This window comes from Medicago sativa, chromosome 4, assembly GCF_051527215.1.
Source record: "Medicago sativa cultivar Bolivia chromosome 4, Bolivia_mono, whole genome shotgun sequence".
Lineage (NCBI taxonomy): Eukaryota > Viridiplantae > Streptophyta > Magnoliopsida > Fabales > Fabaceae > Medicago > Medicago sativa.
This window is the reverse complement of record NC_140752.1, coordinates 37,009,894-37,132,185: the sequence shown is the minus strand read 5'-3', so window position 1 is coordinate 37,132,185 and position 122,292 is coordinate 37,009,894. Positions and strand designations below refer to the sequence as shown.

At 35.9% G+C, this 122,292-nt stretch overlaps 2 protein-coding genes, 3 non-coding genes and 1 pseudogene across 6 annotated transcripts; 4 read left to right on the top strand and 2 right to left on the bottom strand.

Annotated features, from left to right (window-relative positions):
- The first annotated feature begins 8,639 nt into the window (after positions 1-8,639).
- On the top strand, positions 8,640-8,746 carry LOC146929139 (small nucleolar RNA R71). Its single transcript, XR_015009172.1, has one exon. It is a non-coding gene; the product is annotated as a small nucleolar RNA R71 (small nucleolar RNA).
- A 3,178-nt stretch (positions 8,747-11,924) lies between these two features.
- Positions 11,925-15,515, bottom strand: LOC146929138 (uncharacterized). Its single transcript, XM_085707227.1, has 5 exons — positions 14,874-15,515; positions 13,818-14,412; positions 13,581-13,699; positions 12,685-13,053; positions 11,925-12,131 (listed from the first exon to the last, which is right to left on the bottom strand). Exons 1-5 carry the CDS (start codon positions 15,513-15,515, stop codon positions 11,925-11,927), a joined length of 1,932 nt encoding a protein of 643 aa, XP_085563353.1.
- A 21,440-nt stretch (positions 15,516-36,955) lies between these two features.
- LOC146929135 (uncharacterized) lies at positions 36,956-54,279 on the bottom strand (annotated as a pseudogene). Its single transcript, XR_015007964.1, has 5 exons — positions 50,827-54,279; positions 39,040-39,289; positions 38,593-38,856; positions 38,071-38,208; positions 36,956-37,566 (listed from the first exon to the last, which is right to left on the bottom strand). The product of XR_015007964.1 is annotated as an uncharacterized LOC146929135 (transcript).
- Positions 41,493-41,599, top strand: LOC146929137 (small nucleolar RNA R71). The gene has a single exon (XR_015009184.1). It is a non-coding gene; the product is annotated as a small nucleolar RNA R71 (small nucleolar RNA).
- On the top strand, positions 52,130-52,235 carry LOC146929136 (small nucleolar RNA R71). The gene has a single exon (XR_015009205.1). It is a non-coding gene; the product is annotated as a small nucleolar RNA R71 (small nucleolar RNA).
- Positions 54,280-67,469: 13,190 nt separating the features above from the next.
- On the top strand, positions 67,470-105,093 carry LOC146929134 (FBD-associated F-box protein At3g52670-like). The gene is made up of 4 exons (XM_085707226.1): positions 67,470-67,745; positions 67,893-67,946; positions 68,142-68,279; positions 104,800-105,093. The coding sequence occupies exons 1-4, from the start codon at positions 67,470-67,472 to the stop codon at positions 105,091-105,093; spliced, it is 762 nt and encodes a 253-aa protein (XP_085563352.1).
- The last annotated feature ends 17,199 nt before the right edge of the window (positions 105,094-122,292 follow it).

Here is a 122,292-nt window from a genome sequence, read left to right as displayed (position 1 = left end):
ATTGTCACCGATAGGGATGGTGCTTTGATGAAGGCCGTTGGCACAGTTTTCCCTGAGACATACACCATGCTTTGTTATTTTCATATTGGGAAGAATGTAAGGTCTAAGTGCATCACAGATTGTAAAGTGGTGGCAAAGCCTCCTAAGGGTGCAAAACTTGACAAGAAAGAATTGAAGAAGAACAAGATGAAGAATAGCGTTGTTGTTGAGAAAGTGGTGAATGCTTGGAGAGAGTTGGTTGAATCTCCTACGGAGGAATCATATGCAAGTAATTTATTGAAATTCAAAGAGGTATGCATGCCATTTCCGGAATTCATTAAATATGTCGAAGAAACGGTTTTGAACCTTAAGGAGAAATTTGTGAGGGCATGGACGGATAAAGTCTTGCATCTACGGTGTAGAACCACCAACATTGTTGAATCCGCTCATGGAGTTTTGAAAAAATATTTGAGGAGTAGCGTGGGTGATTTGGCATCATGTTGGGATGAAATTCACAAGATGTTGGCGGTGCATTTTGGTGAGATACAAGTAATTTCGGGAGGAACAAAACGGTCTTTGAGCACCAATACAAAAAGATCAAGATGATGAAAGAGTTGGAGGGTTATGTTTCTAGAAAAGCATTGAGATTTATTTATGATGAATTGAAACGCTCCAAGACATTCAGATTTGGTGAGGAAGATTGTGGTTGTGTTCAAAAGACATCCTACGGGTTACCTTGTGCGTGTATTATTGACATGAAGAGCAAGCAAAAATTGCCTCTTGTCTTGGATGATATATACCCTCATTGGAAAAGGTTGTGTGTACAAGGAGAGAAGATCGATGATGATTTTTCCGTGATGGAGGAGTGGACTGGCATTCAAGAACTTCTCAAGAAAAGCCCTTACAATATGAAGCTCCACATCAAAGAGATGATGCGTCAAATTGCATTTCCGGAAACCACATTTTTGTCTCCGCCTTCGAAAAAGGTGGTAACCAAGGGAGCACCTAAAAGGAAGAGGACTACACTCAAAGTGTCATCAACGGGTCGAATCCCCTCTAGGTGGGAGACCATTGATTCTCAAAATCCGGATAGTCAACCTTCACAACCAAAGAGGTCACTTCCAAAGAGGAAAGATGCACGCTTTGGCACTTACTCCCGCTCATAAGCTTCATCCTCTACTTCAAAAAACCGTTTTGGAATATCCCATACATTTCACAAATTCCAAATATCATGAGGCCTTTTGTTGAAGAAATTGTGAATGTTAAAGGGGATGGTCATTGTGGATTCCGGGTGATAGCTATGCACTTGGGGATGGATGAGGAAGATCATGTATTGATTCGTCAAGCACTTATTCAAGAGTTGAGAAATCATAAGAGTGACTACATGCCGATATATGACACGGATGAGCGTTATAACATAATCTTGAATGGTTTATACCCTCCTAAACGTACAATTGGTGTTGCGCCTCCAGATAAGTGGATGACCACTCCGGATATGGGTCACATTATTGCTTCTTGCTACAAAAGACCCGTTGTATTATTGACTTTGCCCGAAACGGGTGGTGTATGTGAGACATATTTCCCAATCCGAAGTGCTCCTCCACTTAATCCACATTCCAACATCATGTGTCTTTGCTTAATTCTCGACCACTATCTTCATGAGATTTTGAAGGAAGGTTGTCCGTTACCACCGAGTTGTAAGGAGTGGATGAACAACAAGATTGGTGAGGCGGAGAATTGGCATTTTGCGCTTTTGGATACGCTTTCAATGAACTCATGTCTAAGTAGCCTAAGCCGCCAAAGAAACTAACAAATGAGCACAATCCAATTGTTTGTGATGATACTCCCACCCCGCAAAAAAAGGAACAAGAATTTGAATGGACGGAAGACATGGAAGAGGACGACAATTTAGGAATGTCACTAGACCTCTTAGATAGGTTATTATAGGTTATAAAAGTTATAGGTCGGTCGATGTTCGTCCTATTTTTTGGTGGTATCACACCCCGACGTATTTTTTGGTGGCCGGTTATGTAATTTGTATATTTGTGGCCAACATGTAACTAATATTATATATATTAAATGAAATGAATTATTTTTTTGGTGGCCGGTTATGTCACACCAATTATTGCTTGCATTACTTACTTTGTCTCTAATTATTCAACTATTTATTTTATCTCATTTATCTCATATTTGTTTTTCATTATATTTTTGTGAAGTTTGTGAGGTGAAACATGTCTGAAGATGCACAAGATCCGGTTAAACTTGAAGTCCGTTATGTAGATGTGAAAAAGAGGGTTTGGTTCATTGTAAACCCCACCGACAAGTTGGACGAGTTGAAGGCAAAGCTTGACGACTTCTTTATCCATATTGGTTCAAATCATAGAACACATCTTGTCATAGTAAATGTGCCAGGCCTGGACTTGGGGGAGGATAAGGAAGAGGACTTCTGGAAGATCGTGTATTATCAACAGCTTCTCAAAGATGATAGCGACGTTGATTTCATGTTTAGGGTAATGGTTGAGAATAATATTTTGTATCTTTTTGTCCGATCCGTTGAAGTGTAATCATTATTTAAGATTAATAGTGTAATGTTTGACCGTTTATGTGAGATTATGTAATTTTATAAATTTATGGTCAAATTTGTGTAATTTGGATCGTTTACATGTCATTAAGTGTGTTTAAATGATTACGGGTCATTACCGGCGAATTTGTGTAATTAGGACTGTTTGGATCGTTATGTGTGATTATGTGATTGTGAAAAAAACGATGTTTTAGTGTAATTTTGATCAATTGTGTCCTATTATCCCATAATATTGTTAAACTGGCGTAACTAGGTTCAATTACGAGCATATTAAGGTTTGGACCCAAACTGCATTCAATGCACATCAGTACAGTATTTAATGTTGTACTGATATATCAGTAGTGCGTGAGTTAACTCGCGCAAGTGTAATACATTGCGTGAGTTAACTCACGTAGTGCTTTATACTATACGTGACTATGCGTTACTTAACTAACGCATAGTATTACACTTGCGTTAGTTAACTTGCGCAAGGGTAAATTTGGAAGGGCTGCAGGGTGCGAGCAAAATGTGCTGGGTGGAGAGCAAAATTCAAATAGCTTTTGGAGCAAGAAAAGAGAAAATAGGTTACAAAGGCTATATAAGAAGCAGCCGCACAACATGATAGAGCCAAACCGCAAGTGCACGGCCTATCGAAGTAATAGTAGTAAGAAGAGTATCGTTCCGCTAGGGAGTTGTGAATTCAATTAACTTTTAGAGAATGATTAGAAGAGAGAAAAGTTTATAAAAGGGGGTTTAGATTGCTGAAGGTAAATAACAATAATAATAAAGAGCCTTGGGATTATTGGTTCGTCATAATAACAAAACCTTCACTAGACAAGACTTAAACATCTAATTTCATGGTTTACACCTTAATTTCTAAAGACCGGTTTCCCTTAGCCCCTCACCTTTCCGATGAAAGTCCGATGAGAGTTTACTTCTAGTGACCAAGCCTATTTCGCTGACTTGATTACTAGAAGATGCGTATAAGGATTGAAACTACTTGTGTCTCAATAATTGCAAAGACTATTTCGCTGCCTTTGCAATTATTGTCTAGATTCACTTGTTCCAGCATCAAAGCTCCGCTCTCGCTTTATGAATTGATGTTTGGGATGATGGATTAACAATTATCAAACCATCCACTTTCGCTTCTACAGTTTGATAATGGTTAATCCATGTTAAAACGGTGAATCTAAATTTGAAATTAGGGTTACATAAAATTAGGGTTTAAGCTTGGTTTGTTTAGGATTATGTCATTAGACTTATCCAACAATCCCAAGACAAGAGAAGTCTACTCACTAACGTTCATTCTAGACATGGGGGGAAGAGGAGAGAAAACAATAAAAGAACAATAATATAAAAGTGAACTTTTATTCCAAGAACAAAAGATGAATGTTTATGATGGAATGCTACTCTATTTATAGCTTTACAATAGACTTAAAATCTAAGCAACTATAGGGGCAAAGCAGTAAAACTACAACAGAGTAACTTGGGCTTGAAGAAAAGCAGCAAAAGAGTATCCTGGAGGGTGGCACGGGCCGTGCCACATGTTGGCACGGGCCGTGCCAAGCTTCTGACTTGGCAGAGACATATTTTTGTCTCGTATCTTCGTATTCTTGTACTGTATTTGCTCCAGTCCTCTTTCTTTTGCTCCAAGACACCTTCCACCATATATTCGTTCCTAAAATAAAATAAAAAGCAATTTAAAGTAAAATATTCAAAAAGGAAATAAATATGCAATAAAATAAAATCAAATCTAAATAAAACTAAACTAAATAAAGCATTAAAATAGACTAATTTATGACTCATCAAACTCCCCCACACTTGAATCTTTGCTTGTCCTCAAGCAAAAGGCAATAGACATAGCAACAACAAAAGATTAATCATGGCAATATTAAGAACACATGTCTCAAAAGAAAGGTTTTGTTTCAAGTACACTAATTACAATTTCAAACATTCCTCATGAACCTATTCTACCCAACATCAAGTCTCAAGTGAGTGTGTGTGTGCAGTCCAATCCTTTTCTTGCTCCTGTATAAGACAGATATTATGAGGAATAGGTTCTATCTTTAATGCTAAAGTAACTGAGAAAAGTCTTTTCTTCATTTCATATAAGAGTGATGGGAATTTAAGTTAAAATTAGATTAGATTAACAATTAAGCACAAGGGGCTGCAGATGCTTAGGGGCTATCTATCCTCGTAGGAAGTCTTCTCGGATGTAATTGTCCTTTCCCCCTAGATTCAAAATCACCCTAAGCAGTGCTGCAAAATTTTATTTCATCTCCGCGTAGGAAGTCTTTTTGGATGTAATTGTCCTTTCCCCCTAGCATTGATGAGTTTGTTTCACTTTAAGTTCAAATTAGGGAGTCACCACCACAATTAGGAAGTTAGGGATTGTCCTTTCCCCCACATGTTGGTGCCATTTTCCCGCCCTATTATAACTTTAACAATTTAAGAATATAACAATTAAGAACATTGATTTTTCCCACACAAACTTATATTACTTTTACTCTGAAGACTTTAAAGGGTCTAAGTTAACACTAAAGATAGAACGTGCTCCTTAAAATACCTATTCATACATTTGCTCAAAGATTGCAACTGGTTGCTTTTCTCATTGGAGATTTTTCACAATAAAACAAGATGTGGGTATAGCAAGAACACAAGAAACACTAGAAACTACTTTCATGTACAAGAAACAACCTTTAAAGAAGAGACAAAACAAAAAAAATTTATGCCATATTTTACATTAAAAACAAGCTACTAGTCATGCCTCTTGCTATAAAATCAAAACAAAAGAATAAAGTTCAAGGGAGTTTGGAAACACTACGACTGTAGACACTTTATTAGGCCCCCCCCCCCACACTTAGGGGAAGCATTGTCCTCAATGATTCAAAGAAAAAGAAATTAAAAGAGAATAAGAAGAAGTAGAAGAAGAAGGAGTAGAAGAAGGAGAAGAAGAAAGAGTAAGAGAAGGAGAGAAGAGAGAAGGGAAGAGAGGAAGAGGAAAGCTCACAATTGTTCATTGAGGTCCATAAGGAGGACCGTGGAGATGAAGGTGTTGCATCATCCGTCGGAGCATTTCATTATTTTCTTTATTGATGCGGTTGCCCTTTTGAACTTCATTGCGAAGGCTGGAGATTTCAACACCTTGCCTTTGTTGCTCGGTGCTCATCCTCTCGATCTCATTATGAATCCATGTCCATCTTTGATCTTCATTAAGTTCACCGGCTTCGTGGCCATGGTATTCTTCCTCTTGGTGCAAGTTAACACCTTCTCCTACATCATGGTGCAAGTTAGCACCTTCTCCCTCATCATCATCTTGCTCACCAAGAACCTGCACATCATCAACATACAACCAATTTTCTTCCACCTCGGTGGTAGTCCGAGATGGGTTAGGCAATAAAAACATGATTGACACATTTAGCTTAAGTTGGTAATGGATTGGTGGACGATGTTTAATGAAATTCATAGCAATGAGGGCTTCCCGGTTAAGCTTATTGTTTCCCTCAATTGGTTTGGTCCCCTCATCCTCACTCACTCCAAAACACCTACCTATGTATGTAATGATGCCACCCACCACTATGTCTCCTTTACCGGCTGGCCTAGTACCTACGAAGTCTAGGTAATCAATCAAATAGAAACAAGTGTTGACGGGGTGATTGTAGAGCATTGCCCACAACATGAAGAGCTCATCGGTTCTAGTGTTTCCTAGCTCGGTTCTACCCCAAATAGTGCAAGTCATTACCCTTTGAAGGTACCTAAGTACGGGGTTGTGAATGTTGCTAGCTTTATTGGCTCTAGTGACAAAGGAGCTAAGGCCGGTGATACGTTCCCAAAAGACAGCGGGTTGATAGTCAACCGGCTTAAGGCTAGGATCCCAAGAATCATGGATATACCCCTCGTTTGCAAAACCTAAGGCATCACAAAAGTGCTGAAGAGACATATCATAATCAATATTCATTAGCCTAAAGGAAACTCTATGGTTAGGGTTATCATAATTCAACCTATCTTTAGTAAAAACAATGGAACTCAAAAATTCATAGGTGAAATTATCATAATCCCTCATAGGTTCTAACATATCAGTCCAACCTAGCCTTCCTATCAACCTATAGACATCATTTCTAAGCTCTAGCATATTCAAAGTGTAAGAATCAAGATATCGAGAAGGATGCAAGGGTTTAAAGATTAGAATTTTATACCTATCCCTTTGTGAGTTGTCCTTAAACTTGATCCCATGATTCTTTACTTGTGCTTGCTTCTTTGAGGGAGGTCCTCCTTGAGACCTTGCTGGTTCCTTACCACTTCTTCTTGAAGCCATTAGACCTTGACCTTGGGTTGACTTTGTGTGGTTTGGTTGAAGGTTAGGGTTTTGGAAGATTTGTGGTGGAAAGGGTTGGTTTAGGGTTGGGGTTGATGTTTGAGTAAGGTTTATGAGTTTGATGATGAAGATTGGTGAAGAAATTGGGTTAGGGTTTAATGGTGTATGAATTTGGTGTTTGGTTGGATGAAGGTTGGTTTTGATTGGTGGTTAAGTTTGGAATGATGAATTGGGATAATTTGGTTAAGAATTTCTTGGATTTGGTGGAGTTATGGAGGTTTGGAGGTTAGGGGTTAATGGAGTTTTTAGAGAGAAGTGATTGAATGGGGAAGGAGAAGAAATTTTTTGAAGGTATGTGGTGCAGAAGCTTGGCACGGGCAGTGCCAACATTCTGCCAGTTTTTTGGTTTTGGGTGGTTTTAGGTTGGCACGGCCGTGCCAACCTTAGCACGGGCCGTGCCAACATTATGGTCACGGGGGCTTCAAAATTTTCAGTTTTTCTTGAATCATACTTGGACAATTACCTACAAAACAACTTAAAACAAAGAAAAACAAACAAAATAAAGCAATTAAATGCGTGGGTTGCCTCCCACGAAGCGCTTGTTTAGAGTCACTAGCTTGACGGTTAGAAGGTGGTTTTAACTATCCTATACCCAATCTCTCACTAAGGGATAATGGCAACAAACTAACATGCTCTCCTAAATCACACATGGCTTTCTCAAATGTTTTATATCCTATGACACAAGGTATGGAAAATCTCTCTGGATCCTTAAGTTTAGGTGGCAATTTGTTTGGAAGTATTTCAATAAAATTTCTAAACTGCTCATCTAACTTGGATTTAGGAAACTCTTGTGTTAAAGGAATTTTAGGCTCATGAGACGGTGAAACAAATGGCTTGTCATTCTCTCCTATAGCTTTCTCACTTTGAGGCTTATCACTTCCTATCTCTCCTTCATTGTTCTTAATTTTCACAACGGGGTCCTCTAGTTTGTTACCATCCCTAAAAATAATAGCACTTATATGGTCTTTGGGGTTGGTTTCGGTTTGGCCTAGAAGGACTTCAGAGGTTTGAGGGGGAGTAGCCAGCTGTTGGGGTACTTGAGAAGTCTGAGTCTCTATCATCTTACTGTGAGTAACTATGGAGTCTACGTTCAATGTATGTTTGGCAAGAGAGTCCTTCAAAAATTCAGTTTGGTTTTTAAACTCTTGGAGCTGCTCAGATTGATTTATAAGAAACTTTTCTAAAAAAAGTTCCAAGCTGGATTTTTGAGGGACTATTTGGCTGTTTGCATAACTGAGTGGTGTTGTTTCTTGTCCAAAAAGATTTTGAGGGGTTTGAAAAATTTTTTGGTTATTTTTAAACCCTTGATTATATTCAGCATAGTTTACTTGCTCAGGACTTCTAACAACACTACCTAGTTGGCAATCAATGCCAATATGGCCAAATACACCACAAACTTCACAAAGAGGTGATACAGGGGCAGGTGTGACAACACTAGTATTTATTTTATCAAATTTTTGTGAGAGTGCGTCAACTTTAGCAGCCAGATGATCAAGGGAAAAATTTTCATACATACCTACCTCTTTCTGAGAGGTTGAAGGAGCAACATTAGTGGTGTCCCTTCCGTAGGTCCACTGATAGTGGTTTTGTGCCATGTCCTCGATCAAAGCATATGCTTCTGTGCATGTTTTGTTCATCAAAGCTCCACCTGCAGCTGCATCAACATAAATCTTTGTGGGATACAAAAGACCATTATAAAAAATGTGAATAATAAGCCAGTTCTTTAAACCATGATGGGGACAAAGTCTAAGCATTTCTTTGAAATGCTCCCACACATCGTAAAGAGATTCTCCATCTTTTTGAGTGAATTGTGTGATTCGATTCCTTAATTGAACTGTTTTAGAATAGGGGAAGAATCGGGCAAGAAAAGTTTGCTTCATTTGATGCCATGAAGTGATAGAACCAAGTTTCAATGAATTAAACCAAGCACTAGCTCTCCCCCCTAAGGAAAAAGGAAAGTAGTGCAGCCTTACGACCTCTTGGTTTGCATTCACGGTTCCACTGAGTCTTAAAAAAGTTGAAATATGAAAATTCGGATCCTTAGTGGGTGATCCGAAAAATTGATTTTGCTGCACTAACTCAATAAGTGCAGGTTCTATTTCAAAATTGTCATCAACCGTTGGGTACACAATATCATCGTATGACTCAATTGAAGATGGGATTGCATACTCTATGAGAGTGCATTCCTTAGCCATATCGTTATTATCTTCCCAAGAAGTTAAATGCAAAAGAAGAAATAGAAAAAGAAAGAATAAACAAAACGATTTTTTTTTTATATATATAAAATAAAATAAAATAAAGAGAAAGATTTTTTTTTTATATGAAGTAAAATAAAATAAGGAAAAAGATATATATATATATATATATATATATAGTCTAATCACTATTAAAAAGTTAATCAAATTACAACAACTCCCAGGCAACGGCGCCAAAAACTTGATAGAGCCAAACCGCAAGTGCACGGCCTATCGAAGTAATAGTAGTAAGAAGAGTATCGTTCCGCTAGGGAGTTGTGAATTCAATTAACTTTTAGAGAATGATTAGAAGAGAGAAAAGTTTATAAAAGGGGGTTTAGATTGCTGAAGGTAAATAACAATAATAATAAAGAGCCTTGAGATTATTGGTTCGTCATAATAACAAACCCTTCACTAGACAAGACTTAAACATCTAATTTCATGGTTTACACCTTAAATTCTAAAGACCGGTTTCCCTTAGCCCCTCACCTTTCCGATGAAAGTCCGATGAGAGTTTACTTCTAGTGACCAAGCCTATTTCGCTAACTTGATTACTAGAAGATGCGTATAAGGATTGAAACTACTTGTGTCTCAAACATTGCAAAGACTATTTCGCTGCCTTTGCAATTATTGTCTAGATTCACTTGTTCCAACATCAAAGCTCCGCTCTCGCTTTATGAATTGATGTTTGGGATGATGGATTAACAATTATCAAACCCTCCACTTTCGCTTCTACAGTTTGATAATGGTTAATCCATGTTAAAACGGTGAATCTAAATTAGAAATTAGGGTTACATAAAATTAGGGTTTAAGCTTGGTTTGTTTAGGATTATGTCATTAGACTTATCCAACAATCCCAAGACAAGAGAAGTCTACTCACTAACGTTCATTCTAGACATGGGGGGAAGAGGAGAGAAAACAATAAAAGAACAATAATATAAAAGTGAACTTTTATTCCAAGAACAAAAGATGAATGTTTATGATGGAGTGCTACTCTATTTATAGCTTTACAATTGACTTAAAATCTAAGCAACTATAGGGGCAAAGCAGTAAAACTACAACAGAGTAACTTGGGCTTGAAGAAAAGCAGCAAAAGAGTATCCTGGAGGGTGGCACGGCCGTGCCACATGTTGGCACGGGCCGTGCCAAGCTTCTGACTTGGTAGAGACATATTTTTGTCTCGTATCTTCGTATTCTTGTACTGTATTTGCTCCAGTCCTCTTTCTTTTGCTCCAAGACACCTTCCACCATATATTCGTTCCTAAAATAAAATAAAAAGCAATTTAAAGTAAAATATTCAAAAAGGAAATAAATATGCAATAAAATAAAATCAAATCTAAATAAAACTAAACTAAATAAAGCATTAAAATAGACTAATTTATGACTCATCACAACACAGTAAGGTGTTTTCGGCGAATCACGGTTTTGAAGATTAGGATTATTTCGGGAACCAGCTACAACAGCAACACGAGAGATATAGAATAAGGACTTCTATGATTAAAGAAAACTTCACGAGCGTAACATCTCTGTTTGTAATTTCTTTTATTCATGTTGTTTAATTCTCTAATTATGAGTAGCTAATTTCCTTGTGGTTGAGACGTAGATGAATCTGATGTAGCTCAATGGAAACCTAATTTGTATTTGTATGAACTCCCTTGAATTTTAATGGAAGTCTAGTTTTAATTCATATTACCTTGTGTTTAATGCTGTTTGTATGTTTATTATATTGACTACTAGCACTAGTATTTTTTGAATATGCAAACTGATCTTAGAGCTTGAATGACCAATAGCCCTGGCTTTTGACTCTGATCTAGGTAATAGGTTTAACTCAACATAGGAACCTAGAGATAGGAAATTGATGGTTATGACATATAAATTAACGTTCCGACATCGCTTCCGCGGTTATTCAATCGGTTTAAGAGAAAAGATTATAACTTAGGAAAGGGTTTTGAGTTAAGAAATTGATCAAAACTACTTTGTTAATTTGTCGTTAAGCTAGATGAACATTGATTGAATATGGGTACAAATTACCTTGGAAAAACATTGGAGGATTCGAAGGTCTTGACCATATTTCTCTTTAATTTCCAGAACCAAGCTTTTATCGTTTTTAAATAGTTTATTTATAAAAACCAATCCGACTGCCTAGGGCAACCCTATAAATTTAATACATCCTTGATTTTAACGTTTTTGCCGAGTAGAAATTGAAACAGTCCCTGTGGATACGAACTTATAAACTTTATTATTTCGATGCATTTTTAGTACACTTGCTAAAAGTCTATCAAGGGGACAAGGCCAAATCCCTCGGAAAAACAAAAACCAACAAAAAACTGACAAAAAAAAGAAGAAACAGAAAATAACAGCCGCCTAGGGATATCTAAACGGAGGTAAACCACACCGGTCGACATAAAAATCCTTCTGAAATTGAGATGGCAAAACAGACAACCACATTTCCCCAACCACTGAGTGACCCGTGTTTGCTAAGCCGTCATCACACCCGTTGCCTTCGCGGAAGACGTGAGAAGAAATAACCTGAATATGAAGAGAGCGAGCATTGTGCCACCGGTTACGAAGAAGAATAGGAACAAACGTCACATTTTTGAAAACCCGAAGCGCACTAAAAAGTCACTTTCCAACCAAATGTTTGACCAACCATGCTGGACCGCAAATTCCAAAGCTAGAATGTAACCAAACATTTCTGCATCAAAAACAGAACAACTACCCAGGTTACAGGTAAAGGCTCCCAAAATGTACCTAAGTGATCTTGAAACAAACCTCCTCAAGCACCATGATTGTCATAAACAGATCCATCCGTGTTTACCTTCACCCAAGGTGTCGTAGGCGCCTTCCAACACACCAACACAACCTCTTTAATCAACCTACGGTGATGGGGAACCCTAAACAAATCAAGAAGAGGAGCATCTGCAGCAATACACTTACCGATAGATAAGTCGCCACTCAAGCCAATCAAAGAATGCACACGCACCTGAACCACAAGCAAATTAGAGCTACTTGATGAAATCGAAGATTGTTTTTAGCCCACCAAATGGAGTGAATCGAATGAACAATAACAGCCACAAACATATCATTCATTTGTGAGGAACCTAGTCGAGGGATGCTATGAAGCAGTGCTTGGATGGAAGAACAGTCAATAACAAAATGCAACTGTAATCCGAGCCAATTCCAAAACATGACCGTCAAATCACAATTAAGAAACAAATGATCCGATGTTTCAACATTTTTCAAACATAAGTTACACATCGAAACAATTGCACACTCACGGGAACAAAGGTTTTCCTCCGTGGGCATACGACCATGAGCAAGCCGCCATAAAATGAAAGAATGAGATAGTGGAATACAAAATTTCCAAATAATAGATGCCCAAGGCAAGGTAGGTGCCTGCGGCCTAAGAAAAGAGAAAGCCAGCTTTGTAGTCATCTTACCATTCGGTGCATAGGGCCAAGAGAGCAAGTCCGGAAGAGCAGAAGATGGTAACAAAATAGAAGCCAAACAGGAAGCAACAACAGGAACCAACTCACCTCAATAGGGATGTTCCATACACCATTAGTAATAACATCAGATAACAAACCATTAAAATTAATATGAACCGTGGGATCAATCTGCAAAATATCCACCAAAGGTTCACCAAGCCAGTTGTCTATCCAGAACTGAATCTTCTCACCAGTACCCACCACCCAAAGAGAATTAGCAATAACAGTAGCAATTTGAGGTTTGATACCACACCAAATAGAGGATTTAAAATAATGTTGAATTGGTTGTCCTTTAGAAAAATAACGGGACCTCAATAAAAGTGACCATTGCGAGTCCTCTGAAATCAATTTCCAAGCTAACTGTAACATGAGAGCTTCATTAACAAGTCGCATAGGCTTGAGATCAAGACCACCCGCCTTCCAAGGGAGACACATAACCTTCCAAGATACCGTACATAACTTCCTTGTGTTAACATCCCACTCCAAATAAATTTTTTAATCCACTTATCTAAGTCATGCAAAAGGCGCCTAGGCCACATATAAACATGAAAGGAGTAAACCAACATACCATGGATGATAGATTTAACCAACTGAACACGACCCATGATAGAAAGCAAAGTACCTTTCCAAGTTGACATTTTCATTATAATTTTGTTAGTAATCGCAAGAATATAGGCACACTTTGGTTTCCCTTTGAACACCGGGAATCCAAGATAAGTAAAAGGAATGGTACCAGACCCGAATCCTAACATTTCCCTAAGCATCTGTTCACGCGCCAAAGACATTGCTCTAGTGTAGAAGTGGCTCTTGTTGTTGTTAATAAGTTGTCCAGACACGTCTGAATAATTCTTAAAAATTGCTAGAAGACAACAAATATTATTTTTGAGACCAGAGCAAAAAATCATCACATCATTTGCATAAATGATATGTGTAGGAAAACTAACCCCACGACAATAAGACATGGGCACAATATTTCCTGAGTTCTGTGCCAAAGATAAAGCTCTGCTAAGGGCCTCTTCCGCAAGACAGAAAAGGAGAGGCGATAAAGGGTCACCTTGACAAACTTCATGAGAGCAGGAAAAAAAATCCCACCGCTTTCCCATTCACCAAAATAGAGAGATGGGCAGAATGCAGGATAGCTGAAATCCAATCAGTAAATATAAAAGAGAAACCAAACTGACGTAAAACAGATATCAAGAAATTCCAGTCAAGAGTATCAAAAGCCTTCCGAATATCAACTTTCAACGCCACATTACCACCATATTGTTTTTTATCTAACATATTAATGGTCTCAGATGCCAAAATAATGCAGTCAGAAATACTACAGTCACGGATAAAACCACGTTGCTCAATGGAAACAATTCTCATGGTAACTGAAGCAAGCCTGTCCGCCAAAAAATTTGTAACAATTTTAAATTGAAAATTTGCTAAAGCAGTAGGACGGAAATACCCCATACCTTGCGCGCATGGTGTTTTAGGAATAAGCACAAGCAAATTCGAATTAATATTTTCAGCCAAGTTACATGTAGGAAAAAAATCTTGCACCGAATGCACCACATTTGCGCCAACAATATCCCAAAAAGTCTGATAAAAATGTCCACCAAAACCATCTGGCCCCGGAGCACCATCCCCATTCAGATCAAACACCGCATACTTAATTTCCTCACTTAAAGGGAGGCGAATAAGCATATTATTCTCATCTTCTGTGACCATCGAAGGAATAGTGCGAACCACAAGATCATTAGCAATGCAAACTTTGTCCACACTAAAAATTCCCTGAAAATAATTAAGAATATGAGTCTCAATATCGTTAGCATTAGATATATCAGTATCACCATCATAAAGCAGAGTATTTTTTTTTTGAAGCTGCTTTAATTTTGTCCAGTCTATGGAAATAAGAAGTATTTCTGTCGCCATGAATAAAACTTTGAGTACGATCCTTCTCCTTCCAAAGTTAATCTTGACAGTTCAAAGCCTTTGTCAAAATCAACTGCGCCTCAAGATCCTGCAAATAAAGATCATCTGTGAAACCATCTGAGTCAATAATCTGTTGAATACGAGCCACTTAATCTAAAGCCAAAAGGACCTGCCTATCAACATCCCCAATAATTGCGCGGTTCCATTGTTTGAAAACATTTTTTAAATTATGCAATTTAACTTGTAAACGGACCATACCAGCACCTCGTAGACACATCTGCAGAAAGTAAAAGCGGATGATGACCTAACTGATGACGAACAAGAGCACAACAACAAGTGATGCGCCATAACGCAAGCCACTCCTCATTGCAAATCAACCTGTCAAGTCTAAGAGCCACATTAACTGTTCTAAAGCGACCATTAGACCAAGTTAACAAGGGTTCAGAAGTAGGAAGATGAGTTAATAAATTAACATTCGACCAATTACCAAAATCTAAACAAGAAACAGAAGATGGAGGCCAACGTCCCCTCTTTTCATGAGGACCCATAACATCGTTAAAATCCCCAATGAACAACCAAGGACCTTGGAAACACCCTTGTAAATTTGTAAGATCAGCCCACAATTGCCGACGATTTAAATAAGAAGTATTAGCATAAACCGCCACAATATAAACTGATGACTGCTGCCAAGTAACTTCAATAGCAATGCATTGATTAGGGACAAAAATAACAATAACATTCACCTCATCTCCCCAAAAATCCCATAAGTTTGGTAACAAATGTCCTCTATCATTCACACAACTCTTAGCAACTCCAATACCATGCCAATACCAAGAAGGAACATGAGAAAAACTAATCATAGGTTCAACCAAGAAAAGAAAGATAGGTTTATGAGATACATATAGATTTTTCAAGGCAACTTTGGTGTCCGAATTGCCAAAACCACAGACATTCCAATACATAACTATCATTTATCAGAAGTAGAGTTATCACCCGTAGAACAAGTTTTGTAAGGCTTACCAATAGTGGTCTTTTATAGGTGCTGCTTCTGCTTCCTTGTTAACACAGGTGTTATACCCTAATTTTGGACCTAAAAATACCAACTCAATTCTTTTTTTTTCTTGCATTTCAAGCCATTTGAACTGTCTCTGATCAATTACATCTTTCTCTGCATTTTATTTCAATGTTATTTGCAAAATTCACATAGAAGGGTATTTTAGTCATTTCTTGCATTCAACTCATTTTAATCCTTGAAAATTGTTTGAGTCTTTTAAATTGGTTTGTGTAAGTCCTTGTTTCAATCTCATGTCAAAATTCATTTCAAAAAATATCAGTTGAGTCATTTTTAGTCAGTTTAGCCCCTAGGGGCATTTTAGTCATTTCCCATGATAAAATCTCTTTCAATCTTTAAAAATTTGTTTGAGTCTTTTCAAATAGTGTGAATAAGTCTTCATTTCAATTCTATGTCAGAATCCATTTCAAAAATTGCATTTGAAGTCATTTTGAGTCAGTTTTGCCCCTAGGGGCATTTTAGTCTTTTCATGTGTTAAAACCCTGTTTAAATTCTAAAAATTGTCTCTGAGTCTTTTAATTCGCTTGTATGGACTCTTGCTTTAATCCCTTGTTAAAAAATCATTTTAAAGTTGCATTCGAGTCGTTTCGAGTCATTTTAGTCCCTAGGGGCGTTTTGGTCATTTCACATAATATTTCTGATTCGTTTTAATCTGCTTTGTTGTTTTTAATCGTCTCGCTTTACATTAATTTTCAATTCACTTTTTCAATTCAATTTTAGTTTTAATTTTCATTTTGGTCCTCGCACTTTTGTTATTTGCATTTTAATCCCTTTTTAAGTGTGTTAGAATCCAAGTGCCACGTGTCCAAATGTTATTGGTCCTTAAGAGTTTGTTACAAGTCCAAGTACACATGGCATTGTCTCATTGGTCCAAGGCTCACCACATCACCTATATAAGTCAAAGGTCATGGTCAAAGTCCACATTCAATCATTTTACACAAAAAAAAATCATAAAAAATCCCATTTTTCCCTCTTTTATTTCCATCACGTGGCTTTTTTTCTCCCACCATAACCAACTTTTAACCACTTCCCTCCACCACTTCCACCACCATAACTACCTCCTCTAACCTCCTTTAACCACCCTAACCAACCTAAACAACCACTTTCCCCACCCTAACTAACCTAAACCACCACTCAAACTACCTCCAACCACCACAACCTTCTCCAAACCGCCATCAACACTCCTTCACCGCCATCATCAACACTCCTTCACCGCCACCATCAACTCACTCCCTCTCTTCACATTCTCGTCCGTCTCCCGTCGTTCCTTCGCCGTCACCGCCGCTGACTGCGCCGTATGTTCATCAAAGTTCCATAAAATCCGAACTCCGAAGCTCGCAAACACAACAACGTAGTTTCTACTTCGGCGATTTCGTCAACAACTCGAATCAGCAAGAACAACAATGGTAACAGAAACAAGAAAAGGTTCACCACAGCAACGCAATCACACAGAGAGGAATCAATTCAAACGGTGAAGGAAAGAGAAGCAGAATCGAAGCCATAACAGATACGAAGAGCTCAGGAACAATTCGAACCAGAGGAAGGAGACTGCAACAAGCTTAATTCGGATTGGAACGCAGAAAAGGTGAACGGACTCCGATTGGAATAGATCGTGAACAAGCAGTATCAAGGGACGAAGAAGAAACAGAATCGGACCAAGCATTCGAAGTTCAGAATCGATTTGAAGGTAATCCATGCTAAATCCTTTAAACCAAATATGTGTTGTGTCTCTAACGTTTTGAATCGTCGTTTGCAAGAGTAGATCTAGAGATTTTGCTTGACTGATTTGAAAATCTATTATCGGAATGAATTGGAAATGAGAAAAGGATTTTAAAACTGTAAGAAGATTTAAGTTTGGCGGAGTTGTGGGACTCTGGCACGGTGGTGCCACCACCGGCCACCGTGCCGGAAGGTTTTATTCGCCGGGGAAGAAGGCTGAGACCAGTGTTGTTGTTGTAGTGAGGGAAAGTCTGAAGCAATGTTTGTTAAGAGAGGGATTCTTGAATTAAAATGTGTTTCAAAAAACAAGCCAAACTCCTTCTTCTGTACTACATGAACCGAACCGGGTTTTAACCCATGTCCATGTCCATTTCCCTTGGGGCCAACCCGCTCCAGTGGCCTCTTAAGGCCCAGTAACCAACTGCCATGCCTAATTGCTATGCGCCCCCCCCTTTCCCTGCGTGTTTTACTGATCTTTTTGCTATTTTCACCCCTGTCTGTCCAGAATCTTTGATAAAATCCCTAAAAAATTTCATGTATCCTTGATCATTTTCTTGACTTTTTTTTGGTGTTTTTATGTGTTAAATCTTGATTAAAAAATATGTAGTATTTTCTTGTTAAAAGTTTACCATTTTTTGCTAAAAATTGTGAAATTTTATATGTGTTTGTGTCTAAAAAGTCTCTAAAAATTCCAAAAATTTTCATACACTTTTCTTGATAATTTTGTGGTGTTCTTGTGATAATTTTACATAATAAAAATTGGTAAAAGATAATGTGGTTAATTTTCTTACCATTTTGTGATATTTTGTGCTAAAAATTGATGAAAATTTGCTTGATTCCAATTCCAATCCTTGATAAATGTTTGTGGTTCGTGATGGATGATTTTATGGGGTTTTTTACTACTGTTTGAATGTGTTTTTTACTGGACATGTGCATGTGGTGATTGTTTGCTTGCTTGGCAAGTTTCGTTTTGTGAATAAATGGTGCAAATAGGTCTAAATTCACATAAAAATGCAAAGTTTACAATGACACTTGGATCCTTATTTTAAGACCTGGATTTTTATGCCTTGAAAGTATGTTGAATTGTGAGGATTATAGGTCCTACTCAAGTCTTGCATTGGTGATGGGATTTTAGGCCTATTTCACATTGTTTTTGCTTGTTTTTTTTCTTTTGATAATCTTCATTACTTTTGTTATGATAGCTTTGACTTGCTTCATATCTTGTGCTACTAACCATTTGTTCATTGTTTCATACATCATGAGCATTCCATACTTCATCACCTCATTCACTTTAATTTCTTGCACTTTAAGTCTCAATTTCATGCAAAGATTAGAATGTAAATACTTAGGAGTTTTTGTATTTTACTTTTATACAATTTTAATTTCTTGGCAAAGAGGCCATAGAATGTATCTAGGGTGTGATGTAATAAGGACAATGGACTCTAATAATGTACACCGACACAAGCACCGACACATGCACACACACCACTTTAGGTATATAGCTAGAATATGCATGTTTAGATGTATGTTTAGGATTGTATGTTTAGATGAATGTTTAGGCTTTATACTTAGAAAAATCATTTTCCAAAAAAATATAAACAATATCACTCAAACTATTTTCTTAATAAACCTTGGGGTCCAAAACCCCATTGAATTTTCCTTTTCTATTTTCTTAATCAAACCTCAATGAATCTTAATCATACTTAGACCATACTTTGCAAATGACTAATTCCACCTCACCTTTTCTAAATCTCATGCCCTTGAGGCCTCTTTCTATTTTTCAAATCCCATTTTCCAACTTAAAATCAACCAACAAAAACAAAAACATTTTTTGGAAGAGAACTACGGTGGATTTGATCCCTTAATCGGGTACGTAGGCAAGGAACAAAATTCCTTCAATTCAACTAAAATAAAAATCCAAAAACATTCTTCTCCCTCCAATTCTTCACTTAGAAACTCTTAAGGTTTAAATAAATACTTTCAAATAGCATTTAAAAATAAAGCGCGCGCGTAGAAATTAAAGACGGTTCCTATAGGTTACTATAGTCATTATGGGTGCCTAACACCTTCCCGTAGCGAAAACAACTCCCGGACCTCGATTCTCAAGGGTTTTGCTTACTTTTTCCCTTCCCAAGAAAAAATAAGATATCACCGGTTAAAAAGGTTCAAACGTAATCAATGTTTGGCACCCGAAAAACCAAGATAAAACAGCTGGCGACTTCACTGGGGAGATTCGAGAGTTACGCCTAGTCTTTATTTCCACGCTTGCGCTTGTATTTTTACTTGCTTCTTTTACTTGCTTTCCTATGTGAATAAATGTTTAAATTCTTGCAAACGTGTGGGGTGAGAATATCAAAAGTCCTGCACCCGGGCTGAGTGAACTTAGGATTTAGGAGGGATATAATCGACAATTCATTCCGGGGGTTGCCTCGTGTTTTGGATTATGCGATCAATCCCACATAGCTGAGGCATTTTGGGGGTGATGTTGTCGGCGCGTGTTGTCGCGTTTAGGCACTTACTTCTAATTGTTCTATGACGCTATGAACCGTAGATAACCAAACCCATCCATGGCCATTTTCTAGGACGTAGTGCGGAGGCTAAACCGAGTGTTGTCTCGATTTTTAGTCGTCACGCGATACTACACTCAAGTTAGACCTTCCACGGATAATCATGGAGCGAGTGTTTGTCTCGTGACACCGTGATATACGTCGGAAAGGTTGCAACTTGGGAACCTTTTTAGAACCCGGTTATTATTATCCTAAAGCCCTAGTTTCACCGGACACCGTGTCCACCCATGACTCCTCGACTTTGAACTTCAACCCACCATGTTTTCTCCGAACTTGAACATAATCATGCATTCATGCATAAACTTTTTTCCATGCATTTATCGGAGGATTTAGACAAGTCATCTTTTGAACATCATGGATGTGAACACCAAGTGATACCATCTCAACTAAACTTCTAGTTTTTAAGATCTTCAAATAAAACCGTGTTTCTCCGTGATGTTCACAACCACTTTGACAAGTCTTCTGACAAAACAAAAAAGAGTCTTTTCGCATATGCATCAACACATTTCATGCATCATATGCATTCATTGGTCACAAAAAACTTCTCTCGTGCTCATTGCCTCCTGGTTTTGTCCGCCGCAGTCTAAAAAGTGGCTCGTGTTCGCAAAGTTTATAAACCAGACAGAGTTCATCAAACAAGATTTCACAAGAGAAGAATTATGGCTAACTTTGAAGAAGAAAATGCTCAGCTCCGTGCCGAATTAGCTGCTATGAAAGAAGACTTGGCTAAGGCTCATGACGCTATGTCCGCTATGATGGCTGCACAAGAACAACCAGCCACATCTGTCCCAGTTTCTACTGAAGCAATTCCGTCTATCCCACTATCTACTGTGGCTACTGATGCTCGTTTTGTTATGCCCAACGGCCGTCCTTATGGCCTCTCAGCTTACTACCCTCCTAATACTGCTGCTGGTTTTGCTGGTCAAGGACAGATTCCTGTGTCCACTGCTATGCCTCAGGTAACTACTGTCGTCACCGACCCTATTGTACACACTGTGCAACAGGTGATTGATGTCGATATTCCGCGTCGACAAGATCCCGCAATGGAAGCTATGAAAAGACAGTTAAGGGAGTTGGCTGGAGAACTCCGTGACGTCAAGGCTAGCCGGGGAAACAACGGTGCTCCTGCTAAGGCTCGTGATCTATGCTTGGTATCCCGATTTGAGATTCCTAAGAAATTCAAAGAGCCAGAATTTGACAAATACAATGGAACTTCTTGTCCCCACAACCATGTTATCCGGTATGTCCGAAAGATGGCTAACTACGCAGATAATGATGCACTGATGATCCACTGCTTTCAGAGTAGCTTGACAGATGATGCAGCAGATTGGTACACTAGTTTGAGCAAAGACAACATCCATACTTTTGAGGAACTCGCTACTGCTTTTGAAAGTCATTATGAATTTTATACCCGTCTGAAGCCGAATAGGGACTCCCTTAAGGCTCTGTCTCAGAGATCAGATGAAACCTTCCGTGAGTATGCTCAGAGATGGAGAGGGGCAGCTGCCCGTGTTTCTCCTCGACTTGATGAGGAAGAATTAACACAGACATTCCTGAAGACCCTGAAGAAGGAATATAAGGAGAGAATGATAGTCTCTGCTCCAAACAACTTCTCTGATATGGTCACTATGGGAACTCGTCTAGAGGAGGCTGTCAGAGAGGGTATCATTGTTCTTGAAAAGGGCGAATCTTCAACCAGTGCACCAAAGAAGTACGGTAATGGTCACCATAAGAGGAAAGAATCTGACGTAGGGATGGTATCTGGTAACCCATCTGCAGCCGCTACACAACTACCTCCGCCTTATCACTACATGCAATACTCTCAACACCCTTTCTTCCCACCATTTTATCAGCAATATCCTCTACCACCGGGTCAACCACCAATGCCCGTCAATGCCATTCCTCAGCAAGTACAACAACAACCTCCTGCTCAACAGCAACGGCAGCAACAACAGGGTCCCCGACCCAAACCTTCCTTTCCACAAATACCAATGCGGTATGGTGAGCTGCTCCCAACTCTACTTGCTAAGGGACACTGCGTCACCAGACCAGGCAAGCCTCCGCCTAATCCATTACCTCCCAGGTTCCGACAGGATCTAACATGTGAATTCCATCAGGGTGCTCAAGGCCATGATGTTGAAGGCTGCTTTGCTCTGAAATATATTGTGAAGGATCTGATAGAAAAGGGACGGTTGACTTTTGAGAACAGTGTTCCCCATGTCCTTGACAATCCGCTTCCAAACCATGCTGCTGTTAACATGATTGAGGCCTTTGAAAGGGTTCCCGTTCCTCAAGAGGACCCCATGCTGGATGTCCGCAATGTTGTTACTCCCTTGGTGCCATTACATGTCAAACTTTGCCAGGCTTCTCTGTTCAAACATGACCATGCTTCCTGTTCAGAATGTCTTCGGAATCCTATGGGCTGTTGTGTTGTGCAAAATGATGTCCAGAGTCTGATGGATGACAAATACTTGATCGTCAGTGATGTATGTGTGATTGTGCCAGTATTCCATGACTCTCCTGTTGAAAGCACAAAGAATGTTGAGCCTTTGGTGATCAGGTTACCTGGTCCGGTATCTTATACCTCTACCAAAGCAATTCCTTACAAGTACAGTGCAACCATGATTGAGAATGGAGTAGAAGTGCCTCTGGTATCCCCAGCTACAGTTGACAATGTTGCCGGTGAAGTTACAACTCTGAGAAGCGGAAAGGTCCGTCCACCCTTGTTTCAAAAGAAGGTAGTTACACCCATTGCCACGGTAACTCCACCAGTTGTTCCTCCTGTTGACAGGAACCCCGGCCCAGCAGGCCAATCTATTGAAGAGTCCAATCTGGACGAAATCCTGAGGCTTATCAAGAAAAGTGACTATAAGATTGTTGACCAACTGTTACAAACCCCATCAAAGATATCCATCTTGCCTCTGCTCATGAGCTCAGAAGCTCACAGGAAGGTGTTGATGAAGATACTTGAGCAAGCTTACGTTGATCACGAAGTCTCTGTGGATCAGTTTGACGGTATAGTGGGTAACATCACTGCCTGCAACAACTTGGGGTTTGGTGATGATGAGCTCCCCGAAGCAGGAAAACACCACAACCTGGCTCTACATATCTCGGTACACTGTGGGTCTGATATGATATCTAACGTTTTGGTGGACACCGGATCGTCGTTGAATGTAATGCCTGAGTCCACATTAAGACAATTGAGCCATCATGGAATCTCCTTGAGGGGGAGTAGCTATCTGGTTAAGGCTTTCGACGGATCACGCAAGGATGTTCTCGGGGAGGTAGACTTGCCAATTACCATTGGTCCCGAGACATTTCAAATAACTTTCCAAGTCATGGATATCAATGCCTCTTAGACCTGTCTCCTCGGAAGACCGTGGATCCATGACGCTGGAGCGGTAACTTCCACTTTGCATCAGAAGCTCAAATTCATGAGGAATGGTAAGATTGTCACTGTGCATGGTGAAGAGGCATATCTAGTTAGCCAGGTATCATCGTTCTCTTGTGTTGAAGCAGGGTCCGCTGAAGGGACGTCGTTTCAAGGCTTGACTGTTGAGGGTGCAGAACCCCGGAGGGCCGGTGCTAGCATGGCTTCACTGAAAGATGCCCAGAAGGCTGTCCAAGCAGGGCAAGCTGCTGGCTGGGGTAAGGTGATTCAGATCTTGGAAAACAAGCGTAAAGAGGGCCTTGGATTCTCCCCAACCTCTGGTGTTTCAAAGGGAACTTTCTACAGTGCTGGGTTCATCAATGCTATTACTGAAGATGCTGCTGAAGGTGGTTACGTGCCTGCATTTGTTATACCAGGAGGCATTGTGAGGAATTGGGAAGCCATTGATGTTCCTTTAGTCATGCATGCTTCCATGTAATGTGTTTTGTTGCTCATGTTTTTGTTTTCAAAATAACAATCCTTTCGCTCTGCCCAAGGCGAAAGTGATATCATTGTAAGGGCGTGTTTGTTTCGGCATTGCCGTTTTCAATAAAAGTTGTCGTTTTTCTCACGACTCTTTGTTTTTTTACTTTTTAGTGCCTTTTTCTTGGAAATAATGGTAATGCCAGAAAAAACCAAAACATCTGTATTTTCTTATTAATTTCAAAAATCTGCATAAAAACATTTTTCTAAAATCATCCCAATCATATTATGCAGATTGAACCATAATAAACCCGTTGAACACAGTGACCCTATGGTTCATCCAAATTTTGAATTCCCTGTATATGAAGCTGAAGATGAGGATGATGATGAAGAGATACCGTATGAGATCACTCGACTGCTTGAGCAAGAAAGGAGAGCCATTCAGCCTCATCAGGAAGAGATTGAGCTTATCAACCTGGGTACTGAAGAGAACAAGCGAGAGATCAAGATCGGTGCTGCACTTGAGCCAGAGGTGAAAAGGAAGATCATTCAGCTTCTCCATGATTATCCAGATGTCTTTGCATGGTCTTATGAAGATATGCCGGGACTAGATCCCAAGATTGTGGAACATCGGATACCGACAAGACCTGAATGTCCTCCTGTCAAACAGAAATTGAGAAGGTCTCGTCCAGACATGGCTCTTAAGATCAAGGCTGAAGTACAGAAGCAAATTGATGCAGGTTTCCTCATGACAGCTGAATACCCTGAGTGGATTGCCAACATCGTACCAGTACCAAAGAAAGATGGGAAAGTTCGAATGTGTGTTGATTACAGAGACCTGAACAAAGCCAGTCCAAAAGATAACTTCCCATTGCCTCATATTGATGTGCTTGTTGACAGTACTGCTCAATCCAAAGTGTTCTCCTTCATGGATGGTTTCTCTGGTTATAATCAGATACGAATGTCTCATGAAGATAGAGAAAAGACGTCCTTCATCACTCCGTGGGGAACGTTCTGTTACAAAGTGATGCCGTTCGGCTTGATAAACGCTGGTGCTACCTATCAAAGGGGTATGACCACTCTGTTTCATGACATGATTCACAAAGAGGTTGAAGTATATGTTGATGATATGATTGTGAAGTCAAGTGATGAAGAGCAGCATGTTGTGTATTTGAAAAAGATGTTTGAAAGATTGAGAAAGTACAAGATGCGGTTGAATCCTAACAAGTGTACATTTGGTGTAAGATCTGGAAAGTTGCTAGGCTTCATTGTCAGTCAAAGAGGCATTGAAGTTGATCCCGACAAAGTCCGAGCCATCAGAGAGATGCCGGCCCCTCAAACTGAGAAGCAAGTCAGAGGTTTCCTCGGACGTCTGAATTACATTTCAAGATTCATATCTCACATGACTACTACCTGTGGACCAATTTTCAAATTGCTCAGAAAGAATCAGCCTGTTGTATGGAATGATGAATGTCAGGAAGCTTTCTATAGCATCAAAGAATACCTGTTGGAGCCACCTATCCTTGTCCCGCCGGTGGAAGGAAGGCCTTTGATTATGTATCTGTCAGTGTTAGATGATTCAGTGGGCTGTGTTCTCGGTCAGCAAGACGAGACTGGTAAGAAAGAACATGCTATCTACTATCTGAGCAAGAAATTCACCGACTGTGAGACTCGGTATACAATGCTTGAAAAGACTTGTTGTGCTTTAGCTTGGGCTGCCAAACGCCTGCGTCATTATATGGTGAATCATACAACTTGGTTGATCTCCCGAATGGATCCAATCAAGTACATCTTTGAGAAGCCTGCTGTTACTGGAAAGATTGCACGTTGGCAAATGTTGTTGTCTGAATATGATATTGTGTACAAAGCTCAGAAAGCAATCAAAGGAAGTGTCCTTGCTGAGCGTCTTGCTTGTCAACCTCTTGATGATTACCAGCCAATTAAGTTTGATTTCCCTGATGAAGAGATTATGTATCTGAAAGCAAAAGACTGTGAAGAACCACTGATCAATGAAGGGCCAGATCCCAATAGCAAATGGGGATTGGTGTTTGATGGTGCTGTTAATGCTTATGGTAAAGGAATTGGAGCCATCATTGTAACACCACAGGGGCACCACATTCCTTTCACCGCTCGAATAACTTTTGAATGCACAAACAACATAGCTGAATATGAAGCATGCATCCTGGGCATTGAAGAAGCCCTTGACCTGAGAATCAAACACCTTGACATCTATGGAGATTCTGCACTTGTTATTAATCAGATAAAAGGTGAATGGGAGACTCATCATGAGAAGTTGATCCCATACCGTGACTATGCAAGACGTCTGTTGACATACTTTACCAAGGTTGAGCTGCACCACATCCCTCGGGATGAAAATCAGATGGCTGATGCTCTTGCTACTTTGTCTTCCATGTTTCGTGTCAACCACTGGAATGACGTGCCCGTAATCAAAGTACAACGTCTTGATAGACCCGCTCATGTGTTTACTATTGAAAATATGCCAGATCAAGCTGATAAGGTTGTGAATGATAAAAGGCCTTGGTATTACAACATCAAACAATTCTTGCAGAATCGTGAATATCCACCTGGTGCTTCCAACAGAGATAAAAAGACCTTGAGACGATGGGCTAGCAAATTCCTTCTGGACGGAGAAATCCTATACAAGAGGAACTATGATATGGTCTTATTGAGATGTGTTGATAAACAAGAAGCTGAGAAGTTGATGCATGATGTACATGACGGTACTTTTGGGACCCACGCTTCAGGTCACACCATGTCTAGAAAGCTGTTAAGAGCCGGCTATTACTGGATAACTATGGAACGTGATTGCCACAAACATGCCAAGAGATGCCACAAATGTCAAATTTATGCTGACAAGATTCATGTGCCTCCACATGCTCTCAATGTTATCTCTTCCCCATGGCCTTTCTCTATGTGGGGCATTGACATGATCGGAAGAATTGAACCAAAGGCTTCCAACGGACATCGTTTCATCTTAGTGGCAATTGACTATTTCACCAAGTGGGTTGAAGCTGCCTCCTATGCTAATGTGACCAAGCAAGTGGTTGTCAAATTTATCAAGAATAACATCATCTGTCGATATGGCGTTCCCAACAAGATCATCACTGACAATGGTTCCAATCTGAACAATAGCATGATGCAAGCTTTATGTGAAGAATTCAAAATTGAACATCACAACTCTTCTCCTTATAGACCTCAGATGAATGGCGCAGTTGAGGCCGCTAACAAAAACATCAAGAAGATTGTTCAGAAGATGGTCACTACCTACAAAGACTGGCATGAAATGCTACCTTTTGCCTTGCATGGTTACCGTACTACAGTGCGCAGTTCAACCGGGGCAACTCCTTTCTCTCTGGTATATGGCATGGAAGCAGTTCTCCCTCTGGAAGTGGAGATTCCATCTCTTCGAGTGATCATGGAAGCAAAATTAACTGAGGCTGAATGGTGTCAAAGTCGGTATGATCAATTGAATCTGATTGAAGAGAAACGTATGAATGCTATGACTCATGGACAGTTGTATCAAGTGCGAATGAAGAATGCTTTTGACAATAAAGTCCGACCGCGAGAATTCAAGGAAGGCGAACTTGTATTGAAAAGAAGGATAAGCCAGCAACCCGACCCAAGGGGCAAATGGACACCTAACTATGAAGGTCCTTATGTTGTCAAGAAGGCTTTCTCTGATGGTGCTTTGATTCTTACACATATGGATGGTGTTGAACTACCAAATCCTGTTAATGCCGATATAGTCAAGAAATACTTTGTCTAGAAAGAAAAGAACAGCGTGGTAGGTCGAAAACCCGAAAGGGCGGCCTAGGAAAAAATGCGCTTCCCGGTGGATCGAAAACCCGAAAGGGCGATCCAGGCAAAAGTTAGGGACAAAAAAAATGAATATGAAAAAGCTCGCTGAGATTGTACGCAACTCAGGCAAGAATGAGCGCCTCGATGAGCCGAAAACCCGAAAGGGCGGTTCATGCAAAAATGAGGTTGACAATAAAAGACAAGTAACTATATCTGGCAAATCACCATCACCCCTTGGGGCATCTACAACTGTCAATGATCGTCTTCATCAGAAGCTTCTGTACTTGTGAATTCAAAATTTCTATGAAATGTAGCGGTCATCGTGTTCAATGTATCACCAACCAATAAAATTACCATTTTCCAAGCTTTGTAAATCCGTGGAGTCATGCCTTTGGCTGACTCTCACTCTTCTACATCAATTTGAGCCTGTGCTATTTGTTTGAAACTCTATTTTTCTTTCTACTTTCAATGCTATGTACAAAATATTTTTCTTTCTATATTGATAATATCAATGTCTGAAACAAACATTTTTGAAAATTGAAAACTCTTTTCCTGTCTATTTTGAAAACAAACCTGAGCAATAAGGTACATTTCAATGAAACATGCATGAACAAATGAATGCCAATGTCTATTTCAATACATGTTACAAGCAGGTTACTCCCCGGGATGATCTGTGGTCAATGGCAAGAATGAAAAAACAGAATGAAAATGAAAAAATGAAAAAAATACAAATAAAAAGCTCGCTAAGTTGAAAACCCGAAAGGGCGGCTTAGGCAAAAATGAGCACCCCGCTGATTGACAACCTATGAAGGCAATTCAGGCAAAAATGGGGCAATGAAAAGAATTTATTCCCCGGTGAATCGAAAACCCGAAAGGGCGGTTCAGGCAAAAGTGGGGTTTGAAAATGAAAGATGGAAAGAATTTAAAAGCATTGACCACAAATGCGAACATCCAATGATTACCCAGCACTGACACGCCTAGCAACGGCGACCTGTATCCAAGAATTTTCCAAGGATCCCTCCTTTACAAGTTTTATTGCCCTCAGCCATGGTTTCGATACGTCTCTCAACGACGGTCTCTCCAAAGAGGTTTTCCCCTGTGAATATGTTGCAGCACGAGCCACTACGTGCCCAATCTTCCAATGTCTTGTCTGCCTTTGTGAAACTTCTCTGCCAAATTGCCAACCAATCATGCATTTCAAGCATTCATATATGCAGAATCATGCATTTTATGTGCTCATACATCCAATAATGTTGCTATACCATACATACATGTTGCATATCCAACTGTCAATGTCAATATCCAATGTCAATGTCAATGTCAATTCCAATGTCAATGTCGATGTCAATTTCAATGTCAATGTCAAAACTCCAATGTCAATGTCAATATCCAATGTCAATGTCAATGTCAATTTCAATGTCAATGTCAATGTCAATATCCAATGTCAATGTCAATGTCAATTTCAATGTCAATGTCAATGTCAATGTTAATGTCAATATCCAATGTCAATGTCAATGTCAATATCAATTTCAATGTCAATATCAATATCTAATGTCAATGTCAATGTCGATGTCAATTTTCAACTCAAATCAATGTCAATTCACTCTCAATTTACTCTTGGGCCAACAAAAATGGTCATGTCTACTTTCAAATCAAGTCAATGACAACTTACCCGCAATTGGTATCTTGTTAAACCAGACTTTCAATTTGTATCTTGTGACTGGTCAAGTGCAAGGTTCAATCCAAAAAGAACCACTTGTACCTGCTTATATGTCTATGCTTCCGGACAAACGGCAAGTTCGATCTAAAAAGAACAGTTTGTACCCAGCTCATGCTTTGTTATCGGTCAAACGGCAAGTTCGATCTAAAAAGAACAGTTTGTACCCAGCTTATGCTTTGTTATCGGTCAAACGGCAAGTTCGATCTAAAAGAACAGTTTGTACCCAGCTTATGCTTTGTTATCGGTCAAACGGCAAGTTCGATCTAAAAGAACAGTTTGCACCTTCCCACATGACGTGGTGATAATCCAACAAGCGAGTTCGATCCAAAGAACCGTTTGTATCTACCCTTTCGTCTATGTCTCCAGCCAAACAGCCAGTTCGATCCAAAGAACAGTTTGTGTCTACCTATCTGTTTGTATTTTCAATCAAGTGTCAAGTTCGATCCAAAGAACAGCTTGTATCTGCCTATATGTCTATGTTTCCGGTCAAGTGCCAAGTTCGATCCCAAGAACAGCTTGCGCCTATCTCTTGTTTTGTATTCCCCGGTCAAGTGTCAAGTTCGATCCAAAGAACAGCTTGTACCTTGTTTCTATCCCCTGGTTTGTCTACCCTGTCAATGACCACCTGAATCCCCAGTGACATGACATGTTCCATAGACTCCAGTCGTTTGTCTTGCATTCATAATCAAAATATTGCATGGCATTCATATTTTTGAAAATCTGAAAACGTATTTTTATGTCCAAAAACAGTGCAAATGTTAGTATTTAAGTATCTTCGTCCCGTCAACTCTAAGACTTCGCCTCTTGACTCTCCGGACAAAGAAACTTAAATAGGGGCAGCTGTTATACCCTAATTTTGGACCTAAAAATACCAACTCAATTCTTTTTTTTTCTTGCATTTCAAGCCATTTGAACTGTCTCTGATCAATTACATCTTTCTCTGCATTTTATTTCAATGTTATTTGCAAAATTCACATAGAAGGGTATTTTAGTCATTTCTTGCATTCAACTCATTTTAATCCTTGAAAATTGTTTGAGTCTTTTAAATTGGTTTGTGTAAGTCCTTGTTTCAATCTCATGTCAAAATTCATTTCAAAAAATATCAGTTGAGTCATTTTTAGTCAGTTTAGCCCCTAGGGGCATTTTAGTCATTTCCCATGATAAAATCTCTTTCAATCTTTAAAAATTTGTTTGAGTCTTTTCAAATAGTGTGAATAAGTCTTCATTTCAATTCTATGTCAGAATCCATTTCAAAAATTGCATTTGAAGTCATTTTGAGTCAGTTTTGCCCCTAGGGGCATTTTAGTCTTTTCATGTGTTAAAACCCTGTTTAAATTCTAAAAATTGTCTCTGAGTCTTTTAATTCGCTTGTATGGACTCTTGCTTTAATCCCTTGTTAAAAAATCATTTTAAAGTTGCATTCGAGTCGTTTCGAGTCATTTTAGTCCCTAGGGGCGTTTTGGTCATTTCACATAATATTTCTGATTCGTTTTAATCTGCTTTGTTGTTTTTAATCGTCTCGCTTTACATTAATTTTCAATTCACTTTTTCAATTCAATTTTAGTTTTAATTTTCATTTTGGTCCTCGCACTTTTGTTATTTGCATTTTAATCCCTTTTTAAGTGTGTTAGAATCCAAGTGCCACGTGTCCAAATGTTATTGGTCCTTAAGAGTTTGTTACAAGTCCAAGTACACATGGCATTGTCTCATTGGTCCAAGGCTCACCACATCACCTACATAAGTCAAAGGTCATGGTCAAAGTCCACATTCAATCATTTTACACAAAAAAAAATCATAAAAAATCCCATTTTTCCCTCTTTTATTTCCATCACGTGGCTTTTTTTCTCCCACCATAACCAACTTTTAACCACTTCCCTCCACCACTTCCACCACCATAACTACCTCCTCTAACCTCCTTTAACCACCCTAACCAACCTAAACAACCACTTTCCCCACCCTAACTAACCTAAACCACCACTCAAACTACCTCCAACCACCACAACCTTCTCCAAACCGCCATCAACACTCCTTCACCGCCATCATCAACACTCCTTCACCGCCACCATCAACTCACTCCCTCTCTTCACATTCTCGTCCGTCTCCCGTCGTTCCTTCGCCGTCACCGCCGCTGACTGCGCCGTATGTTCATCAAAGTTCCATAAAATCCGAACTCCGAAGCTCGCAAACACAACAACGTAGTTTCTACTTCGGCGATTTCGTCAACAACTCGAATCAGCAAGAACAACAATGGTAACAGAAACAAGAAAAGGTTCACCACAGCAACGCAATCACACAGAGAGGAATCAATTCAAACGGTGAAGGAAAGAGAAGCAGAATCGAAGCCATAACAGATACGAAGAGCTCAGGAACAATTCGAACCAGAGGAAGGAGACTGCAACAAGCTTAATTCGGATTGGAACGCAGAAAAGGTGAACGGACTCCGATTGGAATAGATCGTGAACAAGCAGTATCAAGGGACGAAGAAGAAACAGAATCGGACCAAGCATTCGAAGTTCAGAATCGATTTGAAGGTAATCCATGCTAAATCCTTTAAACCAAATATGTGTTGTGTCTCTAACGTTTTGAATCGTCGTTTGCAAGAGTAGATCTAGAGATTTTGCTTGACTGATTTGAAAATCTATTATCGGGAATGAATTGGAAATGAGAAGAGGATTTTAAAACTGTAAGAAGATTTAAGTTTGGCGGAGTTGTGGGACTCTGGCACGGTGGTGCCACCACCGGCCACCGTGCCGGAAGGTTTTATTCGCCGGGGAAGAAGGCTGAGACCAGTGTTGTTGTTGTAGTGAGGGAAAGTCTGAAGCAATGTTTGTTAAGAGAGGGATTCTTGAATTAAAATGTGTTTCAAAAAACAAGCCAAACTCCTTCTTCTGTACTACATGAACCGAACCGGGTTTTAACCCATGTCCATGTCCATTTCCCTTGGGACCAACCCGCTCCAGTGGCCTCTTAAGGCCCAGTAACCAACTGCCATGCCTAATTGCTATGCGCCCCCCCTTTCCCTGCGTGTTTTACTGATCTTTTTGCTATTTTCACCCCTGTCTGTCCAGAATCTTTGATAAAATCCCTAAAAAATTTCATGTATCCTTGATCATTTTCTTGACATTTTTTTGGTGTTTTTATGTGTAAAATCTTGATTAAAAAATATGTAGTATTTTCTTGTTAAAAGTTTACCATTTTTTGCTAAAAATTGTGAAATTTTATATGTGTTTGTGTCTAAAAAGTCTCTAAAAATTCCAAAAATTTTCATACACTTTTCTTGATAATTTTGTGGTGTTCTTGTGATAATTTTACATAATAAAAATTGGTAAAAGATAATGTGGTTAATTTTCTTACCATTTTGTGATATTTTGTGCTAAAAATTGATGAAAATTTGCTTGATTCCAATTCCAATCCTTGATAAATGTTTGTGGTTCGTGATGGATGATTTTATGGGGTTTTTTACTACTGTTTGAATGTGTTTTTTACTGGACATGTGCATGTGGTGATTGTTTGCTTGCTTGGCAAGTTTCGTTTTGTGAATAAATGGTGCAAATAGGTCTAAATTCACATAAAAATGCAAAGTTTACAATGACACTTGGATCCTTATTTTAAGACCTGGATTTTTATGCCTTGAAAGTATGTTGAATTGTGAGGATTATAGGTCCTACTCAAGTCTTGCATTGGTGATGGGATTTTAGGCCTATTTCACATTGTTTTTGCTTGTTTTTTTTCTTTTGATAATCTTCATTACTTTTGTTATGATAGCTTTGACTTGCTTCATATCTTGTGCTACTAACCATTTGTTCATTGTTTCATACATCATGAGCATTCCATACTTCATCACCTCATTCACTTTAATTTCTTGCACTTTAAGTCTCAATTTCATGAAAAGATTAGAATGTAAATACTTAGGAGTTTTTGTATTTTACTTTTATACAATTTTAATTTCTTGGCAAAGAGGCCATAGAATGTATCTAGGGTGTGATGTAATAAGGACAATGGACTCTAATAATGTACACCGACACAAGCACCGACACATGCACACACACCACTTTAGGTATATAGCTAGAATATGCATGTTTAGATGTATGTTTAGGATTGTATGTTTAGATGAATGTTTAGGCTTTATACTTAGAAAAATCATTTTCCAAAAAAATATAAACAATATCACTCAAACTATTTTCTTAATAAACCTTGGGGTCCAAAACCCCATTGAATTTTCCTTTTCTATTTTCTTAATCAAACCTCAATGAATCTTAATCATACTTAGACCATACTTTGCAAATGACTAATTCCACCTCACCTTTTCTAAATCTCATGCCCTTGAGGCCTCTTTCTATTCTTCAAATCCCATTTTCCAACTTAAAATCAACCAACAAAAACAAAAACATTTTTTGGAAGAGAACTACGGTGGATTTGATCCCTTAATCGGGTACGTAGGCAAGGAACAAAATTCCTTCAATTCAACTAAAATAAAAATCCAAAAACATTCTTCTCCCTCCAATTCTTCACTTAGAAACTCTTAAGGTTTAAATAAATACTTTCAAATAGCATTTAAAAATAAAGCGCGCGCGTAGAAATTAAAGACGGTTCCTATAGGTTACTATAGTCATTATGGGTGCCTAACACCTTCCCGTAGCGAAAACAACTCCCGGACCTCGATTCTCAAGGGTTTTGCTTACTTTTTCCCTTCCCAAGAAAAAATAAGATATCACCGGTTAAAAAGGTTCAAACGTAATCAATGTTTGGCACCCGAAAAACCAAGATAAAACAACAGGAATAAAAGGAATTTCTCCAGCTTTTTGATCATACTCTTTAACTCTATGCCATAATTCCAAGTCTTGCTGAATTCTAGCGCTACTATGAATACCGGTAACAACAGGTTGCGCTAAACCATCTTGAGAGCTAATCTTGTGCTCATTTATTGGGCCAAACTGCAAGTGCACGGCCTATCGAAGTAATAGTAGTAAGTAGAGTTATCGTTCCGCTAGGGAGTTTGTCAATCCAATTAGCTTTTAGAAATTGATTAGAAGAGAAAGAAATAAGAAGTTGGAGAGTGCAGTTTTTGAAGGTAAATAACAATAATATAAAAAAGCCTTGGGATCATTGGTTCATCATAATAACAAATCTTTTCACAAGCAAGCCTTAAACTTATAATTAAACGTTAATCCTAATTACTAAGGACAAGTCTCTCTTTAGCATATCACAGCTCCTCTCGAAGTCAGTGAGTGTATCCCTCCAACAACCACACCTATTCTCATGGGTGATTGCCTTTGGGACCTTTGAAGATCGAAACTTTATGTGTCCCAAGGTTTGCTAGACTATTCTCATGTTTCGCAAACCTTGTCTAAATTCACTTGTTCGGATATCAAAGCTCCGCGTTCGCTTTATGAATTGATATCTGTGATGATGAATTAACCATTATCAAACCCTCCGCGTTCGCTTCCACAGTTTGATAATAATTAATTCATGTTAAAACGGTGAATTTAGATTAGGAATTAGGGTAACAATTAATTAGGGTTTAAGACTTGGCTTGATCCGGATTACGTCATTAGACTTATCCAACGATCCCAAGACAAAGAAGTCTACTCACTCATGTTCATCGTAGACATGGGGGAAGAAGAGAGAAAATAACAGTAAAGTAAATTGCAAAGAAAGTAAAAGGGAAATAAAGACTTTTATTAAAATAGCAATTGAAATAAACAAAGTAAAGGTTCCTTGTTTATGGTGGAGAGCTACTCTATTTATAGCTTTACATCTGACTTAGAAACTAAGCAACTAAAGGGATAAAACGGTAAAGCTGCAACAGGGTAACTTGGGCCCGAAGAAAAGCAGCAAAAGAGCATCCTGGGGACGGGCACGGCCGTGCCACATGTTGGCACGGGCCGTGCCAAGCTTCTGAGTTTGGGGGAACATATTTTTGTCCCGTATCTTCGTATTCTTGCGCTGTATTTGCTCCAGTCCTCTTTCTTTCACTCCAAGGCACCTTCCACCATATATTTATTCCTAAAATAAAACAAAAGACAATTTGAAGTAAAATATTCTAATATAAAATAAAATGCAATAAAACTAAATCAAATCTAAAATAAAACTAAACTAAATAAGGCAATAAATATGACTATCTATGACTCATCAAACTCCCCCACACTTGAATCTTTGCTTGTCCTCAATCAAAAGGCAACAGACATAGCAGCAACAAAAGATTGATTTATGGCAATATTAAGAACATAAGTCTCAAAGAAAGGTTTTGTTCCAAGTACACTAATTACAATTTCAAATATTCCTCATGAACCTATTCTACCCAACATCAAGTCTCAAGTGAGTGTGTGTGTGCAGTCCAACCCTTTTCTTGCTCCTATATAAGACAGATATTATGAGGAACAGGTTCTATCCTTAGTGCTAAAGTAACCGAGAAAAGTCCTTTCTTCATTTCATATAAGAGTGATGGGAATTAAAGTTAAGATTGAATTAATTTTAACAATTAAGCACAAGGGGCTGCAGATGCTTAGGGGCTATCTATCCTCGTAGGAAGTCTTCTTGGATGTAATTGTCCTTTCCCCCTAGATTCAAAATCACCCTAAGCAGTGCTACAAAATTATTATTTGTTTCATCTCCGCGTAGGAAGTCTTTTTGGATGTAATTGTCCTTTCCCCCTAGCATTGATGAATTTTGTTTCATTTAAGTTCAAATTAAGGAGTCACCACCACAATTTGGAAGTTAGGATGTAATTGTCCTTTCCCCCACATGTTGGTGCCATTCTCCCGCCCCATTTAACATTAACAAATTAAGAAGAATATAATGATTAAGAACAATTTGATTAATTTTCCCACACAAACTTATACTACTTTTACTCTTAAAACTTTAAAGGGTCTAAGTTAACACTAAAGCTAGAACGTGTTCCTTAAAATACCTATTCATACATTTACTCAAGGATTGCAACCGGGTGCTTTTCTCATTGGAGAATTTTCACATTAAAACAAGATATGGGTATAGCAAGAACACAAGAAACACAAGAAACTACTTTTATGTACAAGAAACAACCTTTAAAGAAGAGACAAAACAAAAAAATTTTCATGCCATATTTACATTAAAAACAAGCTACTAATCGTGCCTCTTGCTATAAAAACAAAACAAAAGAATAAAGTTCAAGGGAGTTTGGGAACACTACGACTCTAGACACTTTATTAGCCCCCCCCCCCCCCCCCCCCCCACACACACACACACACACTTAGGGGAAGCATTGTCCTCAATGATTCAAAAGAAAAGAAAAATTAAAATAGAAGAAGAAGAAGATGGAGTAGAAGAAGGGGTGCAGAAAGCTCACAAGGTGTTATAAATAGCAAAAAAAATGAATTTTTGGACTCTGTAAGCTGGCACGGCCGTGCCAACCTCAGCACGGGCCGTGCCAACATTCTGTGGCTGGCTCCATTTTTTCTTTGAAAAACATGGCACGGCCGTGCCAACCTTAGCACGGGCCATGCCAACCTTCTGGTTCCAGGGACTTCAATTTTTTTTCATTTTCTTGAATCGTATTCGGACAATTACCTACAAAACAACTTAAAACAAAACGAAAGCAGTTAAATGCGTGGGTTGCCTCCCACGAAGCGCTCTTTTACCGTCACTAGCTTGACGAAAGATGTAAGAGTGGTTCCTCATGGAGGATCTAAGAGGGCTAGTATTGTTTCTTCTTCAACAACTTCACCTGCATTGTAAATCTTTAGTCTTTGGCCATTAACTTTGACAGGTCCAGTCTTTTCAGAAAAAATTTCAATTGCCCCATAGGGGTAGACTGTACGAACAGTGAATGGACCAGACCATCTTGATCTTAACTTACCTGGAAAAAGCCTTAGCCTAGAGTTAAAGAGCAGTACAAGGTCACCGCTCTTAAAGTTCCTTTTGAGGATATGCTTGTCGTGCCATTTTTTAGTTCGTTCTTTGTAAATACGGGCATTTTCATAAGCATCAATTCTAAGTTCTTCTAACTCACTTAACTGAAGTTTTCTCTTTTGACCAGCTAGATTGGGATCTAAGTTGAGGTTTCTTACTGCCCAATAGGCTTTGTGTTCAAGTTCAACCGGAAGGTGACAAGATTTTCCATAGATTAGCTTAAAAGGTGTCATTCCAATTGGAGTTTTGTAAGCCGTTCGATAGGCCCAAAGAGCATCGTCAAGCTTACTTGACCAATCCTTCCTAGAGTTTGAAATTGTTTTTTCAAGAATGGCTTTTATTTGTCTATTGGAGACCTCAACTTGTCCACTAGTTTGTGGGTGATAGGGTGTAGCAATTTTGTGTTTCACTCCATACTTTTGTAAAAGTTTTTCGAAAAGCTTAGATATAAAGTGAGACCCTCCATCGCTTATTACAACCCTTGGCACTCCAAACCTTGGAAAGATAATCTTTTTGAAAAATTTTATAACAACATGTGCATCATTAGTGGGTGAGGCAACAGCCTCAACCCATTTGGACACATAGTCAACTGCCACCAATATGTATTGATTTCCAAAAGAAGAGGGGAAAGGTCCCATGAAATCAACACCCCATACATCGAAAATTTTGACTTCAAGAATGTTGTTTAAGGGCATTTCATTCCTCTTAGTAATGTTACCGGTGCGTTGACATTTGTCACATTTAGAAACGAATCTATGCACATCTTTGAAAAGCGATGGCCACCAGAAACCAGATTGAAGAATTTTGAAAGAGGTCTTTTGAGTACTGGCGTGGCCACCATAAGAAGAGGAGTGACAGTGGGTTAGAATACTAGTTACCTCGTTTTCAGGAATGCATCTTCTGAAGATCCCGTCTGAGCCTCTTTTGAAAAGGTAGGGTTCATCCCAATAATAATGTTTGAGGTCATGGAAGAACTTCTTCTTTTATTGGTAGCTCAATCCAGGTGGTAATACTCCAGCTGCAAGAAAGTTAACAAAGTCTGCATACCAAGGTGCGTTAGTTTGTGCCAATAAGAAGAGTTGATCATCCGGAAATGAATCATCCAGGGGTAACTCATTCTCATTGGTCTCCCTAAGGCGGGACAAGTGATCAGCTACAACATTTTCGGTACCCTTTTTATCTTTTATTTCAAGGTCAAATTCTTGAAGGAGCAAAATCCACCGGATCAACCTCGGCTTGGCATCTTTTTTGTTTAACAAATATTTTATTGCCGAGTGATCTGTGTAAATGATGATTTTTGATCCTACCAAGTATGGCCGAAATTTGTCAATGGCATAAACTACCGCTAACAATTCTTTTTCTGTTGTGGCATAGTTTACCTGTGCCCCATCAAGGGTCTTACTTGCATAATAAATGGCATGCATCTTCTTGTCTTTTCTTTGTCCCAACACATCCCCTACTGCATAGTCACTCGCATCACACATTATTTCAAAAGGCAAGTTCCAATCCGGTGGTTGTATGATAGGGGCAGTGACCAAAGCTTCTTTTAACCTGCAAAATGCCTTTAGGCATGCATCATCAAACACAAAATCTGCATCCTTAAGGAGCAAGCTTGTTAGTGGCTTGGTTATTGAAGAAAAATCTTTGATGAAACGGCGGTAAAACCCTGCATGTCCTAGGAAACTTCTTACATCCTTCACCGAGGTAGGAGGGGACATTTTTTCAATAATTGCAATTTTTGCTTTGTCCACCTCTATACCCCGTTTAGAAACTAACTGTCCTAGGACAATTCCTTCTCTTACCATGAAGTGACACTTCTCCCAATTCAACACTAAGTTTACCTGTTCACATCTTTCCAAAACTTTTTCCAGGTTAGTCAAACAATTATCAAAACTAGATCCATGCACAGAAAAATCATCCATAAAGACTTCCATTATGTTTTCAACAAAATCAGAAAAAATAGACATCATGCATCTTTGGAAAGTAGCGGGGGCATTGCAAAGACCAAACATCATTCTCCTATAGGCAAAGGTACCAAAAGGACATGTGAAAGTGGTTTTCTCTTGGTCATTGGGGTGAATAGGTATTTGGAAGAATCCGGAATACCCATCTAAGTAACAAAAGTGCGAATGCTTAGCTAGCCTTTCTAACATTTGGTCTATAACGGGGAGTGGGAAGTGATCTTTACGGGTTGCTTTGTTGAGCTTCCTATAGTCAATACACATTCTCCAACCGGTGACGGTTCTAGTGGCAATGGATTCATTTTTATCGTTCTTAATAACAGTGAGACCACCCTTTTTAGGTACTACTTGAACCGGGCTAACCCATTTGGAATCAGAAATTGGGTAAATGACACCTGCATCTAGGAGTTTTAAGACCTCTTTTTTCACAACTTCTTTCATGTTAGGGTTCAACCTTCTTTGGTGTTCAACGGAGGGCTTATAGTCCTCCTCAAGTAGTATCCTATGTGTGCACAATGAGGGGTTTATTCCTTTAATGTCGTCAATGGTATAACCTATAGCCTTAGGATACTTTTTGAGGACATAAAGCAATTTTTCAGTTTCTGCCTCAAGCTTGCGGGGAGTGGTTTAAGCTCCACCTTTGGTGCTTCCTTTGGTGAAGGGGTTGGTTCTTTTCCCATTAGCTCCTCTATGCCCACATCTTCCATAGGAGGAGTTCCATCTAACATCTTCTCATACTCTTTGGCGTCTCTATCTAGTTTTGTACCTGCATCACTAACCAAGCATACTTCCAAACCATCATGTGTAGTTGATGCCAAAGGGCACTCTTTCACACAACGGTCAATTATATCAAACATGCAACAAGAGTCTTTAATGGAAGGATTTTTCATTAGTTTAGCAAGTTCAAATTCAACAGGGTCCTTACCAACATTAAATTCCAATTTCCCATGTTAACATCTATTATAGCCCCAGCGGTAGCAAGGAAAGGCCTCCCCAAAAGTATCGGTACTTGGTTATCCTCCTCTATTTCCATCACAACAAATCTGTGGGGACATAAATTTCTCCTACTTTGACAAGGACGTCCTCTATGATTCCAGCTGGATACTTAATGGAACGGTCCGCTAATTGTAGGGTCATTCTAGTTGACTTAAGTTCCCCTAACCCCAATCTCTCGTAAAGTGATAAAGGCATCAAACTGACACTAGCTCCTAAGTCACACATCGCCCTTTTTACCATCTCAGGGCCTATGACGCAAGGTATGGAGAAACTTCCTGGATCTTTAAGCTTTGGTGGCAATGTATTTTGGATGATAGCACTACACTATTCCGTAAGGTTCACCGTTTCACTTTCCTCAATTTTCCTTTTTTTTGAAAGAATTTCTTTTAAAAATTTAGCATAGGTAGGCATTTGAGTTAGGACATCGGTGAATGGAACATCAATGTAGATTTTATTCATCATTTCAATGAATTTTTTAAATTGCTCGTCAAGCTTAGACTTGGCAAATCTTTGAGGGAAAGGGATTTTTGGGTTGAAGGGGGGTGGTGTAACTTCCTCACTTTGTGGCTTCTCATTCTCTTCTTCAATCACCTCTCTTTGTGGTTTACTAGCTTCTTCCTCACTAGGCTTGACTCTTAAGGGGTCCTCTAGTTGCTTACCACTCCTAAGTGTAACAGCGTTCATTCTAGGTTGGCGAAATTCTTGAACAACTAGTGAGAGCTGAGTCTCTAAGATTTTGTTGTGAGAGGAAATAGAGTCTACTTTTGATGTAAGTGTAATGAAAGATTCATTCAAAAGTCTAGTTTGATTTGCAAGCTCCTTGAGCTGTTCGGATTGGTTAAGAAGAAAATTTTCCATTAAAAGTTCAAGATTAGACTTTTGAATAACCTTTTGATCAATTGCAAAACTTGGTGGTGTCGTTTTTTGAACCAAGGGATTGGGGCTTTGGTTAAAACTTACCCCTTGGTTGTTTTGAATAAAGTTTATTTGCTCAACACTACCTAGTTTGCAATCACTACATGCTTTACAAGAAGAAGGTGTAGAGGTAGAAGTACTAGCACTAACATTAAGTTTTTCAAAATTGTGGGTTAGTGCATCAATCCTAGAAGCAAGGTGGTCATAATCAGAGACTTCGTACATACCTGCCCTCTTTTTGGAGGGTGAAGATCTTGTAGTGAATTCTTCATCGGTCCATAGGAAGAGGTTTCGAGCCATGTCTTCGATCAAGGCATAGGCTGTCTCGAAGTCCTTGTTCATTAAGGCACCACCTGCAGCTGTAACAACAAAGATTTTAGTAGTATGAGATAAACCATTGTAAAAGGTGTGGATGATTAACCACTCTTCTAGACCATGGAGAGGGAAAAGTTTAAGCATTTCTTTAAATCGTCCCCATGAATCATGAAGAGATTCCCCCTCTTTTTGAGTAAATTGAAAAAGCTTTTCCCTAAGTTGGCCGATTTTTGATGAGGGGAGGAAACTGATGAGAAATTCACGCTTTAATTGGTCCCATGAGGTGATGGAACCAACTCTTAGGGAATGGAACCAGTTAAGAGCCTTGTTTTTTAGAGAAAAAGGGAAGAGATGCAGTCTTAAAGTTTCTTGGTTTTTCTTGTATGTCACAGTGAGCCGCCAAAAAGTTGAGATATGGAGATTGGGATCCTCATCGGGGGATCCCGAAAAACAATTTTGCTGCACCATCTTAAGTTGGGCAGGCTTAATTTCAAAGTCTTCACCCTCAACCGTCGGGTACACAATAATAGCATATGGCTCTTCCGTTGAAGGGGTCACGTATTCTATAAGAGCACGTCTTTCAGCCATGTTGGTATTATTTTTGTGCTTTCCAAGAAGTTAATGGTGAAGGAAAATAAAAAAATAAAAATAAAAAGAAAAGAGAAAGAAGAAGAGAGAGTTCTAATCACTAAGAAAAAGCTAATTAAATTAGTTAACTCCCCGGCAACGGCGCCAAAAGCTTGATAGGGCCAAACCGCAAGTGCACGGTCTATCGAAGTAATAGTAGTAAGTAGAGTTATCGTTCCGCTAGGGAGTTGGTCAATCCAATTAGCTTTTAGAAATTGATTAGAAGAGAAAGAAATAAGAAGTTGGAGAGTGCAGTTTTTGAAGGTAAATAACAATAATATTAAAAAGCCTTGGGATCATTGGTTCATCATAATAACGAATCTTTTCACAAGCAAGCCTTAAACTTATAATTAAACGTTAATCCTAATTACTAAGGACAAGTCTCTCTTTAGCATATCACAGCTCCTCTCGAAGTCAGTGAGTGTATCCCTCCAACAACCACACCTATTCTCATGGGTGATTGCCTTTGGGACCTTTGAAGATCGAAACTTTATGTGTCCCAAGGTTTGCTAGACTATTCTCATGTTTCGCAAACCTTGTCTAAATTCACTTGTTCGGATATCAAAGCTCCGCGTTCGCTTTATGAATTGATATCTGTGATGATGAATTAACCATTATCAAACCCTCCGCGTTCGCTTCCACAGTTTGATAATAATTAATTCATGTTAAAACGGTGAATTTAGATTAGGAATTAGGGTAACAATTAATTAGGGTTTAAGACTTGGCTTGATCCGGATTACGTCATTAGACTTATCCAACGATCCCAAGACAAAGAAGTCTACTCACTCATGTTCATCGTAGACATGGGGGAAGAAGAGAGAAAATAACAGTAAAGTAAATTGCAAAGAAAGTAAAAGGGAAATAAAGACTTTTATTAAAATAGCAATTGAAATAAACAAAGTAAAGGTTCCTTGTTTATGGTGGAGAGCTACTCTATTTATAGCTTTACATCTGACTTAGAAACTAAGCAACTAAAGGGATAAAACGGTAAAGCTGCAACAGGGTAACTTGGGCCCGAAGAAAAGCAGCAAAAGAGCATCCTGGGGACGGGCACGGCCGTGCCACATGTTGGCACGGGCCGTGCCAAGCTTCTGAGTTTGGGGGAACATATTTTTGTCCCGTATCTTCGTATTCTTGCGCTGTATTTGCTCCAGTCCTCTTTCTTTCACTCCAAGGCACCTTCCACCATATATTTATTCCTAAAATAAAACAAAAGACAATTTGAAGTAAAATATTTTAATATAAAATAAAATGCAATAAAACTAAATCAAATCTAAAATAAAACTAAACTAAATAAGGCAATAAATATGACTATCTATGACTAATCACTCATCATTACCATCAAGAGACCCATTAGAGACCTCAAGTGTAACTAAAGGAGGATCACGTACAGCAGCTGTTTTGATGAGAGGACCAAAAAGTTCAACCTCTCTTTCAACAAAAGCCTCCAATTGTTCCTGAAATTCAGCAGACAGCTCATGCATGTCATCATGCTCAACAGAGGATGAGTGTATAACATGCTCACGAGCACCCTTGGGACTCTCCAGTAGCTCCCGCGGGCACACATGATTATGTTCCACACCATCCAGAAGTGAATCAGTAGCATCATTAACCGCGGGGTTCTCCAACACCTCCCGCGATGTCTGATGCGACCTCACCACTTCTACAGGTTGCACGTCAACGTGCGCTACAGGGGAAACAACCTCCAACACAGGTCTAGGAAATGGCAACTCATCAACAGATATACGGTCAAAGACATTCTGAAGTGGAAAGCTGAATGAGTTTGAGGAAATGTTTGAAACCGGCAAAGAAGGTAAAGGAACCGAAATTGATTGAGTGAGTGGGGCCTGTGCAGTGGTGGTAACCGTTTAATTGACAGGAATCGGAACCATAGTCCTGGTAGTGGTGGTAACCATTGAATTAACAGGAATCGGAACCCAAGACCAGATGCCTCTATTGGCCGAGGTAGAGGCACCCCCTCCTTGTGCTGACGTGATGATTTAGGGGGCGCAACATCAGCTACAATAGGTTGTTTCCAACGATCAACTTTCTCTTTGGCTTCTTGTGGATGTAACCATCGACAAGTAGTAACATTGTGTCCAATGGAAGAACAATGATGACTAAATAAAGGTCTCCTTTCATATTGTACCTCCACCTTGAACGCAAAACCATCACGTTCAACAAGAATTTCATCACGCGCTCTCCTCGATAAATCAACGTCCACTAAAATGCGCGCATAATGACCAAAAATACGATTTCTAGTTGGTCTATCAATATCAATAGGTATTCCAACCGCACAAGAAATTTCCTTCAAGGTTCTCTCCCGCCAATACTCCTGCGGTAACTCCACCAAGCAGATCCAAATCGATACACATGTCTGTTTCTGCGCTAAATATTTGAAATCTTTTGTCTACTGTGATAACCTTAACAAACCCGACTTGAGATTAATAGTGCCTACTGCCCATATTTTCCTTAAATCATCTGCCGAGTCAAAGCGAAAGTCATAGTACCCCTTGCCAAGAGTTCACCAGACCGATTCCAGTATTGATGCACGTGTGACTCAACCTTTGTAATGCACAGGGCATTAGCGCGATTGAACGACTTCAAATTTAAGAACCAGAGTCAGTGAAGTGACAGAAAAAGAATTAACGTGAAACAATCTGGTACCAAAGTTTGTGTCTGAGCGAAACGGAAACAGGAATATGGGAAACATGGAAACGATTGCACTGTAAACAAAAAATAGTAATTACAGAACCAAGAAGTTTCTAATTATGGGAGTCATGTGAGCCAATCTTTGCAACACCCTTAGGCGTCATCGTGATTGCGTGTTCTCAAGATGAAGAAACTCAGTGGCAGTAATCAAGGCAAGCTGCACCGTGCCGGAATCGACATCGCTGCTGTCAGAACCCTATCGCCGCCGCATATAAGAAATATTGGTATAGCTGCAACGAATCAAATCCATTGTCACCTTGAAATCAGATTCAATTAATACATTTTGTCTTCTCGATCAAATTCGATTAACACATGTTGCAGGTGTTTGAATTGAACAGGTTAAAAGACGAAAAGAATTGCCCACAATTCAGTTGTAAGAATATTTGAAGAGGCAATTTTGAGCGTGAAACCATAGACAACTTTACCATGTTTATTGGAGATATAGCAGGTTAGTCAAATCGTACTTTTTTTTTTTTACAAAATAGTCAAATTGTACTCGACTCTTCATTTGCAATATTTTCATTATTATCAATAAAAAAGTGCTTCAAGCTTTGTATCTATCTTTTCCATGGATGACATATTGCATAACATGGTAGAGAAAATTTGGTATTTACCTAGAAGAATATTTCCTGCTGTACTTTCTAGGAAAAATTCAATTTCCTCGTTATCATTTCTTTTAAGTTTTTCAAAAGAGTTTAAAACTTTTTTTTGACAAGAATAGAGTTTAACACTTAAAAGTGATTATTTTGAATTGTGCTTATTCAAACTCGCAAATGAGAAATAGCATGTTAATGAAGATCAACGCAACAATGAAAATAGAGATAAAATATGAAACCAACAGTGTTCTCTCTTTTATCTTCTTAAACTACTTTTTTCGGCAATATGAACACCCTCCGGTGAGGTTTTTTTTTTGGTTTTTTCTTCATTTTTCTCTGACTCCTACTTGTAGCTCCCTTCAATCGAGTCTATACTTAAAGTCCGTGCATTCATAAGTCTTAAAGATGAAGAGATGTGGATTAATTCGGTAACATAATTCCATGGTATCCAAATATGTGGAGAATCCAAAATCGCATATCTTCAGTTTATAGTCCATAATGTAGTAGAAGAAGAATCATTAAAAGAAACTTGAGCATGTCCAAAATCATGTATCTTCAGTTTGCAATCAATATTACCAAGAATATTTTTTGGCTTCAAATCACAATGAAACACATTATCTGTAAGGGAAAAAAATTGGAGTACACAACTTTACTATCACTATCTAATATAGTGAAGGAATCGATTATAAGCATATCTGTATGTATAAATTTGAGGCCTCGAAGAAGTTGGTAGAGGAAATATTTGTGGTGGTCTTGAGTAAGATCATTATTTGCCTTAATTACATGATGTACATCAGATTCCAACATAGCTAGCTCAGAACTCATAACCCTATTTCAGTTAGAATCGAAACTTAGAAATTTTAAGTCTCGGATTTTTTTAATGGAGAATCTATTTAGATATGACGCAAAAGCTACAAGGGTGTGCTCCAGTTAGAATTGATTTAGAGACAACGAATCAGTTATGAACCTATTGTCCATTAAATCGATTCTAACTTACATAGGGCCTTGAGTACATGGATATTGATGACATCCTGTCATTACGTAATATTAGGGACTTATTGTGACATTTTGATAGAGTTCTCATGCAATTTATACTGTTCTGGAGTGCAAAAAGCTTAAAATTTGAAGTCTGTTCGAAGGAAATCGCGCCACGCCAATTTCAAGCCGTGCTGCGATTTTTGAAGCAAAATTACACACTTCCTGTAAAGAGGAAATCGCGGCACGCCATTATACAAGGCGCGGCGCGATTTTGATGGGTCAGGCCCATGACTTCTATAAATACTGCACTCAATCTGAAGAACAAGGGTTACGATTTTGGAGAGCAAAGTGCGATTTTGAGACATCAGAGACGGCTAGAAGGGCGATTTCTTCATCCTTTTACCAATTCATGTATGTTTTAATTATTTCATCGATTATGCTATTTGTAAACTCGATTATGAGTAGCTAAATCTCTCAGAGATTAGGTCAGAGATGAATCTATGTAACCCTAATTGATACATGTTGCTGTGAAACTCTATTACTTATTAATGATATTCTAGTTTTCATTCAATTCAATTGTTCTTAATGCTTTTTATATCCTGATCAAATATAAACATGATTTTGTGAGAACGAATGACTACTGACCATAGCTTTCGACTTAGACCTAATTGAATTGTTCTAATAAACATGGTTAGTCTAGGAATGGATAATCGTTTGTTAGTGATATTAGGTTAACGTGCTTAAACCTTTGATGATTATTAGACCACCTAAGGAATTAGGGGTTGTAGTTTAAAAAGAGGGTCCTAACTCAAGGGATTGATTAGGGCTAATTTGTTAACTATCGTGAAACTAGAGAATCATTAGTAATAATAGGTGCAGTAACCAATTAGGGGAAACATAGAGGATTCGACAGACCTGATCTCATCTCTCTCTCCATATTTTCTTAATCAACTTTATTTCTGATTCTTGATTTAATTAAAATCAAACCAAATCTACTGCCTAGTGGCAAAACAAAATAAATTTTATACATCCTAATTATATAACGAAATTGAATTATTGAAGTTAAAAACAGTCCTCGTGGGATCGATATTTTTACTACTTCGATAGTATTTGGTGCACTTGCCAAACGTCTATCAAGTTTTTGGCGCCGTTGCCGGGGACTGTTGAATTATTTCAACAAGGCAATTACGTTATAATTTAGGGTTTTTGCAATTTAATTTTCTGTTTTTAATTTTTATTTTTCTGTTTTCATATTCATTTGATTACTTTGCGTTGTGCAGTGCTACTAAGGTATTTTGCTGTTTATGCGAGGTAAACAAAGCTCAGACGACTTAGAGTATGACAGGGCCGCAAGTGCACGGCTATGTCGGTTTTAGTATAAAAAGTATCGTATCCACAGAGACCAATTTAACAAGTACCGCTTTTCGTTGTTACTATGTTTATCTAGGGTCAAATTCAAAATAATTGGGTTTCGAGCGTAAAATATAAATATTGATTTTAATAAATTAACGATAAGGAGAGTCCAAAACGATGGTTTCCGTCGACCTTCGTCACTCACGTAAATTTTTGCGCTAATTAAATAGTAACGAGAGAAATAAAACTTTTGTAGAATATATTGAAAAAGAGACTCTGTTTGCTTTCGCAATACGTTGTCGGAATTTTTCGGCGCGTAACAACCTACTTTCGTAGCGTATAACTACAGGCTTAAAAATTCAATTTTCTAATTCAATAAATTCTTAATTAAAAGAAAAGAAGTGCTTTCGCTTTAACCTTTTCAATTAAAAATCTGAATTTTCTTAGTCGGATATCGTTTTCGCTCTTTCGATGCGTAAACGATATCTCGGTGTCTCTACTTTCGTAGTAGACTTTTTAAATTACAAAACAGAATTTTCAAAACAAACAATTAAATTCTCGTTACAATAAAAGGGGCGCGTAATTTACATGAGTTCCGTCGGTACGACGGTCCTTTCGTTTTGGACTCAAAATAAACTACTCAGACATAATTAAATAATAATCTAAACCTATCTTTGATGAATTCATGTTAGAAATAAATAAAAGGGAGCCGAACCTGTGTCAAGATGGATATTTTGAATTACGAAGAAAAGAAACCACGGCAATAGTGTTCTCAAACAATTAAAATTGAATGGAACACCTAGTGTAAAGACACGCAGCTATAGAGAAATAAAACAAGTGCAGCACCAGCAAAGAATAGCCAACATAAACGTGCAACAATGGTGAAATTGGATTGAACAGTCACGCAGCAAAAGAATTCAAATGAATTGAATACCGAACAGTAACTCAAGCAATGAAAACGTATGGATAATATGGCACCAGCAAATTGCTAAGGAATTAACACGCATGAATGGAATTAAGTACCAAAAGCCATGGCAACGTTGATGCAAAGAAAATAAAGGAGAAAGTCCAAACCTTGAATTAAATTGAATGTAAAATATACTGCAGAACTGTATTGTGAATTACGGTATCTAGGGTTCTAGTAAAATAAAACTGAAAATGAAAACTAGGGTCCCCTGCAATTGAGTGTCTCATGTGCTTTTATAGTCTAATTCTTCAGCAGAAAAATTGCCAAAGGTCGTTGGGCTTGTGACATATATTTCTTTCTTTTCCTCTTTTTCCTTCACTTCTGCTTTTTACACCTTATGGTCCTGAAACACATCAAAGTACTAGCGGTAATCGTGCAAAATAAAATAAATGACTCTAAAATAAATGGAAAACAAACTATTTAAACAATGTATTTTGCATGTTATCAAACTCCCCCATACTTGAACCATTGCTTGTCCTCAAGCAAAATGCAAGGGACGACAACAACATAATTCATTAAAACAGAATGAACTAAAAATCAATTGCATTTTTATTTTTCAAGGCTTTGTTCTCAGGATGCATTTATCACAACCTAAACACTTTTTAAGGATCACATCAACCCTACAACAGTTTCAAGTGAGTGTGTGTGTGGAGTCCAGCTTTTTATTGCGCCTGTGTAAGAGATATTATGAGGAACAGGTTCTATCCTTAATGCTAAAGTAACCGAGAAAAGTCCTTTCTTCATTTCATATAAGAGAGATGGGAATTCAGTTAAAATTAGATTAACAATTTAAACACAAGGGGCTGCAGATGCTTAGGGGCTATCTATCCTCATAGGAAGTCTTTATGGAGAGGGTGTCCTTTCCCCCTAGATTCAAAATCACCCTAAGCAGTGCTGCAAAATTTTTATCATCTCCGCGTAGGAAGTCTTTTTGGAGAGGGTGTCCTTTCCCCCTAGCTTTGATGAATTTATTTCCTCTTTTGAGGGATTTGGAACTTAAGTTCAATTAGGGAGTCACCACCACATTTAGGAAGTCAGAGAGGAGTGTCCTTTCCTCCACATGTTGGTGCCATTCTCCCGCCCCATTTTAGTTCAACAATTTATAACAATAAAGTACATTATTTCCCACACAAACTTATACTACTTTTACTCTGAAGACTTTTAAGGGTCTAAGTTACCATTAAAGTTAGAACGTGCTCCTTAAAATACCTACTCATACACTTACTCAAAGACTGCAACTTTGTGTTTTTCTCAAAAAGAGAATTTTTCACATTGAAACATGATATGAGTTTAGTGAAACTTAAAAAGGGAAAGGGTGTTTACATGCACTCAGCCTTAAATTAGACAACAAATTTCACATTAAAGTCATCATCGAACTCAGCCTTAAATTTATTATTATTTTTATTATTTTTGAAATTTTATTGGTTCATAAAACGGGAGAATTAGACAACAAACAAAAACTACACATTTTATTGACTCGATAATTAAGACTTAGACTGTTAAGATGGGAAATTCCTCCCCCACACTTAAAACTGACATTGACCTCAATGGAAATAAATAAAAACAAAAATAAAAGAAAAGGAAAGACACTACCTAGCAGATCAATCGTCGTCTGGGTCATCTGGGGGCATCCAATGATGCTGGATCATCCATATATCCTTGCCAATTTTTTTTCTTGCTTTTGGGACATGCCACCTATCCTTGCCAACTCTGACTGATCATCTTATTTCTTAAAAAAAAGTAAACATAAAAATAAAGTCAATAAATAAAAGCTGTGGGTTGCCTCCCACGCAGCGCTTCATTTAACGTCGGTAGCTTGACGCCTTACTCAGCTTTCAGGGGGGTTCCAACCTATAAGTCGAGAGTGACTCTGATGAGTACTCCTTAACGCACCGATCTATGGTATCAACAAGGCAGCATGAGTCATTAATCGATGGGCTTTTCATAAATTTGGATAAGAGGAACTCAATCTTTTCATCTCCAACCTCGAAGGTTATTTTTCCCTTCTTCACATCTATAATAGCACCAGCGGTAGCTAAAAAGGGTCTTCCTAGGAGGATAGGAATGTGAGAGTCTTCACTTATGTCCATCACCACAAAGTCAGTGGGAATGTATAGCTGACCAATTCTTAGAGGAACATCTTCCAGTATTCCAACTGGGTATTTTATGGATCGGTCAGCTAGCTGTAGGGACATTTTTGTTGGTTTCAACTCTCCTAAATTGAGCCTCTTGTAGATAGACAGAGGCATGAGACTCACACTAGCACCTAAATCACAGAGAGCTTTATCAATGACGTAGTTGCCAATAACACAAGGAATCGAAAAACTCCCTGGATCTTTCAATTTAGGTGGCATCTTGTTCTGAATGATAGCGCTACACTCCTCAGTGAGTGCTACAGTATCATCGTCATCAACCTTCCTCTTATTTGTCAGAATTTCTTTTAAGAATTTCGCATAAGAGGGCATTTGAATGATAGCCTCTATGAAAGGGATGTTGACATGGAGCTTCTTCAAGAGCTCAATAAACTTCTTAAACTGACACTCACTCTTTGACTTAGCTAGTCTCTGAGGGAACGGGATCGGAGGTTTGTAGGGTGGTGGAGGTACATAGGGTTTCTCTTTTTCTTCCTCCACCACCTCTTTTCTCTTTAAGACTTGCTCACTCTCTGTAGGCATAGACTCCATCTCAGCGCCTTTCTTCTCACCTGGGCTCTCTAACTCTTTTCCACTGCGCAGGGTAACAGCATTCAACTCCCCTTTTGGGTTTGTTTGAGGTTGCGCAGGGAATGTTCCCAATGGTGCAGCTGCAGATGCTTGTTGTTGGGCCACTTGAGAAATTTGTGTTTCCAACATCTTGCTATGAGTGGCCAACATATCAACTTTAGATGCAAGCTGCTTAATCATTTCATTAGTGTGGATATTCTGATTCAGGAATTCTTTGTTCTGTTGGGTCTGAGCCATGACGAAGTTTTCCATCATTAGCTCCAGGTTAGACTTTTGAGGAGCAACAGGGGCTCCTCTTTGACCTTGGAAACCAGGGGGTGCAATGGGTGCAAGATTTTGCGAATAGGTGGGATTGCTATTTTTATATGGGGAATTAGGATTTCTTTGCCCGTATGGGTTCCCATGCGCGTAGTTTGCCTGGTCCGTAGCGACTAACAGATGACACTCAGTAGGAGTGTGTCCAGGTGTACCGCAAATCTCACAGTTAGGGGCCACAGCGGCCACGGGGGCAGGTGGAGTGATGGTTAGACTATCTATCTTTTTATATAGCGCATCAACTTTAGCGCTCAGATGATCAAAACTGCTAACCTCGTACATCCCTGCCTTGGGCTGGCCTTTTTCAGCTAGAGCGCGTTCGCTCCCCCATTGATAATGGTTTTGGGCCATATCCTCGATCAGGCCCCAAGCCTCAGCAAACGGCTTGTTCATTAGAGCTCCTCCCGCAGCGGCATCGATAGTCATCCTTGTGTTATACAGGAGACCATTGTAAAAGGTATGGATGATTAGCCACTTTTCCAACCCATGATGCGGGCAAGCTCTCAAAAGGTCCTTGTATCTCTCCCACGCTTCAAAGAGCGATTCTCCGTCTGTCTGCCTAAAGCAGGTAATTAGGTTCCTCAATTGTGCCGTTTTGCTCGGCGGGAAATACCTAGCGAGGAACGCCTTTTTTAATTCATTCCATGTCGTTATGGAATTTGACGGCAGGGAATTAAGCCATGCGCTGGCTCTGTCCCTGAGGGAGAAAGGGAATAAACGTAAACGAATGGCTTCAGGGTCGACGCCATTCACTTTCAGCGTCTCAGCGAACCGCACAAAGGTAGCAAGGTGCAAGTTCGGGTCCTCCGTTGGGTTTCCGAAGAACTGATTTTGCTGAATTATCTGCACTAGAGAGGGTTTGAGCTCGAAGTTATTCGCCGCAATGGCAGGGCGAACAATGCTCGTATGAGGCTCCTCCTCAGAGGGCACAGCGAAATCCTTCAGTGGCCGGTTATCGTTGTTGTTGTCGCCCATTTCTGATTGAGTCTCAGATTGCGACGGGGTATCGAATAACAATCGGCGCCTAGCTCGAAAGTAGCGCTCAATTTCGTCAACGTAGTTGACTAGATTTCCAGCACTTCGGGTTTTTCGCATGCAAAGTTTTTTTTTTTTTTTTAAAAAAATAAAATAAAAGGCCTTAGTCTAAACGGTGTAACAACGGAGTGCGATATTGCCAAAAATTGGTCCCCGGCAACGGCGCCAAAAACTTGACAGGGCCGCAAGTGCACGGCTATGTCGGTTTTAGTATAAAAAGTATCGTATCCACAGAGACCAATTTAACAAGTACCGCTTTTCGTTGTTACTATGTTTATCTAGGGTCAAATTCAAAATAATTGGGTTTCGAGCGTAAAATATAAATATTGATTTTAATAAATTAACGATAAGGAGAGTCCAAAACGATGGTTTCCGTCGACCTTCGTCACTCACGTAAATTTTTGCGCTAATTAAATAGTAACGAGAGAAATAAAACTTTTGTAGAATATATTGAAAAAGAGACTCTGTTTGCTTTCGCAATACGTTGTCGGAATTTTTCGGCGCGTAACAACCTACTTTCGTAGCGTATAACTACAGGCTTAAAAATTCAATTTTCTAATTCAATAAATTCTTAATTAAAAGAAAAGAAGTGCTTTCGCTTTAACCTTTTCAATTAAAAATCTGAATTTTCTTAGTCGGATATCGTTTTCGCTCTTTCGATGCGTAAACGATATCTCGGTGTCTCTACTTTCGTAGTAGACTTTTTAAATTACAAAACAGAATTTTCAAAACAAACAATTAAATTCTCGTTACAATAAAAGGGGCGCGTAATTTACATGAGTTCCGTCGGTACGACGGTCCTTTCGTTTTGGACTCAAAATAAACTACTCAGACATAATTAAATAATAATCTAAACCTATCTTTGATGAATTCATGTTAGAAATAAATAAAAGGGAGCCGAACCTGTGTCAAGATGGATATTTTGAATTACGAAGAAAAGAAACCACGGCAATAGTGTTCTCAAACAATTAAAATTGAATGGAACACCTAGTGTAAAGACACGCAGCTATAGAGAAATAAAACAAGTGCAGCACCAGCAAAGAATAGCCAACATAAACGTGCAACAATGGTGAAATTGGATTGAACAGTCACGCAGCAAAAGAATTCAAATGAATTGAATACCGAACAGTAACTCAAGCAATGAAAACGTATGGATAATATGGCACCAGCAAATTGCTAAGGAATTAACACGCATGAATGGAATTAAGTACCAAAAGCCATGGCAACGTTGATGCAAAGAAAATAAAGGAGAAAGTCCAAACCTTGAATTAAATTGAATGTAAAATATACTGCAGAACTGTATTGTGAATTACGGTATCTAGGGTTCTAGTAAAATAAAACTGAAAATGAAAACTAGGGTCCCCTGCAATTGAGTGTCTCATGTGCTTTTATAGTCTAATTCTTCAGCAGAAAAATTGCCAAAGGTCGTTGGGCTTGTGACATATATTTCTTTCTTTTCCTCTTTTTCCTTCACTTCTGCTTTTTACACCTTATGGTCCTGAAACACATCAAAGTACTAGCGGTAATCGTGCAAAATAAAATAAATGACTCTAAAATAAATGGAAAACAAACTATTTAAACAATGTATTTTGCATGTTATCAGAGTACGATCCGGAAATTGAAAGGACTGCTAGAGCACTTCGGAAAGCTGTCCGATCGCAAAGGTTAGCTCAGTCCGTTCCACCGGGTGTTCGAGAACAAATACCGGAGCCACTCTCAACTGAATCTGAAACGATCTCTTCTCCTAAATCTGCAACTATGGAAGGAGAAGGAGTTGTACCACCAAGACCTAAGCTAGGAGACTACGGGTTAGCCACTCATCGCGGTCAACTGACCCACACTTTTCAACCAGCTAACCCCGTAGCTTTCGACATCAAGACAACTGTCCTCAACGGTTTGAGGGACAAGCAATTCGATGGGACTGAAGCTATGAGTCCTCATGAACACTTGAGCCGCTTTGCTGAAACCTGCGAGTTTTGTGTGCAACCAGCCACCGTGACTGAAGCACAAAAGAAGCTAAGGATGTTTCCTTTCACCTTGATGGGAAGAGCAAAAGATTGGTTGCTAACAATACCAAACGGGACTGTCCAAACATGGGAAGAGTTAGAGCTGAAGTTCTTGGAGAAATATTTCCCTATGTCTAAATATTGGGAAAAGAAGATGAAGATCTCTAACTTCAAGCAAGGAGAAGGTGAATCATTGTATGATGCTTGGGAACGATTCAATTTGCTTCTTAAGAGATGCCCTAATCATGAGTTCACCGAGAAACAATACCTCCAAATCTTCACTGAGGGGGTAACACCAAACACTAGAATGTTCTTAGATGCTTCCGCGGGAGGTAGTCTCAAGAGCAAAACTGATCATGAAGTTCAAGCTCTAATTGAAAACATGGCTGGCAATGAGTATCGTGATCAAGCTAAAAAGAAAGAAAGAGGAGTGTTTGGGGTGAGTGAACAAACTGCTATCCTTGCTAACCAAGCAGCTATGAATAAACAAATCGAAGCTCTAACTAAGGAGTTTCAAGGCTTCACTTTGGCTCATAAGCAACAACAAGTGGCTGCAATCAAATTTGACCTATGTGGTGAAGAACATCCCAACGGTGAATGTGTTCCGGAAGGATCAAGCGAAGAAGCTAACTTCATGGGAGGTTATCAAAGGCAGAATCAATACTACAATTCAGGCATTAATAAGCATCCAAATCTAAGCTACTCAAATAACAATGCTTTGAACTCTCAGATGCTCACTCCTCCTCAACAACAACAAAGGAAGCCATCAGCTCTTGAGGAAACTATGATGAACTTCATGAAGATGACTCAAGGCAACTTTGAAGAGATGAAGAAGAGTCAAGAAGCTGAAAGAAAGAACAATGAAGCTTCTAGGAAGATGCTTGAAACTCAACTGGGGCAATTGGCTAAGCAGTTGGCTGAACAAAACAAAGGCGGATTCTCAGGTAACACTAAAGATAACCCTAAGAATGAGTCTTGTAATGCTATTGAATTGAGGAGCAAAAAGGTTTTGACACCTTTAGTTCCAAAAGCTCCAAAGAAGGTTGATGAAGTAGTTGAGGTGGAGGAGAATGATGTAGTTGAAAAAAATGATGAGGGTGTAGTTGAAAAAGAAAATGATCATGGAGTAGTTGAAAACGAAAGGAAGAAAAAAATAGAGGAAGAAAAAAATGAGAAGTTAATTGATGAAGATTCAATCTTGAGGAAGTCGAAGAGTCAAATTTTGAAAGATGGAGACAAACCACAGATTGTTCCATCATATGTGAAGCTTCCATACCCTCACCTTTCAAAGAAGAAAAAAAGGATGAAGGCCAATTCAAGAAGTTAATGCAACTTTTCTCACAACTTCAGGTGAATATTCCTTTCGGCGAAGCTCTTGATCAAATGCCGTTATATGCTAAGTTCATGAAAGACTTGTTGACTAAACGAAGGAAGCCTAAGGATGATGAGAATATTGCACTTTCTGAAAATTGTAGTGCTATTCTTCAAAAGAAGCTGCCACCTAAGCTGAAGGATCCTGGTGCTTTTACTATCCCTTGTTCAATTGGACCGGTAGACATTGGAAGAGCTTTATGTGACTTAGGAGCAAGTATAAACCTGATGCCTCTTTCAATGATGAAGAAGCTTAAGTGTGGGGAACCAAAACCAACAAGAATGACCATTACTTTAGCTGATCGGTCAATCTCTTATCCTTTCGGTATACTTGAAGATGTACTAGTCAAGGTTAATGACTTGGTGTTCCCAGCAGATTTTGTGGTCCTAGATATGGCTGAAGATGAGGATATGCCACTTATTCTAGGAAGACCTTTCCTTGCAACTGGTCGTGCTTTAATTGATGTTGAACGTGGAGAGTTAATGTTGAGGTTCCATAAGGAGCAGGTAGTTTTCAATATCTTTGAGGCAATAAAGAACCAAGATGATAACCACAAGTGTTACCGGATTGACGTTAGTGAAGAAACAGTCGAAGAAAACTCCCTTGACTCTCAAACTATTCAACCTATGGAAGGAGAAATTGTTAAGTCTATTGAAAGTAAGGAAGTGGTTGAAGATGTTGGGGTGACAGAGTGTGTCAAGCAACTTGAAGTAAGCACAGAACTTATGCAACAACAATCATCAGGAGACATCCTTGACAATAAGTATGGGGGATTTGGAAGTTGGAACAACATGCCTAAGACTACTTTCACTAACCCTTGTAGTGTGTTTGCTTATAAGAAGATCCCCTTTGGAATGCATAATGGGCCGGCTACTTTTCAATGGTGTATGCTTTCTATCTTCTCTGATACAATAGAAAGAGTTAGGAGGTACTTTGACAAGCCTGTTGATGAAGCTGTGGATCTAAGGAAGTCTTGTGCACATGGAACTTTCAAGGGTAAGGAGCAAAAGCTGAAACGGTACCGTAAAGGAGGACTCCCAAACAATGAAGAGGGAGAGACATCAACTGATCCTTAGGGATGGTCATCAGTCAAGCTAGTGACGGTAAAGAAGCGCTGAGTGGGAGGCAACCCACTATTTATTTTTCAGGTATGATTTTATTGCTTTCAAAAACAAAAACACAAAAATATTTTTCTTTTCTTTTAATACAAGGCAGGAAAGTTTTAAAAATTTTGTTCAAGGATACCTCTTGCCAAGAAAATCATGCAAGGTACTGACGTCTTGCATGATTCTCTCCTCAAAAGTTTTTCAAAGATTCAATGAACTCAGGCAATTTTTTCAAGAAAACAAAATTTTTGGCCTGAGGAAGCAAAGAAAACTCCCTGTTTGTTCAAAATCGCGCCGCGCCTATATATGGCCGCATCGCGATTTTCCAAAAGCCAAGCATGACTCCCTGTTGTACCAAAATCGCGGCACACCTGGTCATTACCGCGGCGCGATTTTGGCTGTTATATGAAAGAAAAATAGCCGTTGGACTTATAGCCGTTACTAGCCGTTACAAATTTGCCCGTTATTGCCCGTTACAATGCAAAATCGCGCAGCGCCTTGTATATTGGCGTGCCGCGATTTTGCCCAATCAGCACTATAAAACCTTCACTGTTCATCATCATTTTCATTCCATTCTTCCTACCTCTTCCTACCAAAACTTCCCTCAACTTCCACTCACGAATTTTTATCATCTTCATCTCCTTTTTCACTTCCTAAACATCATCTACCCATAATCCTATCATCAATTCATCAATCCAAACCACCATCAAACCACTATCATTCCCAACTTTCCCAAACTTCACAAAACTTCCCTTTCACCATCTTCCTAAACCACAAATGGCCTCAAACCAAAGAAACACCCGCTCAAAGAAAACTACCAACCCCAAACCATCCACAAGCAAATCCAAACGCCCTCGTGCCGCATCCGAACCACCCGAAAACGCCATCCATTTCATCAATGACCAAGCCCAAGAGTTCCATCAATCTATGAAGAGTTTCGAAGTCATAGGGGAGAGGAAGTTTGATTTCACAAAGCTTGTGAAATATCCTTTCTTTGAGTCTGAATTACGAAGGAGGGGGTGGACGAGGTTGAATGAGATGATCGACGAAGCAAACAACAAAACGGTGATCGTCGAATTCTTTGCAAATGCAAGGGTGTCCGATACACCCTTTCAATCTTTTGTTCGAGGCAAATACATTGATTTAAGCCCGGATGCTCTCAATGCATGGCTGAATGTTCAAGCACCGGAGGAGTGTTGGGTTGAAAAATTGAGGAGGGAGAGATTTGCTATTACGGAGGATACCTTTGATGAGATCATCACCACCATGTGTAGGCCTGGGTCGACTTGGAAAAAGTCCCGGATGCTTACTTATGCGGAGATGCTGCCGGTACCCAAGGCATGGGTGTCTTATGTGTTCCAGACTCTTGAGAGTGCATCTTGCACTTCTGAAATTCCTCTCAAGAGGGTGCTTGCTGCCTACGCCATCATCAAGGAGCGCCCTATAGATATTGGCCGCCTCTTGGCCAATAGTCTTCATGATCTAGCAACCGGAAACACCACACAATTGGGGCATGGGAGTCTAATTAATTGGTTGTGTGAGCAAGAGTTGGTGCCGGCTTATGATAGTGATCTCAACAAAAGCAATATGAAGCCAATCACCGACTCGGTAATGGATGGATTTGTGAAGAAATATAAGGGCTATATGAAGGAGAGAGAGAGAGGGAGGCAGCAAGGCAACAACAAATGGAGCAAGGAGGGAGTAGTAGCCATATGGGTCCGATTAGTGGGTCTTATGAGAGGTTTGGAGGCTCCCGTGAGCGCATGGAGCAATATTTTACACATCAAGAAGAATATGGGCTGCGCATGAGGAGGGAAATCACTGATGATTTCAATACCACCGAACAAGATCAAGGGGATGACATCTTTGAAGGATTGAGGACACCGGGGGCTGGACACTCGGATGATGATGTGAACATGGGCTGATCTACTGATGGATTAGCATTTTCTGCTTTGTATTTTATTTTCAGTTATTTTTCTTTTGATGTATTTTCTTTATTTTCTTTTTAATGTCGAAGTCCATTGAACTTATTTCCCTATTGTAATTGCTCCTGCACTTGTTTATTATTAATGAATTTGTTTTGTTTCATGTGACCTATTCCAGTTTAGTAACAGTTGTTTGATGAAACGGTATTCCAAAAGTTCTCAAGGAGGGGTGACTTGATTCAAAGGCGAAGTGTACGGCGTTGCTAGGTAGTCACATACTACCAGAAATCTCAGCCATAAGGTTCATTGCCAAATTTGTTTTTCAATTTACTTATATTTAGATTAGTTTTCCATGCAACTACATTTCTAGAACTTGCATTGTTTCTCTATTATTGATTGGTCTTTGTCAATTACACACTGAGGCAAAAGTGCTTGGTCCTGTGAGCCTTTTTGAAGCCTACCCTGTTTTAAATTGTTAAATTTATCCTTTCTTAACCAATTGTGAGCCGGTAGGATTAGAACTTTTTGTTCGGTGACAAACTACATTACAAGCCTAGAGACTTTTAGGACTTGTCCCTTAATGTATTTTCTGAGTTAAGGCATTGTAGAATATTGCTAAAGATTAAGTTTGGGGTTGCTATTGGAATTTGCAACCAACTAAGTTTGGGGTGGGGGTACTAGAGAATTAGAGAACAAAAATGAAAGAAACATGAAATTGACATGCAAAATACACACAAAAATGGTGTATCAAAAAAAAAAAAAGAGAAATTGAATGATGAAAAAGGGACAAAACATTTAAAATCCGAGTAACTTCAAACTCGATTGTCCCTAAATGTTAAAAATGTTCTCTAGTACCTTTGCATTGATTGTATTTCCACAAGGTGAATGATTGAAGGATTGAATTTTGTGCTTTAACTTCCGTAGGAATGCCTAACTCAAATTTTGTGTAGCCTACTTATCCAAATATATCCCACCTTTCACCTAAGCCCCGTTATAACCCTAAAGACCTCAAAAGTGTGTAATGATATTGACTTTGATTGATATTTAGAAACTTTTCAAGCGTATGGTAATATGTAGACCTGCATGTCGACTGGTAGAACCCTGTTTCAATTTGATGCGAGGAGTTGTGAATTGGTGGATGCGAACAAGTCAAACTAGCTCATCTTTAGCTAGAAGGAGAATGAACTTTTGGGTACTATCGTTTTGTCAGGTAACTGTTATTTTACTATCATTTGTCACTGTTGCAAGCAAATTCCTTGAGGACAAGGAATGGTTTAAGTTTGGGGTTGTGATGACATCCTGTCATTACGTAATATTAGGGACTTATTGTGACATTTTGATAGAGTTCTCATGCAATTTATACTGTTCTGGAGTGCAAAAAGCTTAAAATTTGAAGTCTGTTCGAAGGAAATCGCGCCACGCCAATTTCAAGCCGTGCTGCGATTTTTGAAGCAAAATTACACACTTCCTGTAAAGAGGAAATCGCGGCACGCCATTATACAAGGCGCGGCGCGATTTTGATGGGTCAGGCCCATGACTTCTATAAATACTGCACTCAATCTGAAGAACAAGGGTTACGATTTTGGAGAGCAAAGTGCGATTTTGAGACATCAGAGACGGCTAGAAGGGCGATTTCTTCATCCTTTTACCAATTCATGTATGTTTTAATTATTTCATTGATTATGCTATTTGTAAACTCGATTATGAGTAGCTAAATCTCTCAGAGATTAGGTCAGAGATGAATCTATGTAACCCTAATTGATACATGTTGCTGTGAAACTCTATTACTTATTAATGATATTCTAGTTTTCATTCAATTCAATTGTTCTTAATGCTTTTTATATCCTGATCAAATATAAACATGATTTTGTGAGAACGAATGACTATTGACCATAGCTTTCGACTTAGACCTAATTGAATTGTTCTAATAAACATGGTTAGTCTAGGAATGGATAATCGTTTGTTAGTGATATTAGGTTAACGTGCTTAAACCTTTGATGATTATTAGACCACCTAAGGAATTAGGGGTTGTAGTTTAAAAAGAGGGTCCTAACTCAAGGGATTGATTAGGGCTAATTTGTTAACTATCGTGAAACTAGAGAATCATTAGTAATAATAGGTGCAGTAACCAATTAGGGGAAACATAGAGGATTCGACAGACCTGATCTCATCTCTCTCTCCATATTTTCTTAATCAACTTTATTTCTGATTCTTGATTTAATTAAAATCAAACCAAATCTACTGCCTAGTGGCAAAACAAAATAAATTTCATACATCCTAATTATATAACGAAATTGAATTATTGAAGTTAAAAACAGTCCTCGTGGGATCGATATTTTTACTACTTCGATAGTATTTGGTGCACTTGCCAAACGTCTATCAAGTTTTTGGCGCCGTTGCCGGGGACTGTTGAATTATTTCAACAAGGCAATTACGTTATAATTTAGGGTTTTTGCAATTTAATTTTCTGTTTTTAATTTTTATTTTTCTGTTTTCATATTCATTTGATTACTTTGCGTTGTGCAGTGCTACTAAGGTATTTTGCTGTTTATGCGAGGTAAACAAAGCTCAGACGACTTAGAGTACGATCCGGAAATTGATGCGCCATCTTGCAGTGCAGTGCTACTAAGGTATTTTGCAGTGCTACTAAGGTATTTTGCTGCTTATGCGAGGTATTTTGCTCAAGTTACATTTGATGATGCGCCATCTACTAATATTCAACCATGTAAGGTTTTCGATTGGAAAGTACAAATTGTAATATAAATACCTCTCTAAACCGTATGCTAACATAATTAATTTACCTTCTTTTATTAAGGAAAATGTTGTAACTATATAGGTGGCATCGTGCGCCTGAACTATCTTCCATTTAGCAGCAGTGTTATGATAAACTACCTAGGTATTGAATATCTAATTAATTGAATATGAACAAAACGACTTCCACCTCAAATGCAAAACCATATCTTTCCACCATAATCTCATAATAAACGTGTTTAGAAATATCTATATCAACGAGAATCCTTACATAGTGCCCAAAACCGCGATATTGATTTGTGGAATCAATGATCAAAGGAGTTCCAATCGCTCTGGCTATCTTGTGCATGGTCTTTTCCGTCCAATATTCCCGAGGAAAATCCATCAAGCATATCCAAACTTGGGAGTGGTTTTAAAATAATATGTATTTTAACTCCCCAACGTTTCTACTGTTTGCAAGATTGATCCCTAGGATATTGACTAGACTAATGGAACAATGACGTGAACATACCATGTGCACCACATTAGAGAACATACATCCCAGAATTCTTTTATTATATTCGTTTAATGTGATCCAAATTTGAATTGTTGGAAAATAGTCAAATTTTATTTTAGGAATTTTAATAATAATTGTATTATATCCTTCAAAAATAATAATTGTATTATATTATATTATATATATGATAATCGAATCTTTATCTTTTGATTAGGGGAGCTATAAAATAATTATTTTTACATGTAAAGAGGGAGGAGTAAGATTGTTGTGAAAAACAATACAATCTAAGATCTTTGTAGATACACTCCAAGCATTTTGTATTATTTTGCTCCATATGCTTGTCCACAAAGTGTTTCCAATTCACTTGCCATCCCAAGCAATATACCAGTTATAAATCTGCATAGAGTAGTCATGACAAGTGAGTGCATATGCAGCAAGTTCAGTTGAGCCAATTGTAAATAAAAGCTTGAGTTATTATATATGTGCCAAATGATGAAAGCAAGAAGATTTGGATAGTGGCAGGGCCTGCTATATTTCATCATTTGGCGCATATATAATAACTCAAGCATTTATTGGTCGTACAGTTGGCTCAACTGAACTTGCTGCATATGCACTCACTTATCATGACTACTCTATGCAGATTTATAACTGGTGTATTGCTTGGGATTGAAAGTGCATTGGAAACACTTTGTGGACAAGCATATGGAGCAAAACAATACAAAATGCTTGGAGTGTGTCTACAAAAATCTTAGATAGTATTGTTTTTCACAACAATCTTACTCCTCCCTCTTTACATGTAAAAATAATTATTTTATAGCTCCCCTAATCAAAAGATAAAGATTTGATTATCATATATATAATATAATACAATTATTATTTTTGAAGGATAATACAATTATTATTAAAATTCCTAAAATAAAATATGACTATTTTCCAACAATTCAAATTTGGATCACATTAAACGAATATAATAAAAAGAATTCTGGGATGTATGTTCTCTAATGTGGTGCACATGGTACGTTCACATCATTGTTCCATTAGTCTAGTCAATATCCTAGGGATCAATCTTGCAAACAGTAGAAACGTCGGGGAGTTAAAATACATATTATTTTAAATCAATTAAATTATTCAATGTATTACATTAAATATTTCAATAATATTTTTATGAAAATTATTAATAAAAACCATTTGTTAAGTTCTCTAAATTGAAAAATAAATAATATGAATATCCCAATGTAACATTTTTTTAAGGAATATCCCAATGTATCATAAAATGTTTACTTTTGAAAAACAAATGTTTTGATATACTATTAAGTAATAATGTATTATATTAATGATAATTAAATAATAAATAATTTTTTTTGATTGAAAAATTTGAAGTAATGAAATATAGTCAATTTTTTTTTTGGATTAATAATAATAATTACATTATATTATATATATGATAATCAAATCTTTATCTTTTGATTAACTGTTAATTAATACTTTTTTAAGGGGAACTATTAGCTAATATTTTATTGATTAAGAAAGATGATAGTAAATTGTATATGATTAAGCCAAATTATATTATATTATATTATATTTAGGAATATTACATCTTTATCTTTTTTTGGTAGTGAATAATTTTTTTTTTTTGGTATTGACATCTTTATCTTTTGATTAACTCAAATTAAAGATATTATGCTATATTATATTTATGAATATTAAATCTTTACTCACAAAAATGTTATATTATATTTTTGAATAGTAAATATTTATCTTCCGATTTACTATTAAATAATAGTATTATATTAATTTCCTTATAAAAAAAGTATTATATTAATTATTATCTAATTACTAATCTGAACGAGACATGCTAAGTATTTGAATCATAATTCAACCTTCCAACACTAATTTTGATGGGACTAAAACTAGTGGATAACTAACATCTAAGACTATAATTTTTATGAAGACATTGAAAGCTAATTCCCTCATTTTCTAAGTGATTTTGACTGTTAAAAACATATTTTCAGGTAAAACTGTAGTACAAAAACAAATGTATAAGCATACCAAACAACCAAAATCAACAAACTATGACATTCAATTTGAAATTTAACATTACAATTCAACTAATCTCATAAAACAGAAATCAATAATGAAATTAAACATTATTATCATTCACTTATGATTAATTATATTAGTTTACACAATCTAAACATGAAACATTTTAAACATGAAACATTTTTATTCCAAAATCTATTATCCATGCATCATGAATCTAATGTTTTCCTCTTCTAATTTTAAACCCATGATCACAAAATTATATTTATAAGTTTATGCATGAGTGAATGAGGGAAAAGAGGAAACCCACCTCTAATCTTCTTTGAAGATGCTACTTCCATTGCTCATTGATTCTCCTTATTAAATCTCTAGCTTTCTGAGATCTTCCAAATTCTTTGAAACCCTAATTTCTTCTTCACTCTTCTCTCCATAATACTCCCTTGAATCTTCATTATCTCAGCCTCCTCAATCTTAGAATGAATTACCCAACTTTAATTCCTTGCATGTGGTATTTGATCAAGGAATTTAGAGGAATTGGTGAGGATGATGGTTTTATGGTGAAAGGATGAGAGAACCACGAAAGAGTAGGATGAGTGAAATTTTGGAATTCAGATTTTTTTTCTTTGGTAATTAGGTATGTATAAGTGATATTGGTGATTGTCCCATTTACTATTTTGCCCTCACTAAACATGGTAATTCACCCTGTTTGTTTTTCTTTTTATAGGTTTGGACCTGAAATGGTTGGGCTTACTAATTGTCTTAGTTCATTCTCTAATTTCTTCTCTAATTACAATATTTAGGATTTTTTTTTGATAAATTACCATATTTAGGATTAACAGTGCTATTGATATGAATTATTTAGCTAAGAAAGCTTGTGGGCTATTACACAAACCTATTTTTTTTCGCTATGTATAATATTAACAAAATATTACAATTATATTTCAGATATTAAAAAACTCATCCAAATAAAACCGTATTTAGTTGGACTAAATCGAATCTCGCGTGATTTTTATTTTGGACCACATACCTTAAAACAAATCCAAACTGCACCTCAAACACCCTTATTCACATATGATTACTCTGACCCATATTTTCTATCAATGTTATACAAATGAACAAATAAAATGAATGCACATAACTCAGACAGTAATGATAAGTTTGTATGTAAAATAATAAATTAGAATATTCCTCTAAAAATAAAAGATTAAATGAAAACCTTCTTTAGCATTATCCATATATATAAAATCGTTCCAACCTTTTAATTGTTACTAGGGCTTGGATTTTTTCCCTAGTCCCATCCTTTGTTGTTACTATCTTTCTTTTATATATTTTGGGTTTGGTTAGCTCCTTGCTATCAACCATTTGATTAAAAAAAAAATCGTTCCAAATTTGAGAAAATGAAAACGGTCTCAGTAAGTATTAAAATTCGCAATATCTTGAAATGATCAAATATAGTAGTTTCTTTTTGGTACAAAATAAAATTTAGTAGTTATTAAATTCTCATTATTTTTTATTTTTTTTGGATATCACATAATCATAATTCTATTTATACTATATCCAAAAAATAAAAATAATAAATGTTCGCACCATTTCATGAAAATTTCTATTTATTCCAATGGATACAACTTTTCAACTGGAAAATTATGACAGTTTGAATTTAAAATTTAGCCTACAAAAAATATCCAAAACAAAACCAAAGTCACATGACACGAATCCACAAGTGTACGGTTCTATATAATATAATATAATAGAATAAAATTATTACTAAAATTCCTAAAATAGACTATTTTCCAACACTTCAAATTTTTCTCTCAAAAAAATACATATTTATTATTTAATTATAAAAAATATAATATTACTTAATATTTAATCAAAACATTAGTTTTTCAAAGTAAACAATTAATGCTTCACTTGTATTTTAATATATTTTTTTTTCAATTTATGGAATATTTCTTTATTATTACGATATGGCATAACAAATGGTTTTTATTAATAATTTTCATAAAAAATTTGTTGAAAAATTTAATGTAATACACTGAATAATTTAATTGATTTAAAATGGTAAATATGATATATTCCTTAAAGTATCAGTCAATAGGAAAATTCCTAAAGGATATTACTAGAAAGTTATTTCTTTCCAATTAACACACAATGTATTTTGTGAACTTTTTAGCACAATGTATTTTGATTATAATTCATTAAGGTTATATCTAATAAAATTAACTATTTATTTACTACCTAGTGAAGAAAAACAAATTATATTATTGGGTTAAAACGTGACGTGGACGCACCATTTGGATCACATTGAACAAATATAAAAAGAATTCTGGGAAGTATGTTCTCAAATGTGGTGCACATGGTGCGTTCACGACATTGTTCCATTAGTCTAGTCAATATCCAAAGGATCAATCTTAAAAACTGTAGAAATGTCGGGGATTAAAAGTATAATACAATTTACTCTCTAATTGCTTTTTTGAAAATATTTGACCTCAGTTTATCAATGATAATTTTTCTTTTCTTATTGATTATATGTATATAGTGACATTACTTGATCTAGTTTGTTACACTTTTTTTAAGGATAAAAGATAGAGATATTCACATATCGTGTTTGTTCACGACATATTTTTTGTGGTAACCAAAAATAAATATCGTGTTTGTTACCCTTTTTTAATATTTGAATTCATTGTCATCCATTATCTTTTTTGAATGAAAAGGACAAAATCGGATGTATACAGGTTGTTATTTTTTTTTTGAGTTTGAGAAAACTAACTTCGTCATTATTTTGTTAAATTTATGGTGTTTCCGTCAGTTTTATCGCTACCTTGATATGCACTTAACAATTTCCCCAATATATATCATTAAATAGGTTTCCTCGCAAAGAAATCAGCTGCCAAAAATATTGAAAGGTCGCTCTTTCTCTCTAAACAAAGAAATAGGTCACCGACAATGGAACAATTTGAAATTCCACGATTGGATCGAAAACGCAAAACAGCGTCCTCTAGAGAATCTCCATGTCTCTAGTAATCTTCAGCTGATCATCTCGGGGCAAGTATTTTCATATTTCCAACACTTGTGGTCCTCAAACTGAGTATGATAAAGGTGGATGATAATATATCTGTTGATCTTCCCTCGCTTAAGACCCTTTATTTGGATCATGTTCGTTTCAAGAATAAGGAGAATTTCGGCAAGCTTCTTTCTGGGTGTCCCGTTTTAGAGGATTTGCATACTCGCATTCACTATACCGAACAAGACAAGGGTGTTAGTACAAGAGGCTTTGAAACCTTGTCTAAATTGACCAAAGCCAATATCCGTGCATTTGATGTTTCATTTAAAGCAATTCACGAAGTTCAGTTTTTAACCGTTGCGGTAATGGACGTAGAATTGCATAAAATTGCTGTCAAATACTGTTGATGCGACCACAATTATGTTGCTGAGAATAAACTTTTTCTTATGTTGTTATTTGATTTAATTTTTATCTGTAACTTGTTTTTGATTTAGAAACTTTAATTGTAGATGAAGAGGAGGCTTACTCAACCAAAGATCAATTCCTGTGATATTGGCTATCATGTATTTCAAAACTTAATCAACCTTCATTTATACTTTTCTTTCTTTCATCATTGTGATGATATAGTGGAGGTGCTCCAATATTGCCCAAATTTACAAACAATTTCTATTGATAAGGTTTGTTGTGTTTTTTGGATTGATTATCTTTCTTTTTCTTGGTGTAAATTTTGTGAATCTTATTTTGTATATGTTTTGCAGATAGGATTCAACAAAGATTTGTTCATAAACAGGAAATACCCAAAGTCTATTCCTAAATGCATTTCGTCTCACCTCAGATCATGTACTATTAACTACGAAGGCTTTGGAGGTGAATTACAAAATGCGCAACTTTTACGGGTCATGAAGATCAACATCAGTCATTTCTTAAATCACAAGGCAAATCAACATTCTTTAGAAGAATTATCCTTGTGTCCTAGGATGATGTCTCCCAAATGTAAACTTTCAATTCGTTTCCTTGTTTCTTGATATTTTGTGGTTTCCATTAGTTTGAAGGACATGGTAGTTCCTCATACAAATGAACATAAGGAAATTTATTAGCTACCCATGCATATATCTTCTCTTACATATTAACTAATGTTTAACAACTTTGCACTCTCGTTTGTTATGCAACTCTTCCCTCACTAATTATGCTTGATAGAATTATTTGTAAGCAATATAGTTGTCAAATAAATTAAGATTGCTCACAAATATCAATATCCTTTTCATTAAGATTGGTTAATAATGTTACTGAACTTATACTACAAAGTTACTAAACTACTAACTTTTGACTTCAACAATGAAAAAGTTATGAACTATCTCTTTAATGCATTCTACAAATGACACAGCATGTACGTCTAGAAATATATTTTAGAATAGTTTAATAATGTTGCCTCAGCCCTCAGGTATTCCCATTGTCGTGCAATTGCAAGATATGGCTACAATAATTCAAAGATGAAGTTGAAGTTGAAGTGGTTCCTTCAAGTCTTGATTCACTCTTGAATGATTTGTATTTGGGATCTATAAATCAAGTAATTTTTGAAATCCTTGATCAAAAGAAGAGAGAGGTACAATATAGACGGTTCTTGGCACTATACCATATCTCATTACAAAATAGAAGAAGTAGCAAGACAAATTTCCTCTCTAGTATGAGAAAATATGAATCTAACAAAAGGAGATCCAAAAGTAACACATAGGGGAGAGTTAAACCATGTGATTTTTTATAGTGGAAAATAACAGATGATGAATCATGGCTTGACATTTTCAAACAGATTTCCCTTCAGCAAACTGTGCACTGGGATATAAAATTGATGCTCTAATAACAGATTAAAGTTATATCTAATGTTAAAAAAATAGTTTTGATATCAAGAAGATCAAGATCACCTTTCCAGGAGAAAGAGAAAGCACCAGAGAGAGAGATACATAGAGTAGCAAAACAGGTAACACATAACATACAAGAGTGGAACAATGCAATATTTGAAACCAGTTAAAGATAAATTAAATGTAAGTTAAAATAATGCTAGCTAATATGTTTGAGGAGATAATCCTATGTCCTTCAAACAAGAAATATTAAGGAACTAGGTAAAAGTAATTGAAAGTTCACATTTGGGACAAATTTTTGGACAAGATGTTAATTCTTCTAGGGCATCCCAGATGAAAATATATGTTGGGAATTGAATTTCATCCACAAAGTCGTCATAGAAGAATTTGGGAGGTGAGAAAAAAATGTACTTATTAACATGAAAATTTGGGTGTTTCCAATTTCTGAAAATAGGAATTTAGACTTCAATAATAACCCGTATAACAACTGTGATAGTAAACAAATTGTTTTCTAATTTTGTACCTTAGATGCAAGAATCAAACAACAACTTTATCTATCCAGAAATGGTCTTTCTTGACTCTCATTCCCCAACCTTCCTAAATAAATTGTGAAAGTTAAAGGAACTTGTTTGAATAAATAATTGATAATTCATAATATATCTAGTAAATATACATGCTTTATTTCATTTTCTTTGCAGGTGGAGAATAAAAGTTAAAACAATAAAATACTTGGAACTAAAAGTGGATTGGATTGAAGTTTTTTTTTTTGACACAGCCAGGCTTAAGCTATCAACTATGCTTTTCTGCCCTATAATATGTAGGAACTAATGATGAAAATACAAATCACTTTAGTTTACAAATTACAAAACTCTACCTACCACATGGGTTCAACTTCAACTAGCAATTAGAGACATGAAAGAAAGCACAACAAGAAAATTACACAAAATGTAATGAAAGCATTACTAAACTATCTGTTGTCTTCGTATTCTCTTTGGCTCTTTTCATTGGTAACCAAGAACACATATAAGGCAGCACCAGGTATTGTATGATAACAATTGGAAAACCACAAGATTCTTAATGCAAACATATACCAGTAACAAGCGGTGTGTTGGGCAGCTGTAACACCCATACTAGACGTATCTAGAAAGTCTAGCATGTGCGTTAGTTTAGTATTGGATACATTAAAAATTTACAACATTAAAACTTCGAATGAATAATTTTATACAACAAATGTGTTTGTACAACATAAATACTACTCAACTCTTAATAAATATACTATATGCAACCTTGAATACCCATACATCCTGCAGCGGTACAAACGAACACTTGTCGCATCATCCATTCGGCTACTAGCTTGCTAACCAACCTGATATCTGAAACAAAATAAGGATTGGGATGAGACATAATGTCTCAGTGAGTTCCACCTAATCCTAGGCTATAGGCAACCATGGGGGAAAACCTACGGTCACCACGTGTCTAATTTACAACCTGACGGTTGATTATACGTGTGTGGGGACTGGCATGCTTAGACGGTGGTGCATACTAGGGCCGTCATATTTCATCTTACTTGTTATGGGCTTACTATCATACATGCCATGATGGTCAAGGGAACCTAAGACCACTATGCCAAGATATGGTAAACGCATCGAGGTCTTCGAGTAACATATTCATGACACCATCCTAAGCCGGACGATTAGGGAAACCTAAGAACGTCATCGGCTTCACATTCTTTACTTGTCCTAATCATAACTTGTACTTAACATAAACATACATGATTATAAACATATCATACATAATCGCGTCTAAGTTCATTATTCATTATGTTAGCGTTGAACAAACATTATTATCTTGGTTCATTTTACGGATAGTCCCGGGTGGAGTAACCCCGAGAACAATCCCATACATGACCGATGTACGTACATCGGACTCCCTCGGTGTCGTGCGGGTCCCTTGCGGCTTAAACCGTTCCCCTTAGGTCGAGAACCTCCCGTATCCCCCTAGCGTGGATAACAAGAGACACGAGCACCTACGTCTTGCTTATTTCAGTGACATGCGGGTCCCTTACGGCTTGAATCGTTCCCCTTAGATCGAGAACCTCTTGTATCCCCCTGATGTGGATAGCAAGAGACATGCCACCTACTTATATTTGTCTTGGTCTTGTCGTATACATAAATTAAACATGTACATACTTGATCGTTTACCTCGGAACCTTAATCGAACCGATTAGTGGTAAACTCTTACTTGTTCATATACATACCTAATCATGGTGTAGTAATTGACTAATCAACCCACACTTATCATGCTTACTTACTTATTCTTGTTCATGTGCGAATATATAATTCGCATCCTATCATTCTAGGAATTCATACTAACTTGCTAGTTCTCGACGACTATGTCGAGGTTTTAGTTTTCCTTTGCTTAATGATTTGCATGCTACCCGATTCAAACATAAAATTCTCATTTACCATGCTTCACCATACTTGTCACATACTCATTTCATTATAAAGAAATCTCCTTTCAAAGTTTAACAATTAGGATCTTGGTTTGAGGGGTTTATTTCTCTTAAAAAGACTGCACAAGAAAAACCGCTCGCGAAATGCCGAAACGACCTGAGGCGAACAAAACAATGGGTTCCCCCACTGTGTTTCTCGCCTAGGCGAGTAAAATTACTGGGGAGGCGAGCTCTTACTCGCCATGGCGAGTTGGGGGCGAGCAGGACCCCCTGTTCGACCTTCTAGCTCGCCTTGCGAGTAGTTTACTCGCCGTGGCGAGCTGTGACAGTCCAGCAACTTCAAAATTGATATTTTTGACTTAAAAACCTCAAACCAAGCATCTCCAAGTGCTATATGACCCTTAGGATCATTAGAAACCTATAAAAACAGTCATGGAACAAGTACATACAAGTATAGCAAGCATGGCAAGAAAAGGGGCAACTAACTTACACTTAAAAATCCTAGAATTCATATAGTTTTCTTACTTGAATGAAACACATAAACCAAGGGTGGTAAGCTATCTAAGGAACTCACCTAATGATTTGCATTTGATCCCCAAGCTTACAAGCATCAATCACCACTTTCCATCTTCCAACCCTAGCTTTATCCTTTTACTCCCTTTGTTCAAACCACTTCCATTTTGATAATCCTTCTTGCAAACTAAGACACCTTTGTTCTTGACCATAGAAAAACCATTCTTAAATCAAACTTGAAGCCATAACCTAACCAACTCAAGCTTCCACTTATCCAATAATAAACCCTAGCTCCTTGATTCAATCAACCACCAAAACCTCTAATCAATCCATAGTTGTTCCTTGCTTACTAAGTTGCTAGCATCCTTGCTTGACTCCTCTTCTTAAACAAACTTGGAGGAATTGATGATTTGAAGAGAAAAGGGGAAATGAGTTTCTAGAAAGATGAAAAAGATATTCAAACCAAAACCCATGAAGCATAATCAACATAAGCTCCCAACCAACAATCTAAATCCCTATCTTCTAGTTCAAGACCAAACCCTAGGTTGAATCTTTTCAGGAGAGGAGGAATAGAGAGGGATAAAACAAAATCTAAGTCTTATTAAACTCAAAAGATCATGAGGGAACTTAACTTAGAAGCTTGCCATGAAAGGAAGAAACTTTGGAAAGATTTGTGGAAGGAAGGAGGAAAGAATGGCGTGAGAATGAAGAGAGAAGGAGGAGAGAAAGTTTTGCCAAGCTTAGAGAGAGAAATAATGAGTGAAATGAGATATTTTTGGCCCCAAATTAATTAAATACTCACTTGACATGAAATTACCAAAATACCCCTTGTCTTAAGCGTTTTAAATACGACTCTGAGGCTTAGCCTGTATCTGACTGTCATCACTTAAAAAATATTCTCCATAAACTTACTTTCCTTTTTATTAATCTTATGGCGCGATCGACGGTAATATTCCGACACTGACAGGCGGGATATTACATTCTACCCCCTTTGAAAAATTTCGTCCTCGAAATTTAGAGATTACTTAACATGTAACGAGTTCAATCATAACATCTTAAAATAATCTTTGCTTCGTCGGAACCATCTTCTCATAGTCTTAACTTAACTTAAACATCATGAGCCAAAACTCATTCTTACGGCATATTGTACCATATATCTCAGATCCATATCTCACCTGCTCATGGTAAAACATTTATATGGGTAGCTTATCACTATCTGGAACACTCAGGATTTGCCTTTCAACTGGAGTCTAACTAGAATCCAGGTTTGCCATGCAGTGCTCAATTGCATCAAAATATCTTATTGTGTAAACACTTAGCTCATACATACTTTTCCTTATATAACTTGATGCACTTATCTCTTACCTACATTACTTACTATACGATTCTACGAATCCTCTTTCATAGCCTTAAGAAAAATCTTCCGATCTTATTATGATTTCATGCACTAGGAACCATCGGTAACTCATATATCTTGACATGGAGAAGCAAATTTAAATTTTACCATGAAACTTGTCGTCTATAGACCAATCTTTGGTTCACATGCTCTTAAATTTTCCGATTTAATATGCTTACACTTGAACATTCTTATCATAAACTTGTACGCCTCATAATTTTTTTTGAAGAACACGGTTGTCCGCTTCGTCAAACTTTACCTTTCATGGTCTTCTACATACTCTCAGGTGTCACATAATGTTAGATAATAATGATACTTGTTCTATATCTTTATTCTAAGAAACCTTATAAAGATTGGTATACGGATCCTTGGAATGAATATATGTATATCCTTTTTAAAAGAAACATTTTTAAAACCACACCGATAATGGTACTGCCGAACCACAGGACGAGTTTCTATATTTTGAAAAGAATTGAATCTCACCCTAAGCTCACCAATGACGAGTTGGTCCGGTAGTCTGCACACCTTAAGTGAACTTACTCACTTACGACGTGTGTCATTGATTTCAAAAATGAAAATATCATGTTGTTTAGAATCATTCATTTCCAAGTCCCTTAATACCCATCTTAACTTTTAAAAGTTATAAAATCTTGGTTTAACATTGTTCTAACAAGTATCGTTATCATTTAACCTTTGTGGCATCGAAGAGTACGAATCTCATCTTGCTTAGCTCATAAATCATTTCTCTTTTCTTGACAAAACTCTTAAACTTTTGGAAGTGGACTCCTTTCTATTCCTTCTTAACTTATGTGTATGCCTCCGACACGCAATTCTGCATAACTTAATCCATGTAGGATCCTTGATTCACATAGCAACATTTAGCTCCCTTATTTCTAGAATACTGAACTTCCATCTTATCCATCACAGACTGTATAAGTCTTATTACTTAACACCTCAAGAACCTTTCGCTTGCCTCATGATACTTCTCATGAAGCTTCTTTACTGTTAACAACTTTACCGATTTACTTCCGTTGCGCTATTCTGATTCCCACCGGTTGTCTTTAACAAATACTCAAAATCATAGAGGCGAGTGAAATTTCACGTTCTTTTTCTTACACTTTATCAGCTTCTTGGACTCCTCTAAATACCATTCATGTGGCATCCAATGTCGCAACTTGCTTTCCATAAGGCCTTGTTAAATATAATCTCATGATAGACTCACCGTATCCTCATAACACTTCCTTATGGTTGAACTTTACATACTTAACTTTTATTCCTCAGCAAATCTCAAATTCCCATAGCATGCTTATATTGCACTTCGTCCATACCTTTCATGAACATCCTACTTGCATCTTCGTCTCTCGCATGCTATGCTTTGCTTAATCTTACTAATGCTAACTCATTAATTTTTCTTCTTGGAGAAACTTCATAAAATTTGCACACAGATCATTGGTGTTGATGTTTCTTTATTATATATATAAAATATTGAATTTTGGATCTCAGTCGTTACCATAAAATTCATGAAACGAGTTGATAACACAAAAATGCCATCAAATCTTGTTCCGAGTGTTCAAATTATTTTTCATGTGTTGTAACCGATCGGTACCTACAAAACTTCCATTTAAAAAATTTATGAACACCAATTCCAATCATCCATATGCATATATCTTTTCTAAAATCTTATAAATTTCACAAATATTGAAATTTGTCATGATAACGAGCCTTAGTAAATTAATTAAGCAAATCATAGATTCGAGGGGTAATTAATACTCCACAAAACCTGAGAATCCTGTGATCAAACATAACTCTTAACCACTTTAACTTCTTATTTCATGTCTTCACGTCCAATCATATACCGGGACCTCTATATTTCTTTAATCTTAATTCTTCTTTGACCCTTGACATATTAATTTCCAAAGTTACCTTAACCGTATTGATTTTTTTTATTTTTTTTTGTTAATAGTTGTTCATGCCTTTTTCCTTTGAAAATCTTAGGATGTGATATGCGTTCATTACTTGATGTCATAAAAAGGTTTTCGTTGCATAATAAGATTGTGAAGACAACTCCCCATTAGCTACTATAGATCCTAGGAACGAATTGACAATTTTTTGAAAACTCAAATTTCGCTCCAGGTTCACTATTGGCGAGTTCCTTCAGCTCAATTTTCCTAAAACATTATTCACATAAAAATTTCTATTTCTCAAGTAATCCAATGCATATCATTCATTCCTATCATCGTAAAATATTCTACAATATATGCACGGCAATCATCAACCTATTGCAATACAATTCTTGGCACGTCGGAAATCAATACCTTAATCTTGATAACCCAAAATTTTCACTTGAATCATTAACGTCCTTCACATATTACTATTCCTGAGAGCCTGTTGTTTCCGTCAACATATGTCAACTTCTCACTATCTTGTAGCCTTGTTCTGACATTCTAGAATATCATAAACCTGTTCCAACAACAACTCTTACCGAATCTTTCGGTCATGATTAGTTATATATCCAACTTCTTCACTTACGTTTACACGAAGTATCTCTAACATCTTACCCAACATTGTCGGAACGTTCCTTACTACATACCTTACATTTCCGGAGGATTCACACTTCTACTTGCTTTGTTCACCGGCCACCTTTTGGCACGATCAAACTTCTTCATCACATACTTCGCTCCTCCTGGGTCCTATTCAGCTCTAAGGCATCCATTCCAATCGTTAAATGCTAAATTGAGTTGATCAGGCTCAACTAACATCAACAAATAGAACATTTACCCGGAACCCAATGGTCCCACTTCCTTAGTTGTAACTTAATGACCCAAGGCACGGTCTGAATCGACCTGCTCTGATACCAAATGTAACACCCATACTAGACGTATCTAGAAAGTCTAGCATGTGCGTTAGTTTAGTATTGGATACATTAAAAATTTACAACATTAAAACTTCGAATGAATAATTTTATACAACAAATGTGTTTGTACAACATAAATACTACTCAACTCTTAATAAATATACTATATGCAACCTTGAATACCCATACATCCTGCAGCGGTACAAACGAACACTTGTAGCATCATCCATTCGGCTACTAGCTTTCTAACCAACCTGATATCTGAAACAAAATAAGGATTGGGATGAGACATAATGTCTCAGTGAGTTCCTCCTAATCCTAGGCTATAGACAACCATGGGGGAAAACCTACGGTCACCACATGTCTAATTTACAACCTGACGGTTGATTATACGTGTGTGGGGACTGGCATGCTTAGACGGTGGTGCATACTAGGGCCGTCATATTTCATCTTACTTGTTATGGGCTTACTATCATACATGTCATGATGGTCAAGGGAACCTAAGACCACTATGCCAAGATACGGTAAACGCATCGAGGTCTTCGAGTAACATATTCATGACACCATCCTAAGCCGGACGATTAGGGAAACCTAAGAACGTCATCGGCTTCACATTCTTTACTTGTCCTAATCATAACTTGTACTTAACATAAACATACATGATCATAAACATATCATACATAATCGCGTCTAAGTTCATTATTCATTATGTTAGCGTTGAACAAACATTATTATCTTGGTTCATTTTACGGATAGTCCCGGGTGGAGTAACCCCGAGAACAATCCCATACATGACCGATGTACGTACATCGGACTCCCTCGGTGTCGTGCGGGTCCCTTGCGGCTTAAACCGTTCCCCTTAGGTCGAGAACCTCCCGTATCCCCCTAGCGTGGATAACAAGAGACACGAGCACCTACGTCTTGCTTATTTCAGTGACATGCGGGTCCCTTACGGCTTGAATCGTTCCCCTTAGATCGAGAACCTCTTGTATCCCCCTGATGTGGATAGCAAGAGACATGCCACCTACTTATATTTGTCTTGGTCTTGTCGTATACATAAATTAAACATGTACATACTTGATCGTTTACCTCGGAACCTTAATCGAACCGATTAGTGGTAAACTCTTACTTGTTCATATACATACCTAATCATGGTGGAGTGATTGACTAATCAACCCACACTTATCATGCTTACTAACTTATTCTTGTTCATGTGCGAATATATAATTCGCATCCCATCATTCTAGGAATTCATACTAACTTGCTAGTTCTCGACGACTATGTCGAGGTTTTAGTTTTCCTTTGCTTAATGATTTGCTTGCTACCCGATTCAAACATAAAATTCTCATTTACCATGCTTCACCATACTTGTCACATACTCATTTCATTATAAAGAAATCTCCTTTCAAAGTTTAACAATTAGGATCTTGGTTTGAGGGGTTTATTTCTCTTAAAAAGACTGCACAAGAAAAACCGCTCGCGAAATGCCGAAACGACCTGAGGCGAACAAAACAATGGGTTCCCCCACTGTGTTGCTCGCCTAGGCGAGTAAAATTACTGGGGAGGCGAGCTCTTACTCGCCATGGCGAGTTGGGGGCGAGCAGGACCCCCTGTCCGACCTTCTAGCTCGCCTTGCGAGTAGTTTACTCGCCGTGGCGAGCTGTGACAGTCCAGCAACTTCAAAATTGATATTTTTGACTTAAAAACCTCAAACCAAGCATCTCCAAGTGCTATATGACCCTTAGGATCATTAGAAACCTATAAACACAGTCATGGAACAAGTACATACAAGTATAGCAAGCATGGCAAGAAAAGGGGCAACTAACTTACACTTAAAAATCCTAGAATTCATATAGTTTTCTTACTTGAATGAAACAAATAAACCAAGGGTGGTAAGCTATCTAAGGAACTCACCTAATGATTTGCATTTGATCCCCAAGCTTACAAGCATCAATCACCACTTTCCATCTTCCAACCCTAGCTTGATCCTTTTACTCCCTTTGTTCAAACCACTTCCATTTTGATAATCCTTCTTGCAAACTAAGACACCTTTGTTCTTGACCATAGAAAAACCATTCTTAACTCAAACTTGAAGCCATAACCTAACCAACTCAAGCTTCCACTTATCCAATAATAAACCCTAGATCCTTGATTCAATCAACCACCAAAACCTCTAATCAATCCATAGTTGTTCCTTGCTTACTAAGTTGCTAGCATCCTTGCTTGACTCCTCTTCTTAAACAAACTTGGAGGAATTGATGATTTGAAGAGAAAAGGGGAAATGAGTTTCTAGAAAGATGAAAAAGATAGTCAAACCAAAACCCATGAAGCATAATCAACATAAGCTCCCAACCAACAATCTAAATCCCCATCTTCTAGTTCAAGACCAAACCCTAGGTTGAATCTTTTCTTGAGAGGAGGAATAGAGAGGGATAAAACAAAATCTAAGTCTTATTAAACTCAAAAGATCATGAGGGAACTTAACTTAGAAGCTTGCCATGAAAGGAAGAAGCTTTGGAAAGATTTGTGGAAGGAAGGAGGAAAGAATGGCGTGAGAATGAAGAGAGAAGGAGGAGACAAAGTTTTGCCAAGCTTAGAGAGAGAAAGAATGAGTGAAATGAGATATTTTTGGCCCTAAATTAATTAAATACTCCCTTGACATGAAATTACCAAAATACCCCTTGTCTTAAGCGTTTTAAATACGACTCTGAGGCTTAGCCCGTATCTAACTGTCATCACTTAAAAAATATTCTCCATAAACTTACTTTCCTTTTTATTAATCTTATGGCGCGATCGACGGTAATATTCCGACACTGACAGGCGGGATATTACAGCAGCTCAGTTGTTTTGAACAAAGGGGTAAGGAGTTGGAGGTCCCGGCTTTAACGTTTTTCTTTCAAAATAAAAAACTAATATACGAGTAACAAGCAGAATCAAACAACTCCACAAGGTGACTTTTGAGTTACACAAGTGCTTAAATTTGTGTACCCATACACAAATGCTCATTTTACCATTGATTCAAGAGTTTAAAAATCCAATGGCTTAGATTTAAGAATGTCAACTTAGTAGTGAACTAGTGAATCTTCAAGGAAATAAAAGTTGCACTTATATATACATAAAAAAAAATCATGAATTAAAAAAAATAGTTAAATTAAAATAATTAGCTTATATTTGATTGGTGTTAGTGTCAAACTCTATTTTTTCACAGATTAATGATTAAATAATTTTATTTTCAAAAAAATAATTCAATGCTTAAAAACATTATTTTAAATCAACTAATAGATATAAAAAATTAATTTGTTTTTTTTTTACGAATTCATTTCTTTTACAAAACTATTGTTAATTTTCTTCTTCTTTTTCTTTACATAAATTTTCTTCTTCTTAATAAGTGCTACATCTTCCTTATAAATTGTTCTCTAAGAAATAAAAAAAGTAAATTTATATGTAACAAAGTTCACCCCAAAATTAATGAATACATATCAAAGTTCGCCCGTGAGGTTTATTATGAATATGCACATTTATAAAAAAGAAAAAGAAAAAAGAATACATAACAAAAAATGTATCATTGATTAAGAAGGAAAAATATTATAATTTTTCTATCCAGAAAATTAATAATTGAAACAATAGTTTAATGTGTAGCATTGGAAGGAAAAAAAAGAGAGGAAAGAGTACTGCTACTTACAACTTTAACGGTTCAGATTTAAAATAATGACATTTAATTTTGAATAAATTTTATAATGGTTTAATGTTTTAATGTTATGTGTGTCACTAGAAGAAATAAAAAAAGGAAAGGAAAGGAGTAAGAAGTACATTGAATTGCTCTAACAAAATCTGGTTCATTGAATTTTAATACTATAGACCTATGGCTAATAATGCATTTGTGTATGGGTACACAAATTTATCAATTTGTGTACCCTAAAAGCCACCACGATGATAATTACTGCAAGAAATAAAACTTGGAACAATTCTAACTTTTCATGCAACAGAGCAAAATAAATTTAAAAGCATCCAGAGTCCAGACCGAATCGTAGTCCACTTTAGAAGAGATTGTACTAATACCATTATCACAGTTTAATTTGTATGAAAAGACCAAGCCTATAAGATTAAATGATATGAAGAAAAACTAATGATCAACAAAAAGGTTACACCTTGTAGAAATCCTTGGACATGATGATAGTTCTTCTACAATTAGATGCTTTGAGGATTTATTAGGAACATGAATTGACATGACTTGTAAAAGCCTTGCATTCCGCAGAATATAGGTTGCAAATTGGAGATCATCTTCCAATCCATTGAAATTAATAATAACACAAGATCTGAGGTGAGACGAAACACATTCAAGCTCCAAAATTGGACATTGCCAATCATTGGATATATTGGTATTCCACTGTGAAGGGGGATAAAAACAAGGCTTAATTGTAGTTTTGGCCCATTATGTTTCAAGAAGTTGCGATTTTGGCCCCCCTAACTAAAATAATTCGATTTTGGCCCCCTATGTTTTGTCCCCTTTGCACTTTTGGCCTCCTAGGCCAATTTTGACCAAGTCAATGCTGACATGGCGCCACGTGTGTAATTTTTTTTATTTTTTTAATTATTAAAAACATAAATTTTTTTAAAAAAAATTTTAATTAAAAAATAAAAAAATACTTTTTTTTTAAATTTTTTAATTAAAACAATACATTTTAAAAAAAATTTAATTAAAAAATAAAAAAATACTTTTTTTATTTTTTAATTAAAAAAGTATAAATAAAAAATAAATAAATTACACACGTGTGCGCCACATCAGCATTGACTTGGTCAAAATTGATCTAGGGGGCCAAAAGTGCAAAGGGGGCAAAACATAGGGGGTCAAAACTGCTATTAAGCCTAAAAACAATAACATTTGTTAAAATATATGATATGAAGAAAATCAACAGGCGTACAAAAAAAAAAAAATACTCCACAAACCTTTGCAATTATAAATCTTTGAAGCTTTGGACAATGTCTGAGAAGTTTTACTATACCATCCCAACCAAGATAGAAGTCATTAAAAACAATAAACATAAGTTGAGGAGAATTAAGTTTTGAAACACCGGGGTGCCTTTGAATATATCTTCAATGTGATACATCTGGTCCCTTTCTGTGTTCATTGACATTATAAAATACATCAAATGGAACATGACTTGAATTGATATCTGCTCTAACTAACTTGGATAAGGGTTTAACTTTAAACCTTCTGTTGTATTATTTTTGTCATGAATAAACACATAGTCTCAAGGGTGGGAAAACTATCTATAGAACTCACCTAACATGTTTCTTGTGATTGCTCCAAGTTCCAAGCTCAAGCAACCAAACCCTAGCTCTTGATTCCAACTTTAAATCATTTTTCTCTTTGACTCTTGACCATGAAGAAACCATATCATGGACAAGTTCAAGCTCCAAGCATCACCTTCACTTCACATCTTTCAAACCCTAACTTCTTGAAGGTGAGAAGGATTGAGGCTCAAACATAAATCCAAGCTTCTAGTTGTTTCTTAAAGAAGGAGAAGAATAAGAAGAAGACCATGATGCATGCTTCATCACCAACCCAAGGATCTTTGAGAGAATTAGTGAATTTGAGAGGGAGAGGGGCGATGGGTTTAGAGAGAAGGAGGAGAGAAATCTTTTCCCAAAACCTAGAGAGAGAAACATCCCAAAATTATGAAGATTTTTTGCCCAAAAACACTTAAATACCCTTTTGTGTGAAAGTACTAAAATGACCTTTGTCTTAAACGTGTTTATTCTGACACTGATACTTAACTCGTATTTAGCTGACGAGTGGGATATTACACAAACCTCCAACTCTCTAAGATAACCACACCAATCAATCAATGTTATGAGCTGATCAATCTAAGAACCTCCTCGATTTTAGCATGAGCCAGCCAAGAACCTTGAGCCTCCTATCATCTTGAGCATTGAAAGTTTATGTCGATAAAAAATTAATGCAAGGCAATGGACGTGTTCTACTGTGATACGGCTTGATGAAAATTAATGTTGATGAAAATACTAATGGAACATTGCTTTTTAACAATCAAGTGAGTTATCTAATGGCGGGTCAGACTATACCATAGAACCCTGTTATATATTAACTATCAAGTTTACAAACATACCATTTATTGTCTACCTAAATGGTTTAACATATACTACATATTTCATTGATTTACCTCTCTTTGTATAGCGTAGTTCGAGTGCACGGTAGCAACCTAGTCCTTAGTAAAAAAGGTAAATAAAGTCAAAATACCGTTTAGAGAGATTTTAGGTTTTCTCTCTCTAAATTACCCTCGTTAATTTTTGTTTTTTTTTGGTAGTGATAATTGATTAATGAAACTATTCAATATGGTTGCATATTAGAATACTTACAGTCCATAACGTAGTAGAAGAGCATCATTAAAGGAAACTTGAGCATGTCAAAAATCACGTATCTTCAGTTTGCAATCAACATTACCAAGAATATTTTTTGGCTTCAAATCACAATGAAACACATTATCTGTAAGGGAAAAAAAAATTGGAGTACACGAGTTTACTATCACTATCTAATATAGTGAAGGAATCGATTATAAGCATATCTGTATCTATAAATTTGAGGCCTCAAAGAAGTTAGTAGAGGAAATATTTGTGGTGGTCTAGAGTAAGATCATTATTTGCCCTAATTACATGATGTACATCAGATTCCAACATAGATAGCCCAGAACTCACAACCCTATTTCAGTTAGAATTGATTTAAAGGTGAAAACTTAGAAATTTTAAGTCTCAATTTTTTTTAATGGAGAATCCATTTAGATATGACGCAAAAGCTACAAGGGTGTGCTCAATTGATTTAGAGATAACAAATCAATTATGAATTGATTGTCCATTAAATCGATTCTAACTTACGTAGGGCCTCAAGTACATGGATATTTATGTTTTCTTTGAGTTGATGGAATCGAATCTACATCATGTAATTATGAAAAAATATGACCGGTTCTTTTACTATTTTAGACAACGATAGTAATCGGTTCTTTTACTATAGTAAACTCATGTATTTAATTGTTTCCCCTTGTATCTAATGCCTTTCATCGTGATTTGTAGCCATAAAATATTCTGGCTAATGTTCATTACAAACTATAGATATGTGATTTTGGTTGCTCGAGTTACATTTAATGATGCACCATCTACTAATATTCAACCATGTAAGGTTTTCGATTGGAAAGTACAAATTGCAATATAAATACCTCTCTAAACCGTATGCTAACATAATTAATTTACCTTCTTTTATTAAGGAAAATGTTGTAACTATATAGGTGGTATCGTCGCCTGAACTATCTTCCATTTAGTAGCAGTGTTATGATAAACTACCTAGGTATTGAATATCTAATTAATTGAATATGAACAAAACCACTTCCACCTCAAATGCAAAACCATCTCTTTCCACCATAATCTCATAAAAAACGTGTTTAGAAATATCTATATCAACGAGAATCCTCACATAGTGCCCAAAACCGCGATATTGATTTATGGAATCAATGATCTGTAATATCCCGCTTATTAGGAACTGACGTAATAGCTGAGAACGATAAAATGCGCGCATTTAAGGCAAGGGGCATTTATGGCATTTCACACGGAGAAGATATTTAAGTGGTTTAGAACCAAAATTCTTCACAATTCTCATGTCTTTCTCTCACTAGGGTTGCCAAAGACATAAGCTCTCCCTTCTCTCTAGAATCTTGATCTCTCCTTCCTTCTCTATCCATGATCTTCACTCAATCTTCTTCTGATCCTTCAACAAATTAGAACCTAAGCAAGGTTAAAGTTTGGCTAAGTTGTTGGTAACAAGTTGGAAGCAAGTTTCACCAAATATCTTTCTCTCATCTAGAGTTTTGTTCCTAAGGTTTTGCTGTCAAGGTCTTAAGGTTGTGAGCTTATCTTCAGATTATTTTAAGGTGAGTTCCTAGTTAGATTCTACCCATGGGATGTGTGTTATGCTTGCAAGAAAACCATATATTTTTTTTAGGGTTTATACATAGAGAAAGTTACCCCTTTCATGTCATGCATCATTATATATGTGAATACTTGCTCAATGACTGTTTTGAGGATTTTGGGTCAAAAACACCATTTTTGACAGTTCTGGACTGTCACAACTCGCCACGGCGAGCAAGTAGCTCGCTAGGTGAGCTAGACCCACAGAGGGGTGTTTACTCGCCTCCTATTTGCCAAGGCGAGTAGCTACTCGCCTCCCACACAACCTTACTCGCCATGGCGAGCAGACATTGAGGAAACTCACTGTTTTGCTCGCTTCAGGTGGTTCTGGCGTTTCGCGGGCGGTTTTATTTATGCAATCTTTTAAACAATAACCCCTCAAATCAAGACTCCAAGGCATAGGTTTTAAAATGCTTTCTTGAATGTGAAGCAAGTATTTATTTTGTATAGTAAAGCATGACATATGAGCGAAGTAATGGATTTATGATCGGGTAGCAAAATTATATATGACAAAGTAAGGGAATAAACATAGAGCCTCGACATAGCTTGTCGAGAAATAGATAGTTAAGTATGAATTTATTTATGCTAAGACGTGAACGATTATATATCATATTCACACGAAAGTTAAGCAAGTAAAGTTAAGACAAAAATTTTATATGGTCAAGACCATTAAGTAAGCGTAGGTGTCATGTCTTTTGTATTCCTTCCACAGGTGGATACAAGAGGTTCTCCAAGGGGAACGGGATAAGCCGTAAGGGACGCGCACGCCACTGAGCGAGTCTGGTGTGCCCTAGCTAGGTATTTTTCACCGGTAGTAAGGGATTAACTTTCGGGATTACTCCACCCGGAATTAATCCGTAAAATGAACTCAGATTTATTATTTGTTTGTTCGACGCTAACTTCTAACTTAATCATGATTTTGGTTATAAATTGATGTTAGATATGTTCAAGTATAGGAAGTGAAGTAAGTAAAGAAAGATACATCGATGACGAGTAGGGTTTTACTTAATCGTCCGACTTAGAGTCGTGTCTTGTATTATAGATCTCGATGCGTAGAGCGTATCTTGATATAGCGGTCTTAGACTTTCCCCTTGACCGCCATGACACGTATAGCAGATCAAGACCTTTAGTAAGTTAAGAAGAACCTATGACGGATTTAGTAAGCACTACCGTCTAGAAGAGCAAGACCACACACGTATAATCAACCGGTAGGTTGTATCTTAGACACATGATAACTGTAGGTTTTACCCCGAGGTTATCACTAGCCTCGGGTTAGAAAGAACTCACTGAGGCATTATGTCTCATCCCTCTCATTATTTGTTCAGGTTCACAGGTTACTCGAGGAAAAGGTAAGGAAAAAGCTTTGGATTGATCATGTGATCGTGGAAACATATTTGGAGTTGGACTTATGGATGCATATGTTTAATTAAGTCGTGTTGTATTGACTTATTGTAATCAAGTTTCTTTTGGATATCTAAGTGAACATTATGTAACATAAGACTTCAGATGTTTTGTATCTAAATTCTCGACTTGACGACGTTTCTATATTGTATAATTAATGTATCCAATATCACTTTTAATGCACATTTGATTATTCTAGACACTTTCAAATTGGGCGTTACATGATCAAAGGAGTTCCAATTGCTCCGGCTATCTTGTGCATGGTCTTTTCCCTCCAATATTCCCGAGGAAAATTCATCAAGCATATCCAAACTTGGGAGTGGTTTTGGTGTTGCGTATAGAGGTTAAAGTCCATCGTCCATTGAGAAAGATAGAGAATACCCGACTTTAAATTATAGGTGCCTAGAGCCCAAGCATTGCACATATCCTCTAAAGTGGAGAACTTAAATTCATAAAAATCTCACCCTAACGATACCAATTTCCATTGTTCCGAGTGATTCTACAGTTTCAAGAGTTTCAAAATAAAATCCTTGGTAGTATACGGATTATCTCCCTTACTCATAACTAGCCTGCCATGTAGGAGCCGCTTACATTCATCAATTCCCTTTTCATATTCTGCCCGTGTAATCTTAATTCCGAGAGAATCACCTTTGATGATTAGAACTGGTAACTTCTCATCAATTGTCGTTACTGAGCCACTCAAAGCCTGCGCAAAAGTAACCTTCGTTTGTACTTACACCGGTTCAGTCTGCTTCGAAAAATCCTTATCTGGGAATGATACTGTTGTGATCGCAGGCAGGGACGGACCCATGATTTTTAAGTAGTGTAGGCCAACATTTCATTCTTAAAAACATAAATATACATCATAATTTTATAAGAGGAATATACATTTGTTTTTGAAACAGTTTTTCAGATTTTAAAAACATTGAATGATTTTCTCACTTTTAATTCATCTCTCATACGATTTCACATAAAATTCTTGATGAGACTCATAACAGAGAAAATTATTTTAATTATCGGTTACACTTGCAATAGTTAATATCAAAGACAACTCTAAAAACAAATATACCAATTAAAAAATAAACACTTCCAAAATATTAATCAAAACTCAAACAATAGCCATAAATAATAACTACCCTCAATAACAAAAAAAAAAAAAAAAAAACTACCCCTCTTACTTCTCTCTTTGTGGTGCCTTTTGTATATATATAATATATACTCTTATATTGTTGGTAAGTTGACTAAGTTCTAGTCATGAAACTACACATGCACACAAAAGTTATTACAGAATAATCATATATTACCATACCAGTACAATAGATGAGTAATATTTAAGTATTTTATTTTGCAAATGTAGTGAGGGCCCAGGCCCACAGGGAGCTATACGTGGGTCCTTCCCTGATCGCAGGTGTGGAATAGTTATGAAACTGCACGGCTGATGAGAAGACCGATTGGGCTGAAAGCTCTGCCTGCCAATCGAGAGGCACGTCAACAGCTGGAACAACCATCGGCCGGGTGGAGAAAGGGTGGAAAGAAGGAAGAAGATGATTAGAAGCGTAAGCCTAGCAGAGCCACGTGAAGGTTCTGTGTGGTAAAATGAATCACGGTGGAGAATTGTATGAAATTGCACCGAATGGAAATCACAACCTCCAAATAACAACACGTACGAGAAGCAAGATTTCATTAATCAATGACAGAACGGTTACTCAATTGGGTTGGATTCCAAGAATTTAATTGTAAGCCACCAATTGAAAAAGGTAGCACTCAATTGATTAATGTTTGGTCTTGATTAACACAATGGAAGCATGAATCAAGTTAAAGGTTGGAGAACGACACTCCTGCTAGTAACCCTAGCAGAGAGTAGATATTAATTAATATAATTTTTTTTAGGTAAGCCAGGAGTTAGCACAAACATCACGAGGAAACAACGCATCCCAACTAAGTTGGCACCCCACGAAACGTCCAACCTATGTCGCCAAACTCAAAAAATTTTAATGAAAAAAAGGGGAAAATTAATTACAAGAGGGGGACTAGGCCAAAACCCTAAAAAATAGAACGAAAGAAAGAAAATAAAAGCACCGCCGACTATAGAAATTTGTAATTTGGCAAGCCACAACGATCACGAAAGAAGCAACAATAGAAAACACAGCTAAATAAGTATTGATCACGTTCTTGCTTTGTGCTTGCAAGAATGTTTGGCAAGTGAATGAGACACACATTGCAAAAGTAGGACTACCCAAAGTGCAATTGTTCCTCCCACTTATGCAATTTTTTTGTCCAAATGCCTCTAAAATTGTTGTTGTAAATATGTAAAGAGGGAGGAGTAAGATTGTTGTGGAAAACAATACTATCTAAGATCTTTGTAAATACACTCCAGGCATTTTGTATTATTTTGCTCCATATGCTTGTCCACAAAGTGTTTCCAATTCACTTGCCATCCTAAGCAATATACCAGTTATAAATCTGCATAGAGTAGTCATGACAAGTGAGTGCATATGCAGCAAGTTCAGTTGAGCCAATTGTAAATAAAAGCTTGAGTTATTATATATGTGCCAAATGATGAAAGCAAGAAGATTTGGATAGTGGCAGGGCCTGCTATATTTCATCATTTGGCACATATATAATAACTCAAGCTTTTATTGGTCGTACAATTGGCTCAACTGAACTTGCTGCATATAAACTCACTTGTCATGACTACTCTATGCAGATTTATAACTGGTGTATTGCTTGGGATTGAAAGTGCATTGGAAACACTTTGTGGACAAGCATATGGAGCAAAACAATACAAAATGCTTGGAGTGTATCTACAAAGATCTTAGATAGTATTGTTTTTCACAACAATCTTACTCCTCCCTCTTTACATGTTAAAATAATTATTTTATAGCTCTCCTAATCAAAAGAAAAAGATTTGATTATCATATATATAATATAATATAATAGAATACAATTATTATTAAAATTCCTAAAATAAAATTTGACTATTTTCCAACAATTCAAATTTGGATCACATTAAACTAATATAATAAAAAGAATTCTGGGATGTATGTTCTCTAATGTGGTGCACATGGTACGTTCAATTCTGGGATGTATGTACTCTAATGTGGTGCACATGGTACGTTTACGTCATTGTTCCATTAGTATAGTCAATATCCTAGGGATCAATCTTGCAAATAGTAGAAACGTCGGGGAGTTAAAATACATATTATTTTAAATCAATTAAATTATTCAATGTATTACATTAAATATTTCAATAATATTTTTATGAAAATTATTAATAAAAACAATTTGTTAAGTTCCCTAAATTGAAAAATAAATAATATGAATATCCCAATGTAACATTTTTTTTGAAAGAATATCCCAATGTAACATAAAATGTTTACTTTTGAAAAACAAATGTTTTGATTTACTATTAAGTAATAATGTATTATATTAATGATAATTATATAATAAATAGAGAAAAATTTGAAGTAATGAAATATAGTCAATTTTTTTTTGGATTAATAATAATAATTACATTATATTATATATATGATAATCAAATCTTTATCTTTTGATTAATTGTTAATTAATACTTTTTTAAGGGGAACTATTAGCTAATATTTTATTGATTAAGAAAAATGATACTAAATTGTACATGATTAATCCAAATTATATTATATTTAGGAATATTACATTTTTATCTTTTGTTGGTAGTGAATAATTTTTTTTTGGTAGTGACATCTTTATCTTTTGATTAACTCAAAGATATTATGCTATATTATATTTATGAAAATTAAATCTTTACTCACAAAAATGTTATATTATATTTCTGAATAGTAAATATTTATCTTCCGATTTACTATTAAATAATAGTATTATATTAATTTCCTTAAAAAAAAGTATTATATTAATTATTATCTAATTACTAATCTGAACGAGACATGCTAAGTATTTGAATCATAATTCAACCTTTCCAACACTAATTTTGATGGGACTAAAACTAGTGGATAACTAACATCTAAGACTATAATTTTTATGAAGACATTGAAAGATAATTCCCTCATTTTCTAAGTGATTTTGACTGTTAAAAAAATATTTTCAGGTAAAACTGCAGTACAAAAACAAATGTATAAGCATACCAAACAACCAAAATCAACAAACTATGACATTCAATTTGAAATTTAACATTCCAATTCAACTAATCTCATAAAAACAGAAATCAATAATGAAATTAAACATTATTATCATTCACTTATGATTAATTATATTAGTTTACACAAACTAAACATGAAACATTTTTATTCCAAAATCTATTATCCATGCATCATGAATCTAATGTTTTCCTCTTCTAATTTTAAACCCATGATCACAAAATTATATTTATAAGTTTATCCATGAGTGAACGAGAGAAAAGAGGAAACCTACCTCTAATCTTCTTTGAAGATGCTACTCCTATTTCCATTGCTCATTGATTCTCCTTATTAAATCTCTAGCTTTTTGAGATCTTCTAAATTCTTTGAAACCCTAATTTCTTCTTCACTCTTCTCTCCATAATACTCCCTTGAATCTTCATTATCTCAGCCTCCTCAATCTTAGAATGAATTACCCAACTTTAATTCCTTGCGTGTGGTATTTGATCAAGGAATTTAAAGGAATTGGTGAGGATGAGGGTTTTATGGTGAAAGGATGAGAGTACCACGAAAGAGTAGGATGAGTGAAATTTTGGAATTCTGATTTTTTTTTCTTTGGTAATTAGGTATGTATAGGTGATATAGGTGATTGTCCCATTTACTATTTTGCCCTCACTAAACATGGTAATTCACCCTGTGTTTTTTTTATAGGTTTGGACCTGAAATGGTTGGGCTTACTAATTGTCTTAGTTCATTATCTAATTTCTTCTCTAATTATCATATTTAGGATTTTTGTTTTGATAAATTAACATATTTAGGATTAACGGTGCTATTGGTATGAATTATTTAGCTAAGAAAGCTTGTGGGCTATTAACGGTGCTATTGGTATAATATTAACAAAATATTAAAATTATATTTCAGATACTAAAAAACTCATCCAAATAAAACCGTATTTAGTTGGACTAAATCGAATCTCGTGTGATTTTTATTTTGGACCACATACCTTAAAACAAATCCAAACTGCACCCCAAACACCCTTTATTCACATATGATTACACTGACCCATATTTTCTATCAATGTTATACAAATGAACAAATAAAATGAATGCACATAACTCACAAATGTTTGATAGTAATGAGAAGTTTGTATGTAAAATAATAAATTAGAATATTCCTCTAAAAATAAAAGATTAAATGAAAATCTTCTTTAGCATTATCCATATATATAAAATCGTTCCAACCTTTTAATTGTTACTAGGGCTTGGAGTTTTGCCTTAGTCCCCTCTGTTACTATCTTTCTTTTATATATTTTGGGTTTGGTTAGCTCCTTGCTATCAACCATTTGATTAAAAAAATAATTGTTCCAAATTTGAGAAAATGAAACGGTCTCGGTAAGTATTAAAATTCGCAATATCTTGAAATGATCAAATATAGTAGTTTCTTTTTGGTACAAAATAAAATTTAGTAGTTATTAAATTCTCATTAGTTTTTATTTTTTTTGGATATCACATAATCATAATTCTATTTATACGATATCCAAAAAATTAAAATAATAAATGTTCGCACCATTTCATGAAAATTTCTATTTATTCCAATGGATACAACTTTTCAACTGGAAAATTATGACCGTTTGAATTTAAAATTTAGCCTACAAAAAATATCCAAAACAAAACCAAAGTCACATGACACGAATCCACAAGTGTAGAGTTCTATATAATATAATATAATAGAATAAAATTATTATTAAAATTCCTAAAATAAAATTTGACTATTTTCCAACACTTCAAATTTTTCTCTCAACAAATATACATATTTATTATTTAATTATAAAAAATATAATATTACTTAATATTTAATCAAAACATTAGTTTTTCAAAGTAAACAATTAATGCTTCACTTGTATTTTAATATTTGTTTTTTCAATTTATGGAATTTTTCTTTATTATTACGATATGGCATAACAAATGGTTTTTATTAATAATTTTCATATAAAATTTATTGAAAAATTTAATGTAATACACTGAATAATTTAATTGATTTAAAATGGTAAATATGATATATTCCTTAAAGTATCAGTCAATAGGAAAATTCCTAAAGGATATTACTAGAAAGTTATTTCTTTCCAATTAACACACAATGTAGTTTGTGAACTTTTTAGCACAATGTATTTTGATTATAATTCATTAAGGTTATATTAATATTATCTAATAAAATAAACTAGTTATTTACTACCTAATGAAGAAAAAAAAATTATATTATTGGGTTAAAACGTGACGTAGACGCACCATTTGGATCACATTAAACAAATATAAAAAGAATTCTGGGAAGTATGTTCTCAAATGTGGTGCACATGGTGCGTTCACGTCATTGTTCCATTAGTCTAGTCAATATCCAAAGGATCATTCTCACAAACAGTAGAAATGTCGGGGATTAAAAGTATAATACAATTTACTCTCTAATTGCTTTTTTGAAAATATTTGATCTCAGTTTATCAATGATAATTTTTCTTTTCTTATTGATTATATGTATATAGTGACATTACTTGATCTAGTTTGTTACACTTTTTTTAAGGATAAAAGATAGAGATATTCACATATCGTGTTTGTTCATGGCATATTTTTTGTGGTAACCAAAAATAAATATCATGGTTGTTACCCTTTTTTAATATTTGAATTCACTTTCATCCATTATCTTTTTTGAATGATAAGGACAAAATCGGATGTATACAGGTTGTTATTTTATTTTGAGTTTGAGAAAACTAACTTCGTCATTATTTTGTTAAATTTATGGTGTTTCCGTCAGTTTTATCGCTACCTTGATATGCACTTAACAATTTCCCCAATATATATCATTCAATAGGTTTCCTCGCAAAGAAATCAGCCGCCAAAAATATTGAAAGGAAATTTATTAGCTACCATGCATATATCTTCTCTTACATATTATTATTAACTAATGTTTAACAACTTTGCACTCTCGTTTGTTATGCAACTCTTCCCTCACTAATTATGCTTGATAGAATTAATTATTTGTAAGCAATATAGTTGTCAAATAAATTAAGATTGCTCACAAATATCAATAACCTTTTCATTAAGATTGGTTAATAATGTTACTGAACTTATACTACAAAGTTACTAAACTACTAACTTTTGACTTCAACAATGAAAAAGTTATGAACTATATCTTTAATGCATTCTACAAATGAACTTTTGACCTTGCCTGTGTTCCTTAGGGACCTTTTTGAGCATGACAGGCAGGGGTTACCTAACTTTAGGGTTTCTAACCTTTAGGAGGTTTTGGTTTGGTCCCCCTCCTTTTTTTGTATATCTCTTGTTTTCTTATATGATATTTTGAGGTAGTAGCACTTTGCTGCTCCTCTTTTTGGTTTAAAAAATAAAAAATACATATGACACAGCATGTACGTCTAGAAATATATTTTAGAATAGTTTAATAATGTTGCCTCAGCCCTCAAGTATTCCCATTGTCGTGCAGTTGCAAGATATGGCTACAATAATTCAAGGTTGAAAGATGAAGTTGAAGTTGAAGTGGTTCCTTCAAGTCTTGATTCACTCTTGAATGATTTGTATTTGGGATCTATAAATTGAGTAATTTTTTAAATCCTTGATCAAAAGAAGAGAGAGGTACAATATAGACGATTCTTGGCACTATACCATATCTCATTACAAAATAGAAGAAGTAACAAGACAAATTTCCTCTCTAGTATGAGAAAATATGTGATCTAACAAAAGGAGATCCAAAAGTAACACATAGGGGATAGTTAAACCATGTGATTTTTTATAGTGGAAAATAACAGATGATGAATCATGGATTAACAGTTTCAAACAGATTTCCCTTCAGCAAACTGTGCACTGGGATATAAAATTGATGCTCTAATAACAGATTAAAGTTATATCTAATGTTAAAAAAATAGTTTTGATATCAAGGAGATCAAGATCACCTTTCCAGGAGAAAGAGAAAGCACCAGAGAGAGAGATAGATAGAGTAGCAAAACAGGTAAAGTGGAAAAATGCAATATTTGAAACCAGTTAAAGATAAATTAAATGTAAGTTAAAATAATGCTAGCTAATATGTTTGAGGAGATAATCCTATGTCCTTCAAACAAGAAATATTAAGGAACTAGGTAAAAGTAATTGAAAGTTCACATTTGGGACAAATTTTTGGACAAGATGTTAATTCTTCTAGGGCATCCCAGATGAAAATATATGTTGGGAATTGAATTTCATCTACAAAGTCGTCATAGAAGAATTTGGGAGGTGAGAAAAAAATGTACTTATTAACATGAAAATTTGGGTGTTTCCAATTTCTGAAAATAGGAATTTAGACTTCAATAATAACCCGTATAACAACTGTGATAGTAAACAAATTGTTTTCTAATTTTGTACCTTAGATGCAAGAATCAAACAACAACTTTATCTATCCAGAAATGGTCTTTCTTGACTCTCATTCCCCAACCTTCCTAAATAAATTGTGAAAGTTAAAGGAACTTGTTTGAATAAATAATTGATAATTCATAATATATCTAGTAAATATACATGCTTTATTTCATTTTCTTTGCAGGTGGAGAATAAAAGTTAAAACAATAAAATACTTGGAACTAAAAGTGGATTGGATTGAAGTTTTTTTTTGACACAGCCAGGCTTAAGCTATCAACTATGCTTTTCTGCCCTATAATATGTAGGAACTAATGATGAAAATATCACTTTAGTTTACAAATTACAAAACTCTACCTACCACATGGGTTCAACTTCAACTAGCAATTAGAGACATGAAATAAAGCACAACAAGAAAATTACACAAAATGTAATGAAAGCATTACTAAACTATCTGTTGTCTTCGTATTCTCTTTGGCTCTTTTCATTGGTAACCAAGAACATAAGGCAGCACCAGGTATTGTATGATAACAATTGGAAAACCACAAGATTCTTAATGCAAACATATACCAGTAACAAGCGGTGCATTGGGCAGCTCAATTGTCTTGAACAAAGGGGTAAGGAGTTGGAGGTCCTGGCTTTAACGTTTTTCTTTCAAAATAAAAAACTAATATACAAGTAACAAGCAGAATCAAACAACTCGACAATACGATGATAATTACTGGAAGAAATAAAACTTGGAACAATTCTAACTTTTCATGCAACAGAGCAAAATAAATTTAAAAGCATCCAGAGTCCAGACCGAATCATAGTCCACTTTAGAAGAGATTGTACTAATACCATTATCACAATTTAATTTGTATGAAAAGACCAAGCCTATAAAATTAAATGATATGAAGAAAAACTAATGATCAACAAAAAGTTTACACCCTGTAGAAATCCTTGGACATGATGATACTTCTTCTCAAATTAGATGCTTTGAGGATTTATTAGGAACATGAATTGACATGACTTGTAAAAGCCTTGCATTCCGCAGAATATAGGTTGCTAATTGGAGATCATCTTCCAATCCATTGAAGTTAATAATAACACAAGATCTGAGGTGAGACGAAACACATTCAAGCTCCAAAATTGGACATTGCCAATCATTGGATAAATTGGTATTCCACTGTGAAAGGGGATAAAAACAATATCATTTGTTAAAATATATGATATGAAGAAAATCAACAGGCGTACAAAAAAAAATACTCCACAAACCTTTGCAATTATAAATCTTTAAAGCTTTGGACAATGTCTGAGAAGTTTTACTATACCATCCCAACCAAGATAGAAGTCATTAAACAATAAACATAAGCTGAGGAGAATTAAGTTTTGAAACACCGGGATGCCTTTGAATATATCTTCTATGTGATACATCTGGTCCCTTTCGGTGTTCATTATGTGTAAGCACTTGACATTATAAAATACATCAAATGGAACATGACTTGAATTGATATCTGCTCTAACCAACTTGGATAAGGGTTTAACTTTAAACCCTTCTGTTGTATTATTTTTGTCATCTTTCATACAGACAATACCCAAGGTGTCCAAATCTTTTAGAACATGACAAGCATTGACAAGTTTTTTTAGAACATTACGATTTTCAAAACGAACAAATTTCAAATGTAGGATTTTGAGTGATGGAAGATCAAATATGCAAATTATCACCTGCAATTTGTAATGCCTCAAGTTTCATAACAACTAGGGTATCAGATGCATAAGTAGTGGGAGTCAAGGTGTGGTGAGTAAAGGGGTAGTCATTCCTGGTAAGATGAAATTCCCCAACACAAAGTCGTTTCGCGGCTTCCACCCATGCATCAAAGAGGTGTTAATCAGAATCACTGAAACTAGAATGGTAGTTGAGGCTAAACTTTTTGATGGGTTGGCTTGATGAGTGAGGAGAGAGCATGTTTTGATGTAATTTTGCTCTTTTTCTTTAGAGACACTCTAATGTAAGCTTTTTTGTTAAGGATTCTGGCCCTCTCCAGTCTTTTTATTGATTTTTTTTCGCTTTATCAAAAAAAAGATCAACGCAAAACACAAATTATCGAACTTATGAAAACTGAATGAATAAATCAAATTAAATTAAATCATAGAGAGAATCACTTAATTGAAGTTATTGAAGATAAACTAAAATTATTCGATAATCACTTATTTGGACAGACACTTAACTTGTTAAAACTTATTTTAAGCAAAAGTGAAATATACTTCCTCCGGTCCTTATTACAAGAAGGAAAAAAAAACATGAAAACCAATGCAACTATTAATTGTTGTATCTTTTTAGATGTTATTTATACAAATAAACCCTTGTAGAAAGTTGGCAAACACTAAATACAACCATTAATATTAAAAACACAACCATTAAATGAGGGGTAGAAATGTCTTTTTAGCAATAAATACACCTTAATAGTTGTGATATTTTTTTTTATAAATTGGACCAATTTTTTTTTTTGGAAATTTTGTTATAATAAGGACCGGAGAGAGTAAATGATAACAACACAAAATTTATTCAATTCGGTGATTAAGACGATGTATTCTTAGAACTCCTTTGATGCTATTGAGTATTTGCTAAAGTTGAAAAATCAATCTAGTTTATTTCATATCAATAATAAAAAATTAGTTTTTTTTATTAAAACAATTTTAAACTACAATTACATAAACATAAATTAAAATAGTTGACGATTGAGAATTCAAGACGGAGATTCATAGTAGTTCACCCACATCGTCCTTGTTAGTGGGTTGCATGCATTCCCAAAGATAAACTTCAAAAGAGTTTTTTTTTTTTAATTTTTTTTTTGAATACCAACTATTTGCTAAAATGTTTACACCAATTTCACTGCTTGAGACTTGAGATTTTAACCTATAACCCGAGTCCTTAAATAAATCTTGATGTAGCCCTTGAACCTCGTCACACAAGATTCAAAACTCCAACCATCTAAGATAACCACACCAATCAATCAATGTTATGAGCTGATCAATATAAGAACCTCCTCGATTTTAGCATGAGCCAACCAAGAACCATGAGCCTCCTATCATCTTGAGCATTGAAAGTTTATGTCGATCAAAAATTAATGTAAGGCAATAGACGTGTTCTACCGTGATACGACTTGATGAAAATTAATATTGATGAAAATACTAATGGAACAATGCTTTTTAACAATCATGTGAGTTATCTAATGGGTCAGACTATACCATAGAATCCTGTCATATATTAAATATCAAGTTTATATACATACCATTTATTGTCTACCTAAATGGTTTAACATATTGTACATTTTTCATTGATTTACCTCTCTTTGTAGCGTAGTTCGAGTGCACGGTAGCAACTTAGTCCTTAGTAAAAAAGGTTAATTAAGTCAAAATACCGTTTAGAGAGATTTTAGGTTTTCTCTCTCTAAATTACCCTCGTTAATTTTTGTTTTTTTGGTAGTGATAATTGATTAATGAAACTATTCAATATGGTTGCATATTAGAGTACTTACGGTCCATAATGTAGTAGAAGAAGCATCATTAAAAGAAACCTGAGCATGTCCAAAATCACGTATCTTCAGTTTGCAATCAACATTACCAAGAATATTTTTTGGCTTCAAATCACAATGAAACACATTATCTGTAAGGGAAAACAATTGGAGTACACGAGTTTACTATCACTATCTAATGAAGGAATCGAATATAAGCATATCTGTATCTATAAATTTGAGGCCTCAAAGAAGTTAGTAGAGGAAATATTTGTGGTGGTTTGGAGTAAGATCATTATTTGCCTTAATTACATGATGTACATCAGATTCCAACATAGAAATCCTAGAACTCACAACCCTATTTCAGTTAGAATCGATTTAAGGGTGAAAACTTAGAAATTTTAAGTCTCAAATTTTTTTAATGGAGAATCTATTTAGATATGACGCAAAAGCTACAAGGGTGTGCTCCTCCAGTCAGAATTGATTTAGAGATAACAAATCAATTATGAATCGATTGTCCATTAAATCGATTCTAACTTACGTAGGGCCTCAAGTACATGGATATTTATGTTTTCTTTGAGTTGATGGCATCTAATCTACATCATGTAATTATGAAAAAATATGACCGATTATTTTACTATTTTAGACAACAATAGTAATCGGTTCTTTTACTATTTTAGACAACGATAGTAAACTCATGTATTTAATTTTTTTTCCCCTTGTATCTAATGCCTTTCATCGTGATTTGTAACCATAAAATATTCTTGCTAATTAGGGATGCTGATAGTGTGATATCCGTGTCCGCTCCATTAGATGAATATGAAATCGGTACCCTATCCATATCCGTGCGGATATCTGTCTAGCGGGTAATCCGTGGATTTTGAGATATCCGCGGGTTTATACAGATATCCATGGATAACATTTATAAAAATAAAATAAAAAATTTGTTTAATTTTTTTTAGCTAAAATTTAGAAACAAAAGTTCCTCACATGCATTTTCTTTTCTTTTTAGCAAAACATAATATTCATACATTACAAATAGCAACAAAGATCATTGACTCCAAAAAAAAATAAATAAAGTCTCTTACATTTAATAAAAATAAAGTTTTTTGATTTAACAAAAACATAAGTAAAGCTCACCATATTCAACAAAAACAAAGCTCTTGCTTTAACAATCCCAACCACTTTCAATTCCATTTAAAGGAGCGTAATAACTTATAACACTCACAATACCTAGGGTGTTTTCTTAGGAAGTTGAATATATTGAGGTTATTTATGTAACTTACTCGGTTTAATAGCGGTTATGGATATCGGCGGGTGTGGATACCATTAAATCCGCATCCGTATCCATTAATTAGCGGGTAGTCAAAAAATCCGTTAATTTTATCCATGGATATCCATTAAGATATCCGCGGCGGATTTTATCCGCGGATATCCACGGGTGTGGATTTTTTTGCCATCCCTATTGCTAATGTTCATTACAAACTATAGATATGTGGTTTTGGACTTGCTCGAGTTACATTTATTGATGCGCCATCTACTAATATTCAACCATGTTGATTGTTTCATTAATCAAATGTTTCTTCATGTAAGGTTTTCGATTGGAAAGTACAAATTGCAATATAACTACCTCTCTAAACCGTATGCTAACATAATTAATTTACCTTCTTTTATTAAGGACTATGTTGTAACTATATAGGTGGTATCATGCACCTGAACTATCTTCTATTTAGCAGTAGTGTTGTGACTAACTACCTAGGTATTGAATATCTATGTAATTGGATATGGAGATTGTAACACTCACAACGTGGCCCAGTAACAGTGCCGGGTAGCCCATAGTGGAAGTCGGCCAAGGCCGGGTAGCCCAGGGAAGTCGGGCTGTTACAGGATGACCCCACGTTGATATGAGGAACCGAATCACATCGGAATGAGAGGGATCCGGAGGCCGTGTAGGTCTGGGACTACATGGTTGAAGGAAGGCTTATAAGAATGTTAGGTACTACCCATATCAACAAGATGCATCTTCTTTTCGGGAGCTCAATCCATAGGAACTCCACAGTTAAGCGTGCTTGGCTTGGAGTAGTACTAGGATGGGTGACCTACCGGGAAGTTTCCCGGTAAGCATGTGAGTGAGGACAAAGCATGCTGAAAAGACTCGTGTTGGTTTGTGGGGTTAGTCGGCAATCCTGTAAGCAGTCTGGGATGTTACAGAGATCATATGGATTGTATTATAAATAGAGAGTGTTGCTATTTACAGCGAACACTTTCTTCAAGAAATCATCCCGATAAAAAATTGGCCAATCAAAATTGGATTTAAGCGGAATACATGGGTGGTGGACTGAAAACATGGAGGTCAACTGTCAATCATATGCAATGAAAACAATACATGTGTATCGGGATGATTTCGCTAGCCCACCGTTCACTGCAAATAGCATTTTCGATAAATAAATTTATATACATTAATGTTGACCTTCATAACCAAATTTGGATATAATTATGGTTGAACCCCTAATCCAGTTTAAATGTACAACCATAAATATAATCATTAACTATCTGCCGAACATTCCCTAAAAAAAAAAAAAACTATCTGCCGAACATTCCCTCAAAAAAAAAAAAAAAAACTATCTGCCGAACATACAACTAACTTCTTATTTAAACTGTGTTAACAACCTAAATTATTGTCGCAAAAGGTGTATTTTTTTTAGGGTTAATTAAGTTTTTAGTCCCTATAAATATTCACAGTTTTGTTTTTAATCCCTACAAAATAAAATCACACTTTTTAGTCCCTGTGACATTTTTCTTAAGCATTTTAGGGACTAAAAATACTGATGGAAAATTTTTGTAGGGACTAAAAATGCTTTTGGAAAATTTTATAGTGACTAAAAATGTTGATGGAAAATTTTATAGGGACTAAAAAGTGTGATTTTATTTTGTATGGACTAAAAACAAAATTCTGAATATTTATAGGGACCATTTACTTAATTAACCCTTTTTTTAAGTAACACAAATTGTCTTTCCTAGATTAATTTAAAACACAAATGAAGCTATATTAATTGAATGCCCTGCGTTGTTCAAGTAGCACTCATCCAATATATGTTTCAAGTATGGTACATATTTGGTATTTTTTTTTTTTAAGGAAGGTACATATTTGGTATGTTCTTCACCTTGATACTATTAGTCTATATACCCAGTGGGGGTATATAGTATATAGGGGTGTTCGCGGTGCGGTTTGGTTCGGTTTTGAGCAAAAAAGTCATCCAAACCGCGAGATAAAAAAGCATGCGGTTTGGTTTGGTTCGGTTGATTTTTAAAAAGTCATCCAAACCAAACCAATGCGGTTTGGATTGGTTCGGTTTGTGCGGTTTATCGCGAGGTAAAAAAATATTACATTAACTCTAATATTGCCAACTTGTTACAAAATATACATAGGACATTTTATTTTGATGTTTATATGATAAAATATTAGGTAAAACTTATATCAAAATAGGTAAAATTAAGAAGAAACATAAGCATGAAACAAATTATTGAGAAGTAAAGAAAACAAATTCATCACTGGAAATGAATTGAAAGAGATGGAAAGGAATTATAATCGAACCTGATGGTGCAACGATGGAAAAATCGAATCAAAAGAGATTATTCTTGAGCTATGTAATTGGGCTAGTACATATTTAATTAATATTCATTATTCTTGCGGTTTGGTTTGGTTTGGTTCGGTTGCTGAGATGCAAACCACAAACCGAACCGAACCACGCGTTTCAGTGCAAAAGTCATCCGAATTCATCCGAACCAAGTGCGGTTTTTTGCGGTTTTGGTTTGGATTGGTTTGGTTTGCGATTTTTCTATTGGGTTGGTTCGGTTTTGAACACCCCTAATAGTATACCCGTTGGGGTATATAAAAGTCTTAGAATATCATTATTGTAAATTGATTAACATTGACTAGTCATTATTAGTCATGAATGTATAAGATCAATACTCTGATTGTATATATACAAACCAAAAGGAATGAAAAGGTAAGACCTATTATTCTAACAGATACCACCAAATTCGTCTCTTTCGTGACCTTTTTCCCGCTTTGTTTTCAGTGGAGGTCCACAATGTCGAGATCGTTCCTGAGTTGCAATTTTTTAAAGGGTAGTGTTAACTTGTGCCCTTAGGGCACATGTTAAGAATCTAAAAATGGAATTAAATCATAAATTATGTCTTGAAAAGACAACATTTTAAATTTCTACAATATTGAATGCACAATTTCCAACAAAATGTTTCTATTTTTGGTTTCTTAACTTGTGCCTTGAGGGCACAAGTTAACATTTCCCTTTTTTAAAAGGTTTGATTTCTGCTCATTATTTCATTCAACCCTTCACTCGATTTTTTATTTTTAAATTTATTGATTACCCTCTATCTCCATGCATCGACTATTTTCTATCTGGTTAGCTAGCTTCGTTGGTAATTCTGAGTCTTTTTTCAAGGATTTACCTCTCTCCGTGTAGCGTAGTTCAGGTGCACATTAGCACCTAGTTGCAACATAAATTAAGTCAACATACCGTTTAGAGAGGTAGTTAGATTGCAATTTGTACATTCCAACTAAAAACCTGAAGAGACCAAACATATACTACAGAAATCAAAATTAGCGAAGGAAAAAAATGAATTTCTTTGTTTCAAAATTTGAGAGGGATTTCACGTTTTCCCTCTCTAATTTTTTTATTTTTTTTTGGTTGTGACAATTGATTAATGAAACTAATCAATTTGGTTGCATATCAGTGTACTTATAATCCATTTGGAATTTTTATAGGAGAGGCTATCAAATATTGGGGGGGGGGGGGGGGGGGGGGGGGGAACTCGAGCAAGTCGAAAATCAAATAATTTCAGTTTGCAATCAACATTACCAAGAATATTTTTTGGCTTCAAAATCAAGACGAAACACATTAGTCGTAAGGGAAAAAAAATGAAATACACGAGTTTAATATCACTATCTAATATAATGAAGGAATCAATTATAAGCATATGTTTAAATTTGAGGCCCCGAATGTGGTAGACCTTTTTTTTTTTTTTTTTGTGGTTTAGACTTCCATCATCTGTGATGCTGCAACAATGCGTTTTAATTTTTCAATCTTTCATTATATTTGGCCATTTTCTCATTTCTTCTTTGTTATTTTTTTATTTCACACTTGCAAGAACACCAGCTAATATTGGAATTTTTTTTATTCTTTTCTTTCCGTTCAAACTTATTTTAAATTTTCATTATACTGATTTTTTTTTTCGAGCAGTAATCTAAAGTAGAATGGAATCTGAATGAGCTATTAAAAGGTAAATTTTCATTCATCTTTGGTTATATTATGCATAACAATATTGTGCATGGTTTATGTATATTACTCGGTTATGTTTATCTATTTAAGCAGGTCTTATTTTATTAAGTGTTTCAAGGTGCATTTGAAGTGTAATTTGCTGAAAATGTCATTTCCATCATATATGTGTTGGATGTCCAAAAGTATTTTAAGATGATCAAATGTCTTTTCCATCATACACTGTCTGTATGTACTAAGAATTAGTGTAATGTTCATTGCTACTTTATTTTTTCAAGAGCATGGCCACTTTCTATATAATATGAAGGATTATGTTTTGTGTGTGTGTCAATGTTTTTTTTCTTCGAAAAGCCAACATATTATTAAGCCAACTCAGCCTTCTCAAGAAGAGAAAGGCCGGGCGAAACACAACCAAAAGACAGGCCCTGATCCTGCAGCACAGTCTGCTAACAGAACCAAACATAAGCGACAGCAGGAAGAAAAAAGAGAGTCCAACAGAACCCTACCACACTTCCTAGCCGAAAAACACCAAAAAACCAAGCTGTCCCTACAGTCCCGCCTCAACCTCGATGGCAAAAGCAAGGGTTCCAACACCACTCGTCAAAATAAACATGTCGCAATTTTCAAACGCGCCGTTGTGTGTCATTGTTATTTTTAAGAACATAACATTGTTATTTTTACTATGTTCTAATATTTTGGATCACTATATTGAGATACTTTCACCTACTTTGGTAGCATGACTTTCTTTCCCTGTAACTTTGATTAAACCATTTTTTTGTTTAGGCAAAATATTTATAAAATTAAAATTTAAAATAAAAAGAAAGTACAAAACCGGATAAAAATAGATGTAGAAGTAGTTGCAATATAATTAGATACACATGTATATTTTAGTTTGATTCTTCTATTCAATAGGTTTGATGGTTTTGACATCATTCTAGGTGGTTGCATATTTGCTACCATGTAGTCCTTTTATGTTTTGTACTCTCTTATTCCTTTTGTCTTTAAGAAAAAAAGTACTATAATCATTATGATCTGAATCATGGTTTTGATTCTCACATATTGACATGCTATCAGAAGAAGAAAAAAAAACAACATTGATGTGCACCTTATACAAGTTTTTTTTTTTTTTTTTTAATTTAGGACCTATTCAATAATCCCTAAATAATTTAAGGACCTACAGAATAATTAAACCTAAATTTTTTGTAAGCTCACCCGTGCGGTGTGTTTTTTTTTTTTTTAATTTAGGACCTATTCAATAATCCCTAAATAATTTAAGGACCTACAGAACAATTAAACCTAAATTTTTTGTAAGCTCACCCGTGCGGTGCACGGGTTAGCGATCTAGTAGAAATAAAGGCATTAAACAAATGAGAGATATGGTGAAAATAAATATTTGCAATAATTATTACTTTAAGGAATACACATTAAAAATTTCTAAAAAAAAAATGTAGATTGTATATATAGAAATAAAGGCATAAAACAAACAAGAGTTATGGTGGAAATACACGTGATACTCCAAGAAATACACATTAAAAACTTCTACCCATAAAATATTTAATATTCAACTTGATCATAATTAATATAGGCGGAACACCCAAATATAATAAAGACAAAAACAACATACTAAAGGGTGTCGTGTTAATAATATTTTTGTTCTTGATGTGGGTGGTGTTCAGGTGGAAGGTGTTGATAATGTCAGAAGGACGGTGTTTAATCATTTTTCGAATCACTTTCAAGCACCGGTAGTGGTGTGCCCCTGCCCTGTGGATCTTAATTTCCGCATGTTGTCCTATAGGGAAGGGTCAGTGATGGTGAAGTTGTTTAGCTTGGAGGAGTTGAAAATGGCGGTGTGGGATTGTGATAGTTTCAAATGTCCTGGCCCGGATGGTGTTAACTTTGGTTTCATCAAAGATTTTTGGGAGGACCTGAAGGCAGATCTGCTGCTTAATTGTTTCAGATTTTCATTGTAATGGAAAGCTTCTGAAAGGTATAAACAACACTTTTATCACTCTTATTCCCAAAAAAGTCTATTCTCAAAGTTTCAATGAATATCGCCCTATTTCTTTAGTGGGTAGTTTCTATAAGGTGTTGGCTAAATTATTGGCAAAAAGATTGTGAGGTGTCATTGGTACTGTAATATCAGATACTCAGTCCGCGTTTGTAAAAGGTCGTCAGATTCTAGATGGTATTCTGGTGGCTAATGAGGTGGTAGATGAAGCAAAAAAATTAAATAAAAATTTACTTATTTTCAAGGTTGATTTTGAAAAGGCATACGACTTTGTAGATTGGAATTATTTGGATGATGTAATGTGTAAAATGTCATTCCCGAGTCTATGGAGGAAATGGATGAAAGAATGTGTAACTACGGCTACGACAACAGTTTTGGTTAATGGTTGGGACCCGGTGATCAATCATATTAAATCTCGTTTGTTGAGTTAGAAGAGTAAATATTTATCATTCGGTGGTCGTCTTTTCTATCGAATCCTTGTCTATGCTCTTTCCTTCTTCAAAGCTCTTTCAGGTATCATCTCTTCTATCAAATCTCTTTTTATTCATTTTTTTTTGGAGTGAGGGTAATATGAAAATTTCTTGGATTGATTGGGACTCCATTTGTTCCAAGAAGGAGGTTGGTGGTTTGGGGGTAAGGAGAATTAGGGAGTTTAATTTGGCGTTGTTGGGTAAGTGGTGTTGGTGGCAGGTGTCAGAGAGTCATGGTTTGTGGTTTAGGTTGTTGGCTGCTAGATCTGGCTTAGTGGGAGGCAGTTGCTGGCTGGTGGTAGGGAGAGGTCGGTTTGGTGGAGAGAGATAGCAAACATTTGTGATGGTGTTGGTTCATCAGTGGGTACTTGGTTTTCTGATAATGTATGTTTAAAAGTAGGAAATGGCTCCAGTACTTTGTTTTGGTTTAATAGGTGGCTAGGTGAGGTCCCTCTTCAGGTTCGTTTCCGTTGATTGTTTGATTTATCTGAAAACAAATTATTGACGGTGGAGCAAATGCATGATTTAAGGTGGGATGTTGGAGGGGAGACATGGAAGTGGAGACGGAGGTTACGAGCGTTAGAGGAGGAGTTGTTATAGGAGTGTAGGTTGTTATTACTAGTTGTTGTGTTGCAGGTTAATGTTGATGATGCTTGGTCTTGGACTCCTGATCCAGCAGTCGGTTATTCTGTCGAAGGGGCTTACAGTAGGCTTACAAGTGGGACGGCTTCAGCTCCTACTACTCCAGTGGTATCTGCGGATCTCCTTTGGAGGAAAAATGTTCCTCCTAAAGTTCTCTATTTTTGGTTGGCGCTTGTTTCGGAACAGATTGCCTACGAAGGCTAATTTATTTCGAAGGGGGATTATTCAGCATGATGCTCAGCAGTGTGTTACCGGTTGCGGGGAGATCGAGTCGGACGCTCACCTATTTTTGTCCTGCAGCGTTTTTGAGCAGGTTTGACACCTTGTTCGGCGTTGGTTGGGTGTTCGTTCAGCAGACCCCTTAACCATTGTCGACCACTATCTCCAGTTTGGTACTTCCCCATGTCTTGCAAAATCGCGGCGTTTTTTTATGTATCTCATTTGGTTTGCAAGTTCTTGGCTCATTTGGAAGGAAAGGAATGCAAGAATTTTCCGTTCAAAAGAGGGCACACCTTACTAGCTCTTGGAAAACATCAAGCTTCTTTCCTTTTGGTGGTATAAAGCATAATTTGTTGTTTATCATTTTAAGTTTCATGATTGGTGTTAGAACCCATTGTTATGCTTGGGTGTTGGCTAACGTTTTTATTCCGTTCTGATGTAATTATTGGCTATTATCTTTGGCATACCTTGTGCTGGAGGGATAGGCCGTTAGTTTTAATATATCTTATTTTGATTTGTTAAAAAAAAAAAAAATACTAAAGAGCACCATATATGAACGAAACATCCAAACATCTCAAATGTCAAAAACACAAAAACATCAATAACTACCACCATACAATATTTAATATTCAACTTGAACATAATTAATATCCAATTATTTCCTCTAAAAGAAAGTAATGTTCCATTATTTATAGGGATGGCAAAGCGGGCCGCCCCGCCCCGTTTAGGCCCGCCCCGTCTACGCCCGCTAAAAACGAGACGAGCCGAGTCAAAATTAGTGACCGAGTCCAAAATCTCACCCCGCCCCGTTTAGTGGCGGACTTGCTAGTTGGCGGGCCGGCCCGCCAAACAAAAAACTTTTTTTGATTTTTCTTTTACAACTTAATTGTTATAAAAAAAACTATGTTGCTTTTATAATAAAAAAAAATATAAAAGAATAGGTGGCAAATAAATTTGTGAAAAACAAGATAATTTTTTTTTTTTTTTTTTTTTGAGCAAGAAAAACAAGATAATTAACAAATTATCGAATTCAACATTATAATTAATAGCAAAATAAGGCAAATGCGCAACATAAAACAAATCATAAAATAAATCCAACAACCAAATTAAATCCAAAAGGATAAAATAAGTCTCAAAATAAATAAACTCAACAACCAAGATAAATCGAAAAACATAAAATAAGTTCCAAAATAAATCCAACAACCAAAATAAATCCAAAAGCATAAAATAAATCTCAAAATAAACTAAACAACCAAGATAAATCCAAAAGCATAAAACAAGTCTCAAAATAATCACAGCAACAACATAATTCTTTTATTAAGTCAATCAACTCCAAGTCAATCATCATCTAAGTTATGAATATATGGTGCACATCCTCCTCCCCCTCCTATTGTCGTCGTAACATAATTGTTTTCAACGAGTTAAGCGGGCCGCCCCGCCCCACCCCGTGCCCGCCTCGCTTTTCAACGAGACGAGCCGAGCCAACTATAAAAAGCGAGTTTAAAACTTCGACTCAGCCCGCCAAAAATAGCGAGCCAAACGGGCCGGCCCGGCGGGTCAAGCCCGTTTTGCCACCCCTAATTATTTATTTAAATTGAGAGAAAATGCATTACACATAGATATAACTAAATGTTATCATGGGATCTGTATAACTTGTTGTCGCACATGCACATTCATATCTACGGTTTGCGGATAGCACTATGTGACAGAAACCTCCTTGACAAAACCTTAGGCTTCTCATATTTTCTTTGAGACACCATCTCTTTTCCAACTTCCTCAACATTCTGTCAAAAATTATTAGAAGTAATCATAAATTATTGATAAGTTGGTTAAACTATAATTATCATATTTCTTTTATAAACTTCAAATGCATATGATAAGTAGTATAAAGTTTTTGTTCATGATTCTCATGAATTAATGAACTAATAATAGTAATTAAATTTAACTTAAAAAATATCAAATATAAAAACAAGTAATAATATTCAAGAAATACAAAGAGAGTGTTCAAAAAAATGTTGCTAGCAACACTCATTTATGAAAAAGGAAACATGCACCCTTCAAAAATGATGATTTAGCTATATAATAGAATTATGGTTTTTTTTTTTTTTTGACCGAATAGAATTATGGTTTTGGTTACTATGAAAGCCTGAAATATATATCGACTCTGAGTATAATTCCCCAAAACTCTCAAACCATGTTTAAATTTAGATATACCAATATAGGTAATGGTGAAAGAGAAATCACCAAAAAAAATACCAATGTAGGTAAGTATGGAAAAAAACTAAAAATGGTAAAAAAATTATTTTTTAAAAGTTTATATTATATGCACTGTTAACAACAGATGGACAAAATAGATACCTGAAATTGCAGCAACAACAGTTGGCAATAACTGAGATCCCACACAATATTCCGATTGGTTTTTATTTCTTTAAACTTGATTCACTTCAATCCTCTATACACAGAAAACCGTGTATTTTTTGATGAGAAAAAAGATCAATTTTTGGATGGAATAATTTTTAACAAATTTTAATTAAATCTATCATGAATTGCGGTTTATCACCATTTTTCTTTGAGAATCAAATGATTAAAAACAAAAAATTTATAAACCCTCCTAATAAAAACTCAGTCGGGTTGAGTATAAAAAGTTCAAAATTATCAGTGAACATCAATTTTCAGAAAATAAATTAAAAAATTAGGGCAAGTTTCTAAGACCCTTTTCATCAACAAATACACGTAGATATAGAATATAAAAGATAACTCTAAGACCCTTTTCATCAACAAATACCCTTTTCATCAACAAATACACGTAGATATAGAATAGCAAAAATGAAATATATTAACATTGACACAATAGTCTCTTTAGCACAAAGATAACTCTAAGACCCTTTTCATCAACAAATACCCTTTTCATCAACAAATACATGTAGATATAGAATAGCAAAAATGAAATATATTAACATTGACACAATAGTCTCTTTAGCACAAGACGTATTAAAAAAACCCACTAAAGTTTACAAAAAGTCGTCCAAGAAAGAAGACAAAAAGGTCAAATTAGTCGATAAACAGACTTGACCGCCAACTATGATAGCCTTAGACAAAATTTGCATTTTTTGCCTTCGTCCACCAAAAGGAATAAAGTATAACTTTATCCAACAACTGATGTATGAAACTCTCTGTATTTTTAATATTCTATCATTTCGTTCATTCCACATTAAATTTAACTTTTTTTAATGACAAACATATACAAATTTTAAATACATTTGTTTTTTCTAAGAAGGTAAAATAAAATTATATTAACAAAGTACCGACTTACCAGCAAAAGTTGTGCGAGAAAGAAAAGGCTAAAATTAAAAGTTTACAATGTAAAAGTGATGGAACGAGCAAAGAAAGAAAATATACAAATTAAGTTTTTTTTAACAAGCAAAAATAAATTATATTACCAAAAGGAACACAGTCTACTCCCTAGCACAAGGTGTGCACAGATGAGCAGGGCAAGAGTACAATTACAAATCCTGAAGAAAAGAAAAGACAATCAACCAATCCCCAAACAAACCAGGGGTTGTTGCCACGACATATGATAACCAAAAGGGAGACAAACATTTTTAGCTTTCAGCCAGCCTAAGATAGTCATTTTAACTTTATCCAGAGATGCATAATAGATTTAGCCTTATCGGAGAAAAGTCTATTATTCTTTTCATTCCATAACACCCAAACAGTGCAAAGCCATATAAGTTGCAAAAAAGACCGACGAGATTTAAAGCCACCTGAAGAGTAAGCAAACCGGGTAAAATGATCCATAATATGTTCGGAATCCACTGAATGCGCATCAATCCACGACACACCTTGACATGTTGCAAGAGAGCTTCAAAAATAGGACAATGAATGAAAAGGTGATCAGCTGATTCATAATGGCCACAACCGGACACAAACCATTGAGACTCATTTGGAATAATGTCACGACACACCAAGTTATCCTTTGTAGACAATCTATCGCGTAAGAACCGCCACACACAAATCGGAACCTTCAAAGGAGCACTTTTATGCCAAACAGCCTCGGACGCTTCATCATGGATATGGTGGAAATAAATGTGTAATAATAATCTAAGAATTACATATTAAAAAACTTCTACCATAAAATATATTTTTTTAACCGAAAAATTAATTAATGACCAAGTTTCTGCACAAGACGGACAGAGACTAACAAGACAAAAACAACATAATAAAAGGCGTCGTATATATGTGGAACACCCAAACGTTTCAAACGTAAAAAAAAAACACCAATAAAAACACCATTAACTACCACCATAAAATATTTAATGTTCAACTTGAACAGAATTAATGTTCCATTATTTCCTCTAAAATAAAGTAATGTTCCATTATTTGTTTAAATGGAGAGCAAATGCATTAAACATGGATATAACTAATTAAATATTATCATGGGGTCTGCATAACTTGATCTCGCACTTTCACATTCATATGTCCGGTTTGCGGATAGCACTCTGTGACAGAAGCCTCCTTGACAAAACCTTAGGCTTCTCATATTTTCTTTGAGACACCTTTACTTTTCCAACTTCCTCAACATTCTGAGATAAAAAAAAATCAAATTCAAATGCATATGATAAGTATGGAGTTATTGTTCATGAATCTCATAAATTAATGTCCTAATAATGATAATTTAAATTTAACTTAAAAAATATCCAATAGAAAAACAAGTAATAAAATTCAAGAAATACAAATCATGTGCATATGCACATAAGAAACAACCCTTCATAATTCAATTCCTTTTTAATTTAAATATGCACCATAATTAAAGAAACAAAAAGAAAGAGTAAAAAAAAAAGAGGTACCGGATACTCTCATGCTCAGGTGGTTATATACCAGACGTGTTATTAATGTCAAATTTGTAATTTTATAGAGCTTAAAGAGATATGGAGGTCTTAAAAGAAATCTTCAAAAACTTAATCTTGACAAAATAAAGATATGGAGGTCGAAACCATGTTTAAATTTGGATATACCAATATTATATAATACATTAACAATGATCGAAATTGTGAGTTAGACTTGTAGGTAAGTATGGTGAAAAAAAACTAAATTTGGTAAAGAAGTTATTATTATTTTTTAACAAAATTATTTTTTAACAAAATTATTTTTTAAAAGTCTATATTATATGCACTGTTAACGGATGGACAAAATATCCCTAAAAAAAACGGATGGACAAAATAGATACCTGAAAATCTTTGTAAGCTGAACCATAACATTCAGTATCTGCAATGAAAAAGATTAAACATGTTATTAATAATGTCAAAAAGATGCAACAAATATAACAATTTATCATTAGAAACTGTATTGTAGGCTAAGTAGAAGAAAAAATAGAGATTGAACGCAAAAAAAAAGGTGCATAAAGTTACACATCTAAACGTTGAGTAGTGACAGACCAACAATAATATTTTTTTTAAGAGGTTAAAATGAATTATATTACCACATTAAAAGGGTTTCTCTAGCACAAGGTGTACCAGAGAGGAAACACCATAGTCAGATCAATATTTACAAGAAAAACAAAACAGCGAAAAGCAAAAAAGAAATAACTATTAGCCTATACTCAAAATGGTGAATGAACTAAGCCACCAACCATGATAATTGAAGGGAAGAGAAGTGAATTTTGCCTTCAACCACATGAATGCGAGCGACTTAATTTTATCAACCACCTGAATAATTGAGCATTCTTTGCCATTGAATAACCTGTTATTTCTTTCTTTCCAAATATTTAAAAATAAAAAGCTCCTTTCTTTCTTTGTTAGCCACAGTCCCTTCACGACTTAATTATTGCAGCAACAAGAAGAAGAAGAAAAAAAACAACAATTACGGATTCATTTTGATTTCTTTTAAATTTGGTTCACTGCATGGTCCAGTGCTCTATAGATAAAACCACATAATTGTTCATGCAAACAAAGATCAATTTTTGGATAGAACAATTCTCAGCCGATTTTAATTAAATCTAGCCTGAATTGCAGTTTATCATTACCACTTTTCTTTGAGAATTAAATGATTAATAGTAACATTAATAACAAAAAATTCATAAACCCTCGTACCAAAAACTAAGTTAGGTTGAGTATAAAAAGTTCAAAATTATCACCGAACATCAATTTAAAAAAAAAATTAGGGCAAGTTTGAAAATTCATAAGACCACCCTTTTCATCAACAAATACACGTAGTTATGGAATATAAAAAATAATTCAAAGTGGGACACTTGCCTTCTTCACTGAATACGTAACACTCTTCTTCGCTTGAATGAATGGTACTACCGAAAAACGCTATGCCAAATAAGATCATAAGAAGGGCAATGGAACAAAAAATATAAAAAAGATGAATAGTTCTCATTCTCGCTCAATGAAATAAAGAAAATTTTCAATGAAGAACAACAACACTTAGCTATGAGAGCGTGTCTATATGTAATGGAAATTGTGCCTCACATTTAAGACCAAAAGTAAAAAAATTGCTTTGTCAAAGAAAAAAAAAAGTAAAAAAATTGCACATTAAATTTGATTATTTTTAATGACAAATAAATATATTTTTTAATGTATATACCATTTCTTTTTAAATACATATTTATTTCTATTCTATATCTATTCGATAATTATATTGTTTCCTTTTTCAATATATATAAAAAAAAGAATATTTATTGAATTTTTTTTCGAAAAATTTATTGATTTGTTTTTGAATACACATTTATTGATTTCCTTTTTCGGTCATTGAATTATACTTTTTAAATAAAATAGCAATCAATTGCACTTATCTAGATATCAAGTATACTAATTTCATAAGTGCTTTTCTTGATGTAACAAAAAAAAAAACACGTGGTTTTCTTCCAAAATTAAAATTACATTTTGTTTATGTTTTTTTTTTGTGTGAATAATTACATATTTTTTATTATTAAATATTATTGCAACACACCCGAAAACAAAGTAATGAATCTTTCTTCAGAAAAAACAAAGTAATGAATCTAACCGAATGACACACCTAATTTTCATAATTTTTTCCCCTAAATATATATATATAGAAAAATTCGCTTACAATTTAAATTGCACTTTGATTTTTTTTTTTTAACAAGCAAAAATGGAATATTTTAACACCGGAATAGTCACTTTAGCGTATGGCGTATTAAAATAGACCACTAAAGTTTAAAATAAATCGTCCAATAAAAAAAACAAAAAGGTCAAGTTAGTCGATGCCCAAACAAATAAACAAGCTTGACCACTAACTATGATAACCAACTATGATAGCCAAAGGGAAGTTATATCCCATACCCCTACATTTATACCCTTACCCCAACATTTAACACAAACTATCAAATTTACCCTTTATATAAAAAAAAAAAATTACTCTTTCACTTTTCACCCCCACATACACTTCACGTAAACAGGTTCAAGCCCTTTTCTGGAAAAATTATTCCTTTTCCAACAAGTAGTAAGCTTCAATTCCTATGTTTCCTTCATCGATTCTCTTCTTTATCTTAAACTTTTCCAATATTTGTTCTTAATTGTTTAACTGAATCATTGATTGGGTTTTGGTAGGTTTATCAAGGTTTTCTGGGTTAGGTTAGGAATCCTTCACTGAATAGTGTTCTGGAAATAACGATTTTGTGAGATGCCTTCGTCCGCAAATAGTTTCTGGAATCGTGTTAACCAAAGTGTTCCCGTTCATATCCGGAAACCACGTGAGAAGCGTTCCGATAGGTTACCAGAAAACTCGTGAAAACTGTTCAAAATTTCTTCCCAGAATCGTTTCAGGAAGATTTCCGGTTCAGACATCATTTTTTTTTACGTTCTTAATATTTTTTTTTTGAACTGTATACCTCTAGAGCTCTCTGAGGTAGCTTTTGCCATGATCTACTACTCCTTTTTTTTGGACAGAAATCATGATATACTACTGATCAAGGTTACTTCTATACGCAAATTAATGGAAGTTGAAATTTAATTACATTGTTTTGTAGCAAATTGTATTTTTCTAGTTCTTCATACTTTGTCCATTAATTACTTAGTCCACTACTTTTATACTTAATTGGACGTCTGTTGTGCTAATTATGATTTTTTGAGGTCCTGTCCGCGACTGTTCTTTGGTCTTGTCCGCGCCTCTTCTTTGGTTTTCTGCTAAGCTTTAGTGCCATGACATTTCTTGTGTAATTGGTAGTATGATAGTAAGAAAATTTTACAGCACTCTGAGATGTTTATTGTTCTCTGATGATGAAGTATTATTTATATGTGACTTGTGTATGTATCAGATTTCTTTTCTTATTGGATTTGACTTCTTTGTGCTTTCTTATGTGTAACTCTAAGTAATGGGATTGTTTAGACTTTAGAGGGTGATTGTTGCTTTGTCTGTAAAAATTAAGAGCACATTAGCCAAGCTTGTTTATGTATTTGGATTTTGGAGTATTTTATTTGTATGATTAAGAGTTAAAACAGTTACTAATTATATTTTTTAAAGGATACAAACATTTAAAAAGAAATATATAAGCAAGTAATAATATAATAATCAAGAATATAAGTACGAGTTTCTTAAAAAAAAAAAAAAAAAGAATATAAGTACTAGTCTTAAGCAAGTTGGAATTTAAAAAATAAAATAAAATAAATGTACCGGAAAACTAGCATCAACGTTTTCGGTTAATTGTTTCTACAATGAAATTGTTTTGTATTGAAACATAGCTAGCGTGAACCGGAAAGGTTATTATTTTATATCCGGTATAAATATTTAGAAAGCTACATTCAAGTATTCCGAATTATTTTCGGAACCGTTCATATGAGTTTTTGAAATATTTTCGGAAACGTTTTAGAGAAAGAAAAAAACGGAAATAGGTACCTGGTGGATGTGGGGGTGAACTCATACTGAATTAGGAGATGTTGAAAATGAGGGTGAAAATTTTATATTTAAAAGGGCTAAAATTGGAATTTTTTAAAAATTTATAGAGGCAAAAGTACATATGTTGGGGTATAGGGTAAAATTTCCTAGCCAAAGACAAAATTTACATTCTTTGCCTTCATTCACCAAAAGGAGTAAAGTTTAACTTTATCCAACAACTGATATATGGAATTCTCTATATTTTTTTTAATATTCTATCATTTCGTTCATTCCATATTAAATTTGATTTTTTTAATGACAAATATATACAATTACTAAATACATTTGTTTTTTCTAAGAAGGTAAAATGAAGTTATATTAACAAAGAACCAGGACTTAACATCACAAGTTGTGCAAAAAGAAAAGGATAAAATCAAAAGGTTACAATGTAAAAGTCATGGTACATGCTTTATAACTCGACAGTCCTTGGATCATCAATTCCTGCTAATCAGGATGACACGAATTGCAATTAGAAACACCCGCAACGCCATTGACATCGTTGCCAGCGCCCTTACGAGCACCACCACCAGCAGCCACATAAGCAGCCCCCAACCTATCCACCGCCTCTTTAACGTTACTTTGTTTATTCCGGAATAATGCACACCACCTTTAGACCATTCATCATGCAGTTGATTCACTAAAGTCTCTACTAGAGGAACATCATCTTGCAAACACACAGGTTCCGAACAATGCGATGCATTCTCAGCCTCATACTCCACAAGACAAGCATCATCAGCTAATCCGAACTATGGATGTCAATGGATACCCATGGGTACGGATAATATGATACCGTCCCCGCCCGTTGGATAAATATGATACCCTTGCCCGCCCCGTATCCTCGTGGGTACCCGGTGGGCAAAAAGAACCATGAGTCGAACCGAACCGCACGAACCGAACCGAACCAAAAATAACCGAACCATTATAATGGTTCACGAACCGAACCGTTAATTTATTAACAGTTCTTGAATAATAATCGAACCATCTTGAACTGAACCGAACCGTTTGAACCGAACCAAACCACTTGAACTTTTTTTTTTTTAAGGAAACCACTTGAACTCTTCGTTGGATCTTTCCAAAAAAACAACTTATTTAAAATAGCTTATTTTATGCAAAACACCTTATTTTAAAAACAACTTATTTTATGAAAACAGCTTATTTTAAAAACACAGCTTATTCAAAACAGCTTATTTGAAAAACAGCTTATTCAAAACAGCTTATTTTATGCAAAATAACTTATTTTAAAAAAAAAACAACTTATTCAAAACAGCTTATTTTATGCAAAACACCTTATTTTAAAAAACAACTTATTCAAAATAGCTTATTATATGAAAACAACTTATTTTTAAAAAACAGTTTATTCAAAACAGCTTATTCAAAACAGCTAATTTTATGCAAAATAGCTTATTTTAAAAAAACAACTTATTCAAAAAAGCTTATTTTATGCAAAAACACCTTATTTCAAAAAACAGCTTATTCAAAACAGCTTATTTGAAAAACAACTTATTTTATGAAAAACACCTTATTTTAAAAACAGCTTATTCAAAACAGCTTATTTTCAAAAAAACAACTTATTCAAAACATGTTTTGAATAAAATAAGTTGTTTCAAATAAAATAAGTTGGTTTGAATAAGCTGTTTTAAAATAAGCTATTTTTTTAAAATAAGTTGTTTTCATAAAATAAGCTGTTTGAATAAGCTGTTTTTTAATAATAAGGTGTTTTGCATAAAATAAGCTATTTTAAATAAGCTATTTTTTAAAATAAGTTGTTTTGCATAAAATAAGTTGTTTTGAATAAGTTGTTTTGCATAAAATAAGCTGTTTTGATTAAGTTGTTTTTAAAAAGAGATCGTAACAAGCTATTTTTAATAAAATAAGCTTTTTTGAATAAGCTATTTTTAATAAAAGAAGCTGTTTTGAATAAGCTGTTTTCAAATATAAGTTGTTTTTCATAAAATAAGTTGTTTTTTAAAATAAGGTGTTTTGTATAAAATAAGCTGTTTTGAATAAGTTATTTTTAAAATAAGTTGTTTTTCATAAAATAAGATGTTTATCAAATAAGCTGTTTTTTATTTAAAATAAGGTATTTTCATAAAATAAGCTGTTTTGAATAAGCTGTTTTTAAAAATAAGGTGTTTTGCATAAAATAAGCGGTTTTGAATAAGCTATTTTTAAAAAGAGATCGTAATAAATTGTTTTTCATAAAATAAGTTTTTTTTGAATAAGCTGTTTTTTAAAATAAACTGTTTTGCATAAGATAAGTTGTTTTTGAAGAAATAAACTATTCTAACTTTTAATTTTAATTTGTTATTTTTTATAATAAAAGTGGTTTTATTCATTGGATAAAAAATATTTGTTTTGGTTCGATTCGGTATGGTTAATAGGTAAGCAAATGGTTAACCAAACCATAACTTTGGTTCAGTTCGGTTAACTCTAAACCTGAAACGGTTCGGTTCCGTTTTCCCGAACCATTTCAAAATTTCGGTTCGGTTCGGTTCGGTTTTTTGGGTTAACCGAACCATGCCCACCCCTAGTACCCACTATACGGGTACCCATGGGTATTGAAGTATCCATGGGTACCCATGGAGTTTTGAATTTATTTATTTTTTGGTACAAATAATAACTTTTTTTAATTACCAAAAAACTTCAACTTTTAAACATCCATACATAATCCACTCAAAATTTCATAAATCATACATAATTCATAGAAAATTCATGATTCTTATATAATCTATATGTTTTATGATGTGAATGAAGTGGAAACAGTGAACTTAATAAGTTGAATTAAAAAAATTTAAAATAAAAATAGGTTATTATTGAGGATTTTTAGGTGGGCGGTAAAATTTTCTTCAATAAGCTACCAACTTTAAGTGATAAGATATGATATATAAAGATATATTAGTAATTTATTTAATTTATTATCGGGTATGGGTACCCGTGGGTATGGATACAATCCAATCCGTGTGTGTGTCCATATAATAATGGGTAGTCAAATACCCGTTTATTATACCCGTGGATACCCGTTTAACTACCCGCTCCATGCCCGTGACGGATTTTACCCACGGGTACCCATGGGCATGGGTATTTTTGCCACCCCTAATCCGAACTCTAGATCTTCCACCATCCGAATAGGAAAATTTGTGCCACCTATTACAAAATCATCCACTCCATTTATTTGATTGATTAATGATTCGTAATAAATAAACGGGCATAATCCATTCGAACTTTGTTCATTGTGCAACCTTCAAAAATCTACCTTTTAAAGAAGCAATAATAGCAAAAAATCGAATATTCATGCGTGCAACGGAACACCATAACACCTCACCCCACTCTCCTATTTCGTACACCATATCAATAGTTTTAGACCAAGCACGACAATCATATAAATATTCATGAAAAAATTCCCCGGCATTATTAAATCGAGTCATGAAATCCTCCCGGTTCACAACATGTAAAAACACCTTATCTCCACCTAGCAGAACCACTTGAAAATCATCCATTCCAATGTCAACAATAATTTGTTGCAATGCTGGAACAGTGATCCCATTACGAATCCATGCTGTTAAACCACCTTTAGCCCAGGCTACAACCTCTTGAGTTGCGTTATACCTCCTCCCCTGACCTTTAACCTCCGTATACTTCACCCCTCCACCTCCATCAACCGAAACACATTCCTTCCCCACACCACCAGCGGCCACCTTCACCACCTTCCCCTTCGTCGACCCAACAGGAACCTCCACCTCACCCATCTTCACCTTACCCAAAACCCCGTCCTTACCACTCTATTTTTTTCTCCCTCTCCCCTTTTGTATTTAAAGCCACCGCCTTCACCTTCTCTAACTTCTCTATCCTACTTAACCCCTTCGTTGTCCCCACTCCTTCACCCACTCTCTTGATTTTTTCTCCCTCACCAACACAATCCTTCCCCCCTCACCACCTCCCCTACCTTTCTTATCATGCTTCTTAAACATATCAAATTTTGCCACGTTTGAAAACATACAGAAATAACCGAAATAAACATTTTTTCTTGGTAGATAGACGAAATGGCAAAACCATTATAAACTCACACACACAAGTGGAGGTACCGAGGTTTGAACCCCGGTTATGGCATCCGGCCTAACAATTTCGGCAGTTTTCCAGTTGAGCTAGGACTTCTGGATAACCGAAATAAACATTATTAAGAGCTTTTGATAATTTCTCAATGTTCCTGATGTAACACCCATACTAGACGTATCTAGAAAGTCTAGCATGTGCGTTAGTTAGTTTAGTACTAGATACATTAAGAATTTACAACATTACAGCTTCGAATGAATGTCTTATACAACAAATGCGTTCGTACAATAAGATTACAACTCAACTTTTCTAAAATATGATAAATGCACCATTGAACATCCATATCATGATGCAGCTGGTACGAACGAACACTTGCTGAAACATCCATCCGGCTACTAGTTTGCTAATCCATTCTGATATCTGAAACAAATAAGGATTGAGATGAGACATAATGTCTCAGTGAGTTCCACCTAATCCTAGGCTATAGGTAACCTCAGGCGAAACCTACGATCACCACTTGTCTACAATACAACCTGCCAGTTGATTATACGTGTGTGGAGACTTGCTTACTTAGACGGTAGTGCATACTAGGGTCGTCATAATATTCTTAACTTGTTATCGGCTTCACTTCTAATATGTGTCATGGCGGTCAAGGGGAATCTAAAACCGCAATGCTAAGATACGCTCTACACATCAAGGCTTTCATATATTACTATCATGACACGATTCTAAACCGGACGATTAGGGGAATCCTAAGATTGTCACCGACATATCTTTCTTTACTTGCTTCTACTTGCTTGAATACGTTGTATCTAACAACTATCATATCTTATCACAAAATGTGATTCTCGCTATCTTACTATTCTTGAAGATCTACGTCAAGGCTCTATGACATAACATATAAATGTATGAACAATATGCATAGTCAGATTCATTAATTACGTTAGCGTGTGACAAACAACATTATCTGAGTTCATTTTACGGATTCGTCCCGGGTGGAGTAACCTCGGAAGTTAAACCCTTACTATCGGTGGAATGCCTAGCTAGGGCGCACCGGACTCCCTTAGTGACGTGCGGGTCCCTTATGGCTTACCCCGTTCCCCTTGGAGAGCCTTTTATATCCAACCTTGGAAGGAATACAAAAGACATGGCACCTTAACTTAGTGACATGCGGCTCCCTTACGGCTTAACCATTCCCCTTGGGGAACCCCTTGAATCCAACCTTGGAAGGATTGCAAGAGACATGACACTCTTATTAAAATCTTAGTCTTATTCATGTATGAAGGGTAAACCTATTCATACTATCTATTTTACCTCGGATCCTTAAACGATCCCACTAGAGGCAAACTTATATGCTTGCTTAACTTACTTTGTGAAGAGATATCTAATCAATTCACGTCTTGCCATACTCGTATGGTCACTTTGCTTCTATGCGAAGATAATACTCTATATCACCTCGCATCTTATCAAGCATATCTCTAATGCATAGCATTCTATTTCTTTACTAACTATTCTAGTTCTCGACAAGCTATGTCGAGGCTCTATATTCTTTCCCCTTCTTAATGATTACTTGTTACCCGATTCATAACATATAATTCTCTCGTTTGCCATGCTTTGTTAACTTGTCAAATACTTGCTTCTTACTCAAGAAAACTTTGCTCAAGATTATCAAATAGGACCTTGGTTTGAGGGGTTCACTTCTATATAAAGATTGCTCAAAGAAATCTGTTCGAAAAGATGCCAAAGTTGCCTAAAGCGAGCAAACCATGTGTGACCACACAGTCTGCTCGCCATGGCGAGCAACTTTACTGGGGAGGCGAGTAAACACTCGCTGTGGCGAGTTGGGGGCGAGCAGGACCCCCTGTTCTGTGTTCTAGCTCGCCGTGGCGAGTTAGGACAGTCCAGCACTTGTTAAAATGGTGTTTTTGACCCAAAAGCCTCAAAACCAAGTATCTCTATGCATATTATGACTCTAGTGGTCATAGAAAACCTGTAAAACAGCCTCAAAACAAGTATTCATAAGTATAATAAGCATGGCAAGAAAATGGCAACTAATCTTATACTTTAAAACCCTAAAATACATATTATCCTTACAAGATAAACACATAATCCCAAAGGGTGGGAAACTATCTAAGGAACTTACCTAAACAATGATTCTCATAGCAGCTCCAAGTTCCATGCTCAAGCAACCAAAACCCTAGCTTTGATCCACTTGCTTCCTTTGCTTAAACCATTTCTATCTTGATGTTTTCTTGCAATCTAAGACATCATGATCCTTGCTTGACCATCTTTATTCCAACCCCAAGCTTTCTTCAACAAAACCCTAATCTCATGATTCTTCTCTTGAGGTGGAACAATAGTGAAATCAACTTAAGCTTCTTCTTTACCAACAACAAACCCTAGCCTTGAATCTTTGAGGAAGAAGATTGGATAAGTTGGTGAGGTGGGGAGAGAAAGAGAGGGTCGATGGAGAAGAGAGAAGAAGGAGAAATTCTTTGGTGGAAAACCTAGAGAGAGAAAGTAGATGAGAAATGAGATATTTTGGTGCCAACATCAAATAAATATCCTTCCCAAGTGAAATTACCAAAATGTCCTTGCCTCTGGCGTATTGAAACCGACATTGATGCTTAACCCGCATTAAGCTGACATTACATAAAAATATTCTCCATACTTACTTTCCTTGAATTTAATCCTCTGGCCCAATCGACTGGTAATATTCCGATACTGACAGGCGGGATATTACATTCTACCCCCTTAAAAAATTTCGTCCTCGAAATTTAGAAACCATCTACCAATCTCTGAGACTAAACTTGTCTTCTTTGGTTTTTAGCTAAATAAAGTCTGTTCATACTCACTCCAAAGAGTTCGAAGCATACTTTCCTCAT

What these genes read in the sequence shown, in the direction of transcription:
- LOC146929138 (XM_085707227.1), bottom strand. Translation starts at nt 15,515, where the DNA reads ATGTATTGGAATGTCTGTGGTTTTGGCAATTCGGACACCAAAGTTGCC. An exon ending in CCATGTCTTATTGTCGTGGG is followed by an intron (nt 13,054 to 13,580) that starts GTTAGTTTTCCT and finishes CTCCCTTGGAAG; the next exon opens with GCGGGTGGTCTTGATCTCAA. An exon ending in TATGGAACATCCCTATTGAG is followed by an intron (nt 12,132 to 12,684) that starts GTGAGTTGGTTC and finishes CTTGTGGTTCAG; the next exon opens with GTGCGTGTGCATTCTTTGAT.
- LOC146929134 (XM_085707226.1), top strand. Translation starts at nt 67,470, where the DNA reads ATGATAAAGGTGGATGATAATATATCTGTTGATCTTCCCTCGCTTAAG. An exon ending in TTCAGTTTTTAACCGTTGCG is followed by an intron (nt 67,746 to 67,892) that starts GTAATGGACGTA and finishes CTTTAATTGTAG; the next exon opens with ATGAAGAGGAGGCTTACTCA. An exon ending in CCTGTGATATTGGCTATCAT is followed by an intron (nt 67,947 to 68,141) that starts GTATTTCAAAAC and finishes TATGTTTTGCAG; the next exon opens with ATAGGATTCAACAAAGATTT.